Source organism: Hesperophylax consimilis, chromosome 19, assembly GCF_061612785.1.
Source record: "Hesperophylax consimilis isolate HC1 chromosome 19, BYU_Hcon_1.0, whole genome shotgun sequence".
Classification (NCBI taxonomy): Eukaryota; Metazoa; Arthropoda; class Insecta; order Trichoptera; family Limnephilidae; genus Hesperophylax; species Hesperophylax consimilis.
The window spans coordinates 20601419-20745597 of NC_142854.1; the positions used below are offsets into that span (position 1 = coordinate 20601419).

Consider the following 144179-nt stretch of genomic DNA (forward strand, 5'->3'; position numbering starts at 1 on the left):
GCTTACATCTTCCTTGACATTTTTTTAGTAAAGATAAAATTTATTTTTATTTTAACAGTTTTCTTGGGGTACCTATGCACAGCTTTCACCTTTAAAGGCTGTACCCCACCGGGTATGGGGCCGTTCAAGTATTACGTAAGCAGATTTATTACAATTATTTACCCCCTCTTCCCCCTTGTCACCAAAAGTAAGCAAAGCTCTTACCCCCCCCCCCCCCCCCCCCCCCCCCCCCCCCCCCCCTCCATGCTTACGTAAAAATTGGTACCTCTATGCATTTTTCTTTTTTTAAGCGAGTACCTAAACGCATTAATTATTTGTGGGAATCCCCGAATATGTATTCGGTTTTCAAACATAGACAATGTGTGGGAAGCCAATGTGTAAAAAAAATACAGTGTGTGGCAAGCCTACGCACGACGGAAGTGAAACTTTTAGTATTCTTCTCTCTCTCTCTTTTCATTTCATTCTCTCTTTTTTTCTGTCTATTGACATATTTATAAGTAGCATGTGATAAAAATAATTAAAAGCTATAAAAATATGGGATTCGAACCCGGGTCCTGCATAACGAGTGTCGAACGCTCTGCCTCTAGACCGCGGTTATTACGTATTCGACCAAAATATCATATAGTCAAAATATCTAAAAGTCGCAGCATTTTATCACTTTAAAAAAAATGATTATTAAAAAAATCACAAAAGAAAAAAAAAATAGTTAAAGCGGGGATCGAACCTCGGTTCATCACGACGACAATCGGGCGCTTTGCCTCTAGACCGCGAAGCTGAGTTTGGAGAGCAACCGAAAGTAGGTATATAATATTGGCTAGGCTCCTATAGCGAAATGATCACGGTTTTTCATGACGGTCATGAGTTGGTTTTACTCCGGTCCTCGAAATTGCATAACGCGCGTAAAGAAGTTTCACTTCAAAAATAACTACTGCTGAGCAGTGCTGACGTAATTACTATCTCGACCCCCCCCCCACCCCCCCATGTCATCAAAAATAAGCAAAGCAAAGACCCCCCTGCCCCCCTATAGTGCTTACATAATACTTGAACGGCCCCTATTGTGTATTTTTTATGTTACTAGTGGTTTATTTTTGGTGTATTATGCCATGCTGTGCAACCTCCTCATTTAGCCAACGTTGCGGACAGCGTTACAGTAACCATCACCAGGGCAGATGTTTAATGTTTAAAGAAGGACATAACGCAACACGACATAATAACCCAAAAATAAACCAAGATATGTAATACTTTGTGGACGTGAAAATCTCATGTCGTAAACATGATGTTGATTGTTTTTTTGTGTTATTTTTATTCACTTGTAAAATTGTTAACCTAACGAACTAACGTACATTTTAATCTCGCTTTACTCTGTAATTTTATACACGGTGTCCGGAAACTCGTAGCACAAGCGGGAAACTGGAGTATCTACAGCAATTTTTTCAGCAATCAAAGTGTTTTAAAAAAATCTTTTCAGCCGAATCTACCCTTTGACGCATTTTCAAATACTTTAAACAGCTGAAAGCGACAGATTCTTTTCAAATCTAACATAAAAAAATCTATATACCTATAATTTTTTAATCAATTTACCTGTAAACGAAAGTTCAAATAAAAAAGTCATGCTAGAAAATTGACTCCAAACGTTATGTGGTTTCTCCAGTTTCCCGCTTGTACTACGAGTTTCCAGATACTGTGTATAAAAACAAGTTTGGAGCATGCTGATTTCATAATCCTACTATCCTTTCAGAAAAATACGAAGGACCAACAAAACTAGAAAAAACTGGTGAAGTTATTCCTGTACTGCCATCTGTGGACGAAGACATGAAACAGAATAGGCTAGCCGAGCTTCAAACCTCCTACCTGACTTGCCGACTTAGCGGAGACCCGGCGAAGCTTCAGTTACTATTTAAGGCGATAGATGACACTGATTGCGCAGATCTTGTGCTCAATAATTACAAAGGGAATGGAGGCAATTCAGGAGGACCTTCAAGGAGCGAGGGTTGGATGCGAGTAATAATTTTGATTTCAGAAGTTCTCTTTATAATCGGGATATTTTCGCTTTTTACATTTTATTGGACTTAACTCAATTGAAATTATAGTACAGGTAAAGTAGGGTTTGACATAATTCGAGCATTCATGAATCTTTGGTCTTACTTGGCAGTATAAATGGCATCTGGGCAGTATGAACGGCATCTTGGTTGTATAAATGGCTTTTTGGCAGTATAAATAGCTCCTTGGCAGTATAAATGGGATCTTGACAGTATAAATGGTATATTGGCAGTATAAATGGCATCTTGACAGTATAAATGGCATATTTGCAGTATAAATGGCATCTGGGCAGTGTGAACGGCATCTTGGTTGTATAAATGGCTTTTTGGCAGTATAAATGGCATCTGGGCAGTGTGAACGGCATCTTGGTTGTATACATGGCTTTTTGGCAGTATAAATGGCATCTGGGCAGTATGAATGGCAACTTGGCAATATAAATTACATCTGGGCAGTGAGAATGGCATCTTGAAAGTATGAATGGCATCTTGGCAGTATAAATGGCTTATTGGCAGTATAAATGGTATATTGACAGTATAAATGGCATATTGGCAGTATAAATGGCATCTAGGCAGTATGAATGGCATCTTGGCAATTTCAATGGCATCTTGTCAGAATAAATGGCATTTTGGCATTATAAATGGCTTATTAGCAGTATAAATGGCATCTTGACGGTATAAATGGCATATTGGCAGTATAAATGAAGATATGCAGTCACACCATGAACCAGTGACCACCGAAAATGGAGGGGACGGAGAAGAGTGGTCTCCGGTGACTAAAACTAAAAAAAATTAAAAATCAATAGGTAATAGAGTTGGGGTCAGGGGTAATATTTTTAGTCCAAATAATGTCAGGAATCATCGGTTATAGCAAGTCAAGTACATCCCTTAACACCCTGTATATTATAAAATAACAGCAATTAATCAAATAAAAATTACTTGCGTACTCCGGGATTTGAACCTGCAAGTCTAGAGTCTTAATCTCCTAAAGGAGTGTTCTATCACACTTTTTTTTGGCGGACATACCTTAATTTCTACTGACAATAATAATGTACAAGCTAATATTCAAGTTTTCACGAATTTTATCATTAATTTTGTGCATTCTGATACTTTTTTAGATGTGCTATTAATATTCTATCAATGTTTAAATTCGTTACGTTTATACCTATGAAATGATTATAACAAAATGTAATTCATGTCTGCAATACTTGACAATATTATAGATTCAGAGATGTGCTTTATTTCAAATAAATCCATTTCAAATGGAAATGCAAAATGCAAAACGTGTATTTTCCATTTTGCATTTTAAATGCTTTTCTAAAAACCATTAGCTTTTCTCTTTGCATTTTTCATTTTAAATGCTTTTTTGCAACATTCTTCCTACTATCTCCACTCATCTTTTTTTCATAAGCCCCAAATATCAGTCGGTCCTCAACCTCGCTATGAGAGATAATTTGCATTTGTCAAGTTGCTCCCTGGTAGGAGCCCTGGCAATTGAGTGAAACCATTACAAAAAATACTGATTCAAATACTGAACATGGGGCCATGACGCTGTAATATTTAATGTTAGATAGCAGTTTCTATGTTTTTACGTTGGCAACATTTGTCCCGCGCAAATTTTTTGTGGTTAGTCGTAATTATCTGTAGTCGTGGTGTTTTTGGATTTACCATCATGTAATATGTTTGTTCTACATTGAGGTCCATTATTAAATGACAAAACTGTTTAAAATTTCTATAATTATTTTAATTGTTTGACCTGAGAAACCATTTTGCATTTTCAATGCATTTTGAAAATAGGTATTTTGCATTTAGCATTTTAAATGCTTTTCTAAAAACTATTTTGCATTTTGCATTTTGAAATGGAAAAGTTTTGACCCATTTCCATTTTGCATTTCAAATGGTTTTGGGTACCCATTTCGCACATCTCTGTATAGATTGTTTTAAAGCGTCTAAAAAGAGGTCGATCGAATTATGACATACTTTTGTGAGGTTTCGGGAAATGGTGAAGAGAAAAGGATGAGGTAGAGGAAGCTATGAAAGTACCTGGCTTTTCAGATCTGGTCACGAGCTCAATTAAACCCAATTCAAATAAATAAACAAATTGAACGTAGAAATGTAGAAATGAGATCCCTCAGGAGTATGTGTGATAAATCAATAACATGTAAATGTGGAGATTCGCAAAAAAGCATATGATACAAATCTTAATGGTGAAGAAGTCGGGAACGCCTGAGAAAGACACGTCAAGAGTCTAAGAGAGAATAACAGAAGAGTATGTACAATACAATGTGTGAATGCGAATGAAGCAAATAGTATATGCCAAGACCAAGCTCTTTGACAGTCCATTCTCTCTGCCTACCACAGCAGAGAAACGGCGTGTTCCTTAGTTAATTACACTGTAAAATTAATAATAAAACAAATGTCAGTATTCCTTACTATTTAATTAAATATTTTGGCCAAAATACAAATTACCTTACTTAATTATAAATTCAAATATAAAAATCTTATTCTAGATATTTATTTACATAACAAGGGTCCCGTCACAACAAAATAAATAAGTCTTTGGTTTGTCATAAATTATACTTAATGTTAACTATAAAACAATCATATTTTACATACAATCCGTTAATCAGTGAATATTTATAACAATTGTGGCAACAATCAAAAAAGCTTTGGACAGAATACCTTTACAGAAGTTTCTAGAACCAAATTTGGTTTATAGCAACTGTTTTATTGATTGTACAGCTGATGGACAAAATCGCTTTTAATAAAAATGGCTATTAACAAAATATCCTTCTCCAATATTTGTTATATATTTTAAGTTTCGCGTATTTGTAAATCTGTTGTTAATATTTAACTTGTAATCTAATGTTAATAAATTCAACAAAAATCTCAGCTCTTTATTTTCAATGTAAAAACATATTTTTTGTGCATTAATATTGATCGAACTAGATATTTGTGTAATATATTTTTTTACATCTAATTAAAAATGGCAGTGATTTTAGAGAAATGCTTAATCTTCTATTTAAATGCAGTTTCTACTGTAAAAATTTCAACAGTAATGATTAGAATGTATGTATAATCAAGTATTGAATTTTGCAACTAAAAAAAGAACACTTATACGCAGTGTAATTCATCAAGTAATTGCATGGAAAGTGAAAACACCAATGAAAATATATCATAAATTCACACAAATATTGTTAAACCGGTAAAAGGAAAATTAGTTTGAAGAAAAATTGCAGATACTGGATTTCTGAGCCGCTTTGTTTCCACCGAGAGAATACGACCTCCTGTTGATTTGTTATTGTAATTTTAGTGAAAACTAAACCAACTATTGACAAGGAAGATCGAAAACTTTTGAAATGTGGAAAAAGTGAATACTAAAACCCTTAACAGTACGATGATTAATGTTAGAGGTTCTTTATCAAGAAAAAAATTTTGGTGACATGACAATGGTCATATTTACAAGATGTACACAAATGATAATCTGTAGAACATTGGTCGAAAGAGAGAGTAGTAGAAGAAATTGTTTATTTTTTTATAGTTTTGTGTGAATTTTAATAATTCATTTGCCCTATTTGAAGCAAACAGGTCCAATTTGGAAGCCGAACGCCTGACTGTCTTTCCCGTAGTCCATTGGCATGAAGTCTACAACAGGCACCGCATCCAGCTTCCTGGTCTTCAGCTCAAACACAGTCTTGCCTTTGGTCTTTCCGCTCTGAAAGTAAAACAAACGAATAAATTGTAAAAATCTATTTTATTCTAGCGCTAATGTCTGATGTACAAACTTGCTTCAAGTTCTAGAAATGAATTATTCTGGTATTTGGTGTAGGTAGTACAATGTTCTTAGATCCTATTTATGCAAATGAGTTCAACATTATCATTTACGAATACAAGAAAGATAAGTGTCCCTAGGAGTGATCCTTGAGGAACACCAAAAAACACAAAGGATTGTTTTAATAATTGTTCACTTCGTTTGTAGTTTCACGCAAACGAAGTATTGAATTCTGTAACTCTAAACAAATTTTTAATATTTTGAAAGATTTCATATGTTACAAAATGCTTTCTGTTTTGTTTATTTAAAAAAAAAATAATGGAATGTATGTATAATTTAAAAGTAAGATCGATCATCTTCAAAAGCTATTTGTCAGATGGTAAAATTTTGATCGTGGACTGTATCAATATCAACATTCTGAGTTCTCGAAAAAGTTATATGCAAAATCTACATTGTTGTGTAAGTAAAAACAAATAACTCAAAACGGAGATCTGTTTATCAAGCAGCAAAAATCCTAAAACAACGAGCTCTGATATTGTAAAATAGGTACATCAAATTAATAATGTATTTTAAAACTTAACAATGTCATGCTTTGCGGCATGAGCTGTATATTACATTTTTTCAATACGAATTGTTTATAAATAAATTAAATGGGTTTTGAAACTAGGGTAAAAAATTTAATAAAATCATACCTTGCAACCATCCACCTGGACATTGGGTCTCAGCTTCGGTCTCTCATGAGAAAACTCTGCGTCGTTGGACCCCCGAAGTTTTAAGGACATCTCATAACCAAATGTGTCAGCGTTATACCTTAGGGACAATAATTCAAATATTAACCACCATGATGTCGTGAACTGTTGTAGTCAACTACCAAAAACATCCCACGTAATTGAATTGTTTATCATTTTGAACTAGCTCAGACCCATGAAACAATTACTAAAAAAAGTTTTAATAAAATATAAATGGTTTCCTCGTTAAGTGATTTTTGACAATTACAATCACTGAGCATTAAATGTTTATCATAATAACGAAGTGGAAATACACAATCATATTTATGTGCTCTCGGTATTTTGTTCTTGTTGGCAGGGTCACATTTGCATGTACGTAATGTATAATTATATAGACATTAGCGTCTATGCGCATAATTAACACAAATTACCCTATGACATTTCTGTGCTCCTGGTATGTTGTTCCTGTCGACAATTTCACGTTTTAATGTTAAAGAATTCATACCTAGCTCAGACCAGTGAAAAATCATGGATAGTGTGAATTCTCGATAAATATCATGAAATTATAGGTAGGTACTTTATCGCTTGTCTGAAATCTCCAAATAAACACTTCCAATTTTGAAAATGACACTAAAATCCAAAACAAAAGTCCTAGAGTTCATTGAACCGGAGTTACAGACGGAAAGAGTCACAACCAAAATTAGTATTTTTAATGATTTAATACTGTACCAGGCAACAGAGTTGACGCAGGAGTAGGTGAAGTTCTGGTACGATTCTTCTGATAGCAGTCTCAAGAAGTTCATCTGGACCAGGCCGATGGACTCATAGGTGATCTGAAAGGGGTAAGGAGGTCAATGAATGGTATACACTATTGCTACATTTGTGCCGAAATCATCGAACTCTAGAAACCAATGTCCTAATATACTGATCCACAGAATTTACTTGATTACCGACCTATTTCTCTTTTCATCCTATCTACACGTCCAAATCACAAACATATTTCTGAATCCTATTTATCAATTATTTATTGCCCTCTTTTGATTGTGTTAAGCCTTCCAAGATGTACCGCCTCTCGCCCGTTATTTTTTTACACATCACGATCAATATAACCTCGTAGAGTCAACCATTAGAAAATCCAATGTCTCTTAAGGAAAGTGTACAGATCCATAATTCGCAGTTTTCTTGCAGTCGGTTCTATAATTTGAAGTCCAATAAATGAGATTAACAAATTAAAAATCGAATTAGTAAAGAAAGGATGGAACTTCATTGCCCACACTGCTTTCCAAATAGAAAATATAAGAAACGCTTAGAATATTTAAAAAAAGAAACATTAAAATAAACGTTGTGATAAACATGATGTAAAATTTATTTTCAAAATTATAAATAACCATTTAGAAAACTTCCCTCGTGGCCTCAATAAAATCAATATCAATCACTGTCTACTAAGAAACCCCAAAACTTTTCATATTCCTTTCCGAAGAACCAACTTAATCTTCTTCAACTGTGTGAATGTGTCGACTATTATATATCACAACTAACATCCACCGCAGAGACAATATTCCGGACATATTTCGCGATAGCCCCCAAAACTCTACTAAATTTCTCGAATCTCTTGTTTTCACTTGATCCAAACTGTATTGTCTCTTGTTTTTAATGTTTTTTTGTTTTACGTACTGCTTTTTTTCTTACACATAATCTTAAAATATAAAAATTTTGATTGCTCATGTTTGTGCTGGCTAAACTCGAAAAGTGGTTGACCGATATCGCTGAAAATTTGTTCTTATTAGTGCCAAGAGTGTTTCAATATCCCTGCACCGGAATGACATACGGAGTGAAATTAAAGTTGATGTCATCATCATCATAATCACTTTTGGCTCTACAACCCCTGGTGTGTCTTGGCCTCCTCAAGAGTCTTCCTCCACTCATCTCGGTCCCGCGCCAGCTCTCTCCAGTTTCGAAGCTCCAAGGCAGACAAATCTTTGAGGACGTTGTCGCTCCATCTTAACCTTGGCTTTCCCAGGCTCTGTTGATGTGATATAGTTCTTTAATAGTAACATTGTTGTACACAGTAGTAAACGCCCGAGAAAGACATTAGCAATAGCGAAGCATTGCGTGATCCACTAGTTATAAAAAAATATATAAATTATCTCTCCTTGATCTCTCTGCGCAAGAACCACCACACCTGGTGTCGAGATCAGCAGCGTTACCAGGAGCGCTGTGCGAGCACTGATCTGCCATCCATCATTCTTCCACACATCACACACCATAAAGCAATAGATCATCTCACCTTGAATCCTCCGCGCAAGGATGAGAACCACTCTTGGTGCGCGCGTCCTCGCTGCCAGGGGATCTCGTGGATGTGTGCCGAGTGCGCATCCGGGTACACGCAGGTCTGCCCAGCTGTCATATTGCAGAAAACGTACACCGCATCATCAGCCATGCCCAGATTAGGGTCCACCCAGTACCAACCTTAACCAAATAAACCAACAATTTAGTTTTTACCTAAATTAAATCCATCCGTCACTATGATGTATAGTATTTTAACATCTGTTATTTTTTATTATTATATCGTTGAGGTCCTCAATAAATTGTTAAGTTTTCGATCAGTGTATTCAGTACCTATACAGCAACAATCTGTGAACCTGATTAACTTCTACTCTAATGCGAGGAGATATATCTTGGTGTTTTTTGGTTTTGTGTATACAACTAATAACTATGCCACTATTCTTGTTAATGTGTCTTTTCGTGGTAATACATGTAAAATTCGGTACTATTGTTGTAAGTTATCTAAATGAGATATGCCTATTTGTCCTATAAACTCGCCTCCTTCAACTCAATGATACATCGAGCCATTAATGTCCCTTTAAATATGGAGAATTTCAATAATGAAATTAACATTATAAAACAAATAGCTCTAAACAACGGATATAAACCTGACATAATTAATCGTTTAGTTAGTAAGAAACAAACCAAAATATTTTCTAAAAAGTACATTTATAGTGGAGATAATAACACTCAATCTAGTAAAAATCTAATACATAAAAAACTTCTTTATACAGGCGACTTATCCTTAAAAATATCCCGCATATTACCAGTTAATATTTCGACAGCTTTTTACACTAATTCTAAAATAAAAAAACTTAATTAATAACAAGGATGTTTCAAATAAATTAGATAAAAATGGGATATACACTTTAGAGTGTAATGATTGTAACTCGCAGTATGTAGGTATGACTACAAGAAATTTCAAAACCAGAATTAGGGAACACGAACTATGTTTAAAAAATAATAATTTCTCCGAGTTCGCTAATCATTTGATAGAGACAGGCCATAGCTTCAACCGGGATAAAACTAAGTTTAAACATTCTAACATTAATAAATATTTTAATTTGTGCGCATTAGAAACATTAGAAATCAACAAAAAAATTAATTCAAGCATTAATATAGTAAATAAAATAATAGCACCTTGCAAATCACCTCTATTGACAAAGTTCCCCGCTATGTTGACTCCTCCCTCCGTTTCCCTCTCAACCCCCTCCCCCTCCCTCAAATCCCTCCCACCAAAGAACCAAACTAAATAAAACCCCATATTTCTGCACTTAAAAATTTAGTTTTAAAATAGCTAGTTAATGACACGGACGTGTCCAAACCGGTCGCTAATTTTATAAAAAAAATTATACGTAACAAATGTACATTGTGAATAATAAAAACTTAACTATTATCTTTGAAATTTGATAAATTCTGTGAAACAACCCGTCCTAAGAGCGCATAATACTCGTATTCATTGAAGTTTTTATAAATGCTTCCAATTTTTAAGAGAAAAAATACTAATGAGTTTGTTAAGTTTTTAAACACAAAGTTAGTTTGATAATTACGAACGGAAGTTAAAACATAAATAATGATACGAAATATGGTTCATTTCAATAGTTCAATTCAGCAAATTCAGAAACTTACCGTCCTTAAACGTGGGATGACTGAATCGCAGATCCTTACAAGTCCTTGCCGGACTCTCCCTGGTTCCTGGTGGTTTCCTCATCTTCTCCAGGTCTTGCCTCATGGAATAGATTGAGGTGTACATGTCCAGGAACTTGGGTTCAATGTCTTCGCCAAGGTCGTCTAGCAAGTCCTCTGTGAAATCTTTGGCATCAGAATTTGGACTGTTGGTCGGGGAAGGTTTGATGGCAGCCTTGTCCAGTAAATGTAGTGGTGTCAAAAGCTTCTCGATGTCGCTGTCGTCGATGTCAAATTCGCTGAAAAATGGTTTTTATAAAATAGTAGTAGTAATAATTATAAAATATCGATCGTTTGCCTTACAAGATACTTGCTAGAGTACATTTTTTTTCAAGTGGGTTCTTTCGCCAACTAAACTTTAGGGTTTAAAATTGTCTAGTCATTCTGTTTATTTTATACTCGTATGTTTGCGGTGAAACAACACACAAATCAGCAGTAACAACGAGTATCAACAACAATCGCCGCCATTTGTAAACTGTTGTTTCTCGATGGCACTGACTTGATCACGCGATGCATCGAAATCATCATGCGCTAAGGCCTGTACTGTAGTCGACCTTGTTCGTCTTCATCGTAGAGTAACACTATCCATGTAGTAAATGTAAATTTTAACTACTCATCCCTAAATCCTAACAATTACCTATTTGGAAGCCACTTGACAGTGGTGAAACGGTAGCTGCTTCACAGCCATTTAAATCCAACGAATAAAGTTACTTGACGGGTAGTTACTCATCAGTTTACATAGAGGTGGTGAACATCCCTTTTCTTAAAAATAAGAATTGACGATTGAAGTCGAAATGACAAATAATCCAAGATTGTCCAACTAAAACTGCAAAGCAAGATTTATGGATTCGAAATCTACGTGACTGGTACGAGTACAGTTCCGTGAGCTTCAAACTGCAGCCTGCGTGTGGAGTTGCCCTGACAGACAACCTCTGATAGAAGATAACACCAAAATACTAATTTCAACAGTGGGCCGCACTTAACTTTTTTTGTAACTTTTATTTTAGACGTGAAAACCGCACGCCAGTGAGACTATGTTGTGAGACTGAAGGGTGTGGGAAGAGAAAAGAGATGAGCAAGAGGAAGGTTAACCAGGCAAGATCACTTACTCAGTATCGCCCCTCGTACTTCTTCTAACCCTGGGGCTTCCATCCATCCTGAAGAGAAGTTCTGGGGGTAGAAGGGGCATCTCAGCCGGAGGTCCGGGGGGCCCAGCGGGGCCCGCAGGCCCAAACTCGCCCCGGGGCCCGTCAGCCCCTGAGGTGCCCTTGGGGCCCGGCTGCCCCTCGGGGCCTGGGGCGCCCACGGGGCCTTCGGAACCCTTGAGACCCATTGGGCCGATTATTCCCTGAAAATTAATGATTGCGTATTTTAAAAAATTAGGATTTAATCCGGATATCGAGATTTTGGCTTGCAAGAAATCCGAATATGAGGATTTTGAGTTTCGAGAATTCTGAATATCCAGGTATTCGAATTTTGAGTGGTAAGAAAGCCGAATATCCGGATTTTGATTGCGAGAAATCCAAATATCTTCTCTCGATATGCTTCCACCGACTAATCTCTTCAATGAAAAAAAATCACTCTGGAACATACTGAAGTTTCCCACTTTCAAAAATTCTTTATTCAACTCACCACGTCTCCTTTGGGTCCCTCTGGCCCTTGGGCCCCTGTGGGCCCCCTCTCTCCCTTGTCGCCGGTGGGCCCCCGCTCCCCGGCGCGGCCCATCTCGCCCCGGTGGCCCTTGATGCCGCGACGGCCTCTGTCCCCCTTGGGGCCGCGGGGACCGGCATCACCCACCCTGCCGGCTAGGCCCGTGGCCCCCGCTTTGCCTGGTGGGCCTACTTCCCCCTACAAATAAAAAAAACATTGTTTTACACAATGACAATGACACAAAAAACTTTAAATGTTCTAACAAAAGGGATAATAAGCACAGATATCCTTGAAATATGTCTATAAAATGTAAAAGCCCAAATGGGGCATGCATAAATAAATAAATAAAGTCTTAATCTTACCGCAGGTCCAGCTTGTCCCCGCATCCCCGGGGCTCCTTGGGAGCCGGGTTCCCCCGCCCCACCCACAGGGCCAGGCTGCCCGCTGGGGCCCAGTTGCCCCGTGTCTCCTTTCTCTCCGGGTAGTCCTGTACTGCCCTGGACACCTGCTGCCCCCTCTGGTCCCTGAAAGAAATAAAAAATATGTTATAATACAGTATTTATTTTTGTAATTATGAATATCTACTACATTTGAGTAAATAAAAAAAATTACCGGTTTCCCTGGGAGACCAGTCTCCCCCTGTTTGCCCTCTTCCCCGGGTTCCCCTGTTTCTCCTGCTTTCCCCGCATCTCCGTTAGACCCCGGGGGACCTGTAGGACCTCTGGGTCCCGCCTGGCCAGCCTCTCCCGGAGGCCCCAAGGGCCCGGGTGCGCCCTCCAGGCCGCGAGGACCCTCGGAGCCCACTGGACCCCTCAATCCAGCCTCGCCCTGCACGCCAGGCTTACCCTCCTCTCCTCTTGGGCCGGGCGGACCGGTTTCACCCTAAAAAGATTAAAAAAGTTAAAAAAAAAGGTGAACCATTAATATTTAATTAAATTTTGAGATGATTTACAGAGTAGTAACATGATAAAGTTATAAAATTAACGTTGGTTAGAGTATAAATGTTAATTATTGTAACGAATGTATGTCTGAATGTATCAAAGACACATTTTCGTATGAAAGTGACAGCATGATTAGACCGAATACTATAAATGAGTAGGTATTTCATGTCTTTTTACTAGTAGCTTCCTTCTAAGTAACGTGTACTGGTAACACAACAATAATCGTGTAAATAGTGTACCTACACTCCAGTATTATCATTTTAAAGCTACCAATCATTATTATATGAGATCATCCACTAATCTCTTCATAAGAAGACACAAATAGAAACCAGTCCGTTACAAAGTGACTCGGTCAAAAGTCACCACAATAATCCATTTTGAAATGTTCACAGAATTTGTTTACGATTTGTTTTTCACTGTGTAGAGATGCTAATAATAATCAGAAATAACAAGATATAAACAAAAAACATATAAAGAGATATAAAAAATTAAATGTAAAAAAAAATTTACGATACAAAATAAATAACAGCAATTCAAATTCACATAAAAATATAACAATTCTCCATAACATTTCATTTCAATACTTAGGACGGGTTATTTCGGAGAATTTGAACAATTCATCAAATTTCAACGTTCATTTTCGGGTTCTGTGAAAGATTTTTTCAAGTTCTGTTATTATTACAGTTTTTTCAAGCAACTAGCCTATAATTATATTATAACAGAACTTGAATAAGACTTTCACAGATCCCTAAAACGATCGTTGAAATTTGATGAATTCTTCAAATTCTCCGAAATAACCCGTCCTTAGAGCAAGATGAGTTTGTGAATTAAGGAATTGTGGAAGTTTTATAATATGAAGACATTATATGTTCGAGATTTTTTTTTTAAATTTTTACCCACACAACTTGAAATATTCAAAAACTATCGAATCTGTACAAAAGATTGTTATCATTTAAACTTGGACTAATTGCCTTACTCCAGTCTTACGAAGAACGACTCCAATACTTTAACTTTTAAGACCCTGGATAAAAGAAGACAATTTTGCTGACTTAATATGTCTACACAAAATTATTCATGAGAAGCTTGAAACAACTCATTGTGGAGCAATATTCTTGAGTCAGAATATATTCCATATAGAATTATTTAAGAACGATATTGCATACTTCAATCCATTGTCTCGAATGTGTCGTCTGTACAATTCTATTGAATGTAACTACATGGATGTATATATGCAAATAGGTTGTGAATGTTTGTTTGTTTTTTATTTACTCTATTTGTTTTCTATTTTTTCGCTTTTGTTTTTTGGATCATAATATATTAATCTGTATGTTTTGTTTGTGTTATCTCTTTTTCTTTGCCTTTATTCACGTTTTGCTGTTTATTTTTTTTTTGTTAATACATAGTGTGTAATTATACTTAAACTGTGCATGATGTGAACATTTTTAAGTGGACATCTACGCTTTTTGCAGCGCTTATCTAATGACTTTTTCATGTTAATAGTATGTAAATGTTCCTAAACATTACATAAATAAATAAGACAATAGTAACGGATCTCAAACGAAAATTTTCAAATAGAAAAATATTTGATCGCATCTAGGATTTGAACGCAGGACCTCTTCCTTGCCGAGGAAGTGCTCTGAAGAAGAGAAGAGAAGTGACATAGACGCGACTAAATCTTTTTCTGTTTTATATCTTTCGCTTGAGAATCGTAAATATTGTCTTCAATAATTTTATATAACCATTTAGTTTCGTTAAATTATTCCACTATAAAAATCAAAGTTTTGTAATTCACAAATAATTTGTGCAACAAATATAAACATTCCAAGCTTACGATCTTCCCCAGTTCCCCAGCGGGTCCGGGGGGCCCGGCAGGCCCGTCCTGCCCCCGAGCTCCGGGGGGTCCCGTGGGCCCTACTAGCCCCGGGGCACCTTCGGCCCCCGCGGGTCCCCGTCTGCCCTGCTCGCCGGGAATGCCCGCAGTACCGATTGGACCTGAAACCGAAAAAATATTTTATTATTATCAATATCAGTACTATGTATATAAATTTGATTACATATACCAAAATTTCGGTAAAAAGGAAACTTCTGGATCTAAAAAATTGTAGTTGCGTTGACATAGAACATATATATAGGTAAAGAATATAGGTAATATTATATAAAGATAACCAGAAAATCAGTGACAAAGTCGAACATGATAAAATAATAAGTTAGGTTAGGTTTATTATTTTTCTTTACTTTTCTTCAATGTTTTGTTTGTTACCGTTATTTTGTTTACTGTTCTGATTGTAACTGTTCTATTTTGTCATATAACCAAATTTAAAAAGTCTGAACTACCTTTTGCCCCATCGTCCCCCGCCTCTCCCTTGGGCCCCGTCTGCCCCGGAGCTCCCTGTGTGCCCGCGGGCCCATGCGTGCCCCTTGCGCCCCTGGGTCCCGTCTCGCCCTTGGCACCCCCTCGCCCGGGCTCTCCCCGTGGGCCTCGCTCGCCCGCCGCGCCGATGGGGCCCGCTGGACCACGAGGACCTGATTGACCCACGTTGCCGCCTGGACCCTGGAAATAGAGAAAAATTAGATTTTGTAAGTAATATTTGAAAAAAAAATATTGACTTTTATAATATTATTCTGACTATCCACATGGGACGTCCCCAAGTTCTTCTACCAACTACTTTCACATCATATATTCTTCGTTCCAAACCTTTCATTGCTTATCTTCTCTACCTGCCCAAAATCAGGCGTCAGGTGGGAATGATGTCCTTGTTCTCCCATATCAATGGAAGGTGCTCCGAGGAACTAGCGTCGTTGATCCCTTCGGCAACGGTGCGTAGACGGGAAACACCCCAAACGCGCGCCCAACATTTGTACACGGTTGACATTAATTTGTCACATGAGGACGGGTCGTTTCTGCGACTTATTTTTGAGTTCCACTACTCAGCGTCTGCGTTTCGTCCTTCCTGCAACATGTGCCTCAAGACCCTTGTTGACTCCTTTCTCTCGTCTAAAAGATCCTCTACATAACATGATATAGGCGATGAGGGGTATTATTTTCCTCAGGACCTCATTAATGGAGTTATTGAGCTTACTGAAAAGGAGCTGACGAATGTCGGCCACAAGAGGGAAAGTTTGTTTTTCTTACCGTTTCTCCAGTGCTCCCCTTAAAGCCCTTCTCTCCGGGGGGGCCTAGGTCCCCCTTGTCTCCGTCCTCCCCGGGAGATCCCACAGGCCCTGGAGGTCCCGGAAGGCCCCTTAGACCCATGATGCCATCTCGACCGGAAGGTCCTGAAACCAATATGCCAGTCAAAACCCAAAAAAAAAATGTACACCATGAGACTGCTAGCGTATCATTTCATGTAGCAATAATGGCGTATTCCCGTTTAGAGAGAAGGTGGTCCATAGTGATTGTTTCCGTGAACCGGCTTTGTCTCGTGCACTCTGGGACTGGAATGATATATTAAGGCGATGCACTACGTCGTGTAATATTTTAAATCGAGCCGTTATCAATAACACCCCTTACGTAGATGGCGATAAGGTTTGAATTCGCGCTTAACACCATCCACCTGTATTTATGCCAGAAAAAAACATGGCCAAAAAGTGCCTTTTATTTTATTTTGTGGATGTTCAGGCATAAATATTTAATTTTTTTCCGATCATTTTATAAATAACTTAATTTTACAAACTATACAATAAAATGATAACCGAAAATGGGTTCGTAAGTAGGAGATTTTGAACTTTAAAACAGTTTTCATAGGCCTTATACATTATTTTTTTGCTGGGCTTATAAAAAGACTTATCTAAAAAATACTCGATTATTTCAAAGGTCAAGATGTATTCTACTCGCAGTATTTAATTAAAGCATCTGAAACATTTCTAGGCGACCAAATTTTCAAACCAAAAATACATGATTTTGCATTACTACGTAGGGCATCGCCTTAATCAGCTTATCTTGTCAGGGTTTCTACTAAAGAGCAACATGACGACCGTAACTAGCTTAAAAATCAACTTAAATACGGTAAAATACAGATCAGTTCTAATGAAGGATAACTCAGAACAGATCTTATGTTCTATGTATGTCTTATTTCAACCCCAAAACCTTCCATTATCCTTTACAATTTGAGCCCTTGGAACAACAAGGTTATATCTGACTCGGTAATGTTATGCGATGTTGAAATCTAAAGAAGTCCTAAAGACCAATATCGACCACGACATTGCACAGATATAACCTTATAGTTCCAAGGGTTCGAATAATTACTGTCTTCATTATCAATTTGTTGTTCCCAAACAAATTCATATTATATTACAAACCATTTAAACACAATATTGAGTCATTGTTTTACTACATGCTTTAAAATATTTCCAATATAATATAATCTCACCCGGTGGTCCATGTTCACCCCTGTCCCCCTTGACCCCAGCGGGTCCCGGTGGTCCCAGGGCTCCATCTCGCCCCACTGCCCCAGGTGAGCCCTCTGCACCCGCCTCTCCTTGGCCCCCCTTGTCTCCGGGGGCGCCAAGAGGCCCTGCGGGGCCAAGCTCACCTTTCAGACCTGGCATGCCCTTGAATAGGATGATAATTATGTTAGCAAAACATTATTTATTTATTAGGTAGAATATTTTTTACAATTCAGGTTTTCCAGTAATGTAGGCCTCACTGGGTGGCTTGCCCGTGCTGAGGCCTTCATTTTATAATATGAAATATAAACTACATAATACATTTAATGAGAAAAATTAAACATTTAAAATTAAAAATACATAATATTTATTTATTTATTTATTTATCTATCAATATAAAGTTTTTACTTGTATTTATCGACATCTGTCTCACTAGGGTACACCTGTGTCGAGACAGACGTATATAATATATTTAAAATTTAAAAAAATAGAACATTGAAAATAATCTTGTGTGTTTGTGAGTGATGTGTGTTTATATTGGTTTTGTGTGTTACGTGAAGGTTTTATTTGTATTTTATGCTATGAAATTTTGGTAATATTGTCTTTTTTGTTCTTTAATCCATTTTGTAATTTTGTGTGTGAATTTATTTTTATTTTCCTCAATTTTAATTTCAAGTTTTAAACTGTTGTAAGCTTTTATTGCATGGTATTGGTAGTGTCTTTGTCCAAAGCTTGAATTTACTGTCGGAGTTTTTATGTTTTCTTTGTACGCTTGTCTAACTGGTCTGTTAGTGTTATTTATACATTATATATATTATACATTATAAAATTTGGAACGTGCCGCAAATATTCGAAATATTCAAAGATTCGGTTGTCTGTGATGATACGCTTTAGTTATTCCCGCGTGAAAGTTTATTGAACTCAAATTTGATTGAATTTTAGTGTCGTTTTCAAAATTGGATCTGCTTGTATGAAAGTAGCTACCAAAATTCTATTTTTTTATTTCTTGTCTCACTAATTTGTCAAAATATAAAATTTAAAGATGTAAATATATGTTTTTAAGGCGTATATTCAACTTCACAAATTCCAAAATTAATAATATAGTGTTTTAAATATATAATTTGTGATTTAAGCTTGCGACCTCTGAATTCTTAGTCGAAGATTGTAACCAATCTAAAACAAAATATAAATAAATTCTTACCGGCAGTCCATTATTTCCCCTTTCTCCGGGAAACCCTGGCAAGCCCGAAGGCCCGGGGGGTCCCGATCGACCCTCTGGTCCCGCCGCACCCACGGGCCCCACCCTGCCCGCATCGCCGGGGGCTCCTGAATCCCCCGCGGGTCCTGGGACGCCAGGGGATCCCGGGTCCCCGGCGGGACCGGGTTCTCCCAGGGGTCCGGGTAGACCCGTCGGGCCGGGGATCCCGATGGAACCTTGCGGTCCGTTTTCTCCCTGGCAAAGATTATTAATTTGAGTTACATATGATTATTGAATTGCACTCAAACAGATGTACACGTAGTAATCGTAATATAGACACAAACCATCAATACGGAATACAAAAATTTGGTCAAATTAAGGCCAGAAAAGACTAATGAGGAGGGTAAGTACCAGATATTTTTTTTTGGACAATGTATTATTAGCTTCCCGAGGGATCCCTTTAGAAACATTTGAGAATTTAGTAATACGTTCATCAGAAATAATTAAAATAAACCCCACGGAAAGATCGATTTTCTAGGCCTGCTAGTCCATTACATCGGGCCGAGCGCCAAATATTGTTTTACACGACTTAATCACTTTTATTTTAGAGATTTGATAAGGCAAATTCAACCGCAGGTCTGTTCAATAAAATAAATCGTGCTTGAATTAAATAGTGCAAGTAGAACATACATTGGCCTTTCTTTTAAAAGAGAATTTTTATATATGCCTAGAAAAAAATAAAGAAACAAGCCTAAAAAAAAAAGTGTAAAATCTCCTACTTATGAACCGCTTTTCGGATATATTTTTATTGTAAATTGTGGCATATTAAGTTCTTCAGATTATGATCGGATAATATTTTAATATTTTTGCCCGAACTTCACAAAATAAAATAAAACATTTTTGTGATGATTATTTTTTTGCGATATCATTATCCATGCTTCATTAATCACCTAAAAATGTGATTTAAGATAATTTTCCTCATGTTAATGAGCATTTTTGAGAATATTTTAAATATAATTTATTTTTTAGCTGTCATATTTCTAAGGAACATGTAGCTTTTGAGTTTTCATGCTTCATTTACTGCAAAACCGAATTACAGAAAAAAATGTATAACTTACCGGTGCACCCCGTTCTCCCGGTAATCCAGGAGACCCATCCTTGCCCGCCGGACCCAGGGAACCTGTAGACCCCGTGGGGCCTCTGGGTCCCTCGGGGCCCGGCGCCCCCCGCTCTCCGGGGGCGCCCCCTGACCCCGGCTGGCCGGTATCTCCCTTGGGTCCCGACAGACCCTCGGAACCGCGACGACCGCGAGATCCACGGAATCCCTAAAAATAAAATAAAATACTATTAAAAGATGCAAAAACAAAAAACAATAAACGAAATATACATTTTTTTTAAATTTGGTAATTAATACTGTTAAGTTATTAGCTCAAAAACATATTTTTTCACAGAGACGAAACATATCATTGTTGTATCGGAATTTAACAATATTACCGGTGCAGGCCTTCTTATGGTACAAAATATTGATTCAACAACTCGAGACGAGGAAGAACAACGGTGAAACCAATATAACTATCAAATATGTGAACTCTGTACCTAAAATTATTGAATGTGCGCCAAAAAACTGAAACAGCAAAAAATAAAATGCTACTACCAAAATGTGAGAGGGATCCGCACTAAACTTCCCATGTTGCTGACTTCGGCGGCAACTATCAGCAGTGATATCTTCATTTTAACCGAAACATGGCTCGACTCAGGAATCAATTCCGCCGAATTAGGCTTCCCTAATTTCAACATCTACCGTATGGATAGGAATTCTAAAACAAGTGCCAAAACGAGAGGAGGTGGTGTAGCCATTGCTATCTCAAAAAATCTCAGTTCTTCAAAAATATCCACAAAAAACACATCCATCGAGCAACTATTTGTCAATGTGAACACTTCTAGAGGTAAAATAATAGTGGGATGTGCATACTTACCTCCGAATTCTGATGTCCAAAGCTACAGCAATCACTGCGACGAGGTTGAATCAATTTGTGCTAAATATCCTAATACTAAACTACTTCTAGTTGGTGATTACAATCTGCCACATTATGATTGGTGTAATATGAATTCTGTCAATTCTTGTTCTAATGTTAATATTCGTGTTATTAGAGATATGGCACTGTTCTTAGGTCTAACACAGTGTAATAATGTTCTTAATATAGGAGGTCGTACGTTGGATTTGGCACTGTCAAATGTGTCTGACATCTGTGTTGTGAGAAGTACCGAAATTCTATTACCTGTCGATGTTTACCATCCACCACTAGAAATATGCATGTCCAATCTTAAACCAATTCCTATCGTAAAAAAGGTAGTAGAAACTCGAAATTTCAAAAAAGCTGACTATGTTAAAATTTCAAATTTCCTTAAACAGACTGACTGGTCATTCTTTGATAGCGACGATGATATTAATGTACACCTTAAAAAATTTTACTTCATCGTTAATTCTGCAATTGAACAATTTGTTCCTTTAACGACTTACAGAGAAACTCTATACCCAAAATGGTTCTCAAAAGACCTGATAGACTTAATTTACCTCAAAAAATTATCTCATAAGAGATTCAAACAAAGTCGCCTGGCCATCGATTATACTGCGTTTCAAAAATTGAGGGCAGAGTGCAATAAGCTCTCCGCAAAATGTTACAAAAATTACATTAGTGATGTCGAAGGCTCTATCATGGACGACTCAAATTTCTTTTGGAAATATGTTAAATCCCAAAAAGAAAATGGTACTTACATACCTAGTAGTGTGTCATTCGATTCTAAATTATCCCAAAATCTTCAGGAAACTGTTAATCTTTTTGCTGATTTTTTTAGCGGCGTTTACATTAATGCAAGTGAAGACAGCAATATTTCGTGCTTTGATTTGGTTGAAACTCTTGATATATCTGACTGTAATGTAACCATAGACGATATTATATCTAAGCTGAAGAGTCTTGATTCCCGAAAATCCGCAGGACCTGATAATGTTCCGCCCAGGTTTTTAGTAAATTGTATGCATACATTGTCATATCCTATTCATAAGTTATTTACAAAGTCACTCTCATCAGGTGTATTCCCGGACCTTTGGAAGTTTAGTCTTTTAACGCCCATTTTCAAAAAAGGTAATAAGAGCGAAGTAACAAATTATAGGCCAATATGTATAATGTCTACTTTACCCAAACTTTTTGAAAGCCTAGTACTAGATAAGTTGATATCCCGAATCAATCGAACCATCTCTCCCCTTCAACATGGATTCATTAAAGGTAGATCTACTCTTACCAATTTGATATTGTACACGAATGATATTGTTAATGCCCTTAATGCATCACATCAAACTGATTCCATATATACTGACTTCAGTAAGGCATTTGATAAAGTAAACCACAAAATATTATTACGTAAACTAAAATTGTTGGGAATAAGAGGGAGCATGTTGGAATGGTTTAAGAGTTATCTATTAGGAAGGTACTTAGCAGTCAAGATAGATTCGTTTACTTCTTATACATTTGCTGCCTCGAGCGGAGTACCACAGGGATCTCACTTGGGCCCAATATTATTTTGTTTGTTTATCAATGATATTGTTAATATTTTTACTAATGTTAAAGTCCTGTTATTTGCCGACGATCTGAAGATATACAGAATAATCAAAGACGATGACGATCGCGCAATTTTGCAGTTGAACCTTAATAAACTATGTGCGTGGTGTTCTGTCAATGATTTGCAACTAAATTTAGGTAAATGCCAGATTATCAGTTTTTACAAAGGCAAAAATCCACTTAATTTTTCCTATTTTATGAATGGTGCTAATCTTCTTCGTGTATCACAGATTCGTGATCTTGGTGTTATATTCCACGAGAGTCTACAGTTTAACGAACACATCGATGAAATAACAAGCGATGCGATGAGAATACTAGGTTTTATTTTGAGAATGGGAGCAAATTTTAAAAGTATGTCAACATTAAAACATCTGTATTGCTCGTTAGTACGAAGCAAATTAGAATACAATTCCACCGTATGGTCACCGTACTACAAGGTCCATTCTCAATCATTAGAAAAGGTACAAAATAAATTCCTTCGGTACATTAATTTTAAAATGAAAATTCCAATCGAATTTATAAATTACAATAACTTGCTTGCTGAAACTAAACTTCTTAAATTATCTGATAGAAGAGTGTTAATTGATTTGCTATTTTTATTCAAAATTATTAAATCTTTAATTGACAGCCCTAATTTGTTGGAACTTATTTGCATTAATGTTCCTGCTAGGCAAACTCGCAGTAAAGATACTTTTAAATTTAACAAGAACCTCAACACTAATTATTCTATTTTTTCACCAATTCCTAGAATTCACAACCTTGCGAATAAATACTGTGAACTTATAGATATGTTTGGTTTTGACAATTTTGTGTGCTTTAAAAGGCAACTTATTTCGATTCTATCGGCTAATAATTAACTTTTATAGCTTTAATAATTTTATTACATCTTCTCCCATTCGAAACCTTTCAAGTAAATTATATCCATATTTGTTTGTTTTTTATTTGCTCTACTATACACTTATAATTGTATGCATATACCTACTAACTACTTTTTATACATAACACTATGTTCCATCTCAGATCTTATTATTTCTTATTCATGTCGATATTGCTAAATTCTATTAGTTTTTGCTTTTTACAGGTGCAACTCTTATTTTGTTATTTTTTTTTTTTTTTTTTTTTTTTTTAAATCTCTGTTATAATGTTCTTTACCTCACGAGTAAGTTACACTCTAATTTATATTGGTTTATCGATTTGTTAAACTCACAATTAATACTGGGTTTAAACACACCCACTTACTTACTTTTTATGTTGAACTTTCTTTTACTTACTATTTCATGCTTGGGTATATTTTATATTGAATCCATCTTATTAGTGTTTTGCTAATTTGCACAAAATTTTATTATATGTGTTGCTTTCTTACAATTAACTCCATTTATCTTCTTATGTTCAATTATTGTAATCAATGTAAATGTATATTTTCATGTAAAAGCCCATTAGGGCGTAAATAAAATAATAAATAAATAAATAAATAAATAAACATATATCTGAGTCTGATTATAAAAGGAAAGTGGAACATGAATATAATACAAGGTTTACAAAGAATGAAGGAATGCTTGTTCCAAAATATAATAATAAATACGGACGGCGAACCCTAGAATTTATCGTGACAAAAATGCTTAATATGTTACCCATTAATATATATAAAATTGCGATTCTACAAATAGATTGAGATATATGCTGAAACAATGGTTACTAAATAGAGATAGTTTATATTAATTTAGGTGTGTTAATTGTATAGTTATAGTAATAATATTATGTGTGTATGTATGTAATTGATCATTAACATCCTGTTGACAAACTGCTTTATTGCAGTTTAACGGGATTGTAGCTTGAAAACCAATAAAAAAATTAAAAAAACATATTTTTTTAAAAACAGTTATAAGTTTGCATTTTGTTTTTATTTATTTATTTATTTAACGCCCAGAGGGTTTTTACATGTAGGTGGTAGAATTTTAATGACAGTTTTGAAACATAAGAAAGAAATAATAAAAATAAAATTAAATTAAAAAATAATATAATATTTTCTATAGCCTAATTGTAAATTTCAGTTCATTTGAATCATATTAGTAAGTTTACACTGCATATTTGTTTCCTAATCTTTTTTGTAAAAACGATTAATTTGTGTATTTTAAGATACTTTTCGTACTGTAAATAAATTAATAAATAAATCTTACCCTTGGGCCAACTTCACCCCGTTCTCCTTGAAGTCCATTAGGACCCTGAAAATAAAAAAAATAAATATATGTTAATTAATACAATTTTGTACACAATTAAAATAAACACGATGTATATTTAAAAAATATATAAATACCGATTCTCCCTTATCGCCGGAAGGCCCCAGGGGCCCTGAGGTCCCCTTGTCACCCTTATCTCCAGTAGGTCCTGGATAGCCCTGGGCCCCAGGTGATCCTGTCTTTCCTCGTTCACCCGCAGGCCCTGCAGTGCCGGTTTCTCCTCGAGGTCCTTCGTAACCCTAGAATACTCAATACATTTTAATGGGTGGTACGAGTGTTAGATTATTAGAAAATTCACAATGAATTGGTCAAATCCCAAGTTCATCTCCAGAATAGGAGAAAGCATTCGGAATGAGACAATCGAAAGCACGTAAAGACTGTATCGTAAAAGAAAAAAAGTAAAAACGACTCAGTTATAGATAAAAGAGTCACCGAGGAAGCTAGCAGGTCTATTGACAGGACACACCCACCTCAGGAGACAAGTGCAATTGTTGTTATTGACTCACATTTGCAACAATTCTATATCTGTAGGAATCGTGTGTGAGGAAAATTTTCAATTGTGATGTCAATAAGAAAATTGAGAGAAGTACATTAGGTTAAAAACATAGAATAAAGAATTTTGACAGCTCAGAATACCTACGTGATTGACAGTTGCAACATTTCATTCGATACCTCGTAATTCTATTAAGACAACCTGTGCGGTGTACACGTTAAGTGACCCACAATTTATATAAAAAAAATATATTCCAGGATGTGGGGAGGTTAGTACAATCCCACGCGTCCTATATAGATAAAAAAAATGATCAATTAAGGACAACTATGTAGGGTAAGGACAACTATATAGGGCTTGGGCCCAGCGCTCACTCAGGAGTGGCACTTGGTGCTGGTAGGCTGCGGTCACCAACGTGTTGGCGGAGGCCATTAGCCGCATCCTGGCTCCAGTGACCCGGTGTCTCATCAGGCCGGCAAATCCATTTAGTCCTAATTCGATGAACATGATAACGTATCTTCTGTATCCACATAAAATTCTACAGGCGTCATTATATTGGATTCGGAGTCGTTATAATATAATATCTTATCAAAAGTCTTCTAAGAGAACCAGGAAAGTCTACATGTACTCTGACAAGACATGTTTCAGAAGACCAGGGGTAAGTCAGTTCCCAAATCTAACTAAATGTTAAACAGCTTCCCAAGTAGTTGTGTCAATTTGAAAGGTTAAGAAAACACTGATTACAGGACACAAGAAGTGCCTTGCGGCCGAATTTCGTGATCCAATTATAGGCCTATAATTGCATACAAAACTGTATTTCACCATGATTATGACATTCAAATGGGATGGTGTTTGTTACTTGCCACATTTAGTGTTAATTTTGTAAAACAATAACATGTCTATAGGTTTGTATGTTACTGCATTTCATACCTTTGGTCCCTCGGGGCCTTCTAGACCAGGAATTCCTAGTGGTCCAAGAACACCCTTATCTCCCTTTGGTCCAAGTTCACCTCTCTCTCCATCCAAACCTAAAAAGCCACAAATTATTAAGAATTTTTTTGTATATTACAGATTTTTTCTCTTATGTATGGTTTTAGTTTGTTGGTGAGGTCAATAGATGAGTATCGATGCACTTTGTACTTTATACCGAATTCAACGAGCTCAGGAAGCCAGTGTCCAACAATATACTTATTTATAGACTTCACTGGGTAAAGACCGGCGGCTTCCTTCCTATCACCTAGATGGAAGAATTTCCCAAGACAGCTGATGAAGCAATCTAGTTTACAGAGACGATGAAGTTTCAGCAGTAACAATGGTGTGATAATTTTTTTGATATTATTCAGTCAGTAAACACACTACGCATAATCGAAGTGTTGTCATTTCTCTGCGCCTTGGAAGGGCTGACAGCTACTGACATCGGCATGATTCTTCAACAAAGTGCGGAGCCACGACCATACTCTGACTCCTGCAGTATCAAATTGATAAAAAATATTTAACTGAACCTCTCGATCCTCTGTCTCCTTTATCCCCCATAGGTCCCCTGGGCCCATCGTCTCCTTTGGGACCCCTGCTGCCTGGAAAACCAACTGTACCCTGCAAAATAATAATACATTTTATTTTATTTTATATTATATTTTATTTTTGTATATATATATATATAAACTACAAACAATACAAAACAAAATGAACCTTTGCCTGTCCAACTGGGAAGGATTCCCGTTTCAGGACAGCCAAATTGTGTATTTAGTACATAATATTCTTACAATGGAATGGCGATGCTGTCAAAACAAATTTTGAGAACATTGTTGATTGCATTCGAAATGACAGGATGGTTTCTTTATCCTTGAAAGAATCGCAAAGATGTAATTTATTACCAGGGTCAATTTGGATAACATTAGTAATTGCATTCAGAACAGATGAATGGTTTCTTTCGGGACATCACAAGTCTGAGATTCTTTCCAGGGCATTTTGGAGAACATTTACAATTGTATAGTTAGAATTTCTACATTTATAAATCAGTATAAAACATATGAATCCTATAGTACTATATTTTTAGAAATTACACATTACTAGACCAGAATATATGCCGAATGACATATGAATTTCCAATTTTAAAATTTCGAATCTTTATTTATTAAATGGATAGTCATCATTATACAGGAATCGAAATAAAACCGCACAAAAGATTCACAAATTTAAATTTAAATAATAACAACAATGAAGATCAAGTACATATTATATTATATACACATATTATATTCGTGATCTTCTTGTTTTTAGCACGGTCATACAAAGTTTCAGATACACGCACGTTAGAGATCTCATTTCTAGCATACGGTCTATTATCAACCTTCCTCTGTCAGTTCCAATTTCCGTTGTAGTCCCGCCAAATACCCGTTCTGAGTTTCTGATTTCTTTTTCAGCAAATAGGGTAATAACTGCGCATGAGAGGTATTTTTACCTGTTGTCCGGGATGTCCTTGTTCGCCCTTAGGACCTGCTGATCCTTGCGCTCCTGGGTTTCCAGGTGCACCGTCGGTTCCAGGCAATCCGGGTAATCCAGGTTTTCCTGGCGGGCCCTGAAAAATAAAGTCAATTAGCAATTACACTTCCCTCCATTAATTTGGATTTGTTCCTGAAGTCCTAAGAAGAACCAAAAGGCATCGAGCATGCCTTATTACAGATGCAATTGAAATCCACAAAAACCCCATGAATGTTAATAAAAACGATGGGGCAAAGATTAATAGCTTTTTATATCCGGTGCTTGATGGCTACAACAAAACTACGCGCTGAAAACCACATTCATTTGGGCGCGCTTAAACGGTACCACTTCTATATAAATAAATACACACTTTACCACTGTGATGATGGTCGACATTTTAAAATTGGCTAAAGAATTGTCTTCTATTTGACGTTTTGAGAAATATTTTAAAGTTGCGTAGAGCGCATCTTATTTTGCCCATGTGTTCGTGTCATTATAAAAAAAATGTTCAACAATAACTCTCGGGTTTTCTGAGCCCCAGATGCGACAATTTTGCTTGTTGACGAAGCCACCGAGGTGGAAATGGGCCTCATCACTCAAGATGATTTGCATTTGATTCACTCAAGTGAATTTTAATAATTTCAATGCATTTTTAAAGCGTGTATCGTTCCATTTTTATTAATGACGTAGTTTTTACTTGTCAAATGTCAAAAAATGACAGCTTCAAAAGTAACATCTACCGAAATAGCGGGCTATTCAAAATAACACCTCTTATTGGAAAACCCTGTATTTAAAGGGAATAAGTTTAAACTCTTTTTGTGTAAAAAACATAGAAATACTATAATAAGTTCAAACTCTTTTTTGTGTAAAAATATGGGAAAACTTTAATAAGTTCATACCCTTTTTGTGTAAAAAATATGGGAATACTATAATAAGTTCAAACCCTTTTTGTGTAAAAAACATGTAAATACTATAATAAGTGAAACCCTTTTTGTGCAAAAAAATATGGGAATATTATAATAAGTTCAAAACATTCCGTGTAAAAAAATTACTCGTATGTTCATATGAAGGTTGCAGAAAGAATTTAAATATGAGATTATTTTTTCTCCTTACTTTATTCACCAAACAGATTTTACTGTAGGTATTTTAAATTTTGCCATCCCAGATTATGCACATATGTTATAGCTGTCGGTTTTTTAAGCAGATCAATAAAAATAGCATAAAAGTAATTTTATGATTATATGGGTAACTATACAAACCTGGATCCCAGTTGGTCCTGTGGGTCCAGCGGGTCCCGGCGCCCCCACCGGGCCGACGGGCCCTGACTGCCCTGGAGCTCCCGGACCCCCGCGCTGCCCGGGGGCGCCCTTGGGCCCCACGGCGCCCTCGGAGCCCGGCACGCCTGGAGCCCCTGGCAGACCTGGGAAGCCTCTAGGGCCTATGAATCCTCGTGGACCCTTTGGAGAAAGGACAACATTATTCTGTCTCAAGCCACCGTAGTAAAAGTGCAAAATATGTTTTATTTTCAACTTAATATCATGTAATTCATTTCACTAACTGCTCTGTTCAGCTATGATAAACCAATATTATGATCATTTTAACTGAGTAACTTTTCAATCGGGAATACCCCAAGGATCATTTTTGGAGCCATCACTATTTTAGTAATAATAATATTTGGATGATTTGTTTAGCGCCGTTTTTGTGCAAAATCACCTGTAGTAATGTAAGCTTATATCGGAAAGTGTTTCCTTAAATCCAGAACCCCGCATTACGCATACTCCACTTGAACACTTTATGTTTTAAAGTTCTTCTTTCCGAAAATTACATTATGGTTCTCTTATTTAACATGCTATAGGGATGAACAAAATTCATAGTGTTTCTTTGAATGCTACTTATCTCGGTTGTCGAGACATTTTTGCTCTATTTAAAATAAGTCGTGTTTTATTAAATTGTTCTTTAATTCTAGAGGACCCCGCAATGCTTCGCTATTGCTATTGCCTTTCTCGGGCGTCTCCGACTTCTTCCGCCATTCACTACTGTATACCACACTATTAATGTTGAAAAACTACATTACATCTACTTTGATTCGACTCTGTATCACATTCCGGTGCAGAGATATTGCGTTAAGTATTCCTCGAGCGTCCCCGATTTCTTTTACCAATAAAACCACTATCTAAACACTCCTGGCAATAATAAGAAAACAAACTTTGAAATTTTCAGTGATATCGGTTGACTACGTTTCGAGTTTTGAGAGCACAAACATACGCAAGCTGGTGAAGGATTGTACCTTTTATTCAATAACTTTCAAAAGCTTTTCCATTTGGCTGGTAGGTACTGAATTTTTTTTAGTAAGACTGGCACGGTTAGGTATCAAACAGATATTGTTCCGTACTTACAGCGGGAACTGACTCACTCCATTTTCAAGTCGAGGAAAAGGTCTGCAATGACACAGGACTACCCTAGTGAGATTTAAGATGAGGTGTTTATGTTTTTCTTTAGTTGTGTTCTTTGAGAATTAATAAATAAATAATAATCTAGCTTTATCCGAGAAACTACCTAGGATACAAACCAATTTAATTAGAATCTTTGTTATCATTTAAAAAGGTAGATGCCAAAAATATGGAAAAAATTGTTGCAAGATGATATTGTTAATTCTGAATATAAAATATAATGGTTTAAGACGCCTGTCCCGGTAAGTGAAGAGATCCTGAGTTCAATTCCTAGATGTAACCGTTTTCTTTTTATATTTCTGTGTTTGTTAGTATTATCCTCTTTTTCAATGAAGGGTATACCTTCAATTTAAATTATAAGATTTTTTTTCCTGATTAATCAACGAGTTTGTGGTTATGTAGTGGTACGTCACCACCATAAATATACAGCCAATATATAAAAGCAGAGACAAACAGGGAAAACATAAGAAAATAGAAACGAAATAGAAGTGTCAAGTCAAGTCAAAATCTTGCTAAAACTAAAGTAATACAAAATATCCTCAATTGCATAGTGAGCGACAAAAAACATTCTGACTTATACCAAAAAAATCAAGGTCTTGACGTCAGTTGACGATTCTACATATTCTGGACAATGATGAATTATAAGCATAATTAGTCGAGTGTTGATTGAGGAAGAGCAGTTCTTTATTTCTGAGTCTACGAGAAGGTAAATTGAATGAGATGAGTTCTAGTATCATAGAACATACTAGAAGTTTCGGCCTTTGCCAATAAGCTTGTTTGTTAATATTTCTAACCATATCAACAGGAATGTTTGAGAACGTTTTTCACCTATATAAGCGACAGCATGAAGGAACTCGACAGTATAGTATCGCCCTTGAGGTGTTTTTGCACAAAAACGGCGCTATACAAGTCAACCAAGTATTATTTATTATTATTATTATAGTATCAGCAACCTTGACACCGAGACCGAGTTAATTGCCTACGTTATGCGCTTGAAATTATATCTCGAACTTTCCATTTGTAAAACGTTCTGCTTGTGTTTGAAATTGAGTCGTAATTTATTAATATTTAAGAACACGAACGATACCTTCAGTAATATATTTTTAAAGTAAATAATATTTACTTTTATTTAGGTATAATGTATTGCTTACAAGTTCCCCTGGCAGGCCAGGTTGCCCCGCAGGTCCGTCTTCCCCCTGCGAGCCCTCGTGCCCTGGCAGGCCCTGCTCTCCCATCACCCCCTGGGCACCTCTCTCCCCCTTTTCGCCGGGTAAACCTGGATAAACATATCATATTAATCATATTAATTATATTTAATATTAAGGCCCGAATGCGCTATTGTAGTCACAATTGAATTATTTATTTGCTAGTTACGAGTGGCTCAGTGCGTTTCGCGGTGCCGTGTATACGAAACCATTGAATTAGCCAAATAACAACTTACCCAGAAGGCCTTGGTAGCCCAACTCGCCCTTGTTTCCAGGCATCCCTGTGAGACCCCTTTGCCCGTCTCGCCCCGGTTTCCCCCGCCGGCCTTCTCTGCCCGGAGGGCCCGTTGGCCCCAGCATACCCGCTGGACCCTGAAATCATTCAATAATATAACTTATGAAAGATGAGAATTTTTTCTTGATCTGATTAAATTTGCACCAGACTAGGCACGATGGAAGCTAGATTTCAGCCGACACTGAAACAATTTTCATCGAATTTTCGGCCGAAAATCGTTTATTGACAGAAATTGATCGAAACTTCGGTAGAAAAATAGAAATAAGGGTTTTCTTACCTGTTCTCCGACATCTCCTGGCTCTCCTTTGGCCCCGTCAGCCCCTGGTCGTCCCTCGGAGCCCGAAGGCCCAGTGAGCCCCATGGGACCCTGGGCCCCCCTCATGGAGGTCTGAAATAACAATCATCAATTAATATTCAATATTTATTAAAGGTAAACATATGTTTACAAGACAAGGTTTTATGCGAAGCACAAAGGATAACAAATTATTATAAGCAATAGTTATTAGTCTGAAACACAAATATTAATTGAAAAAACCTTCCGAGAAAACAGTGAAAATATCCCATTTAATTTGTGTGGTGAATATTTCGTCTTTTATAAAACGTATTATTATATTCGGTTCTGATAATTCTGTCAATTTTGAACACAGAAGGAAATCTAGTATCGATTTAATTTTTTATATAATTTTAAAAATTATAAAACTCAACTGTTTTTTTCCAAATATTAATAACTACGTGTACCCGGCGTTACTTGACTTTTCTCTTATTTCAATAAATATAGTATCCATGTTATATACAAGGTGTCCGGAAACTCGTAGTACAAGCGGGAAACTGGGGAATCTACATCACATTTGGAGTCGATTTTGTGGTATAACTTTTTTTGATTTGAGCTTTCGTTTTCGAGTAAATCGAGTCAGAAGTTGATTTTTTTTTTGGTCAAATTCTTGTGAATTATTAGTGACGATCAAAGTACCTAACTAATTAAAACTATTTAAAAGAAAAACAAACAAAGAATTGAGGATTTAAAGCATTATTTTGAAATCGCCCATCATTTAATTCTTTATAATAATAAAATATTCGGTCGCTTCACGGTTAAAAACATTTCGGCAACTGTGTAAGGAGGCCGACAGACGTAGCTATCATCAAAATATGACAAAATTATAGCTGTCTCTATTTGCTCGGTTCAAGAAACACGTGAAAGAAAGACGAACTATAGTTTCCATAAAATAACACGAAGCAGATTGCACATCCGTATCAACAACAAATTCTGTACCCGAGAAGCATACGGATGCAAGTCCAAAAAGATAAATGTTCAGGAGAGCCAAACTTAATAAGTTGTAGAAGAATTCGAAATTTTTTTTTTTTGATTCTTAACATTAAAAAAAACGCCCGCGCGATTAGAGATTTTAATGTAAAAAAAAATCAAGCTATTAAATTTCACAATGCACGCAATGCATTCTTATTAGGTAAATACTAATTAGGCGGAATTTTAGTTTAAAAAAAAAAAAAATACCCGCGCGATTTTGTCTCTAGGCGTTCGTTTCTTCGTAAAGTAACAAGAATACCAACATAACAAAATGACATTTGAAAATAATGTTTGAAATGGACAGTCTCGTTTCACAGAACCAAAGCTAATTTTAAGTTTACGTAATCGAAATTTAGAATGAAATATTTTCCACTGCCCCCAATGCAAATAGTTATTATTTTTGGTAATTATTCGGAATCGCTGGACAAGGATTACATGAAATATTTTTAAATAAAACCTTCTGATTTACCTTAATTACTATAAAAGTAATCTGACTGCATTTGGGATATTTTTAATTTTAGCATTTTAATTTTAAATTACGTAAATCGAAAATTCACTCTTGTTGTATGGGATGACAGCTAGAATGGTTTCTGTTGATAAAATTTTCTTTTGTTTGTATTCCTGATACGAGTGGCTATATTTTTTACCATGTGCAAATACTAGTTAGGTACTATTTTAGCCAAACTCGAATAATAAAATAAAGATATTTAGGTATGTTTTATAAAATAGAAAAATTAAAAAAGGTGATGTTATTATAGGTTAGGTTGGATTATTATAGGTTAGGTTGGTTTATTATTAGGATTTAGGTTAGGATAGATTGGATATTATAGGTTAGGTTGTATTATTATAGGTTAGGTATGATTATTATTAGGATATAGGTTAGGTTGGATTATTATAGGTAAGGTTGGTTTATTATGAGGATTTAGGTTAGGTTAGGTTGGATAATTATAGGTTAGGTTCGATTATTATAGGTTAGGTTCGATTATTATTAAGATATAGGTTAGGTTAGGTAAGGTTGGATTATTATAGGTTAGGTTGGATTATTATGGGTTAGGTTAGTTTAGGTTTGATTATTATAGGTTAGGTCACTATAGTTTAGGGTAAATAAAACAATAATTATAATGATACCTAAATATAAATAATTTAAGTTTTTTAAGTAACATAAAAATATTTTATTTTTCGAGTTTGGCCAAAACGGTACCTAACTAGAATTTGCATTCTGAAATGATTCAAATTCTAGCTACTCGTATCAGGAATACCAACCAGAGAAAAATGTCATCAACAGAAATCATTCCAGCTGTCATCCCATACAACGAAAGTGAATTTTCGATTTACGTAATTAAAAATTAAAATGCTAAAATTAAAAATATCCCAAATGCAGTCAGATTCTTTTTATAGTAATTAAGGTAAATCAGAAGGTTTTATTTAAAAATATTTCATATGATCCTTGTCCAGTGATTCCGAATATTTACCTTATTTTTATGTAATTAAGGTGTATCAAAAGATTTTTTTAATAAAAAAGTGCGTATTGACAGCGACATCTAAAATTTACCTAATTTATTTCAAGTTTCAAGTCTGCATCAAAAACTAATTTCTTCAAATTTTGGACTTATACCCGTATACCCGTGGACTTATACTGATGGGCTGACAATGGCTGACGTCCGGTTTTAGGCCACCCACGCTCAGCATGTTTCGCGACAACTTCAGTTTGCTCATAACGGTATTGTCTAGTAGTCGTATAATTTACGTGTCAACAAGCTATAATTAACCCTTTTTTGTTTTCAGATTAATTAACAAACATTAAATCAAAGTGTGTGTTATTTTGATATGTTAGTGTGAGTTACTATTATTGTGCGTTATTATTGTTTTGATAGTGTGAGTGTTTGAAAACAGTTGTACGTTTTGTTTTGATTTTGAGACTTATCAAGCCTTAAACGAGGTAAAAATTAACTCCGACATGATTAAAATAGTGCTATAATCAATCAATCGGACGGACGAACTGTGCTTATGTGACGATGTGTTATTTATGTGACGTTTATGTTTTGAATTGGAGATCGGAACATCGCTACATAAATATTGTAAGTAACCTTACCCAGCGCGTCGGCGCGCGTCTCAGATCGAATTCCGAAAAAAATTTAACCCTGAAATAGCCGAAAAATATTTTTTTTTGTTTGTTTTTTTTTTTTTTTTCCTGAAAATGCTCAAATCAAAAAACTTTATGTTTATTTGGGTTCCCCATGTGGTGTAGATTCTCCAGTTTCCCGCTTGTACTACGAGTTTCCGGACACCGTGTATATTTAAACCTTCCGGAATAAATGATCTAAATGATAATGAAAACCTTATCAAACTCCGATACATAGTTTAGAAGAACTAAGCGCAGAAAAACAGACAGCCGCGGATAATGATTTTGTTTTACACTACAGGGTTTTCCAATAAGAGGTGTTATTTTGATATTCAATCGTAAAAGATCAATGGTTTCGTTGCTTGTGTAGCACGTAACGCCGTCTTGTTGAAAGTAAACGTTGTCCAGATTAATACCATCCAATTCCGGCCATAAAAAATCATTAATCATCTCTCGATAGCGCAATCCATTCACAGTAACTGTTGCTCCAGCCTCATTTTCAAAAAGTAAGGTCCAATGACTCCACCGATGATAAAAAGCACCAAACAATCACACGTTGAGGATAGAAAGGCTTTTCAACAATAACTCTTGGGTTTTCCGAGCCCCAGATGCGACAATTTTGCTTGTTGACGAAGCCACCGAGGTGGAAATGGGCCTCATCACTCAAGATGATTTGCATTTGATTCACTCAAGTGAATTTTAATAATTTCAATGCATTTTTAAAGCGTGTATTGTTCCATTTTTATTAATAACGTAGTTTCTACTTGTCAAATGTTAAAAAATGACAGCTTCAAAAGTAACATCTACCGAAATAGCGGACTATTTAAAATAACACTTCTTATTGGAAAACGCTATATTTAGACCGATATATTGTCACGATTATGAATTTACTAAAAGTTTATCAGGAAACGGCCTGTAATTCAGTTTTAAGATCATTAACTTTTCCGAACATTTTAGACTATTCCCGAACATTCGAGAATGTTCCGAAATGATCTGGAATGCTCTCGAATACTCTCGAATGTTCTGGACTGTTCTAGAAATTTCTAGAGGGCGAAACTTCCAGCTCTTATATCTTCAAAAGCACGCCTTTCAGGTGAAAATGGGAACCTTCTTCATGGATGGGGGATAGAGAGCTACCACCCTTGAACATATCGGGACTCGTTTCTGACTTCTAGCGGCACGCACATTGTACACGTACTTTTGTAATATACACGGTGTCCGGAAACTCGTAGTACAAGCGGGAAACTGGAGAATCTACACCACATGGGGAACCCAAATAAACATAAAGTTTTTTGATTTGAGCATTTTCAGGAAAAAAAAAAAAAAAACAAACAAAAAAAAATATTTTTCGGCTATTTCAGGGTTAAATTTTTTTCGGAATTCGATCTGAGACGCGCGCCGACGCGCTGGGTAAGGTTACTTACAATATTTATGTAGCGATGTTCCGATCTCCAATTCAAAACATAAACGTCACATAAATAACACATCGTCACATAAGCACAGTTCGTCCGTCCGATTGATTGATTATAGCACTATTTTAATCATGTCGGAGTTAATTTTTACCTCGTTTAAGGCTTGATAAGTCTCAAAATCAAAACAAAACGTACAACTGTTTTCAAACACTCACACTATCAAAACAATAATAACGCACAATAATAGTAACTCACACTAACATATCAAAATAACACACACTTTGATTTAATGTTTGTTAATTAATCTGAAAACAAAAAAGGGTTAATTATAGCTTGTTGACACGTAAATTATACGACTACTAGACAATACCGTTATGAGCAAACTGAAGTTGTCGCGAAACATGCTGAGCGTGGGTGGCCTAAAACCGGACGTCAGCCATTGTCAGCCCATCAGTATAAGTCCACGGGTATACGGGTATAAGTCCAAAATTTGAAGAAATTAGTTTTTGATGCAGACTTGAAACTTGAAATAAATTAGGTAAATTTTAGATGTCGCTGTCAATACGCACTTTTTTATTAAAAAAATCTTTTGATACACCTTAATTACATAAAAATAAGGTAAATATTCGGAATCACTGGACAAGGATCATATGAAATATTTTTAAATAAAACCTTCTGATTTACCTTAATTACTATAAAAAGAATCTGACTGCATTTGGGATATTTTTAATTTTAGCATTTTAATTTTTAATTACGTAAATCGAAAATTCACTTTCGTTGTATGGGATGACAGCTGGAATGATTTCTGTTGATGACATTTTTCTCTGGTTGGTATTCCTGATACGAGTAGCTAGAATTTGAATCATTTCAGAATGCAAATTCTAGTTAGGTACCGTTTTGGCCAAACTCGAAAAATAAAATATTTTTATGTTACTTAAAAAACTTAAATTATTTATATTTAGGTATCATTATAATTATTGTTTTATTTACCCTAAACTATAGTGACCTAACCTATAATAATCAAACCTAAACTAACCTAACCCATAATAATCCAACCTAACCTATAATAATCCAACCTTACCTAACCTAACCTATATCTTAATAATAATCGAACCTAACCTATAATAATCGAACCTAACCTATAATTATCCAACCTAACCTAACCTAAATCCTCATAATAAACCAACCTTACCTATAATAATCCAACCTAACCTATATCCTAATAATAATCATACCTAACCTATAATAATACAACCTAACCTATAATATCCAATCTATCCTAACCTAAATCCTAATAATAAACCAACCTAACCTATAATAATCCAACCTAACCTATAATAACATCACCTTTTTTAATTTTTCTATTTTATAAAACATACCTAAATATCTTTATTTTATTATTCGAGTTTGGCTAAAATAGTACCTAACTAGTATTTGCACATGGTAAAAAATATAGCCACTCGTATCAGGAATACAAACAAAAGAAAATTTTATCAACAGAAACCATTCTAGCTGTCATCCCATACAACAAGAGTGAATTTTCGATTTACGTAATTTAAAATTAAAATGCTAAAATTAAAAATATCCCAAATGCAGTCAGATTACTTTTATAGTAATTAAGGTAAATCAGAAGGTTTTATTTAAAAATATTTCATGTAATCCTTGTCCAGCGATTCCGAATAATTACCAAAAATAATAACTATTTGCATTGGGGGCAGTGGAAAATATTTCATTCTAAATTTCGATTACGTAAACTTAAAATTAGCTTTGGTTCTGTGAAACGAGACTGTCCATTTCAAACATTATTTTCAAATGTCATTTTGTTATGTTGGTATTCTTGTTACTTTACGAAGAAACGAACGCCTAGAGACAAAATCGCGCGGGTATTTTTTTTTTTTTTAAACTAAAATTCCGCCTAATTAGTATTTACCTAATAAGAATGCATTGCGTGCATTGTGAAATTTAATAGCTTGATTTTTTTTTACATTAAAATCTCTAATCGCGCGGGCGTTTTTTTTAATGTTAAGAATCAAAAAAAAAAAATTTCGAATTCTTCTACAACTTATTAAGTTTGGCTCTCCTGAACATTTATCTTTTTGGACTTGCATCCGTATGCTTCTCGGGTACAGAATTTGTTGTTGATACGGATGTGCAATCTGCTTCGTGTTATTTTATGGAAACTATAGTTCGTCTTTCTTTCACGTGTTTCTTGAACCGAGCAAATAGAGACAGCTATAATTTTGTCATATTTTGATGATAGCTACGTCTGTCGGCCTCCTTACACAGTTGCCGAAATGTTTTTAACCGTGAAGCGACCGAATATTTTATTATTATAAAGAATTAAATGATGGGCGATTTCAAAATAATGCTTTAAATCCTCAATTCTTTGTTTGTTTTTCTTTTAAATAGTTTTAATTAGTTAGGTACTTTGATCGTCACTAATAATTCACAAGAATTTGACCAAAAAAAAAATCAACTTCTGACTCGATTTACTCGAAAACGAAAGCTCAAATCAAAAAAAGTTATACCACAAAATCGACTCCAAATGTGATGTAGATTCCCCAGTTTCCCGCTTGTACTACGAGTTTCCGGACACCTTGTATATATTGATTAAATGAATTACTAAATAGATTTTTATGTTTTATATTTATTTGATACTTACAATATGCTGTGCAAGCATTTGTTGCATTGCTTCTGGTTGTCCATCGGGACCTTTCTCGTTTCCTCCGCCTTGCCCTGTTAACTGATAAACCAAAAAATACATACATTATTATATTTACCATCGAAGCAATATTAACGCGAAGCTTAATGCTAAATAACTATTTTCGATTAATCTTTATAACGAATTGGCTTATATTATGAATACCAAAAAATATGCTTTATTTTAATTTTATTTTATTTGGAAAACCAACAGTTATAATCATTACAAGGTATGGTGTAGTAAGTGTTAAATTATTTAACCAATAATAGGTTTTCACTAAGGTATTTTAATTATTTAGTGAACATATATAATATTTATGTTAGAAAAAAAGTTACAATTAGCCTATAGGGATGGGATGGCGGAAGGGAGGGGGATGGGATGGATCTAGTCTGTGTAATGTGTAACATGTACGTATGTGTATTAATAAAAACATAATAATGATAATATAATTATTTATTGATTTTAGGTTTGAAATTGTGGGGTGCTGAGTTAAATAAGTCTAATTTACTGTGTGAAGTATTAAAATTGTATGAAGCACGGTGAAATAGGCTTAGATAAAATGAGGCTTTAGATAAAATGAAGGTTTTCCTATCGCTTTCCTTGAGTAGAATACAAATAAACAAATTGATTCCTTAATAAAAAATATAAATGTAAACTAAAAAAAAATGTTTTTCAATAGAAATGCATGAACGCATAAAATAAACAACTTAAAAAAATACAATATTATAACTAAGTTTATTGTCTGTGACAGTTTCCCTTGACTAACTTTTTGCTTTCTTATTAAATTGTTTACAAAATAAATAAAAACCACTTTTGTGCTTGAAATCGAGCGTTTCTAGACTCATTTTGTCAATCGATTTTAATGCCTATTACCTATATTCGTGACGATATAAAGCATACCAAGAATATACACATTTATGGTTTGTAGCTTCCTTTTAATAACAATTTTTTGAGCAAAACGCATTGTCCAATCTTTTGAATCCATTATAACTCCTCCCTCTTGATATTCCCGCTTTACATAATTTTACAAATTGATTTAATGTTTACATATTTATTTATTTAACGCCCAGAGGGCTTTTATATGGTTGGTACTATAATTTTAATTTGACAGATACTTTGAAACATAAAAAATAAGAATAAAATTAAATTTGATAAAAGCTATGCAACAAGTCATACAAACACAAGAAACAAAAACAGAAAACTACAGCTATTTGTAGGTTTACATGATGTGTTTAGGAGTATTGTTGAAATAAATGTTTTAAATGATCCACAAAACTTGCCAAGTTGGTATTGAATATGTCAACATCACCCAAGTAATGATTTCCCATTGTATTGGTGTATTGTAGACTTCTAAATGAAAAGACATGGCTTGGTGTTCCCTCTTTCTAAAAAACGGTCCATCTCCCCCGATGTAAATAGTTGTTGTTTCTTGTACTAATTAATTACTTCCAATATTTGGCCGTATTTAGCAGGTTGACCATATTGATAGCTGGGTACTTCCCCACCTTCTATTTCCCATCTCCTACCCCTCATCACCACAACATACCATTGGAGTTGCTATAGTCTCATTGGCTCCAGACTATTGGGAGCAGTTGCGACTCTTGTCCGCTTTAACTCACATAAAAATTAAAAGTGTCATAGTGATAAAATAATTAGTTGTTACCGGAATAAGGAAGACATGTCCAGGGGGTCCGGAAATCCCATCAGAGCCGTGTATCCCGTCCCGGCCGGTGTCCCCCCTCGGACCAGGGGGCCCCGAGTTACCAGGGGGGCCCGGGTACCCGCGCGGACCGGGGGGGCCTCGCCCGGGGTCGGGCTGCGCATAGGGTCCGCCTGACACCCAGGAGCTCTACAAATAAAATAGATTTGTTATTTATTTAGATTCAGGAGGGAACTATTAATTGTATAACCAACACCTCTAACACAGGTCACTCCAAGTACCTCGATACGCTTGGTTACTTAGCAGAGGTGCACGGGTTCATGGGGTGAGTTTTGTCCAGGTTTTGGCGGCCGAATTGGGCTACTCTTGCCGTAATCTCTCGAACCATTGCCTTGGTTCTTCACTTCCAAACCCAGTGACCCCCAGACTCCTATAAACCTGTCATACCTTTTTTCCTTTTAGATTTTCCTGTCCTTCCTTTGTACCTTAAAACACCCCCTACACAGCATCCACAAGTATTACGAAAAATAATTTCTTTCAGAGCCTCTTGCTGTAAAAAAAAACTACGTTCGGTTATATTTTCCCTTAGAATCTATTTATACCATTTTTCTTGAAGTTTCGCTGTTTACAGAATCAATAAATAGCCAGATCTACACAGAGTTTTTAGAAATCAGATGAACATAATCATTTTCCTCGTATTTTGAACGTCAAGTGTGTGAAATCAGATGTAGACAGTAATTTTCCTCTTATTTTGAACGTCAAGTGTGCAAAATCAGATGAAGACAGTCATTTTCCTCTTATTTTGAACGTCAAGTGTGCAAAATCAGATGAAGACAGTCATTTTCCTCTTATTTTGAACGTCAAGTGTGCGAAATCAGATGTAGACAGTAATTTTCCTCTTATTTTGAACGTCAAGTGTGCGAAATCAGATGTAGACAGTAATTTTCCTCTTATTTTGAACGTCAAGTGTGCGAAATCAGATGTAGACAGTAATTTTCCTCTTATTTTGAACGTCAAGTGTGCAAAATCAGATGTAGACAGTCATTTCCCTCTTATTTTGAATTTTGCTAAATTTCATCAATAAGTATAAAATACGCCAATATAAAACCAAAAAATATGATTCATTGGCTTCAAATCTAGGTGGATTCAATGGCTTTAAATCTAAGTGGATTCGTTGACTTTAAACCGCAGTACGCAGTTTCAAGCCAATTAATCTAGGTGGTTTTATTGGCTTTAAATCTGGGTGGAATCAATAGATTTTAATCTAGGTGGATTCATTGGCTTCAAATCTAGGTAGATTAATAGGCTTTAAATCTAAGTAGATTCGTTCGCTTTAAACCACAGTAAGCAGTTTCAAGATAATGAGTCTAGGTGGATTTATTGTCTTTAAACCACAGTAAGCAGTTTCAAGATAATGAGTCTAGGTGGATTTATTGGCTTTAAACCACAGTAAGCAGTTTCAAGCTAATGAGTCCAGGTGGATTTATTGGCTTTAAACCACAGTAAGCTAGGTGGATTTATTAGCTTTAAATCTAGTTGGATTTATTGGCTTTAAATCTAGTTGGATTTATTGGCTTTAAATATAATTGGATTCATTGGCTTTAAACCGTAGTAAGCATTGTCATATGTTTTCACATAAATATTTTGAGAAATACTATTAATTAAATAATATGGAAAATGTATACATAATGTGTGTGTATTACACCAATCGATCGAGTGGTTAAAGCAGAATTAGGGATGGGGTGTTTTTTTTAACCTCCTGTTGACAGTTACCTTTTGTGTTATTTATTTATTTATATATACGCCTAAAAAGGCGTTTTTTTAAGGTAAAGTCTTAAAAAGGTCACCAATCTCCGAATAAAATTCTAGATTAAAATTTAAAAATCAAATCCTCGCCTCCCGCCACAGACACTCTTCTTTAAATGAATAGATGTAACTAACATTTGAGTTCTCCGTAGTAGTCGGTTCAATCTCTCCGTCATAATCATCTCCGTCTGAATCAGGGGCAGGTGTTGAGCCACTGGTACCATTGAGAGGAGTCACGGGCAGTTCTCCAGTTGATATTGTGCCGCTCCCTCCGGACACACCACTGCCGAACTGGAAAAATTATAACATGTGAAAAATAAAAAATTTAATTGAATTAAAAAATTATTTTGCACTCGGAGATTCGAACCCGCGGCATACGGATTCGTAGTTAAGGACTTTTCTCCTTACTATTATGATTTTACCTACCGCCAACTTTTTGTTGTGGGATGGTGAGTGGACTGTGGAGGGTCTTTTTAGGGATCGAGAGAGAGTCTGGCTGGAGAGGTCAAATGGTTTTCCTCAAACAGTCTCTCCTGCATTCAACGCCGAGACCCATACAAACCTCACCCCCATGAACTAAGGCACCCCTGCCAGCACCCCGAATCACCAAACGTAGCGATCCACTTGATGTGACTTATGGCAAGAGTGTTGCTTAACAAATTGAAACTGTGCAAAATGAGCTAGAACCAAAATATACTAAGTCTGTGGCGACATGGGTTTCTATTCAGATCTACACTGAAGGAATTTCTAGTGTGTATTATCTTCAGTAGTTAGAAGTGTAGAAGTCATTTCTGAGAAACGACACAGTCAAATGTGAAAGAAAGAAATGAGGATCCTTCAAGAATGATTAAAACAAAACAAGAAATAATCAACACCCTCTATAAATGCATTATTTTTCACAGAGACGTAACATTTCATTATTGTATCGAAGCTTAAATATCTAGCCTACTATGGGAAAAAATATTGATTCAGTATGTATGTGACTCTTAATATAAAAAGAAATTGGGACATAAACACACAATACTGGGTTCACAAAGATGAAAGCATGCTTGTTCCAAAATATAGCAATAAATATGGAAAGCGAACGCTAGAATATACCGCGCCTAAAATGTTCAACATGTTGCCAAGTAACATAAAAAATTGTAAATTCCCAAATAGATTCAGATATATGCTGAAAACATGGCTCATAAGTAGAAATACTTTATACGTATCATCACTATCAATCAATAGCTGTTATTTATTCAAACAAACCAATAAAATAAAAATAAACTTACCCCGGGTCGTCTAGATCCAATAATATTGTAACCTCCAGAAACATTATAAGAACTTCCAGAAGAATTGACACCCTTATTCTCAAATCCACTCTTGGTAGCTTCTCCTCTTAGATAGTCTTCTTCTTGGGCTATAACCATGGACACAAATTAATAATAATGACAATAAACTTAATACATATGGAAAATGAGTCGTACACAACAGTTTTTTTTATAAAAACCCCACGTTGGGCGCCAATTTATAACAGGATTTATTCGCTAAAATTTCAAAATATTTTTCCCAGACTGACACGGGCTTCATGGAAGTCGCGCCATCTCATTTTGTATTACTGTGAGATATTTGATTTAAACATTGATAGAAAGAGATAACAATATGTTTTCTATTTGAATTTAAAAGTTTACAATAGGCGCTCCCGAAAAAAAATAGTAAATCAGTGAGGATGTAAAGACGCGAATACCTGAGGACGTTTCAGTTGGTGACAGATATAGTAAAGCGAGACGTATGACAAATGTTTAAAATTGATTTACTTAAAAATTATTTTACTTACCACTTCTTCCACCTCCAGTTTCAGAAACAGAAACTAATCCACCAGCAACAGTGTAGCCTCTCCCTAAATCATACCTTCCTCCTACGTACGGTCTAGAAACGACAATGGGTCTCACAGAATTTTCATCATAGTCTGCCTCTTCCAAAAGGTCTTCTTCGTAAGTTCCAAGATCACCATTAGTTCTCCTCGTGACATTCCTCTCGATTCTAGTTCCAAAACTTTGTTCGATTCTTCCAGTATCTCCTGAATTGGTTTCGACTCCTTCAACAGTAAAATTTTGAGAATATCCAGGAATAGTTGTACCAATCCAAGAATAATTTCCTTCGTTTATTGATGTTTCAATTGCTGATGCTCCACTATTTTCTGAATCGTCTACCGACATGTTTTCCAGTTTTGAGTTGGTGTTTCCCGATGGTTGTCCATTCGAAACTGTCGTCCAGGATGTTGTGAAGACTCTCCCTTCGATAGTCTCTGAGATATCTCCTCCATAGTAGCAGTTTGGTGCGACTGTTTTGCACATGTCGTATGCTACATCCGGGGTATCTGCCACTTGGACAAGTTGAACATCACCCTAAAAACATTTTAAATATCAGTATTGACTTTTGAAATATGTTATTTAACTTTTCATAGACATAAAAAATAGAGTTTTTCTTTAAATGCTACTTTAGACATTTGTGGAGAGATTTATCTATTTAAATAAAACACGCTTTATTAAATACATTCGCTTACGCCTATTAATTAAGAACTTTGTTTTAAATTAGTGCGCTTTCTCTAACAATCGTCTTTACATATATCCCTTCCAAACTGCCGGTCTCCGCGGCTTTTCATGCACCACAGTACCACGAGGATGAAGAAGCCTCATTCATCAGGGAAATTAGAGTGAGGGTCACGATCCTCAGCCATGAACCGACGAAATGAGATTTAAAGGTTTCCCCATCAAACTCACGGTAAAATAGTCTTCCTCGGAGAGCTGCTGGCCGATGATGAGCACGCCCATGGTGTTGAGTTTGGATGTTGGCAGTCTCTGCAGCATCTTCGTGAAGAACCTATCACAGTCTACCACAAGCGTCATGGAGTCTCCCTTGACGCTCAGACCTATCCTGTGCCATCTGGAAACAGAATAAAGCAATGTAGATAAATCATTTGGTTGTATGGAGTAGCCAAATGTAGAGCGACTTCGATCGACGGGATTTTTCTGTATCTTTTGCGTTATCTAAATCTTCATATCAGTCACTCTATCATCAGAAACTCTTTGGTGTATTGATCCTCGCCTGATCCATCTTCGTCAAAACTCCTGTTATGTACGATACATGCGACCAATTTAAGGCCGATTAAGCTACGTTAGACTAACGCTAAAGATACAGAATCACCCTGCTGAGCTATCTAATGCTATACGGAAGTAACTGATGGTGTGTGTTTTTACAATTAGTTTTACTTTAGTTTGAAGTAGAGGAAGTTTGAATACTAACTTTCCATCGTCGATGCTGACTCCGAAGGAGATCATGTTTCCATCAGCCGGGTTGCCGTCTATATCCTCGTAGAAGATTGACACGTCCGTTCCCAGGGAGAGCATCAACTGTTCATCCCCATTGTCTGAATAGATTGTCAGCAATGTTGTTTGTCCTTTTCCTGGAAATCGAAAATAAATTTAATGTTATTTAGGTTAAAAATTATTGGAGATCGTCATCTTCATTGTCCTGTTCTGGAGGGGACCCATCGTCTTGACAAGGCGCCTGAGACGTCCCTATTCTTTCGGTGGCCTACTTTGGTGCCCCCTTTTCGCAAATCCTCTGGAGTCATTTCTCCAACCTATCCAGGACTTTAATTGTACTGGACTTCTTTGCTCTGGAATTGCACCATGTTACAAAATAATAATAAGAAACTCGATTATCCGCTACGGGGTTAACATCGAATCTGCGTGCCAATCATTTGCGGCCGCATGGGGCCGGCCCTGGATGGCGGTACTTGAACCATCTGACAGAGATAGCATAACGGTTGTACCCGAATGGGTACATCCGATGCTAGCCGATCCCCGGGTAGGGAGCTCACCTGCAGTTGTGTCGTTCGACAGAATAACTCATTGCCTCTGATAGAACCGAAGTATGTCCTGCTAGAGATTCATTTCATCATGCATCAATGAACCAAAACATTTATTGAATACTTACGATCTATATTTCATATTAAGAACATAACCAAACATTACACTAGTACATTACAGTTTTTTATGTAAAAGTTTCTATATGATGTAAGTACATATGAAGCCTAAAATAAGAATAGTGTCACCATTTTTGTAGTCCTCTTCACTAGGGTTTCTTGTTCTGAGGCGTCTTGCACTAGTTTTTACATTTTAACTTTTAATTTTTTTAAAAAGGAAGACAAACATTCCCTGGTTACGAATAACCTGACAATATTTGAAAATCTCCTACTACCACCACAGAAAGCGCAAAATGTTGCTTGTGTTATGATGGAGAACTTAGCCAGCTGAGGAATTGAACACACTACGCCTGGGTGGGACCCAAGCGCGATGTCAACTCGGCCACCGACCGGTCATAAAATTGTCCTCATAATTTTTTTTTTTTTTTTTAAAGAAAGACAAACATTCCCGGGTTACGAATAACCCAACAATGTTTGAAAATCTCCTACTACCACCACAGAAAGCCGAAAATGTTGCTTGTGTTGTGATGGAGGACTTAGCCAGCCGAGGAATCGAACACGCGACGCTCGGGTGAGACCCAAGCGCTATGCCCACTCAACCACTGACCGGTCTAATGTTTGCAAGTTGATTAAAACTCAGTTCTCTCAGCCATGTTTTGACTTTAGTTTTAAATATATTAATTTCTGTTATTTTTTGTTTATTTCTCCGTCCAAAAGATGTATCAAAACTGTGAATTACCAGAATATTTTGTTTTTATTGCCCTGGGTTAGTATTCAATTTTTTTAAAGTTGAAAAACACATTTTAACTGCCTACCTTTCACCGTCTTGACCACTAAAAGCAGAGAGAAGTCGGTGGGGAACCCGTCCGGAAAGGCCACAGCCGTCTGCACGGTGAGCTGGGCAGTCTCGTCGAGGTGGTAAGCTCTTTCTACTTCAGAGTCCTCGTCGGTACCGTTCGTCCAGCAATAAGGCTTGGAGATGGTCACGCCCTGGGGCAAATCCGCGATGGCTACGTACTCGAGCAGGTCGATTATGATTCCTGGAGGAAAATGCAAACATATTATAATAAAATATAAACTATCTAACCATCACGCTAATAAAATATAAACTATCTAACCAGGGGTAAGCAAAGAGGACCGAACCCCAAACATCTCAGTCTTCGCACAAACATAAAGATTATTATTTCAACAAGTAAAAACCGCATTTATAAAAAATTCAAACGAATACACTACCGATCAGATATTTCCTCATACATTCCTTTGACCCTTTGCCGCAAACGAATGCAGCTATTTTGAAGAAACTAATATTTCGCCTTTGGGGCCGTTCAAGTATTACGTAAGCAGATTTATTACAATTATTTACCCCCTCTTCCCCCTTGTCACCAAAAGTAAGCAAAGCTCATACCCCCCCCCCCCCCCCCTCCCATGCTTACGTAAAAATTGGTACCTATATGCATTTTTCTGTTAATGTATTCTGTTTTTTTATTGATTCATAAGCAGCACTTATAAAATAGACTTAGGATAGAGGACTTTAATGCATATAATATTCATTTAAGCAAACTAAGCGAGTACCTAAACGTATTAATTATTTGTGGGAATCCCTGAATATGTATTCGGTTTTCAAACATAGACAATGTGTGGGTTGCCAATGTGTAAAAAAAATAACTACTGCTGAGCAGTGCTGACGTAATCACTATCTCGACCCCCCCACCCCCCATGTCATCAAAAATAAGCAAAGCAAAGACCCCCCTGCCCCCCTATAGTTCTTACATAATACTTGAACGGCCCCTTTTATAAATATATTTATTTGAATTTCACATTTTTTCGATTGATTAATGAATGCAAATCTTGGAATCGGAAATTAACCGACTTCCCGACATCCGATCGACCTTAAACTCGGCAGATAGACTCGTTGTGGCTGAAATCCATTTGGTGACAATTACAAATTTCACACGTAAACATTTACGCATTCCTCTGAAATTGAATGATATTACAGAAGTTAATATTTATTACAGATTACAGATTTGGCGGCTGTATCCAATCGGGATAACGCGGTTGACGCCAGTCCTTGGGAAGTTACCTCTTTAAGTCACATGATGCAATAGCAGTATTTAAAAAATATATATTTACCATGTAATGGTACTTATACATTTGCAAACCGAAACGCGAACCGATCCATGAATTACGTGAAAGGAACAAAGCAACTGGAAGAGGCGTTTTACAACATTCCTTTCCTATAAGTTTAGGTTCAGCTCTGCAGTTCGGCTTGCTTATGTATACGTAGCATAACGTTTACCCTGATAGCCATTGATTGTCTGCGGCTAGAAGCTGATCCAAGGGTTTTATGACTTCAAATGTGTATTCCCGCCTATGACGTTATTTTTATGAAGACAAATGTGCATTTCAGAGAGGTTCATAACCTTTCAATTCATAAGGCGTTATTGACCGACCAACAATGATATATTCTGTCAGTTATAATAAAATACGACTACACTTTCATTAGTTCTGACACAGGGTGAAACTCGAAACGAAGAAAAATATTTTTTTGCTACAGAAATAGTAAATACAATTGTTACTATTGACGAACCTGTGAAAAATCAATGGATATTATTATTGTTGATTGTTACCCGATATTTATCGATTCCCCTTGGCCGGGAGACCTATCGGTCTTCGGCCCCTTAAATAGCGAGATAGTTTGCAGTTGGAGGCCCGCTTAATTTGGTATCCGCTTCACTCACTGCACTACCTACACGCGCGGTAACAATACCGTGCCGGTGGCATCGCGAACAGCGCGGCGGACACAACCGTTGCGTGTGGCAGTTGGCACATATGGTCAACGAATGCCCGCACCAATCATTCCCCGGCGGGATTGTTGATGTCCACATGGCGACGCCTGAGGCCCTAAACTGACTCGCAGGCCTAGATGTCCCCCTCTGACCCCCCCACCATAAGAAAGAAGAAGAAGATTATTGTTAATAAATCTAGTTAGTCAGTAAATAACACTTTTTTGAAAGTGGAAAAATCACAAAATCTGACTTTACTTGTCAGGATTAACCCTGAAAACTTCAAACAGAAGAAATACACATCTCAAATTTAGAATTAACGTAATGTTTTGCTAAAAATGTATATTGTATAATAGCTACAACAGCTCGGAAATTGGTCAAATAAGCAGTAACAATAATTACCAGTTCTTGAGGTTTGTATAGCTCCATTGCTTGTTGTCAACTATTTCTCTCTCTGTCTGCAACATAAAATGTCAAAGCACAGTGACATTTCACGCCATTTGCAAAAATTATGCCACATTCATATTATGACATTACTTTTGCCGCATCTTGTAGTTACCTACTGCATCGCTTGTCTGAATTCTTGACACCATCAGTTCCAATTTTGAAAATGATACAATTTTTTTTAACAAATCTGAGTTCATTGGAGCAGAGTTACAATCAAAGACTTTTAGAGCTGTGTCTACGCTTCGACGACGATTTCAAAATACAAAAAAAGCTGATTTTGACCTATAAAAAAATGAATTTCGCACTTGATTTTTGTTTGACTGAAGATTGAATCTTTCTCCTCAGTAACTAGAGTCAACCTGGCTAACAACTGGGCCAAATCCCGATCGGGTAGGATCGACATTTATTTCGTATATTAACTGCTGTAATGTCATCTAATTACAGAGAAATGCACATATGACCATTTGTTTGTATACGCCATAAATCATTGTCATTGACAACGAGTCTCTCTGCCGAATTTCGGGAAATGGATCAATTTCCGAATCCAGGAGTTGCATTAATTAATTTGATAAGACCGACATTTATTTCGTATATTAATTGCTGTGAAACATTTGATTTCAGAGAAATGACTATATGTCGTCGTGTGTTTACGTGATTGGCACCAAAAGTTGATATAATGCATTGTCATCGACAACGAGTCTATCCCCCAAGTTTCAATTCGATTGGATGTAGGAAAGTGGGTTAATTTCCACTTACACGATTCCACTTCATTCAAACATTATTTCAAGAAAACAGAAGAGAAATTCAAAAAGATTTATTTAAAAAAACGCATGTATTTGTTAAAAATTTTCTTCCAATATAATAACTATAATTTGTATTAGTTTAAAATAGTAAAAGTTACTATAAACTTAGAACATCCTGCAAATCATATGACATCACAATACGCAGAAATGACAATATCAAAATGATGCTACGTGAACTAGAAGTCCATCGCCCAGCCTTTATTGGTAAATACGAGATGGGAGATGGCCTAATTACTTTGACAGATCTGATGATGACGACGGATGACTTATTGTACTGGACTTTAACGCGAATTGATTCGATGGTTGAACTATGAACAGTTGCGGCTAGTTCCTGCTTTTTAATTCATTTTGTTTATAATGTACACAACAAACAGATGCTATAAGAGAATGATCATTAACATTAATTGGATAACCAACACCCTGCCATAGATCATCCCAAAGGTTCGCTACTTTTGGCAACTTAGCAGGGGTGCCCGGGTTCATGGGGTGAGATTTGTCCGGATTTTTGCGACAGATCTGTTTGTGGCAGACCGGATTGAGAGAATCTGATTGACGGAGACCATTTGACCTTTCCAGCAGGGCACTATAAGAACATCGCCTTGCACGACAGTGGAAAGGATGGATTCATATGGCCGTGACTCCTGGACTCACTGACCACCAGATTCCTTCCCACCCTCACACCCTTTCCTTTCCAGAACTTCTTCCACTTTCTTTCCTAAAAAGAGCCTCCGCACACCATCCCCAAAGGTGACATTAAAAAAATGTTTTTGTGATTATTAACTGCTGCTCGACTTTTCTTTTCTTATGTAATGACCACAGACATAGGAATTAATAGACGAGAAGATAATGGCGAGGGGTAAAATCAACTGTTGAAGAACGAAGGGGGATAAGCTGACTGTGATTCGTCAATAAATCAATCTGACAGTAAATAGACATCTCGCATTATAATATCACCATTTAGTTCTTAAAAGTAAAATCTGCTTTTGAATGAATAGACATTTTTACATGGGAGCGCAAATTACTCGCCACGTTATGAACTAATTTGCGAAGTCCAAATTCGGCAAAGTAAATTTCTTCTGTTTGCAGAGTCGTAGTTAGTTTCAGAGTATTTAGTTAAGACACTTTTACAAATGTTTCATAATTTACTTACCCCAGTAAACAACGATGAGCACACTTGAGAATCGCTACATTGTGATGTGATAGCATTAGCAGATATGCATTCCTAGCTTATGGGTACCCGGCGTTTCTGGGGGTTATCCTTAAGAGATAGACATATACCATCCAGGACTTTTCTGTAGGCCTTTTTAAGATATACAATTCCGTAGTACATTATTTTCATGTATCTTATAAAGTTTAGCCAGCGTTAGCAATGTAAGCGCCCGAAAAACAAATTCGATTGATTACAAAACTTCGACTTTTTTCTACTTTCTATAAATATAATTTACATGTATCATATATATAAACCAACGGAAGAAATTCTCTAAAGGATAGTGAAAATCTTATCAAAATCCGTTGCGTAGTTTAGAAGAACTAAGCGCACAAACAGACAGATACGGATAGCGATTTTATTTTATACTATTTAGAGAACTTTAAAACGCGCTCCTCAATAAATTTTAAGAACACATTCTCACACACTGCATTTTTAATCAATACATGGTGTCCGGAAACTAGTGGTACAAGCGGGAAACTGGTGAACCCAAATCACGTTTGGTATCGATTTTTCTTTATTTATTTTATACGCCCATACGGTATTTTATAAATATGTGATATACATAATAATTTGGTGTAACGGTAATCATTAACTAAAATTTGATATTTAATCTATAAGATCCCATGCAGAAGAATAGTATTATGGTAAAATTATTGTTATTATCAAGGTATGTTATCATAGCCTTCTTGAAACTAAACTCATGCAGAAAATATTATGTAATTGTCATTAATAACAAATTATTCTAAGCAATAATTAGTCGCCTGAAATATCCATACAAATTGAAAATATCTCCCGAGTAAAAATAAATGCCGCCGACGGGAATTGAACCCGTACCTTCTGATGTCCGGTCAGGTACTCTGGACCACTGATCTACGTCAGCTTGATATTTTCAATTTGTATGGATATTTCAGGCGACTAATTATCGCTTATAATAATTTATTATCCTTTGTTCTATGCATAATAAACCTTGTCTTATAAAGACTAGTTTATCATTAAAAAAATAAATTATTATTAATATTATTTAGATATGTCATTATAGTCTTCTTGTAACAGACCCATGGACCGATTATGATTATTATTGTTGATACATGTTATTATAGCATTCTTGTAAATAACCCAAGGAGAAGATAGTATTATTCTAACTTCATTAATATTATTATTATAGATGTATGTTATTATAGGCTTCATGTAACTAACTCATGCTAAAGAATAATATATTATGCTAACTTTATTTTTTTATAATGTTACGTTACTATGGCCTTTTTGTAATTAACCCATGCAGAAGAATGGTATTATGCTAATTTTATAATTATTATTGAGTTTTGTTATTACAGCCTTCTTATTACTATTTTCCATGCAGCTGAACACTTCTAACATTTCTTCGAAAGTATTGCCAATCAGTAGTTTTGTAGCATATAAAACTTTTTTAGTTTGAGCGAATTTTTCAAGTAAATCGAAACAGAAGTTGGAATTTATTATGTCAAATATAAAAGAAATCAGTTGCTAGAGGCACGTTTATAAAAAATAAAAAATAAAATTATTTTTTTAATAAATGGGTTATCTTTCTATCGATTTAGTTTCCCGCTTGTACTGTGAGTTTTCGGACACCGTGTACAATCAAAATGCTGTATGTTCATAGGCAATAATTGAACATTACTTGATCAAATTGGTCTATATGTCTTAATTCAAGGCCCATTGTTCCCGTTTTAAATGCTTTTCAATCGTCCCAATCTACAATTTGAAATCAAGGCCGGTAGCAATCATTTAAAAGCAATACCATAAAATAAAAAAGCTGTCTTTGTAAATAAAATTAAAAACAATGTCATTCAAGCCATTCTTTTTAATGGTAATCGACCTCAGATCGGACAGCAGCAATGTTGTCCAAAGTTATGGTTTAATTCTCTGCCAGAATAGAATAAAGAATTAGACACTAATAATAATGCTTAAAAAAATTGTATTCATGTAGATCAATAAACGCTGATTCTGAATAGGTATATAAGTTTGATTATATTTATTTTTATTTATTTATTCCTTTAGATTTACACACAGTACAATATGATACAAGATATAATTAAAATATTTTTAGTGATTATAGATTGTTGTACCTTATCAGGTCGAAATTATTGGTTCCTAACTAGGCAAATTGCCCGTTCCAAGGAACCAAAAATATGTGAAAGTAAGTGTGTGATTTGTCTATGTCTATAATATATCTCATTAATGTTTTAATTTGTGATGTTTAATCGTTACAATCTTATGTTAGAGTAGAAAGTGAGCTGTTGTGTATGAGCAATAATTAGAATAATGGAAGATATATACAGGGTGTATCGGCACGTACCCGACAAACTTTAACCAGCTATTCCTTAGCATATTTGGAGTAAAAAATCTTATGTGCACTTTGCTGTCCGGTAACGTTATTTTTAATAAAAAAATTACTATTCATATTTTCACCACATGTCACCAATGTTTTATCCTTTGTCAAAGTTTGAAAACCCATCTGGCAATATTTTATTCGAATTCCGTTGAATAATGCACGTGTGTACCTATATTGGCGCGCTTTTACAATCACAACGAAATGGCACGGCACCATTCGTCTCATTTTTAACTATTATTAATTAGTGTGTGCGAAAGATCGAAGACGCTTTTCGACATACTTGCTTATAACAGCTGTTGAGCACGAAAAGCAATGCCAAAACAGTGATGGAGTGTGGAAATTTTTATTTTTTTTTGTTTTTAATTGAAAAAAAAAATGCTACCGGACAGCAAAGTGCCCATAACATTTTTTACTCCAAATGTGCTAAGGAATAGCTGGTTAAAGTTTGTCGGGTTAGTGCCGATACACCCTGTATAGTGTGTGATTAGTTTATGTCTATTTATTATGTGACGTTTTTTTAACATTTTTTCAGATTCTCCTCTACCCAGTCCAATCAACCATTTAGTTATTATTGGGCCTATGTAGGAAATATTACAAGTTTTTATATTTAATTCAGGGGGGATTTTGTTGTACAGTTTAGGTCCCAAGTATGTGTGTGTCTTTTGATACTTTGCCGTATTGCTCGTTGGGATCATAGGGTCATTTCTGGTGTGGCTTCTTGTGATATGTTTATGGTCAACTTCATTAATATTTTCTAGATTTTTATGTACATGGATAATAACCTTTTTATATAATTTTTTCGAATATCAAGTACATTAAATTGTTTTAAGAGCTCATCGCTAGAGAACCTATATGGTTTGCGCATTATGACTTTAATTATTGATTTCTAGGCCTTCATAAGCGGATCTAGAATTGATCTTCCTGATGCTCCCCAGCCAATGCAACCATACATTAAGAGGGGGTTGCACAGTCCGAAATATATTTTTCTTAGATCTACTTGTCTAATTATGTTTCGCACTGCAAAGAAAATATGAGTCAGTTTTCTTACCCTAGTTGTAAGATTTTCAATGTGATAATTCCACTTTAGATGATTGTCTATTATAACACCTAGGTACTTGATGTTTTTCACACATTCAAGATCTTCACAATTGCAGTTAGGTTCAGTATTATAGGCGTTACAGTCATGATTATGTGTTTTTATTGTGTGTGTTGTACTAGGTTGTCCCTTTATAGCTGAGCTGAATCTCATGTATTTGGTTTTAGAAGTGTTCAGTGTTAGTAGATTTCTGTTAAGCCATTGTTTTATCACATTAATTCCACTTTCAGCAAGTTTGTGTGTGTCAGTCCAGTCATTTCCTTCAAAGATAGCTACCGTATCGTCTGCGAATGTAATAATTTTACCACCGATTGGTAGCTCGCACAACTCATTGATATAGATTATAAATAGAAGGGGTCCCAGTGTGTTTCCTTGTGGTACACCAAAGTTAGTGCCTAGTGAGTTACTCAAAGTTTTACCAGTTTTGAGTTGCTGGCTTCTACCTGTTAGGTACCTCTTTAGCCATTCGTATGGCTTACCTACAATTCCAATATTGTGTAGTCTTTTGAGGAGTATTTTGTGAGAAATTGTGTCAAAAGCCTTGGCTAGGTCTAAGAATATTGCGATGTTTTTCTTTCCACATATACTGTTATACTTAGAATTTATAAATCGTCATTAAAAAAATTATTAAACACCCTCACATTAAAACACACCGTTTAGTTGGCACTACTGAATCTGCTAATTTTGACACGTTCTGACATCACAACCAGTCTACGTGAGTAATATATATAAATTGTTTATAATGAATTTTTCTTTCCTAGTATTGTACACCGATAAATTATTTATCAGGTGAGGTCATGGATGTGTAGCGTCAAGAAGAATCCAGATTAACTCATTAATAATAACCAGCTCGATCTATTTAGTACCTACTTGCGAGTTACTAGGACAGTTAAGTTGTAAACAAAGCAACCTACCTGCTACAAGCATCTACTTGCCTGCCTGCGACAATACGATCGCAAGTCGGTCTGGCACATTACGACAACTCGCCAGAAGGTTCGAGCCTATCGCCTATGCGTTAACACAGCGCGACCGAAAGTTCCCGAAAGACCCAGACTGAGCGAGTGGCTCCGATTTAGTTGCAATTCATCTACCTACTGTCGCCGCCGGCCGTACAGTATAAATAAGTCCGACGCAGCGAGCAGTTGCGCGAAGGACAATACACCCGGCTTCGCCCGTACAATCATGGACTCCATCGGGACATCATCATAGCGCCTTGGCCCCGGCCGCCGTCCCTGGCCAGCGCTACATGGATTACAGCGCCCTGGTTCCAGCGTGTCTGACCAGCGCTTCATCCACGCATCATGACCACCACGAGGACACGCAGCATCCTCACTGGTCTATGCAGCTCCCACTAAACAGCCTACAAGGTCCACCGCACCTTCGGCCTTCCCGTCAGCACTGGAGTACTGATTCCCAAGATCGCCAGTGCCTGACAGTCATCGAGTCCCGGTCACCAGTGCCCGGCGTCGACTAACTGACCCGCGCTTGACCAGCCATCACAGCCAGCGTCCGGTGAATACAACACCAGTCCTACATCAACTCTCATCACGGCAAACTGACTCAATAAACACTGTGACCTTCACGACCGACTTTCATTTCGTGCCTCTCACCTGATCCCCAAAGATTTATTTTTGCACTTTGATTCAATACAATAACATTAGTAACGAGATGCAATATTTTACCTATTTTACCTTCAATGTTAAAAGCGGGTTATCTTAAGATTAAAAAACGTCACGACTCTCATAAAACAAATTAATTCTTTCAGTAAGCCAAGTCTTCAGTAAGTTCACCAATTGTTTGTTTTGGGCACAGTTTTTAATTTCAGTAGGTAACATATTAAAACAACTATGAATCATATAGTTTAATACGACGTTCTTTGTCCATATTTATTTGTATGCTTAGGTTGTATAAGTCCTTCATTGAAGTTAAAACGAGTATTATAGTATTGTGTTCTAGCCTGTTTATATATAAGGGGTTATTTATGTGCTGAAATATAATTTTGTGCAACAGAATTGCTCTCACTGAAAGAATTTTGAGACTCTGATAGAAGTATAGAATATTATGCCTTTCTTTTTTTAAATTGAAAAATGAAATTATTTAAAAATGACCGGAGTTCCTATTTAAAAATGACTGGAGCGTCCAAACAGTCAGACAATCAGAACTGTGTTTTATCATTATTGGAAAATTCAAATAAGATGGTGATATATGAAGTTAGAAAACTGAAATAGAGGCAGATCGCATGCTAAATGGGCTAGAACCAAAATCTATATGGACAATGTATTGTCTGCTAGCAGATCTTCCAACGTTCCACGTGCGGCATTTTCCCACATGATTAACAGGTCTAATTTTCAATGTCAAAAGGTTAATGTGTTCACTCACCGTCTTGTGCTGCCGCAGAACCGAAGAGTGTCACCATCAACCACACGACGGCAAATCCCATCGTTGTGAATCCTGTGCCACCTTCACCGCCTCTTCTCCCACCTTGCTTCTTGCTTGTCACTTCTTCTTCTTCTCCTTTCTTCCATTGTGGAGATCCTCCGCCATCGTAACTTCCCAACATTATACATACGCTTTACAAGGCGAAGTTGGTTATAGCATAGTTGTTGGCATGGTTTTTTCGGACCTGAAAATTTGACACAAAAATTAATTTCGGCTGTGTTTCTCCGTCTATAATCTGTAACTCTGGTTCAATGAACTTTAGAAGAAAACTTAACGGCCTCCGGGGGTAAGGCTCTCGGATAGCAATCCGAAGGTCGCGAGTTCAAATCCCGGCGTGCGCAAGTAAATTTTATTTGAAGGCTTCCTAATTTATTCATTTAAACATATATATATAGTAGAATTGCGGCACGTTCCAGAGTGACCACCGCTTTAACCGTGTTTGGTGACCAGATCTAAGTAGCCAGGTATTTCCTCACCTTCCTTCCCCTCCCGACTACCTTCCGCCTAACAATATACCTTAATTGGTGATGCCATAGTATCACTGGCTCCAGATGTTTGGGAGCAGTTTATACTATTGCGCGGTATCAACATTTTTTAAAATTGGATTTGTAGTCCAAAATACCCCACAAAGCTGCAAAATTACTTTTTTTAATCGAAAGGTGTATAAATTGAACATGTAGGGTGACCATATGTTGATATTTGATTATAAAAAACTTTTGATTTAAAAAGGACCAGAGAGAAGAAAAAAAAGAATTATATTATAAAAGAACAAGGATGAAAAAATATGCAAATAAAACATATTATGCCATTAATTTGAAAGGACAAAGAATAAAAAAAATGTTGGCAATCTTTGGATAGCACAAATAATTTAAAATTCTTTTTAAAAGTACCCAAGGAATTAGACAACTGAAAGTATATTAAATAGAAGTGGAGCCTGATACAAATAATTTATTTTACCAAATGAGGATTTAGTGCAAATTGTCACAAAGTTCAGACCAGAGCAAATTTTTTTATTACGAATTTGCTGTGTTCTTTTCGCAATAAGTACTAATATTGTTAAAAAAATCTGCAAAGCATCTGTGTGATAAATAGTTGTTTTAAATCATGTTATTACTTTCCTTATAAAGTAACCGTGTAGGATATCTGATTTTTTTCTTTGTAAATAACTTTGAGAATCAGTTGTTGATACCATGTAGGTACACAATTTGCAGAAACATTAATGTAACAATATTTTTATCTCAATGTATAATCTTTGTGTAATTTTCTAAAATTATTAACCTCAACACAGACTTGTCCTAGTGAGGTTGAACAATGATAATAAAAAAATTTTAAATTTGCCCTACCGACAAATAACTACTATTAATTAATTTAAAAAAGGGAAAATTAAATAAAAAAATTATCACAAAAGTGCCACATATTCGTAGTAGATATTTTCTATGACTTTTGATTGAACAAATTATTATTAACTTTGGTTGTGTATTTTGGCGTAAAATCCAAATTTAAGTTTTGTGCGAAAGGGGCTGTTCCTTTTAAGTTTCATTTTCAAAATTGAAAAGCAATAATAATATGCGCACCTATTATAAAATATTTTTAACATAAAATTATTTTAATTGCCATTTTCAAAATTGGAACTGAAATTTCAAACCACCGCCATTGATGTATTATATTTAGATGAAACACAAAGCGTAAAAATTGGTTTCACTTTTTTACCTCCAATTTGACCTCCAACAACCCCAACGCTTTAACGACCGAAAACTACCGAATCCGGTCCCGCGCACTGCTATTATACTAATGTGTAGTAATTAATAATTTAAAAGAGGTATTACATAATAATAATAATGTTTTTATTTTATTTATTATATTATAAACGCCCTGTTGGGCTTTTACATATTTGTGTACAGAGAAACAGGAGTTTTTTTTTGAAAACTAAATTCAAATACAAATCTTTAACAAATAATTTTTTTATGTTATCAACATTGATGACTCAATAAAAAATTACAAGATTGCAAAACATCGACATTTCTCTACTTTTTATAAATATAAAATGCATGTATTATATTATATAAACTTTTGGAAAGATATTCTCTAAATGATAGTGACAACCCTATTAAAATCCGTTGCGTAGTTTACAAGAACTAAGCGCACAAACATACTGACGCGAACGGCGACATTGTTTTAAACTATTAGAGATATCGAGAAGAAGATTAGTACGCTGTAACGCCTCTGTGACTAGCCTGTGATTTTTCACGAGCCTAATTACATACAAAAATGACTGTAATAGACTGAAATTAGACGTTTTCCCGTGTAGAGTTTAAAAAAATCGTTCTTGCTCAATTATTTGTATTACAAATTTAAAAAGTGTGTATTTTTTAGTGTTATTATAATTATTTCGTTTTACCTTAGTGTTCGGGTGGTCCCGACCTCCCCCACTCGACTCGAACTTTTCCTCTGACAGAAACAAGAACGTTATAATGTTTGATCTCATCGGGTATCGAACCCAGAACCCAGAAATACAGTTTGTAAGCGTCCTCTCCCGACCGCTTCCACTGGCCCACTGATTCTGTGGAGATGGGTCCAGCAGAAGATGACATGATGGATGCTGATTGCTTTTGCAGACTTCTGGCTGAAGGGGTCATCAACATTTTATTGTGTTTTAAGAGGAAGCTATAAGTCAAACATATGTATATTCTTGGTAAACCTTAAATTGTAGGTAATAGGCATTAAAATCGCTTAACAAACGGAGAAACGTTCAATTTCAAGCACAAAACTGGTTTTTATTTATTTTGTAAATAATTTTATAAGAAAGCAAAAAAGTTAATCAAGTGAAACTGTCACAGATAATCTTAGCTATAATACTGTATTTTTTTAAAGTTATTTCCTTTACGGGTTCATACATTTCTACTGAAATAATTCTTTTTTAGTAGTTTACATTTATATTTTTTATTGAGTAATTTTTTTATTTTATTTGTATTCTACTCAAACAAAACGATAGGAAAACCTTCAATTTATCTAAAGCATATGTTTTGGTATTCATAATGTACACCAATTCGTTATAAAGATTAATAAAAATATTGATTTAGCATTAAGTTTCGCCTTAATTTAAGTTCTTGTCGGTTGTAAAACTTTTGAAGATAATGTTATCCATTTTGTCCTCAACGAGAAGCGTAAGACCTAGAATATCAGGGAATATTTCTACTACAGGGTTTTCCAATAAGAGGTGTTATTTTGATATTCAAATAGCTATCGAGAGATGATTAATGATTTTTTATGGCCGGAATAGGATTTTATTGATCTGGACAACGTTTACTTTCAACAAGACGTGGCACACAAGCAACGAAACCATTGATCTTTTACGGGAAAAGTTTCCGGACCGTGTTATCTCTCGAAGAGGTGATCGCAATTGGCCACCGAGATCTTGTGATTTAACACCTTGCGACTTCTCCCTTTGGGGCCACGTGAAAGAGAAGGTCTACGCCATCAGCCCAGCGTCAATTCAAGACCTCAAAGATGGAATTCGTGAGGCTATCGAGGACATAAGGCAGCCACTTTGCGATTTGGTTGCGGAAAATTTCATGAAAAGGATATGGTCCTGTAGGCGTGGTCGTGGTGGTCATTTGACTGATGTTATTTTTCACTATTAACGGCATACCTTCATCTTTATAATGAAATAAACATTCGATCATTTATATTAAAAATGGCATTTTTCTTTGAATATCAAAATAACACCTCTTATTGGAAAACCCAGTATTATGAAGTCTGAATAGTATAAAATGAAGTCGCTATCTGCGTATATCTTTGCGCTTAGTTTTTCTATTTTGCCGCTATATATCTAGGCCGCCATAATTGGGATAAGACCACTATGCCCCTATGATGTGGTGCCTTAAAGATTCGGCAATGTGTGAATACGGTTCCGTGCCTATCATTGAACATGTGGTCAAAGAATGCCCGCTGCATTCATTCCCCGGCGGGAATGATAAGGTCCATAGCGAGACGCCTGACGCCCTAGATTGGCTCACAGACCTAGATGTTCCCATCTGCCCCCCACCACACGAAAGAAGAAGAAGAAGTATACCTACGTAGTAGATAAATATGTTGGTACATGGATTACTGATTTACTGGACAGAACTTTGTCACTTTTTATCACATTGATCCCACACACAGACATATGAATATATGGACTAGAAATTAAAGGTGAGGGGTAAAATCAACTGTTGAAGAACGAAGGGGGTAAAGCTGACTGTGATTCGTCAATAAATCAATCTGACAGTATATAGGCATCTCTCATTATAATATCACCATTTAGTTCTTAAAAGTAAAATCTGCTTTTGAATGAATAGACATTTTTACATGGGAGCGCAAATTACTCGCCAAGTTATGAACAAATTTGCGAAGTCCAAATTCGGCAAAAAAAAATTCTTCTATTTTCAGAGTCGAATATTTTGTTTAAGTATTTAGTTAAGACACTTTTATAAGTGTTCATAATTTACTTCCCAGTAACAACGATGCGCACACTTGAGAATCGCTACATTCGACCAATGTTGGCTCGATGTGATAGTATAATATGTTTCTACAACTGATTCATATTATTCGACGTGAATAAGCTTAAAATGATGCTTACATATGGAATGTGATACGACAATTGGGTTTATTCTCTTTTTCACATCTATTTTTACAAGTTTTCATAGCACAAGCCACCATTTTGCCGTGTTATTTCGTAAAATGAACCGATGATGCCTCGACCATAGTTCGCACAAGAATGATGACGTCACGTTTTCTAAATTCACTTGAGGCCATACGCGAGCACAGCCGGCTCCAATGGAACCGGTATGGGGAGTGGGGATAATACGCTTTTAATCACTTAGGGCAGGTCTACTAATATTCATTTGTCTATGATCCCACACATGAAAACCTGAAGAAAATAATTTTGCTCAGTGCCTATGTCATGAAAGGTAGGAGATGAAGTTCAGGGAAGGTAAAAGGTATGAGGGATGGGTGGGAATCTAGGGATCAATATGTCCAGTAGTGACGAACATATGAGTATATCCCTCCCACTGCGGCGAAAGGCGATGGGTTGAGAAACCGGTTGGAGAGGTCAAAGGGTCTCCCCTAAACATCCTCTCCCGATCTGGCACGCCAAGCAGCTGCTGGGCAGGCGCGTCCTGAACTCACCTCACCCGATTAACCCGGATATTTATATAACCCGCTAACTCACCAAACGTAGCGAAACACTTGGCGTGACCCATGACAGAGGTGTTTGTTATCCAATAAATGGTTCCCGGATAGCGGTACACAAACCCGTCTCTCAAATTGAAGGTCTTAAGTTTATATTAAGTACTAGCTGTACCCCTCCACGCGTTGCTGTGACTCAGTCTGTTTGTGCAGATCATAGACATATGAATATTAGTAGACCTGCCCTAAGTGATTAAAAGCGTATTATTCCCCACTCCCCATACCGGTTCCATTGGAGCCGGCTGTGCTCGCGTATGGCCTCAAGTGAAATTTGAAAACGTGACGTCATCATTCTTGTGCGAACTATGGTCGAGGCATCATCGGTTCATTTTACGAAATAACACGGCAAAATGTTGACTTGTGCTATGAAAACTTGTAAAAATAGATGTGAAAAAGAAAATAAACCCAATTGTCGTATTACATTCCATATATAAGCATTATTTTACTTTATTTTAAGCATATTCACATCGTATAATATGGATCAGTTGTAGAAACATAATATACTATCACATCGAGAAACGTCTGGACGCGAAACACAAAGCTGGTTGGTTGCTGGGAAGTAAATTATGAACATTTATAAAAGTGTCTTAACTAAATACTTAAACGAAATATTCGAATCTGAAAATAGAACCGAATTTTTTTGCCGAATTTGGACATCGCAAATTTGTTCATAACGTGGCGAGTTATTTGCGCTCCCATGTAAAAATGTCTATTCATTCAAAAGCAGATTTTACTTTTAAGAAGTAAATGGTGATATTATAATGCGAGATGCCTATTTACTGTCAGATTGATTTATTGACGAATCACAGTCAGCTTCACCCCCTTCGTTCTTCAACAGTTGATTTTACCCCTCGCCATTATCTTCTCGTCTATTAATTCCTACGTCTGTGGTGCAGATAGAGAAACAACGTCCAACAAATGACGCTGTTTTTAAAAAACAGCTGGTTTTTACCTGTCACAGGTGACATCTATATAATATAGGTATATTAAAACACACGCGTATTCCAATACAAAGTTGTGTCAAAATTTCAAAGCAATCAGTGAAGAACTTTGGGAGATTTAAGATATTGAACAAATAAACATTTATATTTTTATTCACATAGGTAGATAGATGTTATAAATCATTGGAACCGTGAATTCAAACGTTCGGCCTCTAAATTTATTTAATAATTGTTGTTTGCTTGCTGTGAGCAATTGATAATCTTGGTTTTTAATAAAAACACAACTCCGTTAGGCTGGCCGCATACATACGTTTTTCGTATTCGATTTCCGAATTCGTTTTCCGTATTCGGACATCCGAATGCACGGAATCAGTAAAAAATACATTAACTGCCGCACACGTTCGTTTTAGTTCCGAACGGAACAAATTCCTTACGCACGTTCCGAATGCGAGCCGGCGCGTTCGGAGAAACCGAATGGAAAAAACCTAATGACGTCATGTGGAACGCAGCTATTGCATACAGTTTGTTTGTGCCGACGCAAACGTACGGAAATTCCCGTTCGTAATTCAGTGTTGTCAACGGATCTTGACCTAATATCGCCGTTTCTCATACATAAGGTAGCGTAAAGTAGCCGAATTTGCTGTTAGGTGGGACAAGTTTAAAATTGATGTTTTTACGTGAAAATAAAAATTTCGTGGGGGGGGTGACTAGAGTATTTCAAAAAAATAAAATTTGTCCCCTGAAAATAAAAAAATTCATGGGGGGGGTGGCTAGAGAATTTCAAGAAAATATAAAATTTGTCCCCAGAAAAATAAATTTCATGGGGGGGGGGGGGGGGTGGCTAGAGAATTTCGGGACATGTTTAAAATTGATGTCTTTTTGAAGTAGCTTAATTGGCGACCAGTCACCTTTTAGATTTTTTCGGCGCCGATTCTCGCTCTGAGTAGCCTAAATGGCGATATATCGCCCTTGTTGGCAACACTGTTACTGACGTTTATACATTCCGAATGAAGAAAAACGAACGTTTGCGCTAGTCTCACGGAATTCCGAATACGGAAAACGAATTTTATTACTAGCTGATTTACCCGGCGTTGCAAGGGGTTATCCTTAGGAGATAGACATATACCATTGAAGACTTTTTTGTAGGCCTTTTTAAGATGTACAATTCCGTAGTACATTATTTTGATGTATCTCATAAGGTTTAGACAGTGTTAGCAATGTAAGCGCGTGAAAATATATTAAAATCATATAAACCTGCCGGAATAAATTCTCAACATGATTTTGTCAAAATCTTTGACGTGGTTTAGAAGAACTAAACGCACAAATAGACATAGGCGGATAGCAACATTATTTTATACTATTTAGAGATTTGTTTTCTGTTGTCGACCCCTGGCGTCTATGGCAATCAAAGCGCGTTGGCTTAATTAGTCTAACATCATATCTAAGTGGGTTACGCAGAATCTGCTCGCATCTCCCATCACTCCACATACCACAGAAGTTCCATCATAAAGGGCGGCAAATTATTTATGCGCCGCAGGCTTATTTTTAAGCATTATAAAGACTTACTTAGGAATATCTTAACTTTACTTGATGTGTATGGATTTTAAAAATAACATATTTTTCTCAACAAAACATTTGTTTGTGTCTTTATTTACACTAAAAATAAACCGGTAAAAAACAAGTATAGTGATTTATTTTTGGGGTATTATGCCGTGTTGCGCTACTTCCTTCTTTAGTCAACGTTTTAGACAGAATAAAGTGGCATAAAGTGGCACATCTGCCCTGATGATGGACACTGTAATATTGGCCAAAACAACACGGGTTGTTGTTGTTGTTGTTGTGCATATCACCCCCAAAAAATAAATCACTATAATACTTTTGGCCGTGAAAACCTCAAATCATCCACATATATATACTATGGAGATTGATCCTTCCTCCTCGGGGAAAGGAGTCGCTAACAATTGGGCCAAATCCTGATTTCGTGTTTATGTAAAATCTTTCGATTTCAGAGAAATGCGTATATTTCCGCGTGTGTGTACGTGATTTTCACCAAAAGTTGATAGATTGCATTGTCATTGACAACGATTCTATCTGCCAAGTTTCAGCTTAATCAGATGTCGTAAAGTGGGTTAAATTCCGCTTCCAAGATTTGCATTAATTCATATCCTCGAAAACAAAAGTGAATTTCAAATAGATTTACTAAAAAAAATGGCTTCCAAATTATTCAATCATCAATAGATTTGAATATAACTATTAACTACCTAATTTGACGCTTATCCACTTTACCCGAAAAAAATGGAAGTTAGCAATCACAAAAATTACGCCGATATCAAAGTCACCCCGATTCAAAAATCACCCCATATTGCGGTAGTCATTTTCTTACTGACCAGTTTCCAAAATTCCATTTTCTAATTTCCGCCTACAAAATTCTCATGTCATATTTAGATACTTACATAACATTATATACATCAATTCATAATAAAAAACAATACAACTTTACATTCATAAATATAAAACACAAAAAAATAACATATATATTAGAAACACGAGAACGCAGGGTCAAAAACATATCCAATAAGCAACCAAAACATACAACATTTTGGCTAAAAAGCTTTCTATACCATGGCACTAGACTCTACAACGAAATCCCACTCTCATCCAAAACTCACAATAATATTTTAACATTTAAATCACAATTAAAAAGCTGGATACAAAACAATATAGGGAGATCAGATATAAATAATACACTGATAAGACTGAAACTACTCATCTGAACAAAAAACACCTTGCAATATTAAAATAGAAAATAAAACATTTTTTAACTTATTTCCACTTTTTTATTTTACCACTACCGGTTTCATCCTAAAAATGAATTTCAGGATGAAACCGGTAGTGGTAAAATAAAAAAGTGGAAATAAGTTAAAAAATGTTTTATTTTCTATTTTAATAATATATAATTCCACCAAGTATAACAGTATAATAAATAAAGTCACCTTGCAATATATTTATGATTATTTCAGTAAAAACACTATTTAATATATTTATAATTACTTTACTAAATTTTAATAATATTTAAATGAAATCCTCAGCACGGGAGATCACTGTGAGGATATCATTATATCTATGTGTTACAATAAAAAGATGATAACAGAACACTTATTATTGTTATTATTATAACACAAATATCATTTATTAACCGTTCAAACGTTAGAAGGACATTACTAGCCACAAAATCATGTTACATTAAAGCCTCTGAAGGACAGATATGTCCGCAGGTGTCATGCATAAAAGTAACTAACTAATTAACCATAGGGTAGGCAGAGAGGACGGACCGCCAAACAACTCGGTCTTGGCACACACTTCTTGCCTCATTCACATTTACATCATCGTCTCATACATACTCTTCTATTATTCTGAGCCCACTTATGTATCTGATCCTCTTGATCGTGCCATGTCTTCCTCGGGCATCCCCGACTTCTCCTACACACTATTCACATTCACGTTATATATGTTCTCCTTACACTCCTCTCTTCGTTCTTTCGCTCTACGTGTCCAAACGTTCTTAAACTTACTCTTTACGCTTACATCAGCTTTGCATTTGTTGCGGATCTCCACATTTCTCACTCGATCAGATCATACATGATTTTACCACACTTACGCCTCAGGGATCTCATTTCTATAATGTAAAGAAACTTCTATAAAGAAAGAGAAATAACAATTTCTCTCAGTCTGCATCAAATATTTAAACTTGCTCCCATGGATAAAATTCTAAAAATTACATGATTAGAAATTGGCAGGATTTTTAATTGATTGTTAATTTTTTTGTTTTGTATGGCATAAAAAGTGAAGAGACAGATTACTTACTTATTCCCTTAACAGAAGGATTATTTTTTTTATTAATATCGAATTATTTCAAAATTATGAATGTTTCTGGTGAAATATATTTTTGTTAACGTTTTCATGTTTGGTATTAAAATAATATTGTTTCAAAATATCAATGTTTATTTTAAAAACAAATATCAGAAAGATAATTTTATCTACAATAGCACATTTTTTTAAATATATTTTTTTTCTTTTGGGAGGCGGGTTTCGGTACCGCCGCCCCGAGAACCAACACCTGGTGATTTAGCAAGGGTTCATCAGGTGAGGTGTGTCCGTCACTCCCTCTTCTGATTCCTACCCAACCCTCATACCTTTTACCTTCCCAGAACTTCCCCTCCTTCCTTTCATTAAAAAAGACCCATCACATGGCATCACAAAAGATGACATAGGCCTTGAGGGAAGTTACTCTCCGCAGGTGTAAGGTTAATAATTAAAATTCAAACAGAAACATTTAAAAATTGATGAAAAATTCAACCGTCGCTTGGAACTTGTATGTAATATGCAAAACATATTTAAAATCCTGAATGGTTAATAACCCACCTAACCCACTCTCAAAAGGATAATACTCTAACAAACACATTAACAAAACAATAAAATTCCATGTCTTCATCGAGAAACTATAACCCATTATGAAACAGACAATAATGTCAATCAATAAAACCAAAAGTATTGCGTCATGATTACAAATACGCTTTTAATGATCATAAGAAGAGACGCTGGAAGACGGACATCATTTTAATATTATATCAGTAGCAGAATCATCAAACTCGTAAATCTTCATCACGATGATATCAGACATTAACTAACAGTGGTCCCGCGGCAGTACCCTGTGGAATGCCAGTTGAATGCGTTAATAATGTCTAGCATTGCCTCCAACAACACTTTAAGGACCGACGTTAAATGAAAATAATAAAATAGATTCATTAAATAAAGAAGTTTGTATATCGTGGAAGATTTTTGTGTGAAAATCCTTAACCAAACAAAAGTAATTAATATAAGTGCAAAATAATATATCTGTACAAAATGTGTAATTAAAGTAATGAATAGAACAATTGTGGCAGGTTGTTTCTGAGTGCAAGATGCTCTCAGTCTGTTGAAAGACACACGGAGAAAAAAATGCTTGTTTATTAAGAATCTCTTCAAATCATTCGTAATCCGGTTAAAAACGAGATTGCAGACTCTTAACGAATGAATCGATAGGTTTCCTGGTAAACTTTTAGTAAAACGTGAATGTATGTACAGGGTTTTCCAATAAGAGGTGTTATTTTGAATAGCCCGCTATTTCGGCAGATGTTACTTTTGAAGCTGTTACTTTTGAAGCTGTTACTTTTGAAGCTGTTATGCCATTAATAAAAATGGAACGATACACGCTTCAAAAACGCATTTAAATTATTAAAATTCACTGGAGTGAATCAAATGCAAATCATCTTGAGTGATGAGGCCCATTTCCACCTCGGTGGCTTCGTCAACAAGCAAAATTGTCGCATTTGGGGCTCGGAAAACCCAAGAGTTATTGTTGAAAAGCCTCTCTATCCTCAACGTGTGACTGTTTAGTGCGGTTTATGGTCGGGCGGAGTCATTGGACCTTACTTTTTCGAAAATGAGGCTGGAGCAACAGTTACGGTGAATAGATTGCGCTATTGAGAGATGATTCATGATTTTTATAGCCGAAATTGGATGGTATTAATCTGAACAGCGTTTGCTTTCAACAAAACGGCGCTACGTGCCACACAATCAACTAAACCATTGATCTTTTACGATTGAATATCAAAATAACACCTCTTATTGGAAAACCATGTATGAACGTTTCTTGAAATGGCTTCAATCATATTTGGTGACCTGATCTGATAGCCAGGTAAGTATTTCATGCCCTTCGTGGTTGAAGGGTAATACTGTAGACTGGTATATTGCAGAGTGGAAGATACTGCCAGTATCGCCCTGGTGTGAGACCAGGACTCAGTATTGAAACGTTGCTGAGACCAGGTCTGAATATACAGATACTTGGTACTTCCCCACCTTCCTCTGACCCATCTCCTTCCACTACCTTAAGCCTCACAACATACCTCAATTGGGGATGCCATAGCCTCACTCGATCTAGATGGTTGGAAGCAGTTGGGACTCTGTTTGACCGATATTTTTGAAATGTTTAAATAGAAGAAAGGGTTTGAAGCTTGCGCGAAGTTTTGTAGTAAATGTGGTTGTAACAAAACGGGAGAACGTTCCTGAAAGAGTTAGATATTATTTATGTTAGTATAATACAATGTTGTGCTAACTAATTGAGGTTATTTTGGTTGGAGGAGTCATTGAAATATATTGCGGCACCAAACACTAAATATCCATCAATATGGCGACGAGTCGTAATCTGCCTATCACGAACTTAACGCAAAAACACTCCGTCCAAAACTTGTTGTTCATTATATATATGGGAACCATGGAATGATGACAGTTTTTCGAGCGCGCCTATACTTGGGGGACATTTGGAGAGTTTGAGGACAGGCTCAAAGTATCTGTCCCCAAATTAACATTTTCCATTTATATATATAACTTTCCCACGAAACATCTATTTACAAAGTAAGTTAGTATAGGCAGTCACTACGCCTATACTAACTTACTTTGTATTGTGGCGCATTTTGTAGCCATAATATTATTTTTCTTTATGGTATCCCCAGTGTTCTACTTACCTGCTGAGCAGAGCAATAATCGGCCATCTTCATTCGATGTTGGGAACTGGTTCAGCAAGCTGCTCGCGTACATGACTCGCTTACATATCTTCTGAATTAATGTCATGTTAGTAATGTTGCAATAAGTGTAATAAACAATAGATCCTGTGAAACACAACCTTCTTTATTTTAATCAACACGACACCCAAATAGCATGCGAAACGACGAGGTAAGCGTCGACCTCACATCCTATAAAGTAATCTTAATGAATGCTTTGCAAACACGTAATTGTTTTCACTTAAAATTGTGCTTAACACATGAATTTTCAAATTGCACTTAACACATATGTGCACTAGGGCTAGGCCATATATATTATAGGGGATTGCAACAACATTTTCACATATTTCCTTATGTTACGTATTACAAAGGGAGCTTTTTGCTGAAGGGGTAGATAGAAGTCTTAAAATATATTTTTCTGGTACTCTCTTATAACAGAGACAATCATCATCCAGCATGCTGCAGCTTGGAACAACTCAACTGAACTTAAATCTCAAATGCCAAATCACTATTTTGATCAATCTTTTATTTTCAACTTAATATCATGTAATTCATTTCACTAACTGCTCTGTTCAGCTAAAATACACAAATATTATGATTATTTTAACTGCGTAACTTTTCAATCGGGAATATCCCAAGGATAATTTTTGCAGCCATCACTATTTTAGTAATAATAATATTTGGATGATTTGTATATCGCCGTTTTTGTGTAAAATCACCTGTAGTAATATAAACTTATTTCAGAAAGTGTTTCCTTAAGGCGAAGCTTAATGCTAAATCACTATTTTGATTAATCTTTATAACGAATCGGTGTACATTATGAATACCAAAAATATGCTTTAGATAAATTGAAGGTTTTCCTATCGTTTCGCTTGAGTAAAATACAAATAAACTAATAAATTACTCAATAAAAATATAAATGTAAACTACTAAATAAAATATTTTTTTAATAGAAATGTATGAACGCGTAAAGGAAACAACTTTAAAAAAATACAGTATTACAGCAAAGATTATCTGTGACAGCTTCATTTGATTAACTTTTTTGCTTTGTTATAAAATTATTTACAAAATGAATAAAAACCACTTTTGTGCTTGAAATTGAACGTTACTAGACTCTGTTTGTCAAGCGATTTTAATGCCTATTACCTAAAATATAAGATATACCAAGAATATACACATTTTTGGCTTGTAACTTCCTCTTAAAGGCTTTTTCACACAGATACAGACACAAGACAAGATACTATAAAACGTTGTCTGGAGGATTTGCCTACATTTCGTAAATTAACATAAGCCTTTACAAATAATTTTACATAAATTTAAAAGTGAAAAAAAATTGTTATGTAGATAAAATATTATAAAGACAAATGTTCAGTGTCTATTAGAAGATAAAGCGTATCAAAGAATATGCCGGAATTCTTCATGTAGGTGGCGATAAGGGTTAAATTCCCACTTAACAACAGCCGCCTTCTGACCCAAACATCAATAAAAAGCAATTTTATTGTAAAGGTGTAAAAATGTATTTATTAAAAATTCTCAAAAATAGTCAAACAGAGTCAAATATATATTTACACAGTGTCAAATATATATTCACAGAGTCAAGTATATATTCATACAGAGTCAAATATATATTCATACAACGTAAATATATTTATACAGAGTCAAATATATATTCATACAGAGTCAAATATATATATTCATACAAAGTAAATATATTCATACAGAGTCAAATATATATTCATACAGAGTCAAATATATATTCGCACAGAGTAAATATATTCATACAGAGTCAAATTTATATTATTTAATAAAATCAACTATTTTAACCATGCCAACTTATAATGAACTATGTATTAATTATTGTCAGAATACCTAAATTATTGGTCATATATTATATATTGTGTATAAACATCGTCAATTTGGCAAAGTTATAAAATGACGTTTAAAATATTGTAAAAAAATATTTTATTTATTTATAATATCTGTACATATTGTCAAAATAAATTTATTTCTTAAAATATCGTGTACATATATATTTGTGTTTTTTAAATTGCTAAACGTGGTCTTTCAACAGGGCGATACTGTCATACTGGCGATAAGTATCTTCAAGAAATTATTTTTTACTGGCTTTTCTATTATCACAAATTTAAACACTCGGAATGTTTTTGTAATATCGCTTTCCATAATAATCTACACGGCGTCCGGTAACTTGTAGTATAAGCGGAAAATTTGTGAATAATCACAGTGTTTGGAGTCAATTTTGTGTGGAATTATTGTTTTTTTTATTTCAAGTCCCCAAGTCCCAATTTGGAAAATTTAAAAAAAAATTGGTCCCGCGGATTAATATCAGGTAGTTTTGACTACAAACATTATAAAATACTGTTTTTAACTTTTTTTCGGTAATTAATTAATGCAAATCTTTGAAGCGGAAATTAATCCACTTTCCAACATCCGGTCGAGCTGAAACTCCACAGATATACTCGTTGTCGATGACAATGCATTCTATGAACTTTTGGTGGCAATCACGCACATACACGTGGATATATACGCATTTATTTGAAATCGGATGACATTACAGCAGTTAATATAGGAAATAACTGTCAGTCCTACCCGATCGGCATTTGGCGATTTTGTTTGGGTTGTCAACTCCAGTTTCTGGGTAGGAAGGTTCAAACGTGAATCAAATCTAAAAAAAGTTTTAAAAAACATTTGAAAATAGATTTTATTTTGTTCCGGAAAAAAATGAATATTTTTCTTAAATTAAAAAATCAAAACCGTGTATATAGGTACCTACATCAATAATCATATCAAAAACAAAACAAAAAATCTGGCTGCATACAATAATATCATTTTTCATCTTTTTGTGTAATATTCTCTCGACTTTCCAGTATTTAGTAAGTGCCTTAATATCTCGTATACAGGGTGTCAGGGGGTACAATAAGTGCACAAACTTCAAGAGGCGATTCTACATGATCGTACAAGTAAAAACGAAGAATAACTTTTTTTAGATATTTCGATGTTTTTTTTACAAAAATATTTTTACTTAGAAGAATATTATTTTCTCCATAGGAACAATTCAACTTTTGCACCTGAAGCTGAAGACTACCTTAAAAAAAAACATTTAAATTTCAAAAAAAGTAATTTTTTAAATTAAATTTTGTTTTTTACTATCATGCAGAATCACATCCCAAGCCTTGTTTACTTTGCACCAAAGTCCAGTTTTAGATTATGTCACTTGTCTCATTTTTATAACTAGATATAAATGGGATTTTCTGTGAAAAATTTTTTTGCGTTTCAATCTGCATTTTAAAATCTTGTCTGACGCAAAAAATAATCCAATTAATCTAATTGTTTTTTTTGCGTGATTTCTTTCAATCAGCACGCTTCCATGCCATATCTCCCTATGTTTCTATTTATATAGGTAAGACATATAATATTATCTGACACTAGTTGTATACACCAAATATACAGTGTACGTAAACTCGTAGCAACAAGCAAGAAACGATTTTACAAATTTTTATTTTAAACTTTTTCCATTTTTTTCGGCAAATATAATATTAATCCCCTAGCGAACGATTTAAAAAAAAATTAACTCGATTTACTCGAAAACGAAAGCTAGAATAAAAAAAAGTTATACCACAAAATCGACTCCAAATGTGATGTAGATACATTAGTTTCTCGCTTGTACTACGAACATCCGGACACCGTGAATATAATATGTACCTAAGTGTAAAGGCTGGTGCAGACGATCGTTCTACTGTAATCTCCTTATTTAAAGCCTTTTATTTGTTTTTTCTTGAAAAACTACTGGGCAAATCAGTCGTCTATAGCGGCCTTAAAGTACATCGGAGACATAAAGTCAATATCAACTGTCAATAGTTATACTTATATAATTACCACATTTAATTACACTATAGAAACTGAACTTACAGTTATATAGGCCTGTTTTCGGACTTTTTGCACTGGTTTTAGCAGAATTTAGTTCAATAAAGATGGTGGTGCAAATGACTAATTTATCGTTTAGTGAGACAATTGAAGCGATTGACAATTGAGACATCCCATTAACGCGACCGGCGGAATGATGTGAAATTTGATTGAACACATAAACAAGTTCTTGCCAAGGAGCAAAGGAGCAAAGGCGCTGATAATACTTAAGAGCTAATAGCACGTTGACATTGATCGTCTCAGGACGCCATTAGATGTAACGTCAGTGTAAAGAGTTAGGTGTTGGGTTAGGTTAGTTTAGGCTTTGGGTTTTCTAGGGGGACAGTCCGGTTGGTTGTCCGGATGCGTCAGGAAGAACGAAGGCTCCAGCGCCAGCTTGTCGCAGACCCTGTTGAGGGTCGGGTAAGGACTCAGGTCCAGCTTTAGTCTGGAACAAACAACACGGGTTTGATTATTACAAAATTCCAGAATATTCACAAAGTTTCAGCCGCCCTCAAAAGATACGAGTTTGTAGAAACAAAATATTAAATTTATATGATTTAAAGCATTGTTATCATATTCGGATCGATTCTAAATGGTATCCTTGGTTAAAAAAATGGGGTTCCGGAAAAAAATCTTTTAAAGGATTTCAGTTCAGAAGGTTTGCTGGCTGGAAATAAATATTAATATTATAAATGTAAGTGTACAGCGTGCACGCCGCTCAAACTCAGAATCGAGTTCCGGTACGATCAAGGGAGTTAGGTGTGGTAGCCCTCTATCCCCCATCCACGAGGAAGGTTCCCGTTTTTACCTGAGGGGCGTGGTTTTGAAGATTTAAGGACCTTCTTTTCGCCCTTTATATATATATTCGAGAGCATTCCACAACATTCCAAAACATCCCGGGACATTCTGGAATGATGTGGAATGTTCGGGAATAGTCTGGAACGTTCGGGAACATCCCGGAACGTAATGAACAAAAAACGGGATTACAGACCGTTTCCTGATAAACTTTTAGTAAATTCGTAATCGTGACAATACATTGGTATCTCTAAATAGTATAAAACAATGTCACTATCCGCGTCTGTCTGTTTGTGCGCTTAGTTCTTCTAAACTATGCAACGGATTTTGATATTTCAGTTATTATTATTATATTTAGGTATCTGTAGGATTTATATGTCCAATTAGAAGTTCTACTGAGCCGAACCCTCTCATATGAAAATATCTGGAGTCGGTGAATTATTTTCCCATTTGATCTCTGGTGAGTTGACGGGTTGTTCTTGTATTGTTTTGTATTTATTATGCTTATATAATGCACTTGCATAATGTGGATTGACTAGATGATCATTTGTGGAAAAGTGTGTGGAAGGGTTTAGTTTTTCCTATGGGGGAAGATTTAACCCGGACATAAATTTGGAAAGATTTATAAAAAGGATTAAAACATAAAGATTGGTAACTGGTGGATACATTGCATATTATAGTATTAAATTAGATTCAAAACCAAAACCTTCAGAATTACGGAAAACTATACATTATTTGAAGAACTTACTTCTTAGCATTGAACATCTGCGGCGCCAAACAGATATCTCCAATGGTGACCCTGTTTCCCACTACGAAGTCTCCGGCAGTACGGGATGCAATGGCTTCCACGGCGGCCAGTCCACGATGCGTCCAATGGTTGGCGAACTTCACGAAGGCCTTTTCGTCAGCCAGCATGGACATCTGCTTCAGACCCACGTTCTGAAGAGGCTGGATTCCAGACGCTATTACCTGTAACATGCGTGATGTCAAAATATAACTTTCCGTTGGAAATAATAGCTAAATGCCGTCACAGCTTAAACGGAAGCAATCTTCCCAACATGCTTTCTAATGAAATGTGTAGTGTCGGTAATATATTGTAAAGATAGTTTTAGTAATTAACCATAGGTGTCACTGCATGTTCAGCAAACAGGCGCTTGCGTAAACGAGGTTCCGAATGGTTCCGATTGGAATATCCGAACCTTAGCCGATCGTAGGGGCAGAGCTCAGTACAGTGATGGAGTAATGGTATGTCTGGGAAGAAGTCTTCAGATCGGGGGCATTTTGAATTTCAAAGGGAGAAAGGGAGTGTTTTTTATCATGCATTTTGTTTAGTGGTCATCTTTGAACGATGTGTTAAAAGGTTGTTGTGAAGAAACGTAGCTTATCTGGAATGCTTGTGTTTATGGAATATGTTATGTTGGTAAGGGCATTTCCAATGTTTTCATAAACTAATCTACATATCTCGTTAGGGTATTTCCTTTTCCGTGTTTTAGTAGGAGGCAGTACGGCAGCACTGCCTTAAAAAACGCACGGATTTGTTACGCTAATTCTCTTTCTAAACTCTAGTACTGCCTCCAATTGAATACGGAAAAAGGAATACGCGGCCCCACACGTCAATATGTTTTTTTTAATTGCTTTATTTTTCCCAATTTTTACATTAATTACATACAATATTATAAAAATCAATTCTAATGATGGAAACCCACTAAGGCGCAGCCTGTAGGTGGGTAATAGATTTAAATACATTATATTATTGTACCTAGAAAGAAACAAACTGTGGGCATATAATACAAAAAAAATTACATTTTGTCTATTTTTATAAAAAGTGATTACAATATTGTGAAGTAAAGTTATAAGTTTTTAGTGTAATATATGGTGAATAGTTTATGAGAAACATAAAGTGATAAAAAAAAGTTTCAACTGTTGTATTAAAAAGCCATAATTTTAACTCTTTTAAATATTGAGGAAGTTTAGTAATCACTTGAATATTTTTCGGTAAACGATTGAAAGTACGAGGTCCAATGAAACTGCAGTGTGTTTGCATTTGTTTTGTGTTCGTTTGGGTAGTATAAAATACATTATTAGCAATTATGTTGCCACGGCACCAACTGGAGAGCAATTTGTTTGTAATTCTTTACGCAAATAAATTAGCTTATCATCTCGACGAACCTAACAAATCATTGAAGTCTCCTATAATTAACATTTCAACTGGGATTCTAAATATTACTCGTAATCCAAGATATTACAATATGTTTGGTGTAACTCAAAGTGACCAGCTCAGGCACAAGTTAGCCTATCAGAAGCTGGGCGTACTGTACAGGGCCCGCAGATACTGCAGATAGTACACAACAGACTGCTAACCTTGTACAAATCGCAAGTGCGCCCAATTGTAGAATTCAAAAGCCACCTCTGGTCTGGAGCCCCAAAATACAATCAGATTGTTTGAGAGCTTACAGTGTTTTTTCTAGGGTTTTTTGCTGGGTTAAGGCGATGTAATGCGAAGTAATGCATGTGTTTTCGGTTAAAAAAATTAATCGCCTAAAAATGCTAAAGATTCTTCAATCAAATATTGCGAGTAGAACGCCTATAATAACACCAGAGTTATTTTTATCAGGATAGCTTTGCAGTGTGTCCAAACATTAAAATAAACACTGCAAACTCTTTGAAACATTGCCTCAAGAATGAAAAAGAAAAATAAATAGTTGCCAGCAAAATAAATATATATTGGCCGTTCAAATCTTTAATAATTTTCAACTTACCATACTAATCTCCCTTGCTCTGGCCCGGCTGAGTTTATCCGATGGCAATATGGGATATGTCCCTGCGAAGTTCTCCTCCAAGTAACTTAGAATATTCAAAGACTCTACCAAGGTGGTTCCATCTGGTGGTAGAAAATACAAACATTAATAACCGCGCTATTCAACACGGTATCACATCTGAATGCTCAAAAGACGAGACAATACCTTAAAATAAAGCCAAAATCTTAACGACGTACGATGCCTTGGTGTATTGGACAGACCAGCTGTTGAATTTGCCCAATCAAATTTCTAAAACAAAGTGGGTATCGTAACGACGTAAGTGATGAAGTCGTGTAAAAATAATTATCGGCGGGCGGGCCGACGTAATGTACTAATCTACAGTCGACTTTGCCGATCTTTCCGTCGGGTATATTTTAATTATTTCTGATGAACGTATTGCTTAGTACTCAAATGTTCTCATCGTCTCTAGACCCACCACGGCGTGATAACCCAAAAAATAATCACTAAAAATTGTTCGATTAATATGAATATAACATATTTTTATAATGTCATTGGACAAATGTCGTAATTTTTAAACACATCTTTTTGATATAGTGAATAAATGCAAATCTTGGAAGTGGAAATTAACCAACTTTCCGATATCCTACCGAGCTGAAACTCGGCAGATATACTCGTTATCGATCGCAATGTATTCTATCAACTTTTGGTGGCAATCACGTATACACACGCGAATGTGTACGCATTTCTCTAAAATATGACATCACAGTATAAATGTCGACCCTACCCGATAGGAATTTGGCTCGGTTGTAAGGGTGGTTGACACCAGTCCCTGGGGAGGATGGTTCAATCCTTAGTCAAACAATTTTTTTTAATAAATATTGCATCTATTAATAAAAACAAAGTTTTAAAAAACCTTACCAACATTCCATAAATAAATTTCTTCTTTTAAAAGGCAATGATCATTGATCATGTGGAAGATATCTTTTAATTAACACTTTCAGCTTCACAAATCCTACATGTTTTATAATATTCCGTTTTTCACAAGTCTGCGCCAGTATCTCTTCCCTATCTCTATTATACTAAAATAAATTCGCTATCCGCGTCTGTTTGTTTGTGCCCTTAGTTCTTATTACGCAACGGATTTTCACTATCATTTAGAGAATTTCTTCCGGAAGGTTTATATGTATAAACATGCTCTTCTCTTCTCTTCGATGGCGCTACAGCCCATATCGAGCTTTGGCCTCCTGCAACAGTCGCCTCCAACTCCTCCTGTCCTCAGCGGCTGACTTCCAGTTTGTCACCTGGAGAAGCTGTGCTGCATCCCCTCTTACCTCATCTTCCCACCTCAGTCTGGGTCTTCCCACTTTTCTCTTTCCACCTGGGTGACCAGTCAGAATTCTTTTTGGGACGCGTGTATCCGGCATTCTCTGTACATGCCCAGCCCATCTCAGCCTGAGGAGTCTCATGTGTGCAGAGATGCTAGGGGCCTTATATATATCGTACAATTCTATATTGTGCCGGATACGCCACTGTTCGCCCTCTTTCACGGGTCCACATATTCTTCTCAGCACCTTTCTTTCAAAAGTATCCAGCATAATGTATAAACATGCATATTATATTTATAGAAAGTAGAGAAAAGTCAAGCAACGCTGCTAGTGACTTATATTTAAGGCGATGCACTACGTCGTGTAATATTTGTAAATTGAGCCGCTATCAATAACAACCCTTACGTAGATGGCGATAAGGTTTAAATTCCCGCTTCTGCCTATTTTGATTTATGCAAGAAAAAAACATGGCCAAAAAGTGCCTTTTATTTTATTTTGTGGATGTTCAGGCATAAATATTAATTTTTTTTTCGATCATTTTATAAATAACTTAATTTTCCACATTATACAGTGTCAATACGCACGCAACACGCGACGCACGTCTTCTGTCATCGGCTCTCGATAGTATTCATTTTAATCGTTCGTTCTAGTCTATTTACAAAATGGAAGAGTTTGGTGATATCATTCAGTCCTTGATTAAAACGGTCGATGTTTTGAGTGGCAAAATCGAGGGTTTCGGTAGCGAACTGACCACGATTCGTTCAATTTTAAGTGACGGTAGTGCTAAAATTGTGTGCCCTTCATGCAAGTACTCGTACAACGTAACTGCAGGTACTCCCCAGGTACTAGCGCCGGCGCCAGACTTAAATGTGTGTGTGCGCTCAGCGTACGGCGATATCACTAAGCAGCCGTCTGGGACACCTCCACCGCCCGGGCCCCCCGGCCTCGCCCCCGCTCCTGCTATTACCTTAGCCGCTCTAGCCGGCCAGACTCACCTTCCCGTTAGCGGCGTCCAGCCGCTCACTACCCGCAAAATGACTACAAGATCCACTGCTAAAAAAGGAAAACCGGAGGAAGATCTACATTCCGCTTCCACATCTGCTGCAGCGGCGTCTTCTCCTCCACAACCACAGAGTACAATACAGCCTGTTGTGCCCAAGCTGCCAACCCAGCCAATAACATCGTATAGCGATGCCCTCGTCAACGGTAGACGACGATCTCGGCCAATCTGTAAAGGGACAGGGTCTATCGACGACAGCTTGGTCACTATTCCCAAAAACCTACATCTACATGTATTCATGTTTCACCCGAATACCACAGAAGAAAATATATCTTCATTCTTAAAAAAGAAGAAGCCGGATTTAATTTACACTGTCGAAAAACTGGTTACGAGGCATGAACGTTATGCTGCCTTCAAAATAGGCATACCGGAAAATTACTTCCACTTTTTCCTGGACCCCACGATCTGGCCTGAAAACGTGGCCTTCAACGAATGGTCATTTCGGAGACCACGACCCCAAACTAGGACGGTCGATACGACGTCCGAAAAAGATAGACATTAGTGGAGTATACCAGAACGTTCGAAGTCTGAATAATAAAATTATCGACTTCATGACAAACGTAATGTGCCAGAAACCACTTCTGATTGCTCTTACCGAAACTTGGCTAACTTCAAGCACCTTTTCGTCGGAGCTATTCGAAAACCTATACCACGTCTACAGGAAGGATAGAGGCAGTCGCGGAGGAGGGACTCTCCTAGCCCTCCGAGCTGACAGCCACTCACACGCGGAAAGAATGGACTGCATAGAAACCCAAGGTGAAGACTTGTGGGTGAAAGTATCGCATAGAAATGTCATCATTTATATATGTGTTGTATATTTTCCTCCAAATACAACATCTGAACAGTATCAATTATTTTACGACAAAACTATAAGTGAAAGTGTAAAGTTACAATCAAAAAATATTATTATTTTCGGTGATTTTAACTTTCCCTCAGGGAAAAACCCAATTGACGTTTTCGATTACTTTTGTTCTTTTTATAATTTAACACAATTCAACACTGTTTATAACATAAATGCACACATGTTAGACCTAGTATTAAGTAATGTAAATTCTAAAAATGCTGTTATCTGCCGCCATAACTCCCCATTAGTCAGAGAGGATATTCATCACCCTTCACTTTCATTCACATTCGATTACACAACTCAATCACATATACAAACAGACACATTGCCTCCAGACATAAACATGGGTTGGATTTTCCACGAAAGCTCAGATAACACACTTAAGAATGCCTTAGAACAACATCACTGGAATCATTACGATTGCCTTGACGTAAATCTAGCTGTCGAAATGTTTTATGAACAGCTCAATAATATTTTCAACATTTGTTTTAAGAAAAGATCTACACGTATGCTCAAAGATGTTAGACAATATCCGAAATGGTTTAGTGGGGAAATCATTCACCTCATACGAGAAAAAACTAAAATGCACTATCTTTGGAAAAAAACAAAATCCGAACATGCCTTAGCTAACTTTAAAACTTTGCGAAAATCAATCAAACGGTTAATTGGTCAGGCCTACACTGACTTTACACGTGAGGCCGAGAACAGTATAATAACAGACCCAACTCGATTTTGGTCTTACACTAACGATAAACGCCGCGGCTGTGACAAACTTAACCACATGGACTACAAAGACAATAAATATGATGGATCGTCTGAGATCGCCGCAGGTTTCGCACACTATTTTCAATCAGTATTTAGCGACAATATCCCCAAACTTGACATATCCTCTATAGCTTCATCGTCATTTAACTCTTTACCTGTACAAATTCATGAAATTAACGATGACGATATTATTACAGCTTTCCATAAGCTAAAACCTAAATACTCCGTCGGCCCAGATTGTATTCCACCTATAATCCTCAAAAGATATGCAAGTTATTTTGTTCAACCTCTAAAACATATTTTTAACCTATCACTTCGCAAAAATATATTTCCGGAAATGTGGAAACTAACGAAAGTAACGCCTATACATAAAAAAGGAAAAAAATCAGAAATAGATAATTACAGACCTGTAGCTGTGTTGTCAGCACCCGCAAAACTTTTAGAAACCATAATTTATTCACAGATATATAACCAAACAAAACACGCACTCACCGAAAATCAGCACGGATTTCGTCCCACACTGTCACCTTCAACGAATCTTATGAATCTCATTACCTATATTAATAATTCATTTGAAAATTTTGTACCTGTTGATGTGATTTATACAGACTTCGAGAAAGCATTTGATAAAGTCGACCATGATATTTTATTAAAAAAATTAAGTGACATCGGATTCTCTCAGAATTTCCTCGCTTTTGTGGCTAGCTACTTACGCAATCGTCGTCAGTATGTCAGTTACGGACACCATATCTCTCACGAATACAAAACTAACTCCGGGATTCCCCAGGGATCGAATCTAGGACCCCTTCTCTTTCTCTTATTCATCAATGACATTGGCAACACTATAAACCACTCAAAATATCTCCTTTTTGCTGACGATATAAAACTTTTCAAAGCAATCAAAAGTTACATCGATTCCATTCTTCTGCAGAACGATCTTGATTCTCTTGTCAAATGGTCGGAACTGAACAACTTACCCTTCAGTATTCAGAAATGCAGTGTCGTTACATTTACAAGGTCCAAAGATACATTCCTGTTCCCCTACCACATTAATAAACATGAATTAACACGTAAAAATGAGATTCGAGACCTTGGCGTAATTTTTGAAGCAAATCTCTCTTTCAAATCCCATATATCTGATATTGTCTCCCGTGCCAACAAAATGCTTGGATTTGTTCTTCGTAATTCAAGATCATTTACCAACGGAATCGCAATCCGAAGAACGTATGAAGCACTTGTTCGCAGTATCTTGGAATATAGCTCCATTATTTGGGCCCCTTCTGAGCAAAACCATATTCTCGAAATAGAAAAAGTACAAAAGAGATTCATGCGTTACCTATATATGAGGGAATATATGTACTACCCTTTCCTGTATCCATCCTTATTCTTAGCAGGAATGCTCGATCTTAATACATTAGAAGCCCGCCGAAAAATATTTTTAGGAAAACATTTTTTTAAGATAATCTCTGGAACTATACATAATCCACCTATTTTGAAAGAGATTAACTTATATGTCCCAGACAAGTATACTCGTGGAAGGTCCCATACCCTTTTTTATGCTCCAAAAGCGAGGACTTCTGCCTATCAGAACGCCCCAGTCAACAGAGCGACTGAACTGCTCAACGAGTCTGCATTGACAATCGACATTTTTAACGTAACCTAATAATAATAATAATAATATTTGGCTAATTTATATAGCGCCGTTTTCGTGAGAAATCACCTCAAGGGCGCTGTACAAATATATTTCTTAAATATTTAATACTAGAACTACTGACTTATCTCTAAGACTTATATCTAGTGACTTACGACTAAGGCCTATAACTACTATCTTAACGACATATACACGAGTATTTACATATTTGGCAACTTACAACTAAAATTAAAATTAACAATTTAATCTTACTAACGCCAGAAGAAGAAGGAAGTTCTATTATATTAGGGTGGATTTATTGTTAGCTGGATATATTATATGTTAAATGAATTAAATTAATGAATAAAATCAATCAATCGCCAATCTTAAACGCATTTAGATGATTCATCTGCCAACAATTAAACCGATTAACTTGTTATGTTCCCGCTGATATTGTCCATTGTCCACTGGTAGGCAAGTCAATAGCAAAATTGAATGAACGGAATCGCTAGATAATGTAACAATTACGGTATAAAAAAATGAAAAAAAAGAAATATTTGGATAGAATGACGGATTTATGGAAATGAGTGTCTGAAAAAGTGAGTTTTTAGTTTGGATCTAAATTCTGTTGGGCTGGTTATACATCTCAATTCCATAGGAAGTTTATTCCAAGCCTTGGGGCCGGATACTCCGAATGCACGATCACCAAACTTAGTGTTCGGATTTCGCTTAGGCTCTTTCAACCTTCCAATTGCAGATGATGTCGCTGATCTAAGAGTTGACTGCCTTAGACCAGTATTTTCCGGAATGCATAGCTCAGTAATATACGGTACAGTATACGGTAATATACGGTACAGTACGGTACGGTACAGTACAGTAATATACAGGCAGTTTAACAATTATCTTTTGACGTATGTCACAAAGTAGTGAAACTGACCTTTTTATGTGTTTTGCTATACTTTTTGTCCAATTTGTAATCTTCTCCATAATGTATTGGTGAATAACCGTTTTACGGAGAACATGAAAAATAAATAAATAAATAAATAAATAAATAAATAAAATCATAACCGAAGTTGGATTCGTAAGTAGGAGATTTTGAACTTTAAAGCAGTTTTCATAGACCTTATACATTATTTTTTTCTGGGCTTATAAAAAGACTTATCTAAAAAATACTCGATTATTTCAAAGGCCAAGATGTATTCTACTCGCAGTATTTAATTAAAGCATCTGAAATAGTTCTAGGCGACCAAATTTTCAAACCAAAAACACATGATTTTGCATTACTACGTATGGCATCGCCTTAATATACCCAGCTTATCGTAGTAAACAATACCTCTTTTCTTCACATTACCTACGGTTTTACTCTGAGAGTGATGAAATTTTGCACACTTGACGTGAGGTAGGTACGTCACTGTCTACATCTGATTTCGAAAAACTCTGTGTAAAGCCCGGACAACGCCGGGGACGTCAGCTAATCTATTTTATTTTTTTACGAGTATGCAAAGACTAGTGTCTGAAGGACGGGTGGTCGGCGTGAATTTGATTGCTATACAAATCTACAGTTTTATTCCGACATTGATGAAATTTGGACACTTAATCTTCAAAACAAGAGGAAGGTTACCACTGTCTATATGAGATTTCGGAAAGCCAACCTCATCGCCTTTTCACACCCTTAACCACTTGAGTGATTTTCGTCACACTATGCCGAGTTTGTAAAACGTCTTGAGTGATCGCACGCCATAAAATGCCATTTTTGACTAGCAGAAATCGTGCATTTAAGATTTTTTTATAAATTCTAAAAATTTAGGATAAATAGGTGAATTCATTGGCTATATAGCACTATAATCAGTTTATATGTCTCCGTATTAAAATTCAGAGGTATGATTGTTTTCAATGAGTGCGAGAAATTGCCAACTCGAATCAATCAACTCATATTCTAGTATTTGACGCGAGCACTCTATATATAAATCTAGCTATAAATCTGACTTCAACTGTGTCAAAGGGATTTAATTTTTTTAAATTCTTGGAGTATATAAGATTATGATGGAAACATAAAACAAAACACCAGCAAAACATACCACTTTAAAAGTATAAATCTCATCAGCGGCGTAGCTACCTAGGGGCCACGCGGGGCAGTGCCCCGGGGCCCTCAAGCTCAGGGGGCCCTCGAATCCTTATCAGAAATCTCGATCGAACTGAACTTTTGGAAATTTCTCCCATTTTCAAAATAAATATGACAGGTTGCAACTTGCAACCCCACTTTAATCATGACAAATCGGTTGAGAGAAATTCAAAAGTTATGCCTAGGGAATTCCCCTAAATTCAGCTAAATTCAGGAAACAGCATCAATCTACTGTCAAAATTCACCGGCGAATCGGACACCACTCTAAAAAAAAAAAATCCGACTAGATGGTCCAGTAGGGTCAATACGATATCTGCTATAAAACTTCGTTATTTTGATATTATCAAAGCATTATCAGAAATGGTTCTAAAGAGTCCTAATAAAGATGAGCGTAGTGAAGCAGAGAGTATTAAAACAAAAATGCTAAATTTCGAGTTCGTGTTGCTTTGGGAATTCATGCACAGTGTATTGAACGACATCAATTATGCATCCAAAACTTTACAAAAATGCGACATCAATTTGGGCGAGGCGAGTAAAGTTTTAGCAGAGACCAAAGCAAAGTTGCAAATTTGTAGAAATGATTTCGAATTATTCAAGTGCAAAGCCAGTGAAACTGCAAGAAAATATGGCATTGATACCCATTTTCAAGAAAAAAGGCAAAGAAAAGTTAAAAAACATTTTGATGAATTAGCTGCTGATCACTGATTTCCAAGCCGAGAAAAAATATTTAAAATTGAGATTTTCAATAATGTACTACACACAGTAATATCTCAATTAGATACACGTTTTATTGGTATGAGTGCAGTCTGTCATATATTCGATTTTCTAACACCAACATTTTTATTACATGTTGATGAAGCAACTTTATTACAAAAGTGTGACGAATTCATATTCAGATATAATAGGCCCTAGTTTTTCACTTCAATTTATTAATATTTACCATCTAGTTTTACCTCAACTAACTCAAGCATGGGCTGTTCACCAATTATGTAAGGAAATAATGAGCAAATATGGAGTGCTAGAATGCGACCTAACGGAAGTATTTACAGCAATGTTATTATTCTTTACAATTCCTGCCCTATTCTGCAGCAGCTGAAAGGTCATTTAGCAAATTAAAAATAGCAAAAAATTATTTAAGAAATAAGATGGGCCAAACTCGACTCCGACATTTATCGCTAACAGCAATTGAAAACAAAACCGCATCAATCCTGGATTTAAACGAAGTCATTGATACTTTTGCGAAAACTAAAGCTAGGAAAAAATTGTAAATATAATTGTTATTTAGTCAGTTGGTAGGCCCGACCTTTATATAATAAACCCTTGAATCTTCTCTATTTCGTTTTATTAGCCGAACCTACACCAAGTATTAATTGTAATTTATGTTGTTACTGTTTAATATTTTTATTACCTGCCCTGCAGTCTGCAGTGCACAAAAAAGAGCTTAAGTAGCTTAGAATTTTTAAAGTGTTTGTATATTTCATATTTTTATTTGATAAAACCTAATAAGTTTACATAGCAGTGGCGCCCCATTTTTTAATTTGCCCCAGGGCCCTTGGTTACCTAGCTACGCCACTGAATCTCATTATTAGGTTATGTTAGCTGAAGTCAGGTTGTTTATATGAGAGAGTTTACGAAGAAATATTTGTCCTTGGGATGATTTTGCACGAAAACGGCGCTATAAAAATTATGCAATTAAGCTAGGATACGAAAGATGTTTTTTGTTCATTTTCGAAACTTTCTTCAATGTTCTGTTTTGTCACTGCTTTGTTTTGTCAATGTTCTATTTTATCAATCTTCTTTATGTTATGTTTTATCAATGTTCTTTTTTTTCAATTATCTGTTATGTCAATGTTTTGTTTTGTCAAAGTCATGTTTTGTTAATGTTGTATTTTGTCAATGTTCTATTATATCAATGTTCTGGTTTGTTAATGGTCTGTTTTCTACAAAGATACTAGAATACAAGGTTTTCTCACTGTTCTGTTTTTCCACTCTTCTGTTTTGTCTGTGTTCTGTTTTCTCAATTTTCCGTTTTGTTGATGGCCTGTTTTCTCCAAAGATATAAGAAAACAAGGTTTTATCACTGTTCTGTTTTATCAATGTTCTGTTTTATCAATGTGCTGTTTGGTCAATGTTCTATATGTTATGTTTTTTAATGTTCTGTTTAATCGATGTCATGTTTTAGCAATGTTCTATTTAGTCGATGTTCTGTATTATCAATATTCTGTTTAGTCTCTGTTTGTCGTGGAACCATCATATTAATCCTACCGATAGTGAGAGCAGGAACCTTCTGCACCGGGTTAATCTTCTTGTATTCCTCGTCCAACTGTTGTCTCTTCTTCACAATGTCCACTGTCCTCAGTTCATAGTCTATGTTCTTCAAGTGCAGCGCAATCCTCACGCGCCAGGAACAAGAACTCCGCCAGAATGAGTATAAGATCGGCTGAAACAGTTGAATATTATGTAATTATACTTATGCACACTAATATATCCAACAAGCATCACTGCAGTACATCAGAATTGGTATCAGCACTCAATTGTGGACTGCTACTTCACTTCTTTGCCAACTGCGTTCAATCCTCCATTAATGTAGTTTCCTGCATTAACCCTTTGTTGCATCCGAAACTGCTTCCAAATTACAGCTTACAGCTTCATATAACATGAATTATGGACTGCGAAAGAGGATGTTGATTAATCGGTTAATGAAGTATGTGTGAGGAAGAACAAGGTATGGAAAGAAAGAAAAAGGGACACCAATCACTTACCACGAAGCAGCACACAAAACAATATAATTTATTAGAGTTCCACCGCGATACCTTGAGGTAATTGTCGCCACAACAAAACTAATGAATACTTTTATTTACTTGAACGATATTAAGCACTTTCAATACTTCCTTATTTTCAAAGATTATGTACACGATAACCACAAACAATTGCTTCCATTACTTCAATTCTTCTTTTGTTTTTTTTTTTCAAACAAACGCACTCGAATTTCACTGTGCGATTGTTCTAAATTTCAAATCCTTTTCCACCAAGGTGATGGTTGAAGGTAGGAACTGGATAAATCAGATGCCAGTAAGAACTAAGCATAATATATGATCATTTCAAAACCAAACACCCTTCATGCAATATCCCTATCAGCACTGTTTACGTACTCTCTCTTTCAAACACCGTGACTTTAGACTTACTTACATTCATCATAATTTGTTCATCTTAGACACGAGAGAATCTGAAGGCGGCTGACGATAGAAAAAAATGACTGAATACTTTAGAAATGAGATCCCTGACGCGTACGTGTAATATATGTACGTGTGAGAAATGTGATTATTCACAAGAGACGCTTAGATGGTTCGGGCATGTAGAGTGAATGAACTAACCAAGGAGTGTAAGAAGAAAATACGACGCCAATGTGAATGGTAATAGAAGTCTGAGACACGCGAGGAAGACACGATCAAATTAATCAAATACTTGAGTCACGCCTCACGCCATTTCAAGGGTCAAGATACCATAAGGATATGTAGACTGTAGACTGTTGATGAAGCAAGGAGTGTGTGTCAAGAACAAGTTGATTGGCAGTTCATCCTCTCTGCCTACTACCCCTTCATAATAGTTAGCTCCTTAGTAGGTATATTAATTAGGTTATTGAGGGAAACTATCTCCCTCGGGGCCTATTCGGTTTTCAGTTTTACAAGAATTCATTTTCTCTCCCGGCCTGACACGGACTCAAGTCCTCTCTCTAAAGTCTCATTTCATTTTGTATAACGGTGAGATATATGTTTTGAAAATCGTTACAAATAGAGAAAACTATGCTTTGTATTTTCATTTAGAAGTTTATAGTTTTAAAAAAAATATTTGTCAAGTATTGCAATTTTTATATAAAACGAAAAAAATTTAAGTGGCAATAACTTTTATAATAGCTTTTCTAAGTAAACATGTTTTTAGTTTAATGTTAAGTAGTAATTACAGGTTCCACGATAACCGATAAGCGACTACTGAGTCGATATGCGACTTAATATTTTGAATTACAGATGTCGATTTGTAATTAGTACTGAAATCTAAAAGATTTACTTTATTTGTAATGAGTGCTAAAATCTGCTTTCAAAACCAGTATTTTATTTTGAAATAGTTCAAAAACAGCGAATCTGTTTCAAATTAAATGTCAAGCGATAATATTTGATGGCACGATAATATTAGCCTGTCGAGGCACTAGAGGTATTTTATTATCGGAAGCATATAACTGTAGGTAGGTAATAAATAGGTACCCGACTACCATTATCTCTAAAAATCAGAAGTTTACTGGATAGAAAAAAAAGGAATCTACTAAACCAGCAATAACTTGTTATGTCACAAATTCTCCATCTTTTTTCAATCACATAACCTCAATCTGTCTGGCTGTCACGAGCGCTCGTTCAGGTTAGTTTTTCGCCATTTATTAACAAATTACATATTAAAACACACAATTAATCGTTACCTGAGACATTTTGTGCAGAACTAAACACTTATTAACGATATTTACAGTTCGTTTACGTGAAATTAAACCAATTACAAAATTTCGTGGGCGAACCTTCGATGTTCGTTTGGACTTTGAAACACGATATTATAATCAACGAATAATAATAAAACGAATGAATATAATTCCGGTTTTAGGTGAGCGCGACTTAAATTTTAAACCAATACAATAAATAATCTCGAACGGATTGTAGACTTTACACAATAAAATGATCGAACCAACTCTCAATGAATTAATTTATTTTCGTTTAGGTTTCACGTAACAGTTCATTTCGATTCGTTTATCTGCAATTGCATACTGTCGCAATTGATGCCATAACCCTTGTATGTGTTATCTATGTTTGCCTGTTTTTAATTATTCTATTTCTTGCGATAAATAAGTTATTAAAATAAGTGCCCAAAAATAGATATTTTTCATTCTTAGTGAGGGATTAATTAATTGTTAAAAATGATATTGCTGGATATATAACTCGTATAGTTTCTGCTTTTAAAAATGTTTTCCGTTTTAAATTTTATAGGTCCCATCAATAATGTATTATTTTTGAGACAGTTGAAGATTTCATAGCATAATCAGTTGGAAGAAGTGTGATACAATATGCACATCACTTCTGACCCGTAGATGGTTCATACCGAGCATGCCCAAGAGAAATTCAGTAGGTTAGATCCACGGGTAGTAACCATGCTCCCTCATTTAGAGGTATCTCAGGAATCTCATGATCTCATGCACAGAATTGGTTATTAGGTTGTTAGCTAACATAATCCAACTTTGCCGCAAAACATCTTTTAAAACGGGAGATTTTTAACATTGAAAACCAATGTATCTGTATATATCCTTCAGCTACCTCTGGCAAAGTTACCGTTATGTTTATTGAAGACTAACTGACGTGTACCTGGCGTTGCTAGGGATTATCCTTAAGAGATAGATATATACTATGTGGATTTTTCAGAAGGCGTTTTCAAGATATACAATTCTGTAAAACATTATTCTTAACAGGAATGCTCGATTTCAATACATTAGAAGCCCGCAGAAAAATATTTTTAGGCAAACACTTTTTTTAAGTTAATCTCCTGTACAATACACAATCCTCCTATGTTGAAAGGGGTTAACTTTTATCAGAACGCGCCAATAAACAGAGCGACTCAACTGCTTAACGATTCTGCATTAGCCATCGACATTTTCAATGTCACCTACAGACAATTCAGTAACTATCTTATAACACATGTTACAAAATAGTAAAACTGCCTCTAAACTTTTTAATTTGTAATCTTCTCCACGATATATTGGTGTATAACCGTTTTATGGAGAACATCAAAAAATAAATAATTTTGATGGATCTCTTAAGGTTCAGCCAGCGTTAGCAATGTAAGCGTACAAAAATAATTTTTTTACGACTTGATTACAAATATTAATATGCGTGTTTTATGTATATAAACCTTCCGGAAGAAATTCCCTAAATGGTAGTGAAAATTCTATCAAAATCATTTGCCCAGTTTAGAAGAACTAAGGGCACAAACAGACAGACGCAGATAGCGACTTTATTTTATACTATTTGGAGATGCCGTCAGAAAGTCGGAGAATTTGTGTATTTCCGCTTCTCAATACAATAAAAATAAATGGTATATTTCTGAATGTATCCGAAAACTAGAAACTGTTCTTGAAAGGAGGTGAAATACATATTTTTTTAATACTAAACGGTTGAAATCAAACATAAAAAGTTTTGAAATTTTTCATCTAATCAGTAAACTACTTAAAAAAACAAAAAATGTATTAGAAAAATTACCGCCACCTAACTTTTTGTTGTTTCGTATAAAAATAATTCACAAAAATTCATAATTTTTTCTCAAATTGTAGTCAGAACCTTTGGTTTTATAAAGGTGTACATTTTAATTACTCGGTGGTTAACTTCTAGATTTGAATATAAAGCTTGATGTTTCCTCTTTCTAACACTGTTTAATTCATATTTCTAACTGTGACGGTAAGGTTAAGGTAAGGAAACATTACCCGTAACGTTTGCTGTTGATCCAAAATCTGACTTTCTGCTTTATGGTTGAGAAGTTGAATTGTTTGGCAATATTATTATGTGTTGATTTAGTGGCAAATTGTCTATAAGAAGCATTTAAAACACCTTTTAAAATACAGTTACATAAATGACAAAATTCAATAACCCACAACAAAACATCTGTTCACTTTTCTGCTATACAAATAACATTAAAAAACATATGAACGTAGTGTTTGGTTTGAACCTTGTGAACTTATAACCTCAAATCTTTTTATACATATATTGCATTCTCATTACTACACTGCCGTAACTCAAAATATATCAAACTGAGATGTTGGACTTAGAAGTTTTACGTCCAAACTCTGTGTCAATAATAATGAACGAACCTGGATCAAGATATGAAAAGTATTATATGCCGTGCTGCAATTCTTCCCTCTTTAATCAATATTTCAGTGTTACGGTTTCAATCATAAGAGCATTCTAGCATCATCAGGAATCAGGACAGATGATGGACACTGTAGCGGTGTCCGAAATGTTGATAGAAGGAGGAAGCGTAGCACGACATAATAACCTAAAAAATAATCACAATAACATTATTCAAGATTTGTGTATACATAATATCGTCAGTAAGTCCAATATCGCAGAAGAACCATTTATAAAAATTTTCAGGAGAGACAAAATACTATCTTATGAACTGGGGATGGTTCATTCACGGTATTGACTTTAACCCAGTACTATTGATCAATTTCTAAATTTGAAAGCACCAATCGATGCGGCTTGTGGTGTTTAACTGAATGCGCCAAAAAAATATACAGTATTGTCTCTGTAATCCGAACCACCGGATTACAGGGACGGGGTACACCCGCCCCCCCAGATGAAAACACAAAACATCCAAGAAAACATTTGTTTTCAGCGGGTAGTTCTTAATAATTAATGAATAGTGCGCTGACTCCGGTAAAACTAATACTATTTACAATTAGCAAGCAACATTCTGATTGAAGTGTATCAAAAATCAGTCGTAAAAATAAACTATAGACGAACGATAAACGATAGTAGTTTGGTTAAGCAAAGAAAAAAGAAACAAATTACTCTATTCAAATTGTAAATAAAGTCGCGTGTTCGATTCCTCGGCTGGCTAAGTCCTCCATTACAACACAAGCAACATTTTCGGCTTTCTGTGGTGGTAGTAGGAGATTTTCAAACATTGTTGGGTTATTCGTAACCCGGGAATGTTTGTCTTTCTTTTAAAAAAAAAAAAAAAAAATCAAAATGTGTAATATTGGTGATATCTGTGCTGAGCTTACATTCCAACCAAGCCGAGCTTAAAAGCAATTGATATACCGGGCTTTAGTGGAGAGAGTTGTATGATGTTAGTGAGGGAATATACCATTGGTAATTCCACACCGTCTTACTAATTAGATTCTTACATGCAAGTTCGACGCTGGTGTGGTAAAGCCGGCCTTGAGCCCGGTTTATGACCCAGGTTTTTTTTGCATTATTTCGTAGTGGCTTATAGACTTTGTTGTTTTTATTATAGATCTTTGTTCCCCTTTGTTTCTCCAACATATTTTGAATCCCTTTTTTACTGGAATGTCCAACATAATAAATTATTGTACATCATTTTTACTCACAGAATTTAACTGAGAGCCAAGCCCAAGATATAGTATACTGATTTGCAGTTCCCTTCCATAATTAACAGTGTTGTACCGCTAACAATGATGCACGATATAACCCAGCATGTGTTTTCTCCTCATTCCAGCGAACATATTTATTCCCGCCCCTCACAACACAACATAACCTCACAATGTCCGCCTGGAGAACGCTCGGTCTTACCTACATCAACTACTCGACCATCGCAGCTAAGGTCCTGCGGAGGTCGCTGAAGCCAGTGGAGAGGTTGGCCGCTGAGAAGAGAGATGTCAGCAGCATCAGATTTACCAGCTGGGAGAATGGAAAAGCCATTAAAGTCGATGCCAACAAGTAAATTAACAAACCATTCTTCGGTTCGGTGAAGAATCTGATGTCCTAAGTTATGTTGATTATGATGATTTTTATTTGGAACATGTCATTCCGTTCGAGCATTTAAAAATAAAGTCAGTCTAGCAATTTTTTAATAGTTTTATTGGATTTTTACTGTTATTATTGTCACAGAATACAATATAGTTGTGAATGATGAATACTTGGAGCAGGTGGATGAGTTTGTGTATTTGGGAAGTATTTTTATGAGAAATGGGAAGGCTGATAGAGATATTAGAAGGGTAGATGCAGGTAGCTCCATTAATGGAGGACTGGACGCCGTTGGCGCTAACAAAAAATTGTCAAAAGTAAGTAAGCTAGCAGTCCACGATGGGTGTTGGTACCTACCCTGATGTATGGCAGTGAGACATGGAACTGGCAGAGGAAGGATGAAAATAGAATGAATGCTAAAGAAGTGAGAACCCTGAGGTGAATGTGTGATATGACCGTGTAAAAAATGTGGACATCTGCAAAAAATGCAAGGCTGAGTGTAAGCGTAATGAGAAGATAAGGAAAGGCTGTGCTTGGAAAAGAAGAATATATGATGCAAATGTGAATGGCAGAAGAAGTCTGGGATGCCCGAGGAAGACATGGCACGATCAAGTGAATCAGATACTTGAGTCGGGCCATGTCAACAATCCGGTTAACATAAGGGTATGGCGAAGGAGGCCCTGAGGAAAACATATTCCGTCGGGGTCTGTCACCTTTGAGGATGCTGTGTCGAGAGTCTTTTAGAAGAGAGGAATCTGTGAACCTGGATCTTGAAGAAAACCATGTTGTAGGAGGGAGGAAACACAAAGGCCTGCAAATCAATCCTCATATCAGACATCTTCACTGATCACACTGCCGCATGTTGCAATGGATCATGTGATGTGCGCTCTGTCTTGTCTGTACGGTACTGCTGGAAGGAGACGGAGTGTGTATCACTTGATGCGTAATGTTACAAGCGTTAGTGGCTAAAGTCTTTTAGGTACATGCTGATACACCCTTTATGTGTATACATATGTTAGGTTAGGTTTCTTTCTTCTCTGTTCTGTTTCGTCACTACATATCCTTTTTTAGCACTGTTCAGTTTGATCATGATAATATTCCTGTATTTGCCCTCCAGATACCGAACCATAAATATCCTAGAATTGTTATCTATAATGATTTGAAACAAAAATCTGATGACGCCAACTTCTAGAAGATCTTTCAACTCCTCAGTCGCAGACAGCCAGTGGAATTTATTATTTGCTCAAGAAGGAATCTTTGTTTTTTAAATAGATGGTTCAATTTCACCTGACAAAGTAAGTTAAAATTGATCTCACATCAGCTATTCAGATATTCTGATTTCATTCTTTACGCTGACGATATGAAAATATACAAATGCATAAGCTCAACAGATGATTGCAATAAATTGCAAGAAGATATTAATGGAATTAATGAATATTGCAAAGAAAACCAAGTATTCCTAAACATAGATAAATGTAATTAAATAATATTTTCACGTAAATGTCACCCAATCATCCATACTTATCATCTAATCCATGTCCCTCTCCAACGAGTAGAAAAAATCAGAGACCTTGGAGTATTACTTGACCCTAAATTACTTTTTAAAGATCATATTGAAAACATTTTAGAAAAAGCCTACAAACAAATGGGCTTCATTCTACGAATCACAAAACCATTCAATAAACCTTTTACACTTGAACTACTTTATATGGCATACGTAAGATCTCATCTCGAATTTGCATCTGTCATTTGGAATCCACAATACCAAACTTATATTAACCGAATTGAAAATATTCAAACAAAATTCCTGAAACACCTGTCATATCGTTTTGAAAATCATCAATGTAATCCTATTACTCTCTACAAACGAAGATAAAATTTTTGACGTACTGTTTCTGTACAAAATTGTGAACTGCCTTATTGACTCCCCAGCCCTGTTAGAAAGGATTGCATTTCATTGTCCTGAACACAATACCAGATCAAATACCTTATTTTATATACAAGATTTCAAATCGAAATACGCACAAAACTCCTTGCTCGGGCGTATCTGCAAATCTTATAATGCCTTAAGCGATATTGACATTTTCCACTGTACCCTTAAATCGTTTAAAATCAAATTAACCTTACTATGTACCTAAGTTAAAAATCTTACTTCTGTATTGTTTAGTATTCTCTTTTTAATCATTTTTCACACACACTATGTACTTTATTACTTTTAATTAATTTCTAGCTTTTATAAATATTATAAATGGAACTTAGATGGTTTAAATCATGTTCTATATTTTATGTTCAATTATTTTTTTTTTGTAAAACTGTATGTTTCCTAAATAAACTAAAATAAAAATTTAAAAAATCAGCTGCAACACACTTTTATCGGTACACCACATTATTATATTAAAAATAATTATATGCAAGGCCAAGGTAATTAGGTCAAAAAACTAATTAGGTCAGCAAAATATCAAATAAAACAAATGTCATAATAAACACTTTATTTTTATTAAAGAAAATAATATGTTGTTTTAATGACATCAATTAATAACTAGCATAGTCAAATTCACTCCCAGATTCACTCGCTGACCACATTTGGAGATTTGACAAAAACACAAGCGATCTTTTACAAAATCTGCTTTCATATAGAACAAAGGCATCACACAAATGCATTATTCTTGTATAAATTAGTTAACAATAATATTCAATGTCCGGAGTTGCTAAATAAGATTCAATTTAATGAACCTGCGCGTTCCACTTGCTCTTCTTTCCTGTTCAAAGTAGATCAATGCAAAACCAACTATAAAACAAAACTCTTACTTGAACAGACATGACATTATATCAAAAATGGACATTTTCAATTGCGAGAAAATATATATTTATTTATTTAACGCCCAGAGGGCTTTTACATGTAGGTGGTACAATTTTGATGAGAGACAATTTTGAAACATGAGAAAGAAATAATAAAAATAAAATTACATTAAAATATAATATATGCAAGAAACAAAATTGAAAAGAACAAGAATATAAATTAAAAATACAGCAATTTAACTGGTTTACAAAAATACAACTTCCATTTAGGAATAGTGTTGAAATAAGTCTTTTACAAGATCCACAAAATTCGCAAAGTTAATATTAAATATATCGACATCACCTAAGTATTGGATTTCCATAGTGTGAAACTGTTGTATTGGGGAGTTCGCAATGTAATTGTGCTTATGTGTGTTGCAGTGGAATAGTGTATTTTGTCGTGTTGTTATTGTAGGTATTCAAATTATGTATTAAAGTCGATAATAGTATGTTTTTGTTTCTGTTCGTTTATATGTATAATTCTTTAATGAATTGAATTTGTTTTATGACTAATAGTTTTTCTGAATAATTATTATCAAAAGTTTTTGTTATTGTTGTTTTATATAATCGCAAGTTGAATAAATATAAAGTGTCTATAAAAGAAGGTTTTTCTGATATGTCACAAGTAATTTTTCTGTTTTTGTTTATATCATTATTTTATGTACACACATTCCGTCTTCTTATTATATTACGACTTTTCTCTACTTTCTATAAATACAATATGCTTGTATTATATAAATATATATATATATATAAACCTTCCGGAAGAAATTCTCTAAATGATAGTAAAAACCCTATCAAAATTCGTTGCGTAGTTTAGAAAACTAAGCACACAAACAGACAGGCGTGGATAACGACATTGTTTTAAACTATTTATTAGAAATATGGTTTTGTTTTATATAATTCTGTTCATTTAAAACATTTAGGTATATAGATAGTCTATCTTCCTTAAAAAATCAGTGTAAAATGTTGTTCCCGTGCGGGAAGTAAGAAGGGGGTGTGACGGCTGCCGATGTCGCCCGAAACCTCCCCACCGTGAACGAACTCTCAATTTACACAACTACTGATTATGGTAAAACCCTATTTACCGATGAACAGTTATACTATTGCTTTCATTATCTTTTCCGGTTTGACTTGTACAATATCTCAGCGTGCTTGTTGGCATTTCGAAGTTATCGCCGGCGAGCGCTTGCAACAATGAACTGATGTAAGTGGCCTATACTTCGTACGCCAATGTTGACTCTATCTATATACCTCACTGGCACAATGAGGAAATCTAAAATTGGTTGTATTTTTGGTATAATGTAAAATATAATTCAACTCTTGATTTCCCAGAGATTGATAAATAAATATATTGGATTATCATAGCTCGTGGATAGAAATTACAAATTAAGTCAGATTCACGGAAAAAAAATTGTAATACAGAAGCCTGTTAGAAGGTTTTTATTGGAGCCCTGCCAAGTTTTGGGTCCGTCATCTTACATTCTTCGAATCGGAAAATAAAGAAATTTATGAACACCTACAGCTTCTACACCAGCACAGATACATGGTTGTTGCCAAATCAACTGGAATTTTCGCATGCACCTAAATAGCTCTCGACAGAGCATTAGTGCAATTTTGTATGAATGGCATTGAAGTCAAAACTAGGCTGAAGGGATTGCCTGGCAGCCATCTTGTATGACTAACTTTTAAACAGATTTGTGTTCAAATTGGTGTATAACAAACTATTATTATTTTATTTACAAAGAATGGCTTTTTAGGTCTGTGGATTTCTGTACGATCTGTGCAGAGAATGGTCTCACAAAATAAATATTTTCCAAGAGGGAAATTCATTACCTAAAAATAAATATTATTGAAATTGATGGACAGATGGACAACGTTCATAATTTTCACAAAATAAACAATATTTATATTTTGATCCATCCTGTATACACCACTACACAAGCAAGATTCTCTTAATGCTGATTTTAAGGTATCGTTGTATTGAATCATTGCAATATATAATAATTGAATGAGCATAGCGAAGTCCTGTTTTAACTCAACTGTTTTGCATTTTGTCTGTGTAATTTTCTTTTAAATTCTGTTTTAATAGTTCAGTAAAATCCTTTTTTCAAATTTGAAGTCCATGTATATTTAGGACGGGTTGTTTCGGAGAACTTGAACAATTCTTCAAATTTCAAAGTTAATTTTCAAGTTCTGTGAAATATATTTTTAAGTTCTGTTTTTTATTTCAGTTCTGTCAAGCAACTAGCCTGTAATGATATAATAACAGAATTTGAATAGGACTTTCACAGAACCCGTAAATTAACGTTGAAATTTGATGAATTGTTCAGATTCTCCGAAACAACCCGTCCTTAGTCTTTCTTTTTAGAATTTTTTCAATATTGTGGTAACTACCTGCCTGAAAGTTTGAAAAAGAAATGGCATTGAGATAGTGACGTTTCTTTGAACAAATTATGCAATTTATTATTTGAAATTTATTATAGGTATTTAAGTACCTAATTACAAATCTTATGATTTCAGAGGTTTAAATTTTGGTTTTGATTTCTTAAATAAAATTGGAAACATATCTTTTCGACGCGAGGACTGTTCACAGAATTACTAAAGGCGGGTCTCGAGCGACAATATTACTACAAATGTTTGTGCAAACATGAAACATTGGGGCAGGACCACAATGCTTTTGTTTACCTTGGACGATGAAAACACAAAAAGTTGTGGACCTGACCCAATATTTTCGTTTGTATCCGATGTTTTGAAAAAATTTGGTTACTGGAGACCCAACTCAATATGGGTAATACACACTAAAAATGCCTTCCAAGTAAATTTTAATGAAAACCAATGTCGCCACTGACTTAATACCTTTTGGTTCTAGCCTATTTAGCAGTCTCTCTTAAACTTGTCTGACATTGCATATCACTGACCCATTAATATGGCATTATCATGGTAAATTTTTGGGTTACTATGCCGTGTACAACATTTGCCCAGACGATGTACACTGTAACGCTGTCTGAAAAGATTGGTAAAGAAGGAAGAGCACGACACGGCGTAATAACGCAAAAATTAATCATTGTAACCCATTTGAAATTCGTAATGACCATGAAACACGGCCAAACTTTTGGATCAATATACGCGTACATTACATTAATTTCTTACATTATTCTTTACGCCATATGTACCGTTGTAGACCTACATTTTAAATGTAGCTCTACATAACATAATATAATATGGGATGGTCCGATGCTCTGTAGGGAACCCGCTTGCACAGCGCGGGTGTATACTGTGAACCCTAAAGTTTAAATTTAGACTTACGGAATTCAATACTTCGTTTGTGTGAAAGCACTATGAAACAATACATGAAACAATATGTATCTCGTAATCCAATATTAATTATAACGACTATCGTGCTTAAAATTTTGCACAACTGAAATACCCTCCACCCTGGACTTCTTGATCGCTGCTGCTAAATTTTCATCGTGCGTTAACTGATGTTTTTGTAAATTGTAACATCTTACCAGGGGGTCTACTCTATATCTTTCGTGTTAACAAACCAAATAAGTTTGTGGTTTAACCTTTCCTTGCCTGTGCTGTCAACTGAGTGGACATTTTCTCTAATTACTAAAATATACTAAACACAACATTCATATTTTAGATATTCCTCCGCAATACATTTATGTATCGGATAGAATATTACAATGTATTTTTATTTTATTTTTTTATTTTTTATATTTACTCCACACAGGAGGCCCCGAAGAAAACAATTCCCCTCAGGGCCTATGTCATCTTTGGGGATGCTGTGTGGAGGGTCTTTTTGTGGAGAGGAAGGAGTGAACATGGGTCTTGAAGAGTCCCATGTTGTAGGAGGGAGGAAACACAGAGGCCGGCAGTTCATTCTACAGCCGAGCTGTTGAACTTAAGAACGAATAGTAGAAGCGACCCGTTCTCATGTGAGTCAAATGTCAACCGTGTACAAATGTTGGGCGCGCGTTTGGCGTGTATCCCGACTACGCACCGGTGCCGAAGAGATCAATGTCGCTAGTTCCTCAGAGCATCTTCCATTGTAATACCGATAGAACAAGGACAGCATACCTACCTGACGCCTGTGCTCTAAAGATTGCAGTCCATTTGTTAAGATTGGGGAATCTATCAAACGGACCGCCCGTTTCTGCACAGAGTCAAGGGTTTTTTTCAGGTATTTAGGGGCTCCGGACCAGAGATGGCTGCCAAATTCGACATTAGGGCGCACTTGCGATTTGTACAGGGTCAGCAGTTGTGTGCTATTAAAGTATCTGCGGGCCCTGTACAGTACGCCCAGCTTCTGAGAGGCCAGCTTTACTCTGGCTTCGATGGAGCCCCCATACCTGAGCTGGTCACTTATAGTTACACCAAGCATATCAATGGAAGGCCTGTTCGGAAGATTGCTTCCGTTGAAGGAGACTAGATTATCATTTAGATCCCTTTTAGACGTAATCAGACAGGATTGGGTCTTTGAAACATTAAATTCGACGAGATTATTTTTACCCCAGGAGGAAATACTCTCGAGATAACCGTCCATTCTCTGCTTCAAAGCCCTCCGAGCCGTTGGAGTTTGTGTGCCCTTTGGGGGCTTGTCAAACAAAAAATAAATAGTATAAATATTTACCGAGTGTACTGCACCGGTGCGTGAGGATTTTTTTAACACCGTAAGGGAACGATTAATACGGTTGTGTTTCGTGCCTGCGCTGGGGGCATGGACGTTTTGTAAGATACAGACTAGGCCCACAGATAATGAGTTTATATATTTAAAAATATAGTAATTTTATTAAAATCTACTTTAAATAGTTTCCCAAGAATATCCAGTCATTCATTATTATAATGATTTTTTAATTTTTTTGTTTTTTTTGTTTTTTATTCTTAAGGATACGCTGGCGGACAAGAGGTTAATTGTTGTTTATCATTGATTCAAAAATCAAAACACGTCCCGTGTTAGTAAGGTCCTTATATAATATTAAGAAAATTAACCCCATCTTAGTGGGGCACCTGCAGGACGCAGCATTGCTCTGGTTTCCGCACTGATAACTTGGTTATTTTTAAGATATATCATCGGTTCTTTTTGTAGATATATTCTCCTTGGTGGAATGTAGCCATCTGATAACAGTGAAAATAGTTTCAATCTCGTTAGCATAGAAAATCCACGCTTAGCTGGCCTAACATAATTTGCAACCTGCTTTAAAATTTCTACGGGACTTGAATCCATTAAATAATCCATATTTAAATAGTCATTAATTAGTTTGTTTCTTTTCAGAGTAGTGTGCAACTTTTTATAAGTTATAAAATTACCCATATTGTTAGATTTGCGATTGCCACTTATGAGTTTCGACTGCCGATCTCTATTCGAATTCAGAATTTGCCCGAACTTTTTGAAACTCCAAATAGCACGTTTTCTTTTCAAATTCAAGATGGCTGCCTCATCAGAGTTCAAAAAGGTGGTTAACTTGTTATAACTTATAAAATTACCTATATTATTAGATTTGCGGTTATCATTTGTTATCTTTGACTGACGATCTCCAACTCTATTCAAATTCAGAATTTGTCCAATCTTTTTTAAACTCCAAATAGCACGTTTTCTTTTCAAATTCAAGATGGCTTCCTCGTCAGAGTTCAAAATGGAGGACAATTTTTTGTAATTTAAAAAATTGCCTTTATTATTTGTATTTCGATAGCCACCAGCTTTTATTTTTGTTCGGCGATTATCCCCAACTCCGTTCAAATCCAAAATTTGTCCAATTTTCTTTAAACTCCAAATGGCGCGCTTTCTTTTCAAATTCATTATGGCGTCCTCATAAGAATTCCAAATGGTGTTCATCTGTTTTGAATTTAGAATTGAATTGAATACAGAATCTGTCATCTTGAAGTAATGTTCGTTGCTCATTTTGTTTGAATTTGGAACGAACTTCAATTTGTTTGAATCCAGAATGATGCCCATTTTATTTAAATTCAAAATGGCGTCTACATCATATTTTGAATCCTGAATGGAACCATATTGGAGAAATGTCCATCTCCTGCTGCGTTTGTTTTTGTGATGGATGTTTTGCAGTTTGAACTTCCGTTCCATAATCCACAACATCCAGTACGGGAAGCCGTGTTCTTCAGTAGAATCCTCTGAAATTTAAAAAAATTGTGGTTTAGTTTTTGTGTAAACATAACTTACAATCTAGAAATATTGAGGTTAGTTCTGATTCAGTCCTCAAGGGTAAATGTAATCTACGTTATATTCTATGCCGTTAATTTAATTATATTTTATTAAAACACATTTTTTGCAAGTTATTGTTTAAAATATTAAGACAAATTATTTGTTTGCGCCTGTACATAAGCAATATAAATAGTTTTGTTCGTTTAAAAACCCAACTCTTTCGAGAAAGGCATACAAATACAATATTGTACTGTTGATTCAATCCAATATTGTTTTTGTTTGTCTCTCTTGAAAGAATTTAGTATTTTTACGAATAAAACTATTTATTCATATTCTTATTGCGTATGTACGGGCGTAAACAAATAATTAAAGCAATACCTTGAAATAAGTGTATTTTAATAAATTAACGTCATCTATGAACACGTAGAATATAACGAGCGTTGCGTTTAACCTTAAATAGTAAGAAGAATTGTTTCATTAATCATTCTCACTAACAGATTTACAAATTTGTCTGGGGCGTAGCTACTGTAGGTATTGTAGTTACTTTTACAAAATAAATCAGTAAGTTTCGCATTTAGCTTTACAGATAAATTTGTAGAATAGTGAATAGCATGACAATAAATTTAATATGTGACTGACATCTGTTGGATTATCAACAAACTTAAACTTACTGACTGACATCTGTTGGATTATTAACAAACTTAAACTTACTGACTGACATCTGTTGGATTATTAACAAACTTAAACTTTTTTTTTGTATTAGGCAATTCACCCTAAAAAGAGTGCTATGTGAAACTTAAACTTACTGACGGCCTCCGTGGTCAGGAGGGCAAGAATCTCGACTAATAATTCGGAGGTTGCTAGTTTGGTAGGGAGGGGAAGGAGATAGGGAAGTACCTGACTATTCAGGTCTGGGTATCTATTCCAGAGTCTCTACCGCGAATTACTCGCTATGCGCCATCTACGAACAAAAATCTCTACGACTTTTGTCATAAGTTCTATATTTATACATTCTTGAGTGTTGCACGGTTGAAGAGATGACTGTTTTGGCAACCCTGTGAATATTGTCTATGTTTCTGATGTGTTTGAGGTTTCTATGGAGTTAATTTGAAATGTCAAAACACACCGTTGCCGCGTCGTTCTGTCAACGTTTTTATTTGCTACCGCACTTTTTCTGAAATGAATGGCGGTGGTGAACATATATCGAAATGCCAGAAAAATCTTTTAATAGAGCTGGTTGGTGCAGACGCAGAGTTGATGTCTGGCAAATCTGCGCGCGGGAAACGATATTTTTTTTTGTATAAGGCAATTCACCAGGATGCAATGAGATTTTGACAGTTTTGCCGATCTTACTGCTTCGACCCACTCGTTGTTTAAGTCGAATGAATTTTGACGTATGGCGTGTAGTATGTACTTTCGGTGAGACTCAAGAATAACAAAATCTACCAGTGTATGTACTTTCGGCGGAAATTGCGAGCGATTGAGACTGGGGAATAGATACCCTGGGACCCAAACAAACCTCCATAGTCGAGTAGTAGCTCACGACTAGCGATGATCCGAAGGTCGTGGGTTCGAATCCCAGCATGCGCAAATAAATTTCATTTGACCAAATTGTGTTAATTCACAATTTATCAATTAAAAATAATATAAAGTATATTTGTGGCATGTTCCAGAACGGAAGATACTCTCAGTATCGCCCTGGAACGATACCACAATTCAGAATTGATACGTTGCTTGAAATGGCTTTCACCGTGTTCGGTGACACAATCTGAAGAGCCGGGTACTCCCCCACACTCCTCTTCCTCATCTCCTTCCTCCTCCCCACTACGTTCAGCCTCACAACACACCCCAATTGGGGATGCCATAGTCTTTCTGGCTCCAGACAGACTCTTGTACGGTATTCACATAAAAAAAATTAGAAAAAAGAAAAACCATTTCAAGCAATGTATCGATTCGGAATGGTAGTTTTCACTAGGGCGATACTGAAAGTATCTACAACTCTTGAACGTACCACGCGCACGCGTGGATTTGAACCCGCTACCTCAGGATGCTTAGCCAATGACCGCAACCACTCAATCGCAGAGGGCGTATTAATTTGTATTTTATTTATAACAAACTTATATATCGATATGGAAAAATAATAAACAATATGTAATTTATTTATTATTGATATTTTTTTATAATAACACTTGCATATCTATATTATTAACAAGATGTATTTAAATTATATTCATTTTAATTCGGGGGGTTACTTGGGGCACCGTGTAGAATTATTTGTATTATTCGAACAGGCGTTTAAAAAACGAGATCACTGAAAATAATCAAAATAAAATTAGGGATATAATTTGAGATTTTCAAGGTCAAAAGAATTGTAATGGTTTATTTTTGGGGTGTTATGCCGTGTTGCTCTACCTCCTTATATAATAATAATATTTGGATGATTTGTATAGCGCCGTTTTTGAGCAAAATCACCTCAAGGGCGCTGTACAAATACACAGGGTGTATCGGCGCGTACCCGACAAACTTTAACCAGCTATTCCTTAGCACATTTGGAGTAAAAAATGTTATGGGCACTTTGCTGTCCGATAACATTTTTTTTAATAAAAAATTTACCATTCATATTTTTACCACATGTCACCACTGTTTTATCCTTTGTCACAGTTTGAAAACCCATCTGGCAATATTTTATTCGAGTTTCGTTGAATAATATACGTACGTACCTACATTGGCGCGCTTTTACAATCACAACGAAATGGCACGGCACCATTCGTCTCATTTTTAACTATTATTATTTAGTGTGTATGAAAGAGCGAAGACGCTTTTTGACACACTTGCTAATAACAGCTGTTGAACACGAGAAACAATGCCAATGACAGTGACGGAGTGTGGATTTTTTATATTTTTTTGTTTTTAATTGAAAAAACAAGTTACCGGACAGCAAAGTGCCCATAACATTTTTTACTCCAAATGTGCTAAGAAAAAGCTGCTTTAAGTTTGTCGGGTACGTGCCGATACACCCTGTTTAATACATTTCTAAAGTGATCTATGTTATTACTAACTATACAGGGTGTATCGGCACTAACCCGACAAACTTTAACCAGCTATTCCTTAGCACATTTGGAGTAAAAAATGTTATGGGCACTTTGCTGTCCGGTAGCATTTTTTTTTTCAATTAAAAACGAAAAAAAATAAAATTTCCACACTACATCACTGTCATTGGCATTGCGTTTCGTGTTAAACAGCTGTTATAAGCAAGTATGTCAAAAAGCGTCTTCGCTCTTTCGCACACACTAAATAATAATAGTTAAAAATGAGACGAATGGTGCCGTGCCATTTCGTTGTGATTGTAAATGTGCGCCAATATAGGTACACACGTGCATTATTCAACGGAATTCGAATAAAATATTCGCCAGATGGGTTTTCAAACTTTGACAAAGGATAAAAAAGTGGTGACATGTGGTGAAAATATGAATAATAAATTTTTTATTAAAAAAAAACGTTACCGGACAGCAAAGTGCACATAAGATTTTTTACTCCAAATATGCTAAGGAATAGCTGGTTAAAGTTTGTCGGGTACGTGCCGATACACCCTGTATATGGAGATAATATACAGAACAATACTTACCTGGTAGGTCACTGAAGTGTCTATTAGAGAGTCCATCATCAGGGCAGATGTGTAAGTGGCAGATGCATGTTTACATATCTTCCCTGATGATGGACACTGTAATGCTGTCCGAAACGTTGGGTAGAGAAGAAGGTAGCGCAACAAGACATAATACCACAAAAATAAACCATTATATACACATAATTTTAAGTTATTCAATCTTTGTAGTTGGAAAAATACTCAATTTGGGAGGTAACTGGGAGGTATCTCTGCCATAAGTCATCACAAGTAGCAATATACTATGGTGACTGAGCACGGGTGCCGGGTTCATGGGGTGATGTTTTTCCAGGTCTCAGTGGCGGATGAGTCTGCCCGCTAGCTGTGTGGCGGATCACATTGGGAGAGGCCGGTTGACGTTGACTCTTTGACCTCTCCAGCCCGACTATCTTGATGACCCATCGCGTTGCACTGCAGTGAGAGTGATGGATTCATACGTACGTTACTTCTGAACGCACTTACCCCCAAATTCCTAGCCACCCTTCATACTTTTGTCCTTCCAAGAACTTCCTTTCCTTAAAAAGACCTTTCATACAGTATCCCCAAAGGCGAATAGTCCTAAGAACCCCGTGTGAAGAGCCAGTTGGACGATGGCATCTTCAATTGGTATATGTTGTGGGTAGGGTTGCCAGATGTCCGGTTTTTTTTTTTAAATAAGCGACATATTTACCTCACTCACGAGATAATTTACAGAGCAAAACCCGTGAGCGATTCTGGCGGGTGGTAGCAAGACTTGCTCAAATCTGTTGAAAATGGTACAATTGTGTGCAGTGTTCCCGTCTTCAATGCCTTCGTAGATAAGAGTTTTTAGTGTAATGGGTAATGTATGGACTGACGAAAGAAATCTACTAGGTGTGAATACCGTAAAAAGCGAATTAGAAGTTTTCTTCAATTTAAATGTCAGTTGCACTGAATTTAAAGATACAATTTCTCTGTTTGTTTTGGACAAAATCAAAGGAGTTTATGATTATTAAAAAACCCTTTGATTTTCGACAAATTGTACCAAAAAAAATCAAAGGGGGGAAATGTTCTGGTTTTTTATCTGTTCCATCTGGCATCCCTAGTTGTGAGGCTGGAGGTAGACTGGAAGAGAGGGAGATGAGAGGAGGATGGTGGGGAAGTTCAGGCATCAAGCAGTGAGTATAGAACAATAAAACTAAGTAAAGTGTGACTTATGACCCTGCAGAAAGATCTGTAAAATAAATTAATAATACAGGGTTGCGCTAAATTACTGTTATGGTTTAAATTTCAGTAATATTTTTAATTTTAGAATTTAATTTGGTACGCGATACAACTGAACAACATATTAAAATCATTGGCTCTGTAACGAGCGTATTATTTATCGCCTTAGTAACTTAGTTAACTACTCCGAATGTTTTCTTTGAGCTTATTTAAAAGAACGAGTGTACCAGCGACTATCCCCCAACAATATTCGCAATGAAATCCGTGCGATAACACCTGAAATGTGCGAAGACTAAAACGGCCACCATTTGCGCGATCTTTCACATTTTGTTCAGTAAAATTTCCTATTTGTAAATCATACTTATTATTGCCATTTTTTTTAAATGCAAAAACGAATTCAAACCATAAAGGTCATATTGCGCCACCCTATTATCCCATCATTACAATCTTACCCGGGTGATCAACGTCCTCAACTGGCTCGTCCCTTTTCTCATCTCTGTCATCATTCAGTGATGCTGCCAACATCATTTTATCATTACTAGCATCCTGATCAGTTTTCTCATCAATCTCAACAAGTTTATTTGAATTTTCTAGGTTTTCGTTATTAATTTCATAATTTGTCTTAATATTTTCATCTTTAGGTACAATGTTATCACCATTTTCAATAATTTGAACTGCATTTTCTTGGTCTTTATCATAAATTTCATCAATTGGCTTAATATTTTCCTCTTTGGGGACATTTTTATCTCTTTCTACATCGTTTGAAACTATATATGGCCTTTCAACTACGGGAGTTTCATCGTTACGTGGATTTATTGGAATCAGATTAGAAATTTCGCTGTTGGTGTCTTCGAGACTGTTAACTCTTTCCATTTCGACGATAATGTCTGCTAAACGAACCATTTTGAGCAGATGCTGTATTTCTTTGTAAAAATCAGCAGTTGGCATTGGTTTGTACTCATAATCTCCTAATTTGATACCTGCATAAAGATTTCTTAATCTCTTCGCCGTTCTCCAATTTAAGAATTTTAATATTTCTGTTTTTATATTCATGATTCCAAGTATGAAATCTTTTTTGTACATTTCTTCTTCCAGGGCGTAGCTTGATTTTTCTTCGTTCAGGCGGGGTTCAGACAGTCCATTATCAATTATCGTTTCTAGATTATTGACGCGAGTCAAGAGTCCTTTTTCTATCATCAAAGCATCATAAAAAGGTTTATTGGCCAATAAGAAGTCATAGTCTGGAAGTTTAACCAGCTCCATTTGTTCTGCAGATGAAGTTTGTGGCTCTTCTTTGGTACCAAACAATTTAGACAAGAACTCTTTCAGATCAGTTTTGTCGTGTTTACCTCCGTTCTCGGGTTTTTCGATGTTTTCTCCAGGCTGAATAAACTTTTCATCAGGTTTGCTGACATCTCCATCGGGATTAGCAACGATCTCATCAGGTTTTACGATCTCTCCATCAGGTTTGGCTTCTTCCACAGGCTTCACAAAGCTTTCAACGGATTTCACATCGTTTTCATAAGTATTGGGCACAATTTCGACAGGTTGTGCCACATTTTCATCAGACTTTGGCACATTTTCATCAGAATTTAAAACCATACTTTCTCCATCGTTTGAAAGACTGTCGCCTTGTTCCTGGGCTTCATACATTGGCTGAATAAACAATATAGCTCTTGGTCTAGCCGGATTCAGTATAAAAGGAGACTTGTGGTTTTTGTTATTCTCCAGAATCGGTGTTCCATCATCCCCTGGCTGTAGATAGTTATTCAATGGCACCGCTTTATTATCGTTGTCTGCGAATATTAGCCTCATATCCCCTTCTGGTATTGGTTTGTCGTCTATTTGATTTTCCTGCGAGTTTTTGTCGACTCTAAATATCAAATTGAACGCGGGATCACCGTCTACTGAAGCGCCAAAAGCCAGGAACGGCTTGGCGAAGAGAAATATCAGAAATACCACTCGCATCTGAAATAAAGAAGAAAAAAATCATCAGCAAAATCTCTTGAACGTTCAGCATTATGAAATTTACACACCTTTGTCGCTGACGAAACTATTGTCAGCTCGCAACATGCTTCTTCACGATTTAACGGAGCTTTAACATATTAACGTACATAACATTGATTTACATAACATTGATTTTCCAGATTTCTCAATTATTCAGTTACTCTAAAAAAACTCTGATGAAATCTACAGAGAGAATAAATAAAATTAAAAAATATCTAAAAGTATTTCTCGAAACTATGTATTTTTTGTGATTTGAATTAATCTAAATCCCTGGCGAAACCGAGTAGTAAAATTAGCATTTAAGAAATATGTATTTTTACTTTAATTAGTGAACAAGTAATGCGTGTTTTTATGTCGACTAACAGTAGCAAACTGTTAACGGTTAATATTTAAAACATTATATTTTGCACTGATAATTTTCGCGATTTATTTTTTAATGTTAACATCACGAAAGCTATCGATTATTTTTAATAACTTCGTGATTTACTTTTATATCCGTCGTGACTGATTTGATACTTTATATATTAGAACTATGAATCGAATTTATTCCTGAATATTCACTGGATGATCAACATCTCTCCCATCTCATCAAAATGACAATTCAACACACCTACAAAAAGTGAAATAAAGTCATGAAAGTCTATAAACCTAGTTTTGTTTCATCAGTTTTACTGAATCTACATCTCATTTCCACTAATTAAAACTCAAAAAGCCATAATTATTTATTTATTTTATAAGAAACAAACAGCTTTTATATAATATATGATGATAGATATAAATATACATGTTAACTGAAGTCAAACCACAGAAGTTTCTTATGTTAAAGTTCATTAGAAATGAAGTTTTAATATCTTAAAATTAATTTGGTGTTAAAGGAAGGGGAGAGGAAGAGGAAAATAGGAAGAGGATAGGAGATGCTCCCGATACATTCCATACTCTCATATTAATAATCGATCGTACGCATTACTTCATATCGATATTTCTTTAGGTTATTACCAAAAATGTCAATGCTGTAAAATTTTGTATTATATTGTGCACATATACGAGGAATTGGGGAATTTTTTCGAATGTTTGTTCTACACGAAGGTAGATAAAATAAATCAGATTGTCGGATTGATCTAGACGGAATATGAAGATTTATTAAATTGGTAAGTTCTGGTGAGTCCAGAGCATTATTTAGGATTTTAAATAATAAGATTTGATCAAAAATTAGACGTCGTGTTTGGAGGGAGTTAAAATTATGAAATTCAATGTATTCGGTATAATTTGAGAAGTATAAGTTTAGTTTATAATTTATGTGTTTAAAAAATGAAAATTATTCTGAAAGTTCCTGTAAGAACTAGCACTGACGAAATCTTCACCCATCTTAACATCATGTCAATTAAACAACTATATTCTAAAACTATACTCATTTACATTCATAAGTACAAAACCCAAGAAATAACAACAAACACGTACAATAGAAACACTAGATCTCATGGTCAAAAAAGCTTCTTATATCATAGTATTAAACTCTACAATAAAATACCACTCTCACTCAAAAACCTCAACATTATAACATTTAAATCTCAAATAAAAAGCTTGATACTTAATATAGGGAGATCTGAAATAGAAAATATACTAATACCAAACACAGACTAAAACCGAATCTACTAAACTAAACTATACAAAAAAACACTATCTTACTTATTTTTAAATTATTTAAGAAAAAAATTATACTACATGATATATGTTTATAATTAAATTCATACGTTACTTTGTTGTAAAATTAATTTCTTATAATTAAATTATAATATGTACATGAAATCCTCAGCACGGGAGATCCCAGTGAGGATATCATTATCACCGACACCGACCACCTGATTCCTACTACCCCTCATACATTGTTCATTCCCAGAGATCTGCTTTCCACACAGTTCCTCAAAACTGATACAGGCCCTAAAAGAAATATTTTCTTCGGAGCCTCCTGTATTGAATTAATGTAAAAAAATACTCCACAAACGTTTCACTGCCTATAATAAACAAAACAATACTTCGGCGATTATTACTTTATTAGTAAAGATCGTGACTCTTTCAGCCTTGCAATATTTTCAAAATTTTACACTGAGCCACTTGCATGCACTTCTAACTTTAGCAGCGTTTTTTGTGCAAAACAATTTTGGATTTTAGTCCATGCTAAACCCCTGATGCTAATTTGTTCGCTTTTGCAAACAAACACTAGCAAATTGTTCGCTTTTGGGAACAGCTCATATGGTCTCATGGTAATTGTTGTGTCTCTCTTACTGTCACGGTGAGGAACTGAGTGAACTAAACGGTATGAAAAAACGAATACCACATGCTTTATAATTAAATCCAGACGTTAACCATAGGATAATTAAAATAAATACATAAATGAAACCACATGTTCCGACCGCAATATGAGAAAATATATATATATTTTTTTAAATGGAACGATAATAAGTGGGGTGGCAGTAATGTTTAAAATACATTTTTCTAGTAAAACATGTGTGTGTTTTTTTTGTTATCAGTAATTTTAGTTGAGTGTAGAGGAAAAAACTTAACAGGCTTAACTTTAAAACTTAACATTGGCTGAATAACCAATATAGCTCTTGGTCTAGCCGGATTCAGTATAAATGGAGACTTGTGGTTTTTGTTATTCTCCAGAATCGGTGTTCCATCATCGCCTGGCTGTAGATAGTTATTAAATGGCACCGCTTTATTATCGTTGTCTGCGAATATTAGCTTCATTTCTCCTTCTGGTATTGGTTTGTCGTCGATTTGATTTTCCTGTGAGTTTTTGTCAACTCTAAATTTCAAATTGAACGCGGGATCACCTTCTACTGAAGCGCCAAAAGCAAGGAACGGCTTTGCGAAGAAAATAATACACACGGTCAATGTGTCAGAGGCCAGGGGTTAAATAACAATCTTAATAATAATTTTTTAATCGATAGGTGTAGCGCATATCTACAACGGATATGTGTTTCTTTATTTATTTGTGTATTTCTCAGAGGTTCTCAAACTTTTTTGCCCGGTAGACCACTTGCCAAATTTTTTTTCCGTAGACTTCCTGCCTGCCGAATATTGAATTTTCCTAAAACTATTGACGTCCCGTGTGATAATTATTTATTTTTTTCGTAAAAAGATATCCTTCCCTTGCCTGCCCTACAACCGGGTGGCGATATAGTTCCTCTGTTTTTGCATTGTGCAGACAGGGGCGCCCTTGTGAGGTATTACACCAAATGAAAATGGAGCAGGATAAGCAACGGGAATTTCTTTCTGTAGCTGGCCAAAAGAACTACCCCTGAAGTTCTTTCTTAGTTCTTCTTGTCATATGATATCCGATTCTTCAACATTCCATTTCCACAGTCAAAATGTCCTCAAACTTAGTTTTGAAGTCTGTGTGAAGTACATCTAAATGTTGAACGTCATTATTACCCTGGACGTTTTTCAAAAACAAGTTGGGGAACTAGGAAAATTCGCGGCTTCCAATTTTTTTCTCGCTGACATAGACCCCCAGCAAGCCGATATCGAACCCTGGGGGTCCATATAGACCACTTTGGGAACCTCTGGTTTATGCAATTTTGCAATAGGTTATCACTGGGTTAACATGAGAGTGATGATATTTTTGTTGGTGATTTCGTTGGTGACAGACGGTCTTATCAGCCAGTGCGGATGTTAGAGGGAGCGATGAGCTACAAGCCAAAAATGTGTATATTCTCGGTATACCTTATATTGTAGGTAATAGACATTAAAATCGCTTGACAAACGGAGTCTAGAAACGTTCGATTTGAAGCACAAAACTGGTTTTAATTATTTTGTAAATAATTTTATAAGAAAGCAAAAAAGTTAATCAAGTGAAACTGTAACAGATAATCTTAGCTATTTTATTCTATCGAGGGAATTTTATATAATTAAAGTTTCAGTATAACAAATGTATAGATACTATTATCTTCAAAAATAATATTTTTTCTTTGAACCTATAAGCTTAAATAGTTAAGGCGGTCCACTACCGTCGTGTAATATTTCAAATTGAGCCGCTATCAATAACAACCCTTACGTAGATGGCGATAAGGTTTAAATTCCCGCTTAACACCATCCGCCTGTTTTGATTTATGCAAGAAAAAAACATGGAAAAAAAGTGACTTTTATTTTATTTTGTGGATGTTCAGGCATAAATTTTTTTTTTCGATCATTTTATAAATAACTTAATTTGCCACATTATACAATAAAATTATAACCGAAAATGGGTTCGTAAGTAGGAGATTTTGAACTTTAAAGCAGTTTTCATAGGCCTTATACATTATTTTTTTCTGGGCTTATAAAAAGACTTATCTAAAAAATACTCGATTATTTCAAAGGCCAAGATGTATTCTACTCGCAGTATTTAATTAAAGCATCCGAAACATTTCTAGGTGACCAAATTTTCAAACCTAAAAAACATGATTTTGCATTACTACGTTTGGCATCGCCTTAACGAGAAACCTGTCGGAAAAATATGTCATAATGATGTTGTAGCTAGTTGGAACCGTTTCGGAATGTGCGGTCTTAGATCGTTTTGAAATTAATAGCCAAAGATGAAAATATTAAAATTACGTATTTTTAGTACGATAATCATAATCAGAAAAATAATACTTTAAATCTTTCACACATTTTTAACGGTATTCATTATTTGTGAAAGTACCCTATTATTTGCGAGTGATTGACATATATATTTTTTAAGTTTAGTGTTACCTACTATGTTAATATAACGAAATGTAAAATTAAAACAATTAAACATCGTAAAAGAAGCGTGTTTTGGGTGGTAAAATAGAATTGTGTTTCTACGTAAATTGGTCGTTAGTAATTTAAATACATATAAGCCAATCAAAACGCTTAATTAATTATTTTTTTATTATATTTATAGGTAGGTAGGGAAGAATTTAAAAAATAATTATTGTTATCATTAATTCACAAAAAAAAAATATTTTTCCGACTTTATGTCCGGTCAAATCTTCCCCACGGGAAAAACTAAACCCTTCCACACACTTTTCCACAAATGATCATCTAGTCAATCCACATTATGCAAGTGCATTATATAAGCAAAATAAATACAAGAACAACACGTCAACTCACCAGAGATTAAATGGGAAAATAATTCACCGACTCCAGATATTTTCATATCAGAGGGTTCGGCTCGGTAGAACTTCTAACTGGGCCTATAAATCCTACTGATCTCTCAATATAAATATTTTAAAAATCTTTCGTAATCATGTATTTAAAATGAGTGAATTTTGCATTTTTATTTCATGGTGTTTTCACACAAACGAAGTATTGAATTCCTTAAGTCTAAACATAAACTGTAGGGTGCACATTTTTGTTGTTTGTTTTTGGGGTGTTATGCCGTGTTGCGCTAACTCCTTCTTTAGCCGACGTTTCGGTCATCGTTACAGTACACATCTTCGGATCTACCGGATCTGCCCTGATGATGGACACTGTAACGATGTCCGAAACGTCGGCTAAAGAAGGAGTTAGCGCAACACGGCATAACACCCCAAAAACAAACAACAAAAATGCTTTTGGCCGTGAAAATCTAAAAACTTACCTGTAGGGTGCACAGTTTACACCCGCGCTGTGCAAGCGGGTTCCCTACAGAGCATCGGACCATCCCATTCACATTCACAAAAAATATTATTATTATCATTAATTCACAAAAAAATATTATTATTATCGTTAATTCACAAAAAAATATTATTATTATCATTAATTCACAAAAAATATTATCATTAATTCACAAAAAAATATTATAATTATCATTAATTCACATAAAATTCCAAATTTGCTTAACCCTTTGTACTCCAAATTGGTATGCCAGCTACTCCGTAGAGTGTAATGTAAACATTAGGAAAAACTACGATATTTTTAGAAAGTTATAAAAAATTTATTTTTGGTAAGGCATTAAATAAAATGATTTAGTTATGTTAAGAAATATATTTATAATCATATAAGATTGTTAATAAGAGAAAAATTATAATATCCTAATATTTATAATTTTTTTACGTGTGGTTTTTTTAGAAAGAAGTCACCCAAATGCATACGTGACTTGTTAGGACACGTGTCACAGTACTCACTGGTTTCCCAACTGCCACCTTTACTGCCCTTTTCGAGCAGACCAAACAGTCCCACTTTTGACCTTTTCTTAAAATAAGAGTGGAAGATACTATCAGTATCGCCCTGGTGTAAGACCACCATTCAGAATTGAAACGTTGCTCCAAATGGCTTTAGCCGTGTTTAGTGACTAGATCTGAATAGCCAGGTACTTCCCCACCTTCCTCTTTCCCTTCCCCACTTACCTTCAGCCTCACAACATCCCCCAATTGGGGATGCCATAGTCTCACTGGCTCCAGACGGGAGCAGTTGGGACTCTTGTGAGGTATTCACTATAAAAAAAAAAAAAGTTTTCCATTGAGCCTGGTCTCTGATGGAGTGAGAATGTTTATTGCCTAGTAAAAAATATTCAAATAAAATGAGTGCCTAGTTATGTATGAAAAACAGAGCAAAATGCACCAATAGTAAATGGGTACTGTATACAACTGAATAGAATCATGCGTATACCTGTAGAAGGACCCTTTTATTTTTAAACAAAAAATGTAAACCCATTGTTTATGTCGCCGCTGCGGCGCCATCGGAGTTCTTAGAATGTTTCCTATGTCGCCGAGGCGGCGACAACGGAGTAAAAAGAGTTAAAATTATGAACAATCGATTTCTTTAATTACCTTTATTTTATAATTTAAAACGCAAATAAATAAAGAATCACTTAACTTTTGATTTTGAAAAAATATCATTATATTTGAGTATTTCGGCCTCAACTCCATTAGTATGAAAAAGGCCACGAACAGCTAAGTACTACGTAGTTATGAAGAATCATGTGTGTTTTTTTGAAAATTCCATCGCTTAGAAATATTTTAGATGCTTCTTGAAAACATCTTGGTCTTTGAAACAATCGAGCATATTTTTGAAAAATTTTTTTGTAAGCCAAGAATAAAAAAAGTATCACGTCTTTAAAAAACTGCTTTAAAGTTCAAAATCTACTACTTACGAACCTATTTGTAAGTTTGTTGTTATGGTGTTATTGAATAGTGTAAAAAAAAGTTATTTAGAAAATGATGGTAAAACATTTAAATATTTGTGCCTGTACTTCACAAAATAAAGAGATACAATTTTTGGAGATGTTTTTTCTTGCACAAATCAAAACTGGTTTTATTTTTATTTTATTTTATTTTATTAGGAACATTAACAGGTTTATAACATAACATGCATAGAGAGAGAGAAAAAATAAGTAAAAGAATTAATAACCAATGTTCATATCATGCAATAAAGATAAAGAAGGTTAAAAAGCAATAAACAAACAAAGAAAACAAAGAAAGGTTAAAAACAAAGAAATGTTAAAAACAAGGAAATAATAAGAGAAAATGTATATATACAGGGTGTCCGGAAACTCGTAGTACAAGCGGGAAACTGGTGAATCTACATCACATTTGGAGTCGATTTTGAAGTATATTTTTATTTATTTGAGCTTTCGTTATCGAGTAAATCGAGTTTGAAGTTGATTTTTTATTTTATTTTTTTTTATCAATTTCTTATAAATTATTACTGAAGATCAGTACCTAACTAATTAAAACTATTTGAAAGTAAAACAAATGAAGAAACTCGGATTTGAAGCATTATTTTGAAATAACCCTTCATTTAACCCGGTGTAATCATAAAATATTTCTGCTCTGCAGGGTTAAAACATCTGTTATTCAACCCTAAACACCAGAAAAAACTTTAACCCTAAAATAGCCGAAAAATATTTTTTTTTGTTTTTTTTTTTTTTGAAAATGCTCAAATCAAAAAACTTTATGTTTTTTTGGGTTCCCCATGTGGTGTAGATTCTCCAGTTTCCCGCTTGTACTACGAGTTTCCGGACACCGTGTATATACACGTATAAACACATACATACATATATATACATACACATGCATATACACATATAAATACATACGTACACACATACATATACATAGTTGCATACATACATACATACACACACGTACATTTGATATTAAATACAAATAATATGTAAGAGTGATAATGAATTAATGATGAATGTAATGTATTGAATTTAGAAAAGGGTTAATTATTACAATATTCTCTTAACAATTTTTTTAAAAGCTCCTAAGGTACACGACAGGATATCAGCATCAACACAAGTTTTATTATAATGATCGCAAGTTCTTAGTAAGAAAGAATTTTGCCTGAGACTCGTTGAAGCAATTTCGATATGAAACAATGATTTGTCTCTAGTTTTCTTACTTGGGGCTCTAATATTGATTGATGACAAAAGGGCTGGACAGCATTGATGTATTATACTAGATTAGCTCTGTCTAGCTAAATTCATTTTTAAAATGACCCCACATAGCGTACGTCACAAATATGGAGATGAACTTAACAACCCAACTCTGTTTAAACTCCTTGTACAAGCGTTCAAACTCGTAATCAAAACCACGGAGAATTTGTTGTCAGAGGTGTTGTAATATGGACATAAAGCCAAAAAGAAACTAACACTTACAGCAAATTTTATGTGCTGAATAAGGGCTGAATTAGGAAAGAATTGATAAATAACACAAAAATGATTTTAATTTAATTTATATTTTGTTTTGGAATTCTATACAGGTCCTACAAAAGCAAAAACGTTCACATTTTTATTATTGTGAAGAGTTTTTTTTTTAATTTACCATAGTATTTAGATAGAATGGTATATAATTATTGAAGAAAACAATCACTTTGTGATTTGAAATCATTTAATTTAATTTGCTTTTATGCCCGGTCGGGCTTTTGCATGCATTTTAAAACAGAAGATATCTAGTAAGCTGTCGAAAATTATACAAAATAATTAAAACTGATGAATATAAAATAATATTAGTAAAACATTTAACAGTAACATAAAATTATAGAGACTAGAACAACACTATCATTTAATAATTATACTACTATCATTCAATTAAAAGTTATTTTGTCTTCGACCACTTTGTTAGAATTAAGACATTGTGTCAACTAGTTTTGGTCAGCTAGTTTCTCAACCTTCTTCAAGATAGCATTATTGAAAACTAACCTAAGTACTAAAACTAACCTAACGACTTTACATTAAACATAATGTAAGATTAACATAAAGAGAGAGATAAATCATCAAATATTGCGGGTTCACAAGCGAGCTGAACCACGACTTATGGGAAAGGAACGAAGCAACCTAATTGAATAAGCAACAATGATGAGGACAGAGCTTCAGAGAGCGTATGGGTAAGGGGTAAGGGGGGTGGAGATTACATGATTACAATATATACTTATTTATTTATTTACGCCCGTTAAATAGGATTTTACGTATTATTTATTATTTTTAAGTCTTTTATAATTACCGGAAAAACAGGCAAAGCTTTGCAGTCTACACGTCGGAGGCCGCTTGCAGTTAGATAAATATGTTTGAAAATTCTTAGAGCAAACGCGGTTTCCTGCTGATGGTACCCAGTTATTTTCACATAATTGAATTCGGATTGTTTCTAACCATTTCTCCATTTTTTCCGGTTTGTAGGGAAACCAAAGCGAAAATACCCATAAAATAAATGAATTCATTAAATGACGCAAATTTATTTCCATCAATTCTTCTACAAAAAATCGAAAAGGCGAAGTACATATTACCCGAAAGGCAATAACGACTTAATAAAACCCTGATTGGCAAAATGCACGGACCAAATATATCACACACTTGAGTTGTCGCGCGTGTCAACGCTAGACGACTAATACATCAATAATTATCACGCATTTGTTGCGTGATATTTGTATGCTCCCCACGTGATAATAATTAACAGGAATCACCCAATTGGTGGATTCCTTGTGGGTGTGTTATTCATGTGACGTCAGGAATTTTACCAGCAAAAATAGCTGACAAGCAAAATAGCTTAACTCTAGACCAACAAAAGGTAAAACGCAATGCACAGTGCCCATTTCGCATTGCGACACAATGCGTGCGCCTTTTCATAAATGTGCACGTGAACCAAACCAAAATTGTGTTGGGGTCATTTTTCAATGGTTATGCCGTGTCTAGTCTTATTTAGTCTATGCTGGACAGTCAATATGACCACTCAAGACTTTGTGTAAGTAAATCATGTCCGCAGTGTCTCTCCTGCTTTTTAATGTTTTAAGTCCGTAGTGCTTTATAGATTTTTCCATATCGTAATAACGTAATTGTCTCCTGAAGTTCAAGTGATGTACAAACTTTCTTTGAACAGCTTCAATGCGTTTTGTGTGAATGTTATAAAAAGGATTCCATATGGCAGAAGCGTACTCAAGATGACTACGGACGTAGGAGTAATACAAAATTTTTAGTGTATGGATATTGTTGAATTCCTTTAAAATACGGAATAAAAATCCTAACATGCTCAATGATTTCTTGACAATCTTATCCACATGTGCCTTGAATGAAAGTTTGTCGTCAATCAGTACACCGAGGTCTCGAATTTGATTGACTTTATTGAGTGGTTGACTGTTTGTAATATGGTAATTATATTCAATTTTATTTTTATTTTTTGTAAAGGTTATTACATAACATTTGGCAGTATTCATGTGGAGATAGTTGACAGTACAATAATTATTAAGCCTATTAAGATCTTGTTGTAGTTTATAACATTCAGTAATAGAGTAAATAGAAAGAAATATTTTCATGTCATCAGCAAAAAGTAAAACTTTAGCATGCTTAAAGCATTTTACAATGTCATTGATAAATATAGTAAAAAGCAACGGTCCCAGGTGAGATCCTTGAGGGACACCTGAAGGTACATTGGCAATCTCAGAATTGAAACCGTTTACTGCTATTATCTGGGAGCGTCCGTTTAGGTATGAAACTAGCCATCGGTACAAATTACCGTGTATTCCTAAAGCTAAAAGCTAAAAGTTTAAACAATAAATAGGCTGTGGTCGATTTTATCGAATGCTTTGGAGAAATCAGTATATATAGCATCCACTTGGATTCGTTTGTCCATTGATTTTGAAATATGTTCGGTGAATACTGCAAGATTGGATACAGTTGATCTTTTTTTCATAAAGCCGTGTTGATTATCAGTTATAACAGACTTAACACAGTCATAGAGTTGCTCATGAACAATCTTTTCAAGAATCTTACTGAAGATAGGTAGTTTTGAAATTGGCCGATAGTTCTGGACGTCGTTTTTAGAGCCGGATTTGAATACTGGTGTAATGAGAGCACATTTCCATCGGTCTGGGAAGATGCCTTCTTTCAGTGATGATTGAAAAAAAAGGGGGTATATTTAAGGGGGTATTATAGTCAAACTTCTCGGTGTCAATGTAGATTCAGACTATTCGTTTAAAGTCAAATAAATAGGACTGTAAGCACCGTTTTTTTCACCTAAGACAACTCAAGTCTGTCCGAAGAAATCTTCCTACAGAAGCAACAAAACTACTTATCAACTCTTACGTAGTCTTATGTCTGGATTACTGCAACGGCATTTATGCCAGCCTTCCAAAATATCAAATTGACAATTTTCAATCAGTGTTTAATGCAGCAGCACGGCTTATAACCGGGGTTTCAAAATATTCGCACATTTCAGAACACCTTCGTAACCTTCACTGGCTCAAGTGCCCTGAAAGAATCCAGTACAAACTGTGCTGGATGGTGTTTAAATCCATCAATGAAATGGCCCCACCCTACATCTCTGAACTATGCGTCCCGGAAAACACTGGTCTGAGGTAGTCAACTCTTAGATCAGCAACATCAGCAGCTGTAGGCAGACTGATGGAACCTAAGCGCAAGCCAAATACTAAGTTTGGTGATCGCGCTTTCGGAGTATCTGGGCCGTAGGCTTAGAATAAACTCCCTCCGGAACTAAGATCCATAACAAGTCCAACAGAATTCAGGTCTAAACTAAAAACTTACCCTTTGAGGCTGTCATACCCTTAAATTAAATATACCATTCCTGAGAGAAAGTCCAGTTATATCCGATTTTCCAATTATGTCCTAAATCCTGTATCTAAATTTCGCTAATAAACAATTAGTTAATGTTAATTAAGTGTTAATCTCAAGTGACTTACCAGGTAAGTATTATACTGTACATTATCTCCATATATAGTTAGTAATAACACAGATCATTGTAGATATGTATTATATATATTTGTACAGCGCCCTTGAGGGGATTTTGCACAAAAATACGCTATACCAATCATCCAAATATTTACTACTTCCGATTTTATGTCCGGATTAAATCTTCCCCATAGGAAAAACTAAACCCTTCCACTCACTTTTCCACAAATGATCATCTAGTCAATCAACACTATGCAAGTGCATTATATAAGCAAAATGAATACAAAACAATACAAGAACAACATGTCAACTCACCAGAGATCAAATGGGAAAATAATTCACCGACTCTTATTTTCATATCAGAGGGTTCGGCTCGGTAGAACTTCTAACAGGGCCTATAAATCCTACTGATCCCTCAACATAAATATTTAAACAATTTCGTTATCCTACATGTATTCAAAATGACCGACTTTTGCATCTTTATATATAAATTTTTTGACAGATCTTATACGCCTAAATTTTTAATGAGAGAGCTAGGTATAATGCCAGTAGCCGAAATAACGAATGGTAATATTTTTATAGTCTGAGAATGCCAAATTCTTTTTATTTCATTTCCTAAATCTGTGTATTTTCTTATTTTTTCATTAGCAGATTTTTGAATATTACAGGAATTTGGAATGATATAAGTTATTTTTTTTAATTTTGTCATGTTAAACTATATCGGGTCTATTATGACTAATCGTTCGGTCTGTTAGTATAGTTTTATCATAATATATTTTATAAAATTCGTTTTCTAAAAATGAATTTGGTTCGTATTCATAATATGGTATTATATTACGGCAGTAAATCAAGTTATGTTTAATTACCAAACTTTGGTGAATTATTTGTAAAACTTGATTGTGCCTAAATGTATACTCGGACGGTGCTAATACAGAACATGCCGATATAATATGTTCTATAGTTTCCGGAAAAGCCAAACATTTTCTACACAAATCATCAATTTGATTTGTATCTTTGATTATATGCTTCCTATAATTTTTAGTATTATTGACTCTATCCTGAATGGCAAGCATAAATCCTTCTATTTCTGCGCTCAACTCTCCAATACTCAACCATTTGTTTGACGAAAACCGAAATAATATTTGGAATGAAGTAAGTTGGAAGAGTCACCGAACCTCGGTAGTGTGCAGTCGTGTTTACCAGTTCTCTGTGTTTGACGGCTTACTTTGACGGCGGCGCGGCGTACAGATAAGATTTATTTATTGTTACCTTTTTGTATTCATTATTTTTGTTTGTGTTATTGGTTTGCGACGAAGTTGCGTGTATTATTTCTATCATTTATTATTTCTAAAATAATAAATATTGTTTAATTTTTTTTTAAATTTGTTGAAATGGAGGAAGATGAAAATCGACCTCCGGACCTTGAGCCCATTTCTAATATTGTAGACGACTACGATACTGATGATACCCAGACTTCTGTAACCATTCCTTCACGAAAACGACGTCCTCCGCTTTGTCTTAATGTACCTCCTAAAATTAAATCTCTTTCACAATCAAACGAAGTCCCAATCTCTCATGGAAGTTATAATGATACCATTCCTCCAGAAGCAAAAGCCATTGAGCTTATGTATTCTATTTCATCTTCAGCTCCATTTATTGTCAATGTCCAAAGGACTGAACAGGGGAAAATAATTCATCCCCTGGATTTTGGTAAATTTATTTTTAGCTCAAAACTCAATAACCTCGGTATTATAAATGGATCAATAAAACCGGAAGGTCGATACAAACTATCCATAGAATTTAAATCAGCCACATTAGCTAATGATTTTGTTAAAAAAATAGGTTCTCTTTCAAATAATAAATTTAAATCTTTCATACCTACATTCAATTTAACCAGAATGGGCAGAGTAAGAGGTATCCCAACCGATCTATCAGAAACAGAAATAGTAGATGCTCTTAATGACTCTCAATTAACTCCAAAAGTTTTAAAAGCACGTCGTTTGAATTTCAAGGATACTTCCACCGGCACCACTATATGGAAACCTTCCCAATCCGTTGTTATTACTTTCGAAGGTCAAACATTACCATCCCGTGTATTTATTTATTATAACGCTCTTCCCGTCGAAATATACAGATTCCCGACTATTCAATGTTTCAACTGTTGCCGTTTTGGCCATTCAAAACCTATTTGTCGTTCCCCTCCTCGTTGCTTCCATTGCGGAGAGGATCATCCCTTTGAACAGTGTCAAAATACAACGAATAACCCTATTTGTATTAATTGTAAGGGCAACCATACTGCTGTTAGTGTGGCCTGTCCAGAGTTATCTAGACAGAGAAATATCAAACAGTCAATGGCTGCAGACAATATTTCCTACTTTCAGGCCTCTAAATTATTCCCTCCTACAAAAAAATCTTTTGCAGAGATAACGTCTAACGCTTCTCTCTTTCATTTTTCTTCCCCTAAATCCCCTCTATCATCTTCCCACAAAGAAACAATTTTCAAACCGATAAAATCTAATCCAAAATTTATTCCTTCTTTCGATAAAAAACTACATAATGAACTTTTACTTAACCCGAATGGGAATAATAAATCCCAGGCTCCCAATGGGACTGCCTTAAAAAACTGTTCCACTTCCGATATCTTCCCTAAAGTCACGATTGAAAATTCTTCTTTTATTCAAACTTTAATTACCCTATTAATTACGATCCTTTCAAATAACAATAAAGTACCGTCCAACGCTGCCGATTATATGAAATCTTTACTCTCTAGCCTTCCCGATGTATCCGCAAATGAGCAAAATACTTCAATGGAATAGTAGAAGTCTATTCGCCAACAAAATTGATCTTGTACAGTTACTTGATGAACATAATATTTCAGTTGCTGCCATCTCCGAAACGTGGTTAAAACCCTCATACCAATTTAATATTCCTGGATATCATTGTCTAAGACATGATAGACTGGATGGCAAAGGTGGCACTGCTCTTATTATACATAATTCTATCCCTTTTAAACAAATTATTTTCCACACTCTCTCCAATAATTTTCAGATAGTAGCTGCTGTTATATCTGATATTACATTACTATCAATTTATATCCCTCCCTCTACAATTTTTGTTGAAAACGAATGGTCAACATTTATATCCCAGATTCGTCCCCCGTATATGATACTTGGGGACTTCAATGCTCATTCTCCTTCTTGGGGCAGTGAGTTAACAAACCGTTCTGGCCATAATCTATTAGATTTTATGGATACCTATAATTTATGTATACTAAATGATGGATCTCCAACTCGTTTCACTGCCCCTCAACATCGGAAAAGTGCAGTCGATTTATCTCTTTGCTCATCTTCGGTGATTCCCATATGTTCTTGGAACATTCTTAAAGATCCCCTTTCCAGTGACCATTTTCCTATAATAATTACCTTCCACCATCTATCTTCCACGCATTCCTTTTCGATAAACAATAGTTTTAAATTTAAAACGAAAGACGCGAATTGGAGAAATTTTTCTTCAGAATTAGACTCCATTGTTCAAGCATCTAAGTCTTCCCTTGTCAACACTAGTTTACAATGTGAATTATTTCCTAACATGATAATAAAAGCTGCAGAAAAAACACTTAAAAAACGTAATGTTAACATTAAGATAAAACATTCCACCCCATGGTGGGATGAAGAATGCACTAGTGTCGTTAAATCCAGAAGAGAAGCAATTTCCATTTTCCGTAAATGTATGTCTTTCGAAAATTACCTTTCTGTGAAACGCGCCCAGGCAGAAGCTAAACGCGTTTTGAAAAACAAAAAGCGGTCTGGATGGCGAAAATTCTGTGAACGCTTGTCTCCTGAATCTCCCCAGTCATCCGTATGGTCCAATTTAAAAAAATTCGGTTCGTCATATACTCCGCAGCGTTCTAAACATATTCCAGAAGAAATTATTATAGGTTTTGCTGATAAGATAGCTCCTCCGTCAGTTGCCAGATGTGAGGAAATGCCTTCCTTTATTTCTTATCCATCTCACTCTAGCTGGCTGGACTCTCCTTTCTCAAAAAGTGAATTAAATCGAGTAATCAATTCCCTTCCAGACTCTTCTCCTGGCCCTGATGGAATCTTATATAGTTTCATTAAAGCATTCTCAGACATGTCGGTTGAATATTTTTTATCCCTAATTAATTACATGTTCGAAACGGGATTTATTCCGGAAGTCTGGAAAGTTCAAAAAATCCTTCCGATTTTAAAACCTGGCAAAAATCCATCTGAAATCTCATCCTATCGTCCTATTGCTCTTTCGTCATGTTTAATGAAAGTAGCAGAACACTTGATAAAGAACAGATTGGAATGGTTTGTTGAAAATCACAGAATTATCTCTCCTAATCAATATGGCTTCCGGAAAAAGAAATCAACCATAGATAATTTAAGTGTGTTAACAACAGACATCCGTATATCTCAGTCCCTTAATTCTTGCACTCTGGCCACATTTCTTGATCTTTCGTCAGCTTACGACGATGTATTAATTAACATTTTGAAAGAAAAATTAATTAAAATAAAAATTCCCTTAAAACTAGTTCAATTTATTATTAATTTACTAACAGACAGATCCATTATTATCCACTTTTCCTCAAAAACTATAAATCGCAAACTATGGAAGGGGTTACCCCAGGGGTCCGTAATCAGTCCATTATTATTTAATATATATATAAGTGATTTAGACAGTGTAATTCCTTCTTCTATCAAGCGACTTTATTTTGCTGATGATTTCCTTATATATTTATCACACAAAAATCTATCGCGCGCTGCGAAGGAATTGAATTTGGCTTTACATAATATTAAAGTTTGGTTGTTGACAAATGGGATGAATTTAGCTACGTCTAAAACCAAAGTAGTAGCTTTTACGCGCAAAAGAAAAATAATCCCCTTTTCTGTCTGCTTTGATAATGTCCCTTTTCAAATCGTTAAGCAAATTAAATTTCTTAGACTACTTTTGGATCATAAACTTTCCTGGATCCCGCATATTCAGAACATTTCGGCTAAGTGTGAAAAGGGGCTAAATATTATGCGAGCTGTTTCCAGAGTGTGGTGGGGATCTCATCCTACTACTCTTAAATTAATGTATGGTGCTCTAGTGCGAAGCCATTTGGATTATGGAACATTTCTTTTTGATCCTCTTCCTAAATATTTGGACAAAAACTTGAAAGAATTCAGTCCAAAGCGCTCAGAATAATTATTGGAGCGATGAAATCTTCTCCAATTAATTCTCTCCAGGTAGAATGTGTTGATCCCCCCTTAATTTTAAGGAGACAATTCCTAGCTGATAAATATATTTTTAAATCTTTTTCTATATCGCGTCACCCTTTAGAACAAAGCCTTGATTATTTGTTCAATTACTTAAATAACGAAAAAAGATCGACAGATATAAATCGACTTCCTCTCCTTCTAAAAAGTTTTCTTTCATTCAAATCTCTGTCTTCTTCCCTCCAAAATCTACAAAAAGATCCTATCCTTCCTATTTTCACCATCCCATTTGATTCTATCAATTATATCCCCAACGTTATAACTTCAGACTTCCGAACTGATATTTTAACCTCATCTAATCAAAATGTTGAGGAAAAATTTAAAAACATTACATCTTCTAAGTTTCCAGAATTTTCTCTCATTTACACAGATGGTTCTAAGTCTGATAGCAAAGATTGTGGAGCTGCGGTACACATTCCCGAATTCGATTTAGATTTGTTTTATAAATTGCCTAAAGAAATTTCCTTATTTACTGCAGAATGCTTCGCAATTGAACAAGCTTTGAGCCAAATCCAGCTTTTCAATATTCGACGAGCCTTACTGTGCACTGACTCACTAAGCGCAGTGTTGAAAATTTCCTCAAATATCCATAAACCAGAAGACTATATTATTTATAATATCAGAAACACCCTTAAATCTTTAAATGAATTAAATTTCGAGACAATATTGGTTTGGGTCCCTGGCCATTTGGGAATTGAGGGTAACGAGAAAGCCGATTCTCTAGCTAAACTTGGAACAATTTCTGGCTCTAATCCTTTAGATTTTAGAATTCCTATCTCTGACGTCATCCCAATTCTTAAATCCAACATGATCCGCTCCTGGGAAGAAAATTGGACTTATACGAAAACCCGAACTGGTGCTTTTTATGCTGGAATACAAAATCATATTCCAAGTAAACCTTGGTTCCACGGCAAGAAAAAATCCAAAAGATTTATATCCTGTATCTCGAGAATGAGAATTGGTCATTGCTCCATTGCATCCCATTTGTTTAAAATCCGGGTCCTAGATAGTCCACTTTGCCAGTGCGGCATGGAAAATGAGACTCTTGATCACGTTTTCTTTAATTGTAAAAATCATTCATCCTTCAAAGGCATTTATCGTTTACTTATAAAAATCACCCACCAATCTCCCCTTAGTATTCCTTATTTACTTTCTCTCAACAATTCTCGCATTTTCTCAGTTCTATACAAGTTCATAGACTTGAATGACTTCAATATTTGAGATTTCCTATTCCCGTATAGATTTCCCATAAAATTATAACCATCTCCCTTAACTTTAATGGCACATAGCACTCTCTTTAGAGTGAATTGCCTAATACAAAAAAAAAAAAAGTAAGTTGGAACGGGGAACACGCTACGCGCGCTGGTCAACTCAGTTCGAGGTCAGAGCAGTGATGAAATCCACTATATGGTACCCATGGGCCATGAGTAAGGTTTGAACATGAAACGCTTAATAATGAGCGTCTTTCAAATTATGTTTATTAAGTTGAATGTGCATGTTTTAGGTAAATTTCGATAGAAACATTACCTATTGCAGAAGGAGCTCATGATTTTATGATTCTTATCAGATTTCTATCTAACTTGTTTGATAAATTATTCGATACCATCAACTACACTATTAGACGGTAGGCAGTAACTTATGACTCGTAACCGACGTGTTCACATTGACAGATGTCAAAACAATCTGATATTCAATCACGCATCATTTTCATAATATCTGATCATAATTATATCCAGTTATATTGGCAAGATAAATAAAATATCGGCCATTTTCAATATTTATCATTTTTGCTTACAAAAAGTTACATAAAACAAATAATTATGTAATAAATGTAAAAAGCATAAGATTCAACTTTTTTTATTTAAAGGCCACCATTTATTATTTAAAATTAAAAAACGAAAATAATTATTCAATCAACTAGCCTTTCGTCGAAATCTAAACGACGTTCTTTACATACCATTGCGTCTAAGATATATAAAGGATCACGAACATTCATAGACCTTGTGACTCTAGGATCGATAAGCTCGGGAAGAATTCAATCCATATAAAAATTGGTTAATTGAATAAGCATTTTTCTTCCGAGAACTTGTCATCTCGAAGTATACGCTCAACTTTCAGAAGAATGTGTAAGCCAGTCTTCCCTCAGATATCGCTTTATCTCGACCTACTTATAGAATGTTACTATTATATGTCAAATGTAAAGCTGCGTTTACACCAAAGTCTTCCACTACGTTTTCCACAAGTTGCGGCAATTTGTTGCTTTTTCTACAAAATACAGCAACTTTTTCTGTCTTCCGGAGTGTCGGTAAAGATCAAAGAAAGTTGACAACTAAAAGAGGAAGATCTGTTGCAGCGCGCTTTGCGCTAGCAACTTGTAGGAAACTAGTGGAGAACTGTTCCCCCTCCACGCAAACTTACAAACTTCAATAACAAACAGTGAAATGGTTGATTTTGAGATTTTAAACAAATAACCGAGACATGTGTACGAATCACCAGTAGCCAAAAAACGTAATGTAACTGCTAGCTTTTCTTGGACAGGTACTGCTTTCCTGTAGTTTGTGTCACGTTTCTTGATTTTATGTCCGATCATTGAAATCAAATACTCAAAGTCACTACTGGTCATTCTCAGAAAGTTTTTGATACTCAAAGGGTCGACGTCATCTTCTCAGAGATCAGCAACACTAATGCCTAATTCTTGACACTAATGTCTTTAGCGCCAATTCGCCGCGTTTACACCAAAGTTGACAACTTTTAGTTGTCAACTTTGGTGTAAACGCGGCTTTACACAACGCGATGCATCGCCTTCCGATATTACAGTAGTTATGCTGATATAAATTGTAAAAATAATTGACTGAGCGTAACGCATTAGTCTGTTAATTTGTGTGTTACGTTCCTCTTCCAGTTAATAATATCTGTTGCATCCACTTTATTATTCATGGAAGCCTTACTTTGACTAGTAGTTGAGTGTTTACTTCGTGATTGTGTACAAAACTAGATAATAATTCACGAAGTTTTTTTTTTTAATACTGACATCATAACATCATTATTCAAATGAACCACTTATAAGGGGTTTATTAAGGAGTGATTAAAATATCCACCCCTTTTCCAAAAAGATTGTAACCAGCTAATAGAACTCCAGAGAGTTAGGCAGCACAATACGCTATCAATGTCTGCATACTATTGCTGGTTTATATCAATCAGACGGTGGCTCTCAAATTCAATTATTGGGCGTGCTTGAGATTTGTAGAGGGTAACAACAATAACTGTACAAGACGACTAGCTTCTTGGAAGCCTCGGGCCATCTTAAGCCAGTATGATATAGTAACTCCAAGCATTTACATGCAGTCTTTATTGGGGAGGGTGCTCTCATCAAATTTCTCCATACAGCCATCGATCTCCCTCGTTGTCGAAATCAGAAACGCTTCGGTTTTTAAGACTTTAAGAAACTGACCAGATTGGCCTTACCCCAGTCACGAACCTTTCCGAGGTGGTGGTCAACTTTTTGTTGATCCCGAGCTGTTCCCACATCATAAGTGGAAAGATATCCCTCGTAAACGATGCTGTCGTCGGAGTAGCAATGATTTGATGTACTTTCAATGAGATCGTTAATGTGCAATAAAAACAAAGTTGGTGACAGCATTGTTCATTTCCACTTCCAGAAATTCAAATAAATATATATAAAAATGAAATGTTATGAGTTTTTCAATTTTCGTACAATTTTTTGGAGTTTTCAGTACCTAGGCAGCGATGGTCGTGTACGCTCTATTATCTCTGATGACTTCGATAATCATAGCCTCATTCTTCAGTTTTGGAGTAAGTACTTAATACTTTAGCGCTAAGCCTCTAAACAGAGAAAAATGAGTACGGATGATTTATCAAAATACTGTAAAAAAATGACTTCATGTCCATTTCCTAATAAAATATATCTGAACACGTGTCACGCAGGTGGCCTAGTCGTAATAAATATATTAGAAGAAATGCGAAAAAAATTATAATTTTTTAGAACACTTATGACGACTTCCCCATAACATATTCGTGCTTTACTGAGTTTGTTATGAAACCTGTAATTTCGTCCGTTAAAGGCGAGCAGTCCCGTTTTTAACAGGAAAACGAATAATTTGACAATATTTTATATTAGTAAGTTTTAGATTTATATTTGATTATTATTTATTTATTAATTTACTCCCTTTTTCGGTAATGAATATTAAAAAATATACATTATTTATTGTACATAACTGAATTGCTTCATTAACAACATTTTATATTTGTTTAAACATAAATTGAAGATGTCCACTGACTTACTCCACACAGGAGGCCCTGAAGAAAATAATTTCCCTCAGGGCCTATGTTATCTTTGGGGAAGCTGTGTGGAGGGTCTTATTGTGGAGAGGAAGGAGTGAACATGGGTCTTGAAGAGTTCCATGTTGTAGGAGGGAGGAAACACAGAGGCCGGCAGTTCGTTCCACAGCCGAGCTGTTGAACTTAAGAACGAATCGTAGAAGCGACCCGTTCTCATGTGATAAATGTCAACCGTGTACAAATGTTGGGCGCGCGTTTGGCGTGTATCCCGACTACGCACCGGTGCCGAAGGGATCAATGGCGCTAGTTCCTCAGAGCATCTTCCATTGTAATACCGATAGAACAAGGACAGCATACCTAACTGACGCCTGTGCTCTAAAGATTGCAGTCCGTTTGTTAAGATTGGGGAATCTATCAAACGGACCGCCCGTTTTTGCACAGAGTCAAGGGATTTTTTTTTCAGGTATTTAGGGGCTCCGGACCAGAGATGGCTGCCAAATTCGACAGTAGGGCGCACTAAAACACTTAACAGAGTGTTGTAATGATTAGTATGGTTAGTAATTCAAGTTTCACGGTAAAAATTAGAATAAATATGTGTATATTTTCTAAAAACTACGAATCAAAATAATGAATAGCGCAAATCGATATTCTCCTATGTTTAACGTAATACTGGACCTACCTGATTATTCTCACACGAACGGGCACAGGGTGAACGGATCCACATCTCACGTGTCGTGAACAAAATAGAATAAACCCTCTCCATTGGCTGGTATTTCAGTATGTTATCCAGTCGGCTTATCTTGTCGTGGTTTCTATCAAGGAGTATTAATTGACGAACGTAAATATCTCTAACATAGCGAGCTTTGAATGCAACTGAAATTAAATTAGAGAACAGTACAAGGCTTATTGATTCTCCAAGTGCCGTTATTTCAGTATTTTTTTGTGATGTCAAAAAACCAAAGACATAAATTAAAAATCAACCGACATTCCTGCCCTATCAATCCTTTGTACATTAGAAACTCGCGGCTGGAAATATTCCACGAGATTCTTTATTAGGCATCATTTCGGAAAGCGTTACAGTGCCAATCATCAGAGCGAATGTGCATATTTTTATTTTTTTATTTTTTTTTCATTGAATAAATAGATACATAATATCAACAAACAAGTCCTGCAAAGCCGATTGAATTGGCTTGTCAACAGGTGCTTAAATTTAGTTTCAAATACATTTTTTAAAGTTATAATTTACATTTTATATCTACAGAATTAACAATTTTTCATACATAATTAAAATAAATATTTTTTTTCCGATAGCCAATTTTTCACCATATATTTAACCTTATTCATAGATTTACATTGCTTTATAGTGTCAGGTAATAAATTAAATATCTTCGGTATGTTGTATTCAAACGTTCTCTGTCCGTATTTATTATTAAATTTCGGAACTATTAACCCGTCATTGCGCGTGAATCTAGTACTGTATTTATGTTCTAATTTTTCTTTATGCTGCGGGGTAAATATATACTGAATTATGATTTTTTGCCATAGTATAGCCTTAACAGGTAAAATTTTGGCACTCTGAAACAGCAACGGTGTATTATGTCTCTGTTTAAAAATATTAGGGACGACTAGTAATTTTACAATTGCGTTTTGTACAACTTGGACTTGTTTCAGATTGGTTATACTAGTATTTCCCCATATGGTTAATCCATATCTTATAATAGATTCTGCCATTGACATATATATTATTTTAAGTGTTTCAATTGATAGGAAAATTTTTTAATGTGTACATTCTGCCAGCAATTGATCTGAGTCTTTTACAGGTTTTTTTAATATGTTTGTCCCATTTGAAAAAGCAATCTACTGTAACACCAAGATAGACATATTCTGTAACTAATTCTTAGCTTTCACATTTACAATTAGTCGGGATATTTTTATGGATGCAATTAAAACTATGAGAAATAATATTAGGATTAAATTGAAATCTGGCATTAGGTGATCTTATATGCATAACTTTGGTTTTTTTAGCACTTATTAATAGTCCTGCATCATGTGACCATTTACAAAGTTGATTAAAGTAAATTTTCATGAGTTCAATTGCAATTTTTAGATCTTTATGTGATATGACCAATGCCGTATCATCTGCAAATACAAAATGTTTAACAAAAGAGAAAAGTTTTTTCATTATAGTTACATAAATTATATATAGTGTAGGTCCCAATATGGAACCTTGTGGAACTCCTGCAGATACATTCTTTGTTTTACTAAAAGTATTATTTATTTTGGTACATATTTTTCTATTTCTAAGATAATCTTTAAATAAATTTAACACATTTCCTCTTATTCCAATTTTTTCTAAGGTTTCTAGCAGTTTTTTAGAGTTAATTGTGTCAAAAGCTTTAGAGTTATCGATAAATAACACAATAACATGTAATTTATTATTTAATTGATTATTTATGTAATTGGAAAAATCTTGCAGTAATTTTTCAGTATTTTTTTTTCTTTGAAAGCCATATTGATTTGGATCTATGATAGCGAATTTTTCAATTTAATCATTTAATTTATTTGATAAAAAATTTTCGAGAATTTTTTCTAACGCAGGTAGTATACTAATAGGCCTATAATTTCCCAGTTCAATGTGTTTTCCACCTTTAAATATTGGTCTAGTAATGCTGCATTTAAATTCTTGTGGAATTTTTGCTTGCTTTATTATCGTATTGATTAAATGAGTAATTATTGGCCCAAGAGTTTTTATATTTCTTTTTAAATCAAACATTCTTATATTGTCAATACCTGTGCTTTTAGATATTTTCATTTTTTTAACAATGTTTTCAAAATCAGTTATAGTAGCTCTTGGTATAAATAAACTGTGAGGCAGTTCTTCCAGTACAATATTAGTAGCTTTGTGATTGCATTTATGTAACATGTTGCTGATGCTATCCGAGAAGTAATTCACAAAATCATTTGACACAGAATCCTCAGTTCTATCTTTTAACATATATCGTGTTATTGTTTCATCACAATCGTTTTTGGGTTTACGTCCTAAAATATTATTTATCACATCCCAGGTTTTTTTTGTATCATTAAAACAGTTTTTAAATTTATTATTATAGTAGTTAGTTTTATCTTTATTTATAAGTTTATTGACAAGGTTTCGTGATTTTTTGTATTCTGTTTCATATGTTGTTTTGTTTGTTGGTGTACTTTTCCATTTTTTATATTGTTTATCCCTTTTATTTATTTGACATAATAATTCACTGCTTACCCATTCATTTATTGCATAAGGTCGTGTTTTCGGTTTTTGCACTGTCGTTTTAGAACTGCTCTTGTAAAATTTATTAAATAAAGATTTTATTTTTTCATATAATGAAATACAATCCTTATCCTCTATAAGTTTACTCCAGTTATAATCTCTGATATGTCTATCAATATCCTTTTGTGAGATGATTTGAATATACTTATTTGCAAAGTCTACCTGACGTTTATGACATTTTATATTAATAGCAGTGATAAAATGATCGGCAATATTATTTTCACAGACGCAAGCTGTTATTTTCTTGCCTCTAAATTTGGCAAATATATGGTCAATACACGTGCGAGTAATTTGTCCGTTTGATACAGCTTCTCTGGTTACTACATTGATGCATTTAGTTAAATAATGGTTAGTAAGTAAGTTTTCATACGAAGTTACAATATTATCTTGTTCATCAAGCAAATTAATATTTATATCTCCAAGTAAGATAATATTTTCCTTACTATTAATTGTCTCAAGATATGATGATAATTCCGTCAGAAATGAAGATTTACTGAAATTAGGAGGTCTATAGATAGCTATTATATTGACTTTAGTTTTGTCCTGGAGTATGAGCTTTCCTGATATATTTTCAAAATGTATTGATTTTAATGTTTTTAGTCTAAATTCAAATTTGTTTCTTATATACAATATAATACCTCCTCCTGACTTATCAGTCCTGCAGTAGTTATATGCATTATATCCAGGAATATTGTAAATACACATACTTTCAGTTTGAACAGATGTTTCACGTAGCATCAGAATGTCAATATGCTTCAAACAATTAATTAAATATATATGCAATACATCCCAATATTTTTGTATAGATCTAATATTTAATTGAATACAAACAAGATTATCAGACGAATTTATGTTTTGTTTTTTTATCCAATCTTCTAAATTATTTACTGTACTACTTTCTATTTCATTATCATTATCTATATAAGAAAAATTATTCTGCGCCATTTAATTCGTGACGGTAATTAATTGTTTTCTTGTTTTGTTTAACAGACATATTTTGAGTATAAATTGAAGAATTTAATGTTAAATATTTAACAAAATAAAAGTGATTGTATTTGAAGCTAATTGGTACAAGTAATTTTTGATAAAGGCTTAATAAATATAAAATAAACTGTATGTTCACATCTAGTGTTATCTCAGAATATTTGTCATATTTAAAAAAAAATTTAAAAGCTGTTTTTATAATTATGAATGTGAAATATAGTACACAGTGAAAAAATGCATGTTTAAGTAAACAAAAAAATGTTGTTGAAGGTGACATTATGATATTACTATTAAAAAAATAATGTAATATAATAATGTTATTTTTGTTAGTTAATTTGTGATTTTTTATAATTTTTATAACGATATTTATGTAATAAAATGTAATAACACTAAATCTACTTTGAGACAGGTTTAATCTTATTTCTAGTCAATATTCTATTTTTTCTTTTGCTAAAAAGCTCATTTTTTTATACACAATACATTTCGTTTTATCGTTTGCAGAATGCCTGATGTCAATATTCCAGTTCATTTTTCTATTTTTTTTATCACAATTTTTACATTTAGGTTCTTTATCTTTGTTAGCACAATCTTTGTAGGAATGATCACCAGCACAGTGTGTACACAATGGTTTGTCCTTTTCTTTATGAAGACACCTGACAGAAGTATGTCCAAAGCCCAGGCAGTGATAGCATTGCACTAGAGGATGGGCATCCTCTACTTGTATTCTCTGGTATCCCACATAGATTTTACCGGTATATACTAGCCTTCTTCTTATTTCAGTACTAACTTCTATTATGTAATTAGATGTGTTATTATATTTGTTTTTCAAGATCTTTTTTAACGTCATCTCAATTTCTGGTTTATCTATCATCACATCCTTGATATCTTCATTCTGTTCGATTATATCTTGTATTATATCATCCTTATTATAGTCATTAGCAATGCCCTTAAGTATTATAGTTGGTCTTTTCTTTTTAATTTCTGTAGCGCTGATGTCTTTGAACTCGTCTCCGATAGCTTTACTCATTTTTTCCGCATCGTACTTTGTCGAACATTTTATAAGTATTCTATTTTTAGATATCGCATTAACACCAATCACTTTGGCACCAATCTTACTTAAGTTAATTTTCTTCCTGATTTTATTTTGTATATTTTCTGAAGATTCGTCAGCATTGTTCGATGAAACTATTAATTTGTAATCACTTTCCAATATTTTATTTTGGTTTTCAGCTACTTTCCCGTATCCAAATGTTGGTTCAATTATTTTTTCCTTTGCTTCAGATAACTGAAGAGTTAGATGTCCCATCCAGTTAAATATAGCACTTGTTTTCGTTGTAATTAAGTTAATTTGTTCTTTATTAAATTTATTCACTTTATCTTGAACACAATTCAATAAATCATCAATTGCCTCCTTCGCAGAATCCATGAATTGATGTGGATTCATATTTTGTTGAAGTAAAAAACACCGTTTATTAATAAAAACCTTAATAGGTTCTAGATATTTAGGATAAACTTTAAATTTCGTTATGTTTCACTGTTTGTTAATTGTTTAATTCACTAAATTGTTGTGTCTTATTGTCCTTTTTCACAAACAATGAAATAGAGCACAGATTCACTTTTTTAAAGTTTGAAAACGCACAAACAACGCACGATCGTGAAATCAATGTATTCTGCACTTTTTTACTGCTTAAATATAGCTTTATTTGCGTTTATTTCTTTAAATTAGTATGAGCAAGAATGAAACGTCAAGTCTGTAGGTAGGTAAAATTATTGATTGATTGTTTAAATTATTATTGATTGATTGATTGTGGTCAAGCTTACTTTTACTTTTAGTTTTATTTAACCGCAAGTACCGGATACCAAAAACTATTAAGCTTATCTTCGTCGTCTCTATGGAAGCCCGCCTCACTCCATCCTCCAGCATTTGTTTGTTTGTTTTTGAATCTTTATTTAGATGTATGCAAATTTTTTCATACATCTAGTAGGAAAATATAAAAAAATACAAGAAATAACAATTACATTTTAAAAGAAAAAGATAAATACACAAAATTATAGTATATAAGATATCTGGGTGACTAAAATAATATTGGTGAGTTCAACAATCAAAAATTATTTTTTACATATAAAGCACATGTCCTACGAAAAGTGCTAAGGCTTGTGGCTTCCTTTATGACATTTGGTAGGTTATTATAAAGTTTTTGCCCTTTATAAAACGCGCTGTTTTGTGTGAATGAAAGTTTAGTTTTGGGAAGCCTAAAATCTCTGCGTCTTCTCGTAGGATAATTGTGAACATTTTCATGGTACATAACATTTCTTTGCAGATAATTTGGGAGCATATTATTTTGAAGTTTATACATCATTGTTAACGTATTATATATTAAATGTTGTTTGGTTGTCATCATATTTAAATTTTGTAACATAATTTTAACTCTAGTAAAAATGTTGCATTTTAAAATCATCCTCATCCCCCTATTTTGTATAACCTGGAGTTTATTATTTTGGGCTTCGTTACATAAGAATAAAACACTAGAACAATAATTTAAATGCGGAGTAACAATAGAATTGTAAACAAGGCGCGTTGTCTTTAGATCCAAGTTATTTCTGATCCTTTTTAGGAATCCAACTTTTTTAGCAATTTTCTTTGTTATGTATTCTAAGTGTTCATTTACATTCTAAGCATTGACGCAAACTGGAGAAAAATACTAGTGCCTAATATAGTCACGGCTCCCCAAAAGCTTCAACTCTCTATTATTCTATTATTTTATTCTATTTTATTTTCTGTTTATTCTGTTTTCTTTTCTTTGTTTATCTGTTCTATCTTTTTGTTTTTGATAATATATATTTTGTTGTATCTCTATATGGAATGTGTGGGACTGCACTAAACTCCCCACATACCGGAATAAACACTTTATTATTATTAATTGATCTAATGGCTTAGTTAATGAGGAAAAGCAAAACTGCATAGCAACCCAAAAATTATCACGTTAAAAATTTCTTATAATAATTTTTTGTTCGTATGAATATTCCATATTTATATCTAGTATGACGAATATAATGTGTTACGTCGTGGTCACAATAATTCTCCAAGAGTTTGACAAGCTGATGATGAAATGGTATGAATAACTGACGTCAGAATAAATACCTGCTCTGTGATCTGAAGTTAATGTTCCCAGAGGTAATAACTTTGCCGCCACGCTTGAGGAAAATTGAATTATTGAAACTTTATTATCTGGACATATTCCATCTTACTTTTATACTTTCCATTTTTCCACCAATATCAGATTTTTTTGTGGAGAAATTTTGGGACTACCGTAATATGTATCTACTATTTATTGCCCAGAATACTAATGGAGGATAAAAATGTGGATTCTTCATTGAACGTCTTCAATTTATCACTTAAGAGGAAGCAAGCCAAAAATGTGTTTGTTCTTGGTATACCTTATATTGTAGGTAATAGGCACTAAAATCGCTTGACAAACGGAGTCTAGAAACGTTCGAATTCAAGCAAAAAACTGTTTTTTTTATTTTTTTAGTTCCTTTCTTTACGCGTTCATACATTTCTATAGAAAAAAATATTTTTTGCTAGTTTACATTTATATTTTAAATGGAGTAATACATTTTTTAATTTGTATTCTACTCAAGCGAAGCGATAGGAAAACCTTCAGTTTATCTAAAACATATTTTTAGGTATTCATAATGTACACCAATTCGTTATAAAGATTAATCAAAATAGTGATTTCGCATTAAGACGATGCATTACGTCGTGTAATATTTTAAATTATCAGCTACAACCATCAACCTACACCATCCGCCTGTTTTGATTTATGCAAGAAAAAAACGTGGCCAAAAAGTGCCTTTCATTTAATTTTGTGGATGTTCAGGCATACATATTTAATTTTTTCCGATCATTTTATAAATAACTAAATTTGCCACATTATACAATAAAATCATAACCGAAAATGGGTTTATAAGTAGGAGATTTTGAACTTTAAATCAGTTTTCATAGGCCTTATAAATTATTTTTTTCTGTGCTTATAAAAAGACTTATCTAAAAAATATTCGATTATTTCAAAGGCCAAGATGTATTCAACTCGCAGTATTTAATTAAAGCATCTGAAACATTTCTAGGCGACCAAATTTTCAAACCAAAAACACATGATTTTGCATTACTACGTATGGCATCGCCTTAATCTTAAATACAAAAGATGACAATACACGTCAATCTTGCGCTTGCTATTATTATTGACAAGTTCGAAATTTGTGAAAATTCTTTAATTCATTTTGGATTTCCGAGATTATGTAAAAGTGCTAAGTGCTGAAAAGCCTCATTTAATAAGCTAATTCTGTTGAATTATGCATAACACAGAGGGAGTGTGCAATCTGGGCAAACCTTTTCTCGCCAAGGGCAATTCCGATATTTTTGTCGATCGCGGTCCGGACCTTATATAAACTCAAGTGTCTGGTACCGTGACCGGATAACTCATCAAAATGACAATTCAAAAAAGGTACCTATAAAAAGTGTTATAAAGTTGTGAAAAGTGATGAAACAAAAAATTTTGTTTCATCACTATTAATGACTTTATATCACATTTTAAAAGGTGTGTTGAATTGTCTTTTTGAGGAGTTATCATGGAACCAAAACTAAGATTTATAACTATTAGTGACTTATAATAATTAGGACTTATAAATAGTTAGAAACTAACTACTGTAACAGTGGGTTTGTCTCCCACAACGAAATTTCATATTATTTACAAATGAATCATATCAATTAAAGATTTATCTAATTTGAATAATATTTATTACACACATAAAACAATTTTGCGTAATGCAGAAATATAAGTTATATTTTTTAGATATTTGACTTTATGACAATGTTTACATTCCATAATAACCTCATAGCAACTATCAATAATTATTACTAGATCTTTGGTTTTATGACACTATTTACACTCCATGTTAACCTTTTAGCAATTACCAATACATGTTATATATATATATATATATATAAAATATTGGTAATTGCCAATCCAATAATTGCTAAAAGCTTATAAAATTTTCCAATAATTTTATTTAAACTTTGTATACTTACGTTTTTATGATTATGTGCATGCATGAGTATACGTATTTGATTGTATGTGTGTATGTATGTGTATCTACATGTTACAGCCAAAGTAATAAATCCGGATTTTATATATAATATCCAGCTATTATTTATAATGTCTACCCAATTTAGGGTGATAAGTGATAATTGACACAGAATTAATCACATTAACTAGCCATTTTATATAATATCTTCGAAGACTTGGATAAAGTAATGAAACAAATATGTATAGTAAAGATTATAAAATAATATTTCAATTTGCCTTTAATTTATAAAGTTAATTTAAACCTCACTAGCCATAAAAGATAATAAAACACAGATGTCAATACAAGTATTTGGTATCACTCTTTAAAGACTACAGTAATAAAGTATTTAAAATGAACTGACATGAATTAACTGTAATAAGAATATTCGAAAACAACAGTCATAATTATTCTTTAAGTAAGGCTCTTGTGACATTTTGAGTAACACATGAGGCTTGACTTTTTACATTACACCTATTAGAAACGCATTATATTATTATATTCAATATATATGCATTATATTCTATCGAACACTATTACTTTGCCACGAGATCACGCCACGCGGCAAAGGGATGAAGAGTTCCCGCTCTAAGGAGTATTTGTATATTTTATACAATATACGAGGCATATCCAGAAAGTAAGTGTACTGAGGCTCTCACGACCGAATGAATTTTATTTTCGATATGTTGGCTACACTTACGTGTAGCCTGATTCTTCCCCTGCGCAACGAGACCTGTTCAAGGTCAGTACGTTGAGAAGTGTCAACGCGACAACACGTTTCGTGAAAAATGTCAATCCAATCTCCCGCCAAATGCGAAATACGCGGCGTCATCCGTTATCTCGTTTGGAAGGAAAAACCTCCGTTTGAGGTTTATAATGAGGTTAAAACTGCATATGGTGATAAAGCTATGAATTGTACGAGTGTGTACAAGTGGTATCGCGAGTTTAAAAACGGTTCTCACCTCTTCACCCTCCACCAAAAAGTTCAAAACCACAATTTCAGCCAAGAAAATCGTGGCATCCGTGTTTTGGGACTGTCAAGGCATAATTTTGATTGAATATCTGCCTCAAGTGGAGACCATCAACTCTGCAAGATACTGTGAGACCCTAAAAAAATTGCGGAAGGCGATTCATAACAAGAGGAGAGGCATGCTGACAAAGGGAGTCAGCCTGCTACACGACAATGCCAGACCACACACGGCCAACGCCACGAAGGAACCACCCCGCGCATTCCCTTAACCTAGCACCTTCAGATTATTATCTCTTTACCTCCCTGAAGCTGTACATGGGTGGAAAAAGGTTTTCAACCGACGAGGAGGTAAAGGAGGAGGTGGAGAAGTGGACGAAGGGGTTGGCGGGAAACTTCTTCGAGGAAGGCATCAAAAGTTGATACCCCGCTTCACCACCTGCATTGAGAGGAATGGCGACTATGTCTAAAAATAGCTTACATATGTACTACGGTAATCATGTAATTTTTTTGTTTCAATAAAAAGATTTGTAACCTACAAAAATTCAGTACACTTACTTTCTGGATACGCCTCGTATTTACAAATGCAAAAGAGAAAAAATTAAGATTTTTTAAAAATTTTATCAATTATCAACTGTTGTGTTCGTACAAACAGGTCTCTAACTCGTCGTGGAAGGAGTTTATAAATAATAGGTTCTTTTAATGGTGACTCGATAGTCGACCTAACTAGAATCTGGCTAATTGGAATCTGAAACAGTAAGTTTCTCTGGGAGCCTTCCCACTGGTCCTGGCGACTACTGGCCACTGGCTCCATCTTGCGGACTTCCACGCAAGCTCTATGCACTGCCATCTGTGCGTGCATCTATGAAGCTCTTACTTCCCAGCATTAACTTACTTCATTTTGCACATAAATTCATCTCTATTTGAAGATGAAAAACGTATTGAAGTCAACTTATGATGTAATATTATTGAACTAAATATGTCTACAAAATTGGAGTACATATATGGTGACCAAATTTCATGTCAATCGTAATTTTACAGTATAATAATTACTACGATTCGCTTGTTTAAATATTATACGTAGCATTTTGTACATTTCTTTCGCTCCATGCCTAGAATTTAAAATTTAATAGGATGGCCTGGCAAAGGTAAGTAAAATAACGAAATGAAAATGTCAGACGGTTAAAAACTATCCCCCGCTTCGTTACACCGCTAACGAGGCGGCAAAGTCATTTAAGCGATCCCAGCTGCGAAATTAGTAAAAAAACATCATCCCGGGATGAGGTAACGCAGATTCTTTGGCAGTATAGATGAATAATAATAAGTATTAATAATAATATTCAAATAATACGAATTTGGCATTCTCAGACTATAAAAATATTACCATTTGTTATTTCGGCTACTGGCATTATACCTAGTTCACTCATTCAAAATTTAGGCGTATTAGATCTGTCAAAGAATTTATATATAAAAATGCAAAAATCAGTAATTTTAAATACATGTTGGATTTATAGGTCCAATTAGAAGTTCTACCGAGCCGAACCCTCTGATATGAAAATATCTGGAGTCGGTGAATTATTTTCCCATTTGATCTCTGGTGAGTTCTTGTAATGTTTTGTATTTATTTTGCTTATATAATGCACTTGCATGATGTTGATTGACTAGATCAGAGGTTCCCAAACTTTTTTGCCCCGTAGACCACTTGCCAAATATATTTTTTTTCCGTAGACCCCCTGCCTGCGGAATATTGAATTTTCCTAAAACTTTTAACGTCCCATGTGATAATAATTTCTCTTTTTCGTAAGAAGATTCCCTTGCCCTACAACCGGGTGGCGGTATGATTCCTTTGTCTTTAAATTGTGCAGACTTGTGAGGTATTACACCAAATGAAAATGGAGCAGGATAAGCAACGGGAATTTCTTTCTTAGCGCTTATTCCGATCAGTTCTTCTTGTCACATGATCTGATTCTTCAACATTCCACTTCCACTCCAACTGTGTTATTTGTATTAGGTGTATTGTGTCATTTACGGAACTCCTAAATGTTGACTTGAGGTAAATGGGGGTCCGCTCGTATGTACCCCCATTTGAATCTCGCGGACCCCCGTATTTTTTTATCG

The 144179-nt window shown here is 35.1% G+C and overlaps 3 protein-coding genes and 1 pseudogene across 5 annotated transcripts; 1 reads left to right on the forward strand and 3 right to left on the reverse strand.

Moving 5' to 3' along the window:
- Positions 1-4461: 4461 nt before the first annotated feature.
- LOC149414971 (uncharacterized) lies at positions 4462-43913 on the reverse strand. Its single transcript, XM_089642955.1, has 28 exons — positions 43776-43913; positions 42637-42792; positions 40699-40884; positions 38997-39077; positions 31775-31885; positions 31439-31574; positions 31149-31273; positions 28807-29004; positions 27528-27644; positions 26569-26659; positions 25997-26094; positions 24654-24815; positions 24517-24561; positions 19841-20047; positions 18726-18977; positions 17509-17689; positions 16272-16414; positions 15473-15689; positions 14970-15130; positions 12810-13079; positions 12560-12721; positions 12180-12395; positions 11657-11895; positions 10491-10786; positions 8824-9005; positions 7266-7369; positions 6501-6618; positions 4462-5751 (listed from the first exon to the last, which is right to left on the reverse strand). The coding sequence occupies exons 1-28, from the start codon at positions 43911-43913 to the stop codon at positions 5608-5610; spliced, it is 4536 nt and encodes a 1511-aa protein (XP_089499081.1). The 3' UTR covers positions 4462-5607.
- A 399-nt stretch (positions 43914-44312) lies between these two features.
- On the reverse strand, positions 44313-60169 carry LOC149414972 (collagen alpha-1(XI) chain-like). Its single transcript, XM_089642956.1, has 6 exons — positions 60022-60169; positions 57564-57807; positions 47290-47514; positions 45790-45949; positions 45267-45429; positions 44313-44891 (listed from the first exon to the last, which is right to left on the reverse strand). The coding sequence occupies exons 2-6, from the start codon at positions 57742-57744 to the stop codon at positions 44313-44315; spliced, it is 1308 nt and encodes a 435-aa protein (XP_089499082.1). The 5' UTR covers positions 57745-57807; positions 60022-60169.
- Positions 60170-71974: 11805 nt separating this feature from the next.
- Positions 71975-90795, reverse strand: LOC149414973 (putative maleylacetoacetate isomerase 2). Of its 2 annotated transcripts, XM_089642859.1 has the most exons (6): positions 90085-90795; positions 87882-88056; positions 87590-87664; positions 77871-77992; positions 75860-76080; positions 71975-74761 (listed from the first exon to the last, which is right to left on the reverse strand). In XM_089642859.1, the coding sequence occupies exons 1-6, from the start codon at positions 90091-90093 to the stop codon at positions 74632-74634; spliced, it is 732 nt and encodes a 243-aa protein (XP_089498985.1). In that variant the 5' UTR covers positions 90094-90795; the 3' UTR covers positions 71975-74631. The 2 variants fall into 2 exon arrangements, with proteins under 2 accessions (XP_089498985.1, XP_089498986.1); XM_089642860.1 differs by lacking the exon at positions 87590-87664.
- On the forward strand, positions 89900-94230 carry LOC149414974 (protein stunted pseudogene; annotated as a pseudogene). Its single transcript, XR_016303846.1, has 2 exons — positions 89900-90026; positions 93882-94230. The product of XR_016303846.1 is annotated as a protein stunted pseudogene (transcript).
- The last annotated feature ends 49949 nt before the right edge of the window (positions 94231-144179 follow it).

Coding starts and splice junctions, on each gene's coding strand:
- LOC149414971 (XM_089642955.1), bottom strand. CDS start 43,913: ATGGTTATAGCCCAAGAAGAAGACTATCTAAGAGGAGAAGCTACCAAG. Junction 31,274..31,438: donor GGGCTACCAAGGCCTTCTGG/GTAAGTTGTTAT, acceptor ATGTTTATCCAG/GTTTACCCGGCGAAAAGGGG. Junction 5,752..6,500: donor TCCAGGTGGATGGTTGCAAG/GTATGATTTTAT, acceptor TTTTACTTTCAG/AGCGGAAAGACCAAAGGCAA.
- LOC149414972 (XM_089642956.1), bottom strand. CDS start 57,744: ATGTTGGGAAGTTACGATGGCGGAGGATCTCCACAATGGAAGAAAGGA. Junction 47,515..57,563: donor TTCTGCGGCAGCACAAGACG/GTGAGTGAACAC, acceptor ATTTTCCTCCAG/GAATCATAATCGACCTGCTC. Junction 45,950..47,289: donor AGTGGTCAAGACGGTGAAAG/GTAGGCAGTTAA, acceptor TTCGATTTCCAG/GAAAAGGACAAACAACATTG.
- LOC149414973 (XM_089642859.1), bottom strand. Junction 87,665..87,881: donor GGTTCCTGCTCTCACTATCG/GTAGGATTAATA, acceptor ATATCTTTGGAG/AAAACAGGCCATCAACAAAA. Junction 77,993..87,589: donor AAGAGTGGAAAAACAGAACA/GTGAGAAAACCT, acceptor TTCTACCACCAG/ATGGAACCACCTTGGTAGAG.